We start from the raw sequence: 104329 nt of genomic DNA, 5'->3' as shown, positions 1-104329 counted from the left end.
GGTAGCAACATCGGTGCAGTACGGTAGCAACATGGGGCAAGAACGGAAGATGCTAGGTGTGAAGTGTGCCGTACGCTACGATTACACCTATACATATATATAAACATATATGGGGTAAATATATGTAAGGCTGTGTTTCTGCCCCAATGTGAGGGTTGCAGGCGAAATGTGTCGTAAAGATTTTTATTGCATTTTTATGGCGCACACGCAGCAGCAGCATCAGCAACATCAGCTTCCGCTGCACTCAGAAAAAAACTCCAATTTAAACAACATATGCTTATTACCAACTTGACTCCCTCTTAAGTCCAAATGCAGCGTAATCAAGCCAGAAGTGCAAGGATTTCTTTCGAGTGTAGCAGCAACAGCAGCATCATGGCATTTTTGGTAGGCTTCCCCTGCTTACGGATAAACTTTAACGCAAACAAATTAGGAATAAAGGTGGTCCGCCCCTATTCCAAAGGGGGCGTCACATGCTTTTGCATTTTCCGATTCCGTGCTTGCCACAGAAATCGGTTTTGAGTAAATAAACCGCAGCGGCAGCATCAGCATCAGCCTCGCCGGCAACATGAGCCTAAGTAAGCCGTTAAAATGCTTTTAAAACTAAAATAGCGATCCAGTGCGGAAGAGCAAGTGGCCGAGCGACCCTCGCTTTCTGGGTGGGCAACTAAATTGATTGCTGCTGCTACTTCTGCTGCCGTTGTTGCTACTACGCAGTGGATGGCTTTTTGTTTTTAATCATTTGCCGCAACGTTTTATTAAAAATCCAAAAAAGTAGCGACGTCATTTTATTGTCTACTTACTGCTCGAGTCCAAAATCCCATGCACAAATTTTATGAGCCAGCCCATAAAAATGCCTTTTACCGTTCTCCGTTTTTGTTTTTTGGATTTGGGTTTTCTTTTTTTTTTTTTTGTAATTTTGTGCCAAACTCTCGGGGGGCACATTTGTTGCTGCTGCGCTGAAGTTGCCGAGGGGAAGCGACATTGTTTACGGCTACAACTGTTTGTTGGATGATGCCAAAATTGATGACCATAATCTTCGGCACAGGGAGCTGGGCAAAAGGATGCGCTTTTTATGATGAAGCGCCGAGTTGCAGCCGAAAAACAACCACCGACTATTGCTGCCCCACACTAACCACCACCCACAAGCACTGAAAAAAAAATCAAGAAAGTCGTCAAGATTAAATGGGACATCTAAAATAATACTGATTGAAATACTGACCAAAAAATAATGTGTTATTTGATACTGCATTAAGACCAATAAACTAAGAATGGTAAACATATATTTCCGTTTTGCATCATGTTGAATGTAAGCCATAGTTTCTCTCAGTGCACCAGCGCTCTCCCTTCCCTTGTTGCAACAACATTATTCATGGGGGGTTCGAAAGAAGCGGGAGCGGAAGCATATTTTATGTTTTAACGCTGCCGAAATTGGGCAGCAACAACAACATCTCATACATCAGCATTTAGAGACCCCTCGTCCTGGAAAAACAAATGGAAAGGGGACTTCCCCCCAACGGGGCGGACGTTTGTCTTGCGGTTTTCGCGCTTGCAATTTGGCTCCCTCCCTTCCCCGTTTTTTCCTTTTTTGCTGACAGCAATTGTTGCTGCTGGCTGCTTTTACCGCCTTTACCGCTTGCAATTTAGCGGCTTAAGCGCAATATTTACAACGCATTTTGAAGTGTGTTTCGTGTGCCATAAAACGAATGAATAAATAAGCCGACAGGTGCAGGAAGCGGACTCAGCGCAAGATTTAAAAAGATCCAACAAATGACAAAAGGAGACGACTCTGTTAAGCTGTAAAGCCAAACAAATGGGGTCTGCATGAATTATTGAAAAAGAGTTATGGCAATTAATGGGTACAATTTTAAAAGCCTCTTTGGAGACTCAGAAACTGCTACACAGGAAGAAGAGGTTTCATTATGAGTAATGCATCTCAAAACGGTAAAATATAAACGATTTTATACTAATCTTTAGTTTTGTAACATAAGTTAGTACTCCAGCAACTGAATCATTTAATGAAAAAAGATATTCCTCGAATCTTCATGAGGCGGGTCGGCCTAATGATCGCCACTATTAACGACTGTTTGTGTCCATATAGTATTTGAGAAAACTGCTTGTCTCTCAGCAAATTGCCCATAGAAATGACGCCTCATTGGCCCCATTCTTGCTAGGCAAGCAAGCAAGCTGCTAAGCAAAAAGCACAAGCACAAGCACAGAAGTCGGAAAATCTGAGAAACCCAGAAGCAGCGCCTTCTGCTTCATTTGCCAGCTATCAATTAAAGCCAACCGACCGCGTCGCGTTTTGCTTAAGTTCATCAATTTTCCGATCCGATTGGGTTACAGTATTTGCACTTGCGTTTTAATTGAACGTTTCGGGCCGGGGTGAATTATGCGACAGCTACGCCAAAAGCAAACAGAGGAAACCAAAACAAGCGGCCAGCAAACAAACAAACATTTTGCCGCCACCCAGAAAAGAAATCGACTGGACAGCTGGTAGCCCAATGCAAGTCAAATGTTTTAAAAATAAGCAATCCATTTCGGTACGGGAAGAAGCCGAACGGTGCGTGGCTAGCAGCTGCATTTATGTTTTGGCAATAAAATGCAAATGGTAAAAAGTCCATAAAAAAGTTCAAGTCGAGAGAGCATTTTCAGCTTTCGATATGCTTATGCTACTTTAAAAAAGATTTTATGGATGCACGCCTGGGTTGATTTCCGTTTTTATCGGTATCTACACAGGGAGAAGTGGGCATATGGATTGGAAGCATTTCTAGAGTATCTCATCATTGTTTTGTTAGCACTGTAAAGTTAATCTATACCTTTCAAAAATTGTATCAATTGGATTAAAAATAATATCAAATGTTAATGATTTTTATTGAAGTACCCATTTTGCTCAGTTTTTCTTTTTTGGTGTTTCTCGAACTGCTTTCAATAGCTGACTGCTGCAGTTGCTACCTCTGCCTCCTGTTGCTGTTGCGCATTTGCTATGCTGTTTGGGGCAGCATCAGCAGCAGAAGCAACTAAAAACTGTAAAGTCCATAAAATGCTTTTGCCGCAGCACAAAGGGATTTATACATGTGCTTTGCCAGTGCACCTGTGTGTGTTGAATATTTTACGTTTCTGAAAATTTGATGAATCTCCACAAATGCAGAGGGGAAAATGAGGGAAAAGCGAGTAAAAAGAGCACTCAAAGCACACAACTTCAGCGTCATCATCGCACGAGGAAAATATCCATCAACACTTTTGTTTTACGGCGCTATCTTCCTCCCTCCCCCCCTCCACACTCCCCCGCATGTTTGCTGGCACACATCCGTCCGTCTGTCCATCAATTTGTTGTTTGGCCTAACCACCAACTCTTCACAGTTTGTTTTGCTCTGTGGCCTTTTTAATAGGTTTCGACTACTTTGTATCTGCGAGATACGCATCTATATCTATGTGCTCCGCAGTATTTGGCCGGGGGCTGAAATTTGTGATATTAAAGTGGCTCCTAAGATGCCTGTCTAATTGTTTTAGCCAGTTGCCTGAGCTAATTGTCTGGCATTTTGGCCCGTAAACGTTTTGTCAAAAGGATTAGCTCCAAGCTTCCACCCGTTCCCACTACCCAAGCTTATGGCTTGTAATTCCTCAATGTTTTCAATGGCTAAGGCGACACACATTATCCAAACTTGAAATGGGTAAAAGGGGAGTCATTGGTTGGGGCTTTGCCTAATGCGCTTTGCACTACACTTGCAACAACCAAATCGGATGTGATAACAATGCAAAGCTTACATGACGACTTACATGGGCTTTGAGCTGTAATTGAAGACCCCAAGGGTGTTGGACGGGGCAGTACAAACTCACAATAGGTCTCATGGATTAAAGATCTTCTGATCGACACATGACAATTCAAATAAACATTTTGTGTACTTCTTATGACTATAGATAAAGTATAAGACGAATCAATCTGTGTAATGATAAAAAATCTGTTTTATTGTCTTAAGTTCTAGGCCAAAAACCAAAAAATAAAAACTTTCCCCCACCAGACCACCCAATTAAATTCCAATTCATACTAGTTTTCGTCAATCGTCAAATGATATTTTAATCAAGCCGAAAACTACGTCAAATATCGAAATAAAACAGCGGGAGATAAATAGATAAAAATTGGCCAGCCGCAGCGGCGAATTTGTGGATCCAAACAAATGCCACAAGTGTAGTCGAAACATCTTGTAAACATTTCAAACATTCAATTAATTAATTAATTGCGAAAATGTGGCAAATTAATTTCACATAAAAAGTGAGCTAGCGGAAAATGAAGTACAAATCTCAATGGAATATTATCAACAGACTTTTAGTGGCGAAAGTTTGGATCGAATTGGGGGGCAGTTGGGGCAAATCAACCGGAGAAGGAAAGGAAAGGGGAAATGTGGGGAAAATCGGTGCCTCGAGGCGCAGACGGAGACGGAAATAGTCGGATAGCCAGATAGCCCGATAGCCGCAGATATGCTGAGCTCGTTACTCATACGCCAATTTACGATGCACTTAAGTTTTATGAGAATTTAAGATTTCCTGCAAATCAGCATACTCTACAGTCCCGCGGCGGAGTGGATGCCACAAAATGATAACCGACGCTGGCCAGGAAGCGGGTAAGGTGCAGCGGCGGCTTCCTTTTGAAATAATTCAAAGATACTTGCATTCTCATAATAAGCTCCGAAATACTAAGAAACAGATATGGTATGAGAAACCAATTCAAGGAAATTCCTTCTGCTATTTCTAGAAAACTGATAAAAGAAGGCCATACTAGCATGCGTGTTGTAACTTTTGATAAATCAAATAAAAGTTTCTCATGTGCCGGTTTATTATTAGCAGTAAAAACTTCGTAGTTCAGAATTTCGATTGTGCAATACTAAGGTTGATCGTTGCTAATTGATTAAATTAAATTATTCAGTGTTCAAATAACTTATTGATTTAAGTAAGTACGCGCACAACATTAAAATTCTCTTTGAAACGGTATTTTTACCGATTGCTCGGACACAAGGCTTCATACAAGTTCCGCTACAATTGGAAGCATTGGGCGCTACAATTTGTGTAAAATTCATGTACATAGTTCTGCGAACCAAATATAGGTGTCGCGTTAATATCCAAAAATGTGCTAAACACAAAATATATACATAGTTAGAAAACCGAATCTCACACATTTTTTAAACTAAACAATAGTTGCAATTTGTATACCTGTTTTAATTTGTAAATATTTTTCTGATTTTATTCCCCAATATCTTTCGATATCCCAGAAAATTTTGAAATGTATCTTTCGCATTTCCACAAGCTGAGTTTTTTTATAATTTAACCATAAATAAAGTAACACTCGAATTGTTTTACATTTTTCGAATCGCACTTGTCAGTCAAATTAGCATCTTCATCGAATCTTCACAAGGAGCAGCTATCGTGTCTATCGTATATCTTTTGCACTTCCTTCATCCATTTAATCTACCATATATATTGTATATTGTCCCAGATAACTCCCAACTCCCTGACTTCGTCTAAATATTTGAGGTTCTCTTGAACCTCTCTTAAATTTTTTTCTAGATCGCACCGCATTTTATAGAAAAAAATAGTTAGCTTTTTCTCTTCTTCGAGAGAACGATTGCTGTCACCGTCGGAACTTTCCAAATATTCATAGGTCTCAATTTTGCTGGGAACAGTGCCATCAACTAAGTGTCTTAGCTTATCCGCCATTGAGCAGAAGTCTTTTAAATATTTATCTTGCAGAGCTCTCTCCGCTCGTAGTTCGTCGAGAAGTTCCGATTTGTTAGTATTGGATAACGAGGGTTCCATCTTTTTGTTGCGGATGGTGGCAGCACCTTGTTGTCTGGCAATGATATGAGCTTAGGTAAACCAATGGTCAATGTTCATACCAATGGTGTGTTCATACGTACCAAAAATCTTATTTTGTTTAAAATCAGAAAATAATTTTTGTTTAAGATCGAACCTCACTTGCCGCACTATATAAGTTGACTGACTGTATGGTCTATTTCGACTTGACACTCAACACAAATTTTTCCTTACTCTGACTCTACGAGTATGGCATACTAGATTCGTTGAAAACTATGTAACAGGTAGGAAGATCCGTTTCCGACCATATAGAGTATATATATTCTTGATCAGGATCAATGGCCCAGTCGATCTGGCCCTGTCCGTCTGTCTGTTGCCACGCCCACTCGGGGAACTCGACTATAGAATTCTCTCCTGTTTATAATAAAAACTTAATTTAATTGTGATGTAGCTCAAAAAATAACTTTAAAAAATACCTCTATCTTTTTCTAATGAGAAATTTCGAATACTTTATGTCTGCCAGCGAACACTTCATTTCGGAGCACACGGTGATGGCGGTGTTCACTTCGCAGGGCCAAGTGGGCGGACCCTGCAGATACATGCCTGCCACGCGGCGTCAGAACCACCAGTGTCGCAAGGAGACGGGACTGCCGGGAACCCTTAGCGAGGCCCGCCGTCTGGCCACCACCCACTGCGAGGAACAGTTCCGCTACGACCGCTGGAACTGCTCGATCGAGACGCGCGGCAAGCGGAACATCTTCAAGAAGCTCTACAAGGAGACGGCCTTCGTCCACGCGCTCACGGCGGCCGCTATGACCCACTCGATAGCCAGGGCCTGTGCCGAGGGCCGGATGACCAAGTGCAGCTGCGGGCCCAAAAAGCACAACAGGGAGGCGCAGGACTTCCAGTGGGGCGGCTGCAATGACAATCTGAAGCACGGCAAGCGGGTGACACGCAGCTTCCTGGACTTGCGCGGTGGAGATGGAGACGAGGTCAGCGAGATATTGCGACATGACTCAGAGGTAAAGTGATATATTTTAAGGAGCAGAAGGATATATTTTATAGTATACCTGTGCTAACTTAACTTTTTGTTCAGGTCGGCATCGAAGCTGTCTCCTCGCAAATGATGGACAAGTGCAAGTGCCACGGCGTATCCGGCTCCTGTTCGATGAAAACTTGCTGGAAGAAGATGGCCGACTTCAATGCTACAGCCACGCTCTTGAGGCAAAAGTACAACGAGGCCATTCGCAAGGCGCCAAACCAGCGATCAATGCGCCAGGTGTCCTCGAGTCGCATGAAAAAGCCAAAGCAGCGACGCAAGAAAGTAAGTTCTTCAAAGAAAAGTAGAGTACATGTAGAAATAGATGTAGAATACAATTGAAAAGGTAGATCTATAATGGGAATTGGTTCCTATGGAGCAAAGGGTATCTGATAGTCGAGGTAGTCCTTCTTTTTGTTCACTAAACAGGCTTTAACAACAAGAGACTTTGTTAATATTTTAAAACTTCAACTAAACCAACTAAAAACTAATAAATAATTGCCCTTTACAGCCCCAACAATCGCAATACACCACGCTGTACTATCTGGAGACCTCGCCCTCCTACTGCGCGGTCACCAAGGATCGGCAGTGCCTGCATCCGGACAACTGTGGCACCCTGTGCTGTGGGCGTGGCTACACCACCCAGGTGGTTAAGCAGGTGGAGAAATGCCGGTGCCGGTTCAACAATGGGCGGTGCTGCCAGCTGATCTGCGACTACTGCCAGCGGCTGGAGAACAAATACTTTTGTAAATAGACGGGGTGCCATCTCTCGCCGACTTTCTTCGCCCCGTCTCCGTCACTTTCTACCCCTCTACTGTGCTCTTTGAAAATGTAATTTGTAAAGTTTTTTTCTACCTTTATGGCTTGTAATTTTTTTCCATTCCTAACAAATATTACTAAAATGATAAGCAAAAAGAACGAATGCAGAACGATAGAGATCGATCAGAAAGCTAAGGCTTAGCTAAAGGCCAAACTCACCAGCTCACACACACACATACTCAAATGCATAGACACACACAGTCACACAGACACACACAAGCGCATACATGCATCTATCTATTTAATTACTATATAATATATAGTAAACATTAGCTACCGTCGCAAAGAAAAAATCTCAAAAAAATCGCAAAACTTTATTTAGCAAAACGGAAAACCAACAAAAAAACACGGACACACACACAAAGAACAACAGAAAAGCAGAAGCTAACAAAACACACAGCAACAAAAACGAAAAATAAAAACAAAAAACAAAAACAATTTTAATAAGTATTTAAACATACAAAACAAACCAAAAAAAATACAAAACTGAAATGAAATATAAAGTTTCACATAAAAATAACTACTCATATGATGTTTTATTGCGGGCGTGTTTAACTTAAGTTAGAGACTAACTTTATAGGTAGAAACTAAAGTATCAATATAAGTTCTTGCGAAAATCAGAGCTGACTTAAAAATAAACTTTTAATTAAATTTTCGTTCGCCACTCAACAGTGATGTGCAGCCGTGCAAACTTTTCAGCAATTAGCGTACTGTCGCTATAAAAATTCGATCCATCACGTTACTTCAGGTGACTTGGCCAACGATGAAGCGGCGAACTCTTATCAACTTTCGGTCGGTTACATTGATCGCCAGTAGATATCAGTGTCAGTGGCAGTGGGCCGCCACTCGAGGCCGTTTCAACAGCTTCAAACTCGACCAAACCGAAGTGTGAACCGCCGAACCTCACGATGTCCACGCGACATCGCTTAACACGAGACTCAGCGCAAGACCATACCACACTCGCCTAACCCCAAAAACGCACCTGTGTAAACTTCCGGTGATCTCAGATTTCTAGTAGTTCTTCAAGGAACAGTAAAGCTTACTTAAAGCAAACCGATATGAATATGTTTTGTAAGAGAATAACCAGCAGAACTTCTTTATATGTCAAAAATGTCTAAGTATGAGACGAGCGACATCTGTTGATTACTTTACATACTGAAGCCATTTTACATTGCATACACTTGGGTGTATTTATTTATTTACATGGCTCTAAAGTTCTTGGCCTTGCTATGATTTAAAAATATTTTTGTCATTATTAAGTTTTGTTAAAGTTTTTTTGTAATATGTAACAATATAGAAAAGAAAATACTTAAATCAATATTTAATTTCTTACAAAAATTGTGGAAACATTTTAGTTTCAGCTGTTGAATTTATTTTCTACTAAATTTAATATATCAACATTCTTAGCTCTAGAAGGACATATGTACATATATGGGTGTTAGATTTAGGGCGCCTCCACTGTACTCTCCTGATGTGTTATTTTGTCGCCTTAATGGCATTCGAGCCATCTGTCATGTCTCAAGTCCCGTAACCTCACTCTTTTCCCCTTTCAGCCGTGACATTGATACGCTTCTGTCAACATAATTCAGTGAGTGTTGCGTGCTGAGGCCCCAAAAAATGTTGCATGTTCCGCATAACAAGGATACCAGAGATAACAGGGAAAAGGGCAAACCTTTTTCAGATACCAGCCGAGCGATTTTCATTTAATATGCGCCTTAAACACAATATTTTCTATGTAAACTGTAGTCCTTGTGGTCTCCATTTGATTGGAAAATATTTGGCTGGCGGGCAAATATTGATTGAGAACAAACGCCGCGAGCAAGTAAAGATTTTTACATTAAACAGCTGGAAAGTCGTAAAGATTCCTCCAGAAAGACAAGACAAATTACACGCGAATGCCATTTGGTAATGACAGGACGTCCCAAGCTCATTTCCAAACACGCATTTTTCGCCAGCTGACATTTGGGAATGTGGCAGGCACAAGGTCAAAAAGCCAGTGGGAGAGTAAGGCAGATTTTCGGCAATTAAATAAAGTGATCCCTAAAGAGAATGCTAGCAGTTTGTAAATATAATTTACCGAGTCTATTATTGTCATGATGCTTAACATATTATTTACAATTTATGAAAATCATTTCCTTGTTTGTTTCTAAATACATCAGCAAGCGAAAGTGTTTGCTAATTATCAGCACTTTCTAACTTCCACTGTTTCCTAAAAAATGTCACGAACTATAAAAACAACTGGTAATTCAGTACACAACAATTTAATAGAGCAAATTAGCGGCCACAGCTTTTTATACTTTCTGTACCATGCCGTCTTAACCAGCCGCTTAACAACTGCTTTTCAAAGTATTCAGATGTTTTCAGAAGGCCAATTGAACCAAGAATGGCAGCCAATTGTTTGCTTTTCGTGAAAACCACAAGCATTCGATGGCTATTAATTACTGGGTAGTAGAACCCACGGACCTCCACCCTCTTTTGGCCCACGCGATGGTGGCAATAAAAGTAATTTCCATAAAACGGAAACAAGGCGAATAAGACGTTGAATCAAACGTTACAATAATAAATTAAATAAATTAAGCAAATAGCAAATACACGTGAAAAATGAAAGCGGCAAACAGAGAGCGGAATACACTATGATAATTATATTAATTTTGCTGTCGTCTTATTTAAAATATTAATGTTTTAAAATTTGAGAATCTTACAATCAAAATTTTATTGCAGCTAATGTCTTTTATTTTTAATTATTTAATTCATTAATTTTTATATGTAGATACACATATCTATATTTGAATATTCTTATCGAACATTGCTGTATACAGTATCCCAGACTAGAACGAAAAATTAACGTAGTGGAAAGTAAAAGCCACAAATCGCCGATCTCAGCACAGGTCACGTAGAGAACACAAATGAAAACAAGACCAGAGCAACGAAGACGGCGCCCAGACGGATGACACTAGAGTCTAATGAGAAAGCTGACCACAAAACTATTATTTCGAATTGGGGGGAGGTGGAGGTGACACGGGTGACTTACAGATCGGAAAGAACGATGTCTCAATTGACAGAAAGTGAGAGTGCAGCGCACTGCATCCGACAGATACGTGAACTCAACAAAAGCCAAATGTCGCTCGGGTTGGGGCAACATTTCCATGGAAACCATCGACCCAAACACTCGAATCATGATGATGCTGCCGCTACTTTGGGTGCTATTTGTTGGACCTTCAGTTTTTGGGTAAGTTGTAATAAGCTGGGGGAAAAAATTAAATAGGTTTTATATTTTTATTCCCCTTTAGTTCGCCTTTGGAGATGCAACTTTTGGATATGATGCTGCGCGAGGCGGAGGACTATCCTAGCAATGGTCGCGATCAGAGAGATATTTCTGTTTTGCCAGCAGCTCCGATAGGTTGCGATGACAGCGGTGAGGCACAGGACCCATTTAGCCACATTTTCGATGACTATGAGGAGAGCAAGGAGGAGTGCATGGACTTTTTGCCACCCTGTGAATCAACTTTCGAGGAAGGTCTACCCATTGAACATCCGTGTTTCGTTAGATTACTCCTGCTAAGAACACCGCTGCTCAAGGAGGATCCCTGCGCCAATTTCACCCTGGTAACTGAAAGGCCAAGTACCACAGTGAAACCTAAAACCAAGAAATGCGATCCAAGACGTAAAGCCATTAAAAGTGCCGCACGAAATGAGCTACTGGCACTACCCAATAATGGTACAATAAATTCAACCACAAGCACACCATTGAGTTCAACAACTGAAACAACAACCGATTCAAAAATCATAAAAATAAGAAAGTTAGTACCAAAGATCAAAACAAATACCACAACATCAAGAAGCACCTCAACATTGGAAACAACAACTCTAGAAGAGAGCACATCTCCAGGGGAAACCAGCACCACAGAAGTGTCACCGGAAACAACAACTGAACAGGAAACGTCTGCAGCTCCAACTACAACAACTAGCTCTACAACCTCGACTACACAACCACCTTTTACAGAAAACCAATTAAAGCGATTGAGGGCTTTAAGGAACAGGAAAAAGAATTCCAGGGCAAAGTCACCGAAAGTACCCGATCCCCCGCAGATCAAGCTCGATAATGCCAGCCAACCCAGCGAGGTTATTCAGGTGATCATGACCACCGAACCTGCCGAATTGAAGCTTCAACCGGAAGTTAACACCACCACCACAACGGTCGTGCCGCCGACTACTGTTTCTACTTCAACTTCCAATCCGGAAATCACCACATCAGAAAGTTGCGACGAAGAAGTGAAAAGCATCACGGTGTCGGAGTTCTCAGGATGTGATGATGACGAAGGTAAAGGTAAATTCAAGTAACTTTAAACGTAGTTTAACCAGAATTTTTAATCCTAAAGATTATAAAGTGTTTGAAAATGGAGCTACTCCCATCACTGAGGAACCATGTGAGGACACCGAAGAGCAGGATACTAATCTGTGTCCACAGTTTATGCCCACCCAAGGGCCATGTAAGTATAGAATGCAAATAATTACTATGCTCAAATGCCCCTTAAATAATACTTAAATGAATTTCTTAACACCCAGCAGCAAGTCCAAGACCACCTCCATCATATCGTTTTCGAAAGCCCGTTAAAAACTATGTGGAGCCCATTTTGTACGAGCGAGATTTTGCCAAGCCAATTCAACAAATGACACCAGTGGGACCACAGCAGAGGGACTATTTTGTGTCTAATAAACAAATAGTTCCCAGACCAAGACCCAAGTACAGGAAACGTATACCGCCCTCTATTTACATGAATAACATTGTAAGGGGCTTGGATTGCAGCGATGAAGTTGGTCAGAATCCCCCAAGGACCCCCAATCCACCAAAGAGATTTTGGGGTGTGAAACCTGTAGGCTTCCTACCGCGGAATCAGGGCTTGATAAGGCAAAAACCGGAGAGAAATATGAAAAGTTTTGCACCAGTTCCAATTCAGAGAAAGCCCATCTATCCAAGAAGTTCAGAGGAAATGGAGGAGAGACAGTATATGATGGAAAGGGATCCTGAACCACGGCCGCAGTACCACCATTATCCGGAAGATGAAGTATTTCATGAGGATGTCCCACTTGCGTCGCCAACTCCCAGCTTGGATCCCTGCCAGCAGGAACACGATCATGTCCTTTTTCGCCAGAGACCACAGCACCAGCAAACAGATCATCTTGCAAACTATCCCCTACCACCTATATCCTCGCACTTTTTCACATAATTAACCTAATCTTATAACTTAGCTAAGCAGCACACAGAGCACCCAGTAACCAGTTAACCATCAAAAATAAATAAGTGCACCACCAAGCAAATGCCAAAACAGACCATCAATCAAGCGAAGTCCAGCCGGATAATTAGGGGAGGTCTTTGATCTTGGAGGAAGTCGACGCCAGCAATTGAATTATAAAGCAATTGCCTTTCAGTTGGCGGTCAGAAGAGGGACATGGGCTGAGTGCCGAGTGAATAGCCACTTATCAGTCCAAAGCCGAGGCTCCATTCGCTGGCCAAAAGGCACGCGCCCATAATGACAAACCCATGAGCCAGCCATGGCCACCACCTGATGGCCCCGAAAGGGTACTTTGAGGTGGCCAAGCACTCAACCCCATCGTGATGGGTTGGGCGCCCTTTTGGAATACTATTTCCTTAATTACTCTCTACTCCTCAAAAGTCTCTTTTTTCAGTTCATAATCACAGCTCACACATAAATAGATTGAATGGAGAAAGCTTTTAATTGTTTCGATTTAACAGAAAACTTTTCCAGAGCTTCACAATTATCCCGAAAAGCCGCTCAAACTTTAATATGAAAATTGAAAATCGATTTTTTCAGGGACTTCAAAATTCAGTATGGCAATTTGTGCGTTATTTCTAAAAAATATATATTATTTTTGTAGGTAATACTTAGCTTCCTTAAATTTTCAAGCTGTCCATTCCAGTTGAACAACTATGATCTAATACATTAATATGAATTATTTTACACAGTTTTAATAGTTCTCAGCGCAAACAAGATGTATTAGAAAATAAAAATATTCTAATTCTATATAACCTATGTCCCCTGCACTCGGAATCGTAGGTGAGTGGCTAACATATGACTGTCGGAAAAGCCCAACACGACAAAATGCCAAATCAAAAGAGCGTTTTTGGGGCCCACAGGAGTTTCCCGGCGAAAAAACAATGCAAAAACAAATTAGTTGCCGCGTCTCCCTCTATAACGCTCTCTTAGCCGCGGCGAATTGGTATCCCAATTGGAGGCTGACATTGTAAATGTCACAGGCAGGACATGAAAGGCGGCGGCGCTCAGAGAGAGTGCGGCGAGAGCGGGCGAAAGTGGTGCGAGAGCGTGTGCAATGTGCGGCAAGAGCGAAAGTGTATCGTGGGAGCGGGGGTGATTCCGAAATTCGCCCGCTTGGTGGGTACTGATTTTCAGGTTCTCCTGGCCATTCGCCCAGTGCGGACGTGTTTTTCTCGCTTTCCTTCGCTTTTCACGCGCTTTCTGCGGCCGAAAACTGCAGAACGGAAAAATCCAAAAAATATAAATAATGAGAAGAAAACCAAAAGCCAAACCATAACCAAGCCAATTAATTCAAAAATATGGAAATCAATTGTTAAACCACCTAAAACGAAAAATAGTGAAACTTGTTAAACACTCTAAACGTGCATTTAAGTCATAAATAACCATACGAAACACGTATATTTAGCTCTACAAAGAAATCCAACTTTAAAGACAAAGCTTGTTTTACCCGTACGCTGAGGAGCAATACGACACGATTAAATCGATACGAAATTTAAAAATAAATCAATCAATCTCGGCAAATTTCCACAACCAAACACTGCCAATGTGAACCCATCTATTTCAAAAAAGTAACCCGCCTAAAGATAACGACACTCGAAAATAACCGCTAACGAGCATTTAAGAGGTCACAACAGTTACTAGCGGTAACTGGGTCAGTAGGCAGAGCCGAAGTAACGCCCCCCATCGAGGGCTTCCTCATCCACCTCTCGCATCCTTCTTGGCCCCCATCCTTCCGGTGTGGTAAGTACTCTACTCTTGGCACCCCCTAGTAGTAAGATTTAGATTTTCTCTGAATCCTTCAGGCTGCCAAAGTCTTCGGCTTAAAAGGATTTAAAAAGCCAATTTAAATTTTGATCGCAATGAAGAGGAGGGGAACTATGGGAAAATAGTCTGTTGGCACTGATTAGCTTTTGTTGGACCAGGCTGTACAGTAAGTGCCAAGAAAAAAGCGGGTCAGTAGGTCCCCAAAGTGGACAGGCAGCATTTTGGACCGCTTTAATGGGTTTTTATGTTAGCAATGGCAAATGTGTGAGAGCAAAGACAGCGGATTTTATTAAAATATTAAAGTTAAAAATAATTACAAAAAAGTTAAGAAATAAACAAAACTCTGTAGGCTTCAATGCTATTTGCCTTGTGTGAAAAAATAGTAATGCCCTTTCCACGAATGGAATTGATTGATAATACCTCAACAGCGCTATCTTCAAATATTGATCAACAAATAGAGAATACTCCACCTTTGGAGCCAAATAGAAGCAAGCCGACAACTTTGCAAGTGACTCAGGGATTATTCCGGACAATCGAAAGCCATTAAATTAGCCACTATGCAAACCTCGGATAGATCGAGCACACCCCACCAATATAATATAGCCTTCCTTTTAACTACTCTTGCCGGCCAACTAAGCAAGCAAGTCACTGCCAATGTTGTATTGCTACCGCCGAGTGGCAACCCAAACATGTGAGCTAATGACCATTTGCTGGGCCTCTTTCTATATCCCCACCTGTGTCTGGCGTTTGTGTCACTATTTTACATAATAGCGAATTCAACGACAAATAGCGAGAAATGTTCAATAGATTACAAACAAAGGGAATCGAAGGGCAAAGGAAAGCCCAGAGAACATTGTCGTTAAATAAAAGCCCCAAATGTTGTCACATAATCGATGAATACATTCATGGCCAGTACCCACATCAAGAGTGTTCCTATCTTTCTTGGCATATCGATAGCCCAACCTTCGCGGGAATCGATTGAAAAGTGAGACCCCCAAGATGCTGGCTACTACTAATTCCATTCATTTAGGATGTAAACCCCCTTAAGCCTACGAACCCCAGTCTTATAATTGGCACGAGTAGGTGGCTCTCGGGTGGCAATGGATACTTAATATCCTGCTAAAACTGAGCTCAGGAATGAGTACAATTACACGCGGGCAGGTATGTCAAGTGACTGCGTGTGTCCTTAAGTACATCCTGCTGATGGCTAATGGATATGGAAATCCCAGGGAGCAAAGGCGCAAAGGTAGGGAACACCTTTCTTGACATAACCAAAACATTTTGGTATACCTGCATTGGCTGGTCTTTTTATGGCGGATTAATAACACTTTTGCTCTTAACAGCATGATGGATTAACCATTAACATCTCGCCATGTGTTTAAGGAGATCTAATTAAGTGTAACCCAACACTTATCCTTTAGAAACTAGAACTCGTTAGGAAACTTTTCCAACGTAAACATGTAAATCTGCATAAGTTTTTAGGCCACAAAAGAAGGTCAATTTGAAGAACCTACCGAATGTTCCTGTTTGATGTTGTTCTATTAAAAAAGTTAGCAGGTAGTAAAGTAAGCTGTATTTAAAACAAGAGAAAAATAAGTAATAAAGTATTTAGATTTCAAAGCATCACTATTTGTTTACGAGAACAAGGTCTTAATATAAGCCTTTTATGCATAGTCATTATTTTTCAACCTGGGTTGAGAAAGCCCTCGACTGTACTTTACTTTGCCATATGCCAATGCAATTTACATTTGTTTGCCGGCGACATAAATATGTAAATAAGGTTCAATTGAATTGCCCTATGTCACCGAGGATTTTCAAGCATGTCGAACCAAATAATATTTGCATTATCCTTGTGGGCCACCTGTCCTCCTCATTGAAACTCAATCAATTTGTACCGTTTCAATAAACGGAGCTAGGGGCGAATGGCAAAATTCAAGATGTGTAGTGTTGGGAATAGCCACAAAAATCACTCATCAATATAGTCCCTAGGAAATACTTCAGCAGCTTGCATACATCATTCCAGTCAACTCGGTTCTTGCGGCAAAGTCCTTGGGTATATTTATACAATATCGGGCTTAAAAGCCTACTAGAAAACTGTGTGCCTGAGTATCTTTGTTATACATCTATGTTTCCCTATTTATAGTCTTGTACCTTGCTTCGAAATTTATCTTTGATTGCTCAAAAACTGCAATAATGTTCTACGTTTCGATAGTTTTCAACATGATTTAAATATGGTAAATTATAATTTTTTTACCTTTAAAGTTAACTTTTCTTATCCGCACAAACTAAAGTTAATATCATCTCAGAAATGTGCTGAAACTTGCAGCCTGAGCAAGTTTCACGCTCGTCTGTTGACATCCATTTCGCAACACTTTTATCGCGACCTCATCCACAAGCTGCGCCTCCCCGAGCGCCTTTTGAAAGCCTCCTCTCGTATGACACTATTTAACCACATAAGCAGGGAACAAAAAATCAATACGGACAACAACAACTGCCACATTTTGCTGATTTTTGCACACACGGCAAAATTGGAAATTTCATTTACACTTGACACGAGTCTCCTCTTCCCCTTTTACCCCAGTTTTCCCCACCAGCACCACCCACTATTTCCCTCTTTCATGTCATTTTTTCTTTTTAAAAGCAGAATGCACGTGTTTGGCAACAAAATGGTAACAGTTTTGCATATCCGATAGGCACGGTAATACTGCCACAAATTTCATAAAGGATGGATTAAATAAAGCTTTAAACGTTGGTCCAAAGTATCCAATTTATGCAAAAACGGTTTAAAGAATCCGTTTTCAGTTTGATAAATAAACTAATTCGTATAGATTACGGTAATGGAATTTAATATCAACCTGTCACCGTTCAAAAGTAATTGAATTGCAGTCTGGCAAAAACCAAAATAAGTCCGCACTCTTCTGTTCAGTAGCTTCCGCTCCGTGCCGTCACCGGAAAGCCTTTACACATTAACTTGATTCAGTGCGTCGAAAGTGAATTTCCACAGAATTAAATTGACATGGCCGAGTTCCCTCCCCTTGATTTTCCACCCCATCGCAGAATCTGGCTTTCGGTCTTAGCCCGCCATCATCAAACATGCAACGTGCTCATAATAAGATAATAACAAGAAAAGCCGCAAATGCAAACGTGTTAAGCAGTCCGGAGAGAAATCAAATCGGGCCGAAAGAGAGTGCACTCTTTGGCCGGAAAGTGCAGCGAAAAGAGAGACTTAGAGAGGAAAATCGAGAGAGTGGAAAGTCCGAAGATGCAGCGGGAAAACCTCGGGCACAGAGCTCTCAACTTCTCGAAAACCAGCCGGCCGGATTAGTCTGCCGCGCGACTCAAACGGTAACGGATATCCCCAAAATTCCGGAAAAATATTTCAGAGAATTTAAATACACCAAAATACATTCCTGAAAATCTATACATATCACGAGTACTGCCAAAAAGTTAACTTTCAGTTGTCAAGTAAAAGGCTTCCCATAAATCCCCTATCGTTTCGGTTGCTGTTTTGATTTTCGGTGTCATTAACCCTTTCCCGCTGTGCCGTCTAAATTCGTCTTTGTTTACCACACCCAACCGCCCGAAACAAACGAAAACAAAGCAATTTGACAGGATTTTCGGGCGTACTTTCCAGGGGGGAGATCACAACTGAAATCAAGGATTCAGGATGCCACAGCAGGCGCAGCTGAAACACATCCACGGACATGGCCGATTGCCGAGAGTGATAGCCACTGATAGCAGCAGGTAAATGGGAGGCATGTCCTTTGATTCGGCGGAATCAGAATTCAATTGAGTAAATATTCAAAGGAATGGCGGACAACAGGGCGTATGAATTCGAGCCCACAAAGGAACAAAGACCTTTGTTAATGGTTGCCATGTTGCAGTGAAGTCCGAATTTTTTGATAAGAATGAAAGAGTGATACCGTACTTGTCACAAATTGCAAACACAATGTTTTAATATTCTGAATAACCTTTCACAATGACTATATGAAAGGGCAAACAAATTAAAACTCAATAGCAACTTAGCTATATCGTAAAGAATTTTATATCTGTTATTTATATTGTGCTATAAACATTAAATCTGCAAAATTGAGATATCACAAATTAAATCACTAGCCACTTTAACGATCTGTTCAGATTGTAATAGCTAGGAAAATCAACTTAAAGACGCTATTACTGCCCCCAATTAAGTGACAATGGAGGTTGGTTATGCCCATAGGCAATTTTAATTCTGTAGACGATTTCCATGCACGCACATCTCAGATCTATAGATAGAATCCGCTATCTAAATATGCAATCTCTATATATACGTAGTGCTTAAATCCCTAAAAGAGTCTGTTAGTTTGTATGTGGGTGGTGAAAGAGGCATATTCTCAGTCAAAATGATTTGTATCTTTAATTGCTTCAAACGAGGAGCTTTATCATTATATGCACAATGTATTTAGCTTATAAATTGTTTAAATATTGTCCGTTAAATATACAATTAATGGCTCCACTAATTGAAAAACAGATTAATCCGCTGATTCCAGTTTTTCGGTTTGTTATCGTAGAACTGAACACAAAATCACACAGCAAAGGCTGTAGAACTTTGGTATCTGGCTGATATAGATACTTTCTATTCTGTTTGTTGCGGTTTGTTGATGATGACTTGTGTTGTCTGTCTGTCTTTTTCTAGAGACTGGGTCAACAACATGTCAAGTGCAAGGAGCGGGGTTGAATAGCAAATTGAAGGGGTGTTGGGTTAAAAAAAAAAGTAGGAGGCCATATATGCGTAGATGCTCCCCCATTGTGTGGTGCCTGTGTGTTTTCTTTGTCAGTTGTGATAAGCGAGGCAGGCGTTCGATAAGCAAACAATATACATACAACAAACAACAAAGAGAAGCGGAGAAAGAGGGCGGTGAGAGTTTAGAAGAGAATTTGAACTCCCGGAGTTGCGACTCTTCGGCTGACTCTTTGGCTTTTCCATTTCCCGCTCAGGATTCTCTGTTTTGCTTGCCTCTTTCTCGCTTCATTGGGGGACATTGCTCCCATTTACCCCAGAAGCCCCAATTTTCCGCACCCTCCGAACCCTTTTTTAACCCAACCTCTACTCCTGTTATGTGTGTCACTTCCGCATGCAGCGGATGTTTCTCAAAATGGCACACGCCATGTTGCCTCTGGTGCCAAATCGCACCTGTGCCCCGCCCCTTTTGCTTTGCGCCTTTATCCAGCATTTAACATTTTCCCAACTTATTGCAAATTTCTTTGGCAAATATCACTACTCGTATTTGTTTGTGAAAACCATTTTGCGCACTGTAAGAAAAACATTTGTAGACTTGCAATACATCAAAATTGGAATGGTTTTGAATATATTATAGTTATTCTTTAAGATTCAAGTTAAAGTGACACAAATATATGCATCCTTCCTTTAAGACATCCTTCTTTTACCATTTTACACTCCACTTTTTCCTCCTGTGTATTTATCCAATGTTTGTTTAACTGCAATATCTCACTTTGCAGTCATCTTTTTCAACACATCCAACTTGTCCATAGAAGACAATAAAAGCAGAATCAAATGGCCAAGAATGACATCAGACGAATGGCAAACTATGGCCAAAGCATTTTCACACGACGCATGGCCATCTGAGAACCCTATTCTTTGTTCTAATTGGGGGGGTTGTAAAATAAGATACCACACTAAAAGCGTCTGTGACACCCACAAAGATAGGAATGGTACCCATGCCCTAAGCCAAGTGGGAACTGAACAATATTTCAGCCAGAAGGAATTTATAACTCTGTTGACCTTGATTTGTTGACGGTTTTTGGGGGTTGAAGAATGAGCTGATGAAGGTCATGGTAAAAAATAGGAACAAGAGAAAGATAACCATTAAGCCACAGAGCCAGGAAAATCATACCGAAGTCAAAAAAAAAAAAGAAATTTGTTTTGCTGCCATAAACTTCTCTAATGAACAAAGCAAACATACAGCTGCAGAAGTTTAACAAACTAAATGTGTTAAATTCAAATTGTTTTCAAGAGAGCGATATATAACAGCGTATTGAGGGACCATAAAAATCTTGTCGGAAAGGTGTCAACAAAAATTCGTCTAATCATAAAACCATCAAGTAAATAAGAATCGGCCATATATGTCTATATATGACAAGAATATTGACTGGCGATAAGGTGTGTTGCCAATTCAAATTGGCACAGAGTGGGTTTTCAAGTGGTTGAAGTGACGTGAGGGCTGGCTTTCGTTGTCGATGGGAATCGAAGTTTATCAACAAGAGTTACGTTTATTAAACCATTTCGTTGTCAGGGTGGTCTCGAGTGGTTTGCGATAAGACGGAACCCAGAAAAATAGGACCACATCTTGCCCATGACGTTCCGTTGACGATGATTAATTCGCTATTTTCAAGTGCATCATAGTCAATGAGATAAGATGAAAGCATGTACCCCAAATTGACGTCAAAGTAAAAGAGATCAACGCAATCGTGATGTCTGATCTGAATTTAAGCTGATCTCATCGGACTTCTGTTATTTTTGGCCTTGTCAACCGACGTAAACTTGATTAGCACACCTTTGATTCTGGATTCAATCAGAGTTAGGTTGAATTATCGCGCTAATTGTTATTAATTATGGCTAAGGCGAGAAAATAGATTTATTAACAATGAAATCCGAATCGAATCGACCAGACTCAGTTTCAGCCAACTGAATTCGGCGGAATGCGCATTCAAATCTTAACACTCGAGCAAACAAAAAATAATTTAATTATTCGGGATGTTTTCGTCATTGCGACACTTAAGATGGGTTAAGATGGCTAAGATGGGTGATTCACAAAAGATAAAATCAAATGAAGGCAAGAAACAAATATTAAAAGACCCCCTTTATCAAAAACATCTCTCCTCCAATCCAATATCGCCCCATCTCATTCTACTCTGGCTGTCAGTGAAACCTGAACCGTTTCCCTTTTACCGGTTCTAACCGGTACGATTCGCCTTGCATCGCAGTTGTTACCACAATCCACAATCCACTCACTACCAACAAACCAGTCAACAAACAAAGCCGCATCCACAACAAGTCAGTGCAAAATGAATTAAAATTATTTCTAGTTTTGCTGCCACGCAAGACGTCTTAATATCATCGGCTGGCTATTTTTCTTGGTATTTTTCGAGATTTGTTTTGATTTCGAGCTTTGTTCAAAAACAGTTTACTTTGCTCTCTCACCGAATAAATTTGAATACCATATTCGGAATTACGGAGAATCAAGTTGTGGAGGTGTGTCTCGTCTTCCAACGCCAAACAAACACATTTAACAAAGGGAATTTAAATTTTGTACTCTCTCTTAATATTACTTTTAACAACAAAAATATTAATTCAAAATATTTATTGGTTCCATTTTATTTATTTATTAGATAGAAATATAATGAAATAAATTCTATATTAGGTGGGGATTATAAAATATATGCAGTACAGTAAAACACATACATATAGACTGTGCACACCTACATTCAAAAAATACAATACCTAAAGTATTAACAGAAAATCAAGGCATATAAATAAGTGGTCCGACTGCTTATCAAATATATTTCAAGTGGAATTACTTCCTACTATTTGCATTTCACAAAATATATTTGGGTTTGTTGGCATCTAGTGGCCCACATTCGTTTTTTTTCAAGGGCTCCAACCGATATAAGGTAATTCGCTGTTGTTTGTTTTTGTCATCGAGAAAAGCCACAACAAAACAGATAAAATTATACACATAATAAAAATACATACATACATATATCATTCACACAGGCGGAGACGAAAAATGTGTTTGGATATTCATTAGATGACAAAACAGAAACTGAGTATCTAAAAAAAAATCAAACCGTGAACACTTGTTGATATTAGTTAGTGCCAAAAAAAAGTACTATATATACAATACTATATTCTACTTCGGCGACCAGCGGTTTTAACTGGATTTGCCAATATATATGCCAATAGCCCGATCTTGTAACGGACCATTAAAATTCACTTTCCACAAAGTAAACAGTTTTTCGCCAGCCCCTTTGATAACAGAGCTCGAGCGATAAGGAAGCCCATTTAAAGGCGAAACTATCGATAAAGTTAAGTAGGCAAAATTGGCGTTTAAAAACACATTTTGTGCCGCTACACAAGTGTCTGTCTATCGCTATCTCTCTCCGTTTAATTCCCCGACTGCGACGCCGGCAGAATCGGCATAATCGGCAGCAGAGGGTTAAGCGAGTGCTTCAGTTTAAAGATCGGCAAAGTTAGTTAGTCTGCAATCGCCGGGACTCGCAGTCGAGTCGTCGGATCGCGTTTTCAAACGAATTCGAAAAGCACAAATTCTACCGATCCGAAAATCCGAGCGATTAAAATCCAATAATTTTTTTCGGCTGATAATCGCGAGGTGCGTGTGTGAAATTTTCGTGCAAACAGGAAAAAAAATATAACTTCAGTTCTTCGATCGCTATTTTGTGGGGCGATAAGGTGATGGCCGAAAAGAATGAGTACATAGAATTGTAAGTAGACGGTGTGATTCATCAACGTTGATTGCTGAAAAGTGTCGCAGGAAAAAACAGAAAACGAAAGTCCAAAGTTTGATACGCACTTTTCAGCCAAGCTTATCACGCGGCTTTCGATTGAGCGCTGTACAAGTTGTTATTCTTGTTGGTTTATCTTCTCCGCCCAAGGGCACCAAAAAAAAGGGAGTAAGGTCGACCGATTAAAGGCTCTAACTCTTAAGAGACGTGCATTCTGAAAATATTAGAATTTAAATATAAAAAGGAAAACTATTTTAGTTTAATCTCGCACCTCTGCCTTTGTGATCTTTTTCTTAAGACAGCTTTTAAAAGATTTAAGCAAATGTGTTACTCATCATCCAATCATAGTTAAACAAACGGCCTTTAAAAATTACTCAGCTATAAATTATTTTCGTAGTTCCACAGTACTTCGTCAATAAATTTATTAATGAAATAAACAACAGTACCTGCTATATCAACTAGATAAGCCTTCATGTCTACGAGAATTTTGGCTTTCGGCTGCAGTCCACCCCGTTTATTTGATTTAACGCCGAACGAGCGCCTAATTAAACAAAGTCAAGTGCAGATTGTCTGGCAATTCGTGGTGTTGTTGACACAGAATACAACATCGGCTATTAAGTTAATATCGGGCCCCAAATTATTGTTTGTTGTTGTGACTCAGGTGCTGATAAGCCCATCGAAATGCATGAAATCGAGAGGGTATATGGGTACCATATTCAGTAAACCCTGGCCAGACCCAGTTTAGACCGGCAATTTGCAGACAGGCTGGGATGTCCGTCCTCTGGGCTGTCACTTTCGTGTTGTCTATATATTCAAGTACCATATAGATTATAAATTTCACTGGCTGATAAGAAAACGAGCGGCGACAAAGACTCAAGATGATAGGCTATATAGGAATAAAACTTTATGCAATGCAAATTTTCCACCACAATATGGTCGGATTTTGGAAATAACTAAAATTACCCGGCTCGTGCAAACAACAAAATACATATCTTTTTCTTTGATACATAATAAAACTGTATTGTATTCGTTCCATCCCGTATATTTTATAAATAGTTTGTACCCATACATATATTAGGTTTTAATTGATGGCTGCTCTTGGAAATGGTTAGGTATGTCCCTGTAATTTTTAAGCATTAAAATAAAACTCTAAATATCTATAAATCTTATACTTTATCATCTTTTGCAAAAAAGTTTCGAATAACTAACGGAATTAACGAATCTCAATGTATTTATACTTTAGTTCACTAAACATGTTCTTTAGTCACACCTTATAGTTTGAAAAAAGCATGTGAATTGACAATACCATATACATTTTCTTATTAAAAGATATGTTCGCTAAGAAGCAAACTAAATACAAATGCAAACAGTCAATAACAATAACTAATAATGAATTTATTTGCAATAAACATTGGCTAAATGCTGTTAATACTCGAAATATTTATACGACAGTTTTAAAATTAAAGCTTTTTTATTTATGAAAGCGAATAGAGCGGAGAACGGAAAACATATTAAAAGTGAAAACAACTCACTGTTTAAAGTCCATTTAAATTCAAAATTTGCATGAAATTAAAACCCATCAGCAGACGAGCAATTCACCAACTGGTAATTGCAGTTAAAAATTCTCGAGCTGTAGATGGCAATTTTTCCATGAGTGTCACGGCAACTGTGGCAATCGGTATATTTATTATTGACATTCAAATTGAAATGATTGACATTTCGTCTCTATTTTCTTATGTTAAAGTAGTTTAAACTATATTATAAGCCAAATAATGATGCACGTTCCTAACTTCTTGATAACCATGTTTAAAACTTTTATTAATCATTATTTCTGTCAAATTCTGCCGAACTGCAATACTAGGCAGCATACCCTTTTACGCTTTATAAAATCTACTCTATAATTTAAATGATAATAGAGTATACTCTTTTCACCATTTGTATCACTCTCGATTTCCCTTAATTTATGTCAATTTTTCTACGTTGGTTGAACGGCTTGTGTGGGTGTATCTGATTCTCTAGCAAACGCACATTTCAATTAGGCGATTGACAACGCATTTTAAATTGCAACTCAGGCACGAGTTAATATTTTCTAGGCCTGCCACTGAAACTGAGGTTAATTTAGCTGAGGTAGTCGCAATGAAGGTTTAAATTAGCGATAAGAAACTGATGCAAAACTGAAATAAGGGCTTACTCAACCAGTTTTATAAGAGCACACAGGCATTATAAATGTTTGTTCATCACCAGTGCTTAATTATCTCGGAAAAAATATATATTAAATTCCGCTCTTCTTTTCAGACCTTGGACCATGAACTCCTCCAGCGGCGATGACGAGGCGCCGAAGGATCCGCGCACTGGCGGCGAGGATTTTACGCAACAATTTACAGAGAATGATTTCGAGGGTGAGTCGAGCTCCACTTTTTAAAGCCCCATTTTTTAATGCTTACCGAAAACTGAAAAGAAAAACCGGAATATAAAAGTTAAAACCACCAATGTACCAAAATTAAAGCTGACTTGTAAAACCAGCCAAGTGACAAGTCGATAGACAAACAAGAAATTGGCGTCGTGTTAATTGCAGGTTGACAACTATAGGCGCGTAACCAAAATTAATGCCAATATGGACTATAAATTCTTCATAGAAATTAAAGATATGAAAAACTAGTTTTAACTAGAATTCTAAACTGTATATGGGGGTCATACAAATTAGTCTGTGCGTTTAAAAATTTAATTTAAGTCTCATCTTGCATATCTTCCGGTTGTGGTCTTCTTTGAGCTTACATCACTGAAAATAACATCTTTACGCTTAATTAGTGTACATTTTAATGGCAAAACAACATCTACGAATAATTTATTATATACTGTATAATAAAAGTGCATTTACCAAACAACTTTTCCTTCCCTAATTGCAACGCCCACAATTTCAATGCTTATGAGACCTAATCGCGTGACTCGGCGAAAGTGGAAACAAATTAGAAGATGTGCTCTGTATAATTAATTTAAATTTATGAAAAACTACCGATGCAAGTACTTGGCAGATGATATCACAATTAGTCAACTGACAGAGCGCAAGTTCAACAAAGGCTTTGAAAATATAGCCAGGGTCTTGCTTTAAAGCGGACATCAAAATTCAGGGAAATAGTAATTAACATAAATTTATTTGTAGTCACTCAGAAAACAACGAACAGAGCCGGGAATTTGATTAAGACGGTACTGCATCTAAGATTAAATTGGATTTGGGTTCGTAGATGATTCAACGTTGCGTATACATGATTGTCTGATGGCAGACAAAAGTTATGGACGAATCTTATCACTAGATTCTAAACTAAATTTAAGCTGAACTCTGAGCCTCTGATTGTTAGATTGAAAATGATGTCGGGCCCAAATACGTTTTAATAAAATGCCATTGAGTGTGTTTCTGAATGTTCAGAGGTTTCAAAACCAAACTAAAAAAGTTACATCTATTGTTTGTCTGGCTGAAATTATATTGCAGCGTCTTTCAGAAAATAAATATATTTAGAATTTAATTGAAAACGAGAAGAAAGAAAGCTGATGTCAATTTCAGAAACACATCCAATGTGGCAAGTAATAACACAAATGGAAACGAAGCGAATAGAATTATGTAACTCAATTGCAATTAGTAAACAACGTCGCACTCAATTTGGACCTACACTGCGGACCCTCTCACTCCCTCTCCCCATCCGAATCCAGCTGAATTTTTACCCGCATTTTTCCTGCAGGACATCGGGCCCACACCGTTTATGTGGGCGTCCATGTGCCAGGAGGACGACGCCACTCGCAGCGCCGCCGGAAGCACCACCACAGCGGCCCCGGAGGGGGTGGCGGTGGCGGAGGTGGAGGCGGCTCCATCGGCGGATCCGGAAGTGTGGGCGGTGGTGCGGGCAAGGACAACGTCAGCGAGAAGCAACAGGAAGTGGAGCGACCAGGTGCGTCAGGTGTCTCGCTTTATTGCAGCCTCGGGTTTCCCTGTGCAGATATAATTGCAATGTGGTGGCTGCGCAGAGTGGAATGCCAGTAAATGTGGCCAATCAGTTTTGGCGAGGTCGAGAATTGAGGCAAATTACAGGAACCCAAAGTGCGAGGAGAATTTCTGAAATAACAGTCATATTCTGAGACATTTCGCTCGTCAGACGGCTAATCAAAACGACAGAAGAAGTTTTGATTGTAATGGGGGGTTGCGGACTAATGGGTGTCATTGAATTAGGATAATCGAATTACCTTCAGTCGACTGAAAGGAGGGGAGCTACTTGAACTTGGATTGAGTTTATTTTTTGCAATCTAATCAGACACAACAGCACACAAGCAATCACAATGCTTTCATTAATAGGATTTAGTTTAAAATTTATAAATTAATGCGCCTATTTCCACCATTATTCTGCTTAATACTTGTGTTACTGCTACTCATATATCCCAATATTTGTTTTATTGTAACTACATGTTCTTACGTTTACACAGACTATAATCTTTATCAATTAATTATTTGGAATATTTATGTTCTAAACTTCATATAATCCATTTAAGATCGTAACAAATTCCATATTTAGTGTTTTGTAGGCAGTTAAATTCATTGCCAAACCGTGAACATCCTTAGTAGCACTCAAAACAATATCACGCAAACCCAACATAAACAGCAACAAACTCAAATTGGTCTAAACAGGACATATGGTGGACAACGGTCAGGGACCAATTCCTAGCACAGATCAGGCCAAATTATTTTCACCAATTAACTTTGGCACGCATTCGCCGGAAGCCCAAGGATGCGGTGCAATCATTGTTATGAACGGGGTGGCACTGGCATGATGATGTTGCTCCCAAGTCATAAATGCTGATTAAGCTCATGAAGGTTTGCACAGGAAGAAAAGGCTGCACATAAATTAAATGTTGTAAATGTTTATTTTATTTTGTAGTTTAGTTTAGTTAACCTTATTATGCTTTCGTTTTATATATTTACATAGCTTGCATTATTTTTTACCCATGTATAGAGCTCCTTTTCTCATAAAGTATTCTTGAACTTATAGTGACTCCGCCGGCACAGCGAGTTCAATTCATACTCGGCGAGGATGTGGACGATGGCACACATGTATCGCATCCCCTGTTTTCGGAAATGGGGATGCTGGTGAAGGAGGGCGACGAGATCGAGTGGAAGGAGACAGCGCGATGGATCAAATTCGAGGAGGATGTGGAGGAGGGTGGCAATCGATGGTCGAAGCCCCACGTGGCCACGCTCTCCCTGCACTCCCTGTTCGAGCTGCGTCGCCTGCTCGTCAATGGCAGCGTGATGCTGGACATGGAGGCCCAAAATCTGGAGGTGATGGCCGATCTGGTGTGCGATCACATGGTCAGTGCGGGAACGTTGCCGCCCGGGGTCAAGGATAAGGTCAAGGACGCGCTCCTGCGACGCCATCGGCATCAGCACGAGTATGCCAAAAAGACGCGACTGCCAATTATTCGATCCCTGGCCGATATGCGCAATCACTCGTCATCAAAAAGTGAGTATGGGGTGTTCACGATCGCTAGGTAACTCTACGCTCATCTCGTTCGTTTGGTGTGAATCTATGATCCATCTGCGAGCTCAAAGCCATCACTCAGTTCAGAACTCATTTAGGATCATTTTGTGAAGTGTGTCTAAAACTCTCATCCGATCCGATACGAACCAATACTAACAACTCAGACCTGGGCAAGAGCACTCCACTGCACTCACTGCATGGCTCAGCAGCTGGCCTGGATCTGACCGGAACCAGACCGGACCAGACACCCCTCTATGTGTCGAGTAAGGATCAGCGTGGTTGTTATCTCGCTGTTCCCACAGGTATAGCCCTAGAACTAGCGAAATCCCGTCACCACTCTACCTTATGCAATCTCTGTACAGCTGAGAAGCCAAGTTGAAATAATTTTTAGTTGCCTTGCACCTACAAAAAGCACCCAGAAGCAATCAAATTTAGGAGCTAAGTAAACTTTAAACTACGGTTACTTTAAAACTTAGAAGCTCGTAGAACCGATAAAGAATAAGGTTTTATAATCAGGTTGAAATAGTCAAAAGCTCCAAAACCTTATTAAGAATCTTGTAACTTTTTTAAAAAAAAATCGCACATTTGCTCACTCATAAATCACTCATACCCATTAGCAATTGAATTGCGGAAGCCGCTAAAGAATCATGAAATAAACTCGCGTTATTCGTTTACCCAATAAGCTGACACTTCAACGCATCTGGGGGCCATCGGGGTCACCACCTGGTTCCATGCTGGGGCCTCGCCCCAACATCAGGCACAGAATCATGCTCATAATCAAGGACGACCGCAGTCACAAGCAATACCAAGTAATAGCCCTTCAATGATTTTCACTGTACTTTGCCGTACCTATCAAGAGCACGCTGTGTTTTTCGATAATTATCTCTTGCCATAGACTCTTGTATTTTCTCTACTCCCATTCTACTCACTATATATGCAACTTAAACCTTCAAAATTTCGTTAGCCCTTACTATGATGAAATACCCAATTTGTTGTACTGTCTACCCAAACAATTTAGCAATTTATCTTTATATTTAAGAAAACAGTCAAACCAAAAAATTAAAAACCTCTATTTTACTCTCAAAATCTTCGTTATATCTCTAAATCTTAATTGATTTGTTTTCCATTCTTTAAAACACGTTTTCATTTCTCATTTTAAATTTCCCATTTCTATAATAAGATAAAATACCAATACTTTTATACACTGGATAAAAAATGTACTTACTGGCAAAATCACATTGAAATGCTAGAAATGAAAAGACATCGAATGTTTTTAACTATTGGGATCCATTTTACTAAGAGAGAATGTTATAGTCGAGTTACCGGACTATCAGATACCCGTTACTCAGCTAGTGGAAGTGAGAACGCGAAATTCATGACGGACAGGGACAGATCGACTCGGATATTCACCCTGATCAAATATATATATACTTTATATAGTCGGTAACGCGGAAGTGCAAAAGATATCGACACGATTCCAGCTGCTTTTGAAGATTCCAAGATTACTGTACGATTTGAAAAATGAAAAAAAAAAGAAGTTACGTAATTTATTGTTAAATAACGGATACCCGTTACACAGCTTGTGAATATGCGAAAGCTAAATTTCATAATTTTTCGATAGATATTGGGGAATAAAATGAGAAAAAATTTAGAAATTGTTCAATAGTGAGGGCGTGAGCGTTTCGGGCGTTTTGTGGGTGTGTGCGTGGTATACGAAGAAAAATCAAAACATTTTTTAAAAGAGTGGGTTTGGCAACATTGGGAAACAAACTAAAAAATTGGTGTATTATTAACTTCCAGTGAAGTTTAATTGAACTTGACCACTTTGGGTTATAATGATAACATGAAAACCCCCCGCATTTACAGTTGAAGAGCACTCTGCCAGCATTTTGGGCGCCACAACGCCAATATCCCTAACGGCCAGCGAACCGGGACCGCCCGGATCCAATGGAAATTCAAGCCTGAGCACCGCTGCCGGCGCCATGGGGCGTTTTCTAACGGTGCCCAGTGGAAAACCCAGCAACAGAACGCTCGGTAAAGAACCAAACTACAAGAATCCATTACCAAGCAAGCCCAAAGAAGAAGTGATTGTTTTTGTTCTAGTTTGCCGTTTGAGTTTTCGTGTCTGTTAATTGTTTAAATAATTCTGGAAAACATACATCGAATATTTGTTTGGTAGTTCGCAGTTTTGTAAATACGATTGGTTGAGCAAAGGATATGCGAAAGTGCCGAAATTTGCATGGAGGTCGTATTGCGCAGAATTGGAAAAGCGGAATATAGTTCTGTTAGAAAACTAATATAAGCAAAAGGATCAACACACATCTGCACGCTTACCCACATCCTGACATACTTTCTCAAAAAAAAATATTTCCCATTATACTTTGCATGCTTCATCTGTATCTGTATCTGAATCTAAATCAATCTGAAGTCTCTTTCAGCACTCTTAGCCGAATCCGAATTTAATCCAATGTCTCTTTCTTGCACTTCTTTTTTCGTATGTTTTTATGTTGTTCCGTTGTAACGTGTTGATCTACATGTTGTTGTTGTTGTTATTATTATTGTAATACCTGTCAACGCACGTATCCCAATAAAAACTGTATATGCAAATATGTAAACACGACACCAACAAAACACCTGCACCCCGTCTACCGAACGAAAAAACCCGCGACTAATGCAGAGAAAAAATCTAATTCTAAACACTCGCGACCCGCACAAAACCTGCCATCGATCACAGAGGACATGGTCAAGAGTCCCAGTAACCAGTCGATGGCCAGGCCAGGAAGCGGAACGGAGCTCAGCGAGCAGCAGCACAAGGGCAACACCCACTTCATGAGGAAGATCCCGCCGGGCGCCGAGGCCAGCAACATTCTCGTGGGCGAGGTGGACTTCCTGGAACGCACCCTGTCCTGCTTCATCCGCCTGAGCCAGGCGGTCGTCCTGGGCGATCTCACCGAGGTGCCAGTGCCCACAAGGTAGGTTCAAGACAAACAGTCCATCGCTTTCAGCGGTTTTTAAACTAGTTAACAATAATCTTTAAAATTGATGATAACAAACTTCCAGTGAACTCATTTCTCAAAATTTGATAATTCCAATAAGGCGCTATAAAATTTTATTATTTGAAAATGTGACGAAAACAGAAGAAGTCTTTTATGCTCTTGCGATTGCCATAAAAACAATAAATATAGAAATATATATATGTTTATTGATCAGTTATCACACATTTTATGCCACTGCCATAAAATCAATTGATAACTTTTAAATAATGATCATATTTGTTTAAATAGATTCTTTCTTCTTTCACAGATTCGTCTTCATCCTGCTTGGCCCGCCTGGCAGTCAGAGCAACTTCCACGAGATTGGCCGCGCGATGGCCACCCTGATGTCCGACGAGATCTTCCACGAGGTGGCGTACCGTGCGCGCAAGCGGGATCATCTGCTCTCCGGAGTGGATGAGTTCCTCGATGCGGTGACCGTACTGCCGCCAGGAGAATGGGATCCTACCATACGAATTGAGCCACCAGCGGCGATTCCCTCGCAGGAAATCAGGAAGCGTCCGCCAGAGTTGCCCAAGGAGGAGGTGGACGAGGAGGAGGAGGAGGCGCGTCTCCGCGAGGAGAACGGACTGTCCAGGACGGGAAGGCTTTTCGGAGGCCTCATCAACGACATCAAGAGGAAGGCGCCCTGGTACATAAGCGATTACAAGGACGCCCTATCCATGCAGTGCGTGGCATCGTGGATCTTTTTGTACTTCGCCTGTCTGTCGCCGATCATCACGTTCGGAGGACTCCTGGCGGAGGCCACTGGCAAGCACATGGCTGCGATGGAGTCCTTGGTCTCTGGGTTCGTTTGTGGCATGGGCTATGGCTTGTTTTCGGGTCAGCCGCTGACAATTCTCGGGTCCACCGGTCCAGTCCTGGTCTTTGAGTCAATTATCTACGAGTTCTGTCAGAAGATGGGCTGGGAATATATGACTTTCCGGTTCTGGATCGGCATGTGGGTCGCCGGTATTTGCATCGTCCTGACCGCGATTGATGCCAGTGCCCTCGTCTGCTACATCACCCGCTTCACCGAGGAGAACTTCGCCACCCTGATCGCTTTCATCTTCATCTACAAGGCCATTGAGAACGTGATGGTCATCGGAAAGAACTTCCCGGTCAATCAGGGCATATACGACTGCGTCTGTACACCGCCAATTGGGAGCAATGCCAGTGTGATCGATTATGCCAAGTACAATTGGAACTCTTGTGAGGTAAGGAATCTTCAAATTTAATTTTAGGCTTTAGAGACTGAATAATAATATTCGGATTTTCCAGTCCTACAATGGCACCTTGGTTGGTGGAGATTGCGGAAAACCGCCCACCGAAAACGTTTTCCTCATGTCTTTGGTCCTCTGCGCCGGCACCTTCCTCATCTCCACCGTGCTGAAAGAGTTCAAGAACGCCCTATTCTTCCCCTCGATTGTCCGCCAGTACATCAGCGATTTCTCCGTACTCATCGCGATATTCGCCATGAGTTTCTTCGACTATTCGCTGGGAGTTCCCACCCAGAAACTGGAGGTACCCAACGAGCTGAAGCCAACGCTGAGCACCAGAGGCTGGCTCATCCCGCCGTTCGCCGAGAAGAATCCCTGGTGGTCGGCGATCATTGCCGTATTCCCTGCCCTCCTCGGAACCATCCTGATCTTCATGGACCAGCAGATCACGGCCGTTATCGTGAACCGCAAGGAGAACAAACTGAAGAAGGGCTGTGGCTACCATCTGGATCTGTTCATTCTCTCCATTCTGATTGCCATCTGCAGCATGATGGGTCTGCCTTGGTGAGTCTTTCCTCTATGTTTCATATCGTCTATTCAAAGGTAGATTATTTGCTATAATACTATTGCTTTTGGAATCCTCAGGTTCGTGGCCGCCACCGTGCTGAGCATCAACCACGTAAACTCGCTGAAACTGGAGTCGGAGTGCTCGGCCCCTGGTGAGAAGCCACAGTTCCTGGGAGTGCGCGAGCAGCGGGTGACCCACATCCTGATTTTCCTGACCATCGGTGTATCCGTGCTGTTGACCCCGCTGCTCGGTAACATTCCCATGCCGGTTCTTTTCGGTGTCTTTCTGTATATGGGCGTGGCCTCACTCAAGGGCTTACAGTTCTTCGATCGCATACTGATTATGTTCATGCCGGCGAAGTACCAGCCAGACTATATGTTCCTGCGCCAGGTGAGTCGAAAAAATGGATTAAAACAACATGCTGATGTATTTATTTATTGTATTAATCATAATCGGGCATTTAGTTTATGTCAAGTATGTATTATGTTTTCATGTATTGCTGTATATAAATTCCTAGTTGGCTATTTATCAAAAGTATCGGGTAAGACCTTAATTTCCTCATTGGTGCCATCGCATATCCCAGATTCTTATCTATTAATTAACTCCTAATTTCATCCACTTTTTATAATCCTCTATTGCCTTATTAACGAATTCCTGCAGAGAAGATTTGCTATTTGGTAGATCACTTTCCTCCACGTCTTTAAGTTCCCTTAACATGTAATCTATCATAAATTCATATGGAGAGCTACCATCAAACTGCGGTGGTTCTTCGGTTGCATCTGTTGATTCCGATTCGATGGTAGAGGTACTTTCAGTAGTACTTTCAATAACACTTTCAATAGTACTTTCAGTAGTACTTTCAGTAGTACTTTTAGTAGTACTTTCAGTAGTACGTTCAGTAGTACTTCCCTGGTTAAGTTGTTTCATTCTCGCCAAATACATGTTTATAAACTTTAATAGAGAAATGTTTGGCGTTTTCCAATCAAAATTCACAGGATCTTCGACAGACTTTTCGGTTACAAAAGTTTTGGTATCCGTAGTACTTTCATAAGCTTCTAGTCGATCCACCACCTCAGTGTAAGATGGGCTTAAATTCCATTCCTTCGTTCTCTTATCCAAAGACTGCGCACCTTCGTTTTGACCTTTTGATTTATGTATAGGTTTATTTTCCAATCTCGCATTTAAAGTTTCAAGAAATGTGTTTTGCTGAATTTCCAATTGCTTCACTCGCTGTTCAATGATTCCCAATTTTTCATTCAGAATGTCACCAAATGCGTTCAGTCGGCTCTCCACATTAGGGGATCCATTTTGATTGCAAATAGAAATCTAAGAAAAAAGCATGTGTCTTCGGAGAACTAATATAAAATCCCTCTAATCACTCACGTGTACACTTGCTACATCGGCAGTTTGTAAAACAATACCGAGTAAAACAATAAGGATTTGTAGCATTTCTTCCACAAATTTGAAGTTTCATCCAGCAGAACTAAAGTAAGACTGTGGAAAACGATTCAGTTCTTTTTGCATTAACATCCTCGGCTCTGAGAACAGCTTTATCGAATTAAAAGAGAAATACTCATCCGCCGGATGCACGCATTCTGCGTTACAAACTGATCAATAAGTATAAGACTTGTGTAGTTACAGCCTTATCATTATAGCTTACTTATATAATGTTTCTAAATATAAACGTAAAGGAATTCTAATCCATTTCCACAAACTACTATCTTTTTCTAGCTCAAAGTAACAAAGCTTAATAATTCTTTTAACATAGGTTTATTGTAATTGAGGAGCATACCATTGATAACCCTTAATAACTGTTCCACAATGGCTTATATTACAGGTTCCCATTAAACGTGTCCACCTGTTCACCATGATCCAACTGGCCTGCCTCATAATTCTCTGGCTGATCAAGTCCTTCTCGCAGACCTCCATTCTGTTTCCCCTGATGCTGGTGGTAATGATCGGCATCAGAAAGGCCCTGGATCTGGTGTTCACCCGGCGCGAGCTGAAGATCCTGGACGACATAATGCCGGAGATGACGAAGCGGGCGGCGGCGGATGATCTGCATAAACTGGACGCTGAGGTGGGCTTATTGGCGCGCATTTTCCCATGGGGAAAAGGCAGCCGGGGCAGGGTGGTGACCAAGCCGCCGGGCCTCGATGATGGAATCGTTGGGTCTGGTGGTGCCGTTGGCGCTGGACTCATCACTTGCACCACCTCAAATGCAAATGAGAAGGAGTTCGAGGCACAGAGCAGTCTGCTCAAGAAGTAGATGGCACTGAACACCTGCCAGGCACACACGCACACACCTAGACAAGCACACCACCAACCATAAACACAACCACAAACACACCAACACCAATGCCGCAGCCCAAACAAAAGAAAAAAGAAAATCCCACGAACCAGTGCTGCCCATTTCATTTGCGTTTGCAGTGCTGCCCAGTCCACGGCACAAAACCAACGATAAACTCAATTATTTATAGATTTTTTGATTAATTTGCATTTTGTCTGCCTTGATACATTTTATTGAACTAGTTATCTATCCATACGTATGCCCTATTCCCTGTTATATACGTTTTTATCATGTCTTTAACAGTATTTTGTAAATGTTTTCCCCCTCTACTCATTTTAAGTTAATAATATGGCATGCAGCTACTTTGCATTTTGTTTTTATATGTACGATTTGATTTAACTTCTTTTTGATTCTATGCTAAAGAAAATCGCTTTTAAACCACCTGTAAATGCCAAAATTACAAGACAAAAAAAAACAAGAAATTATGTGTTATCTATCCAAACCTACTCTAAAACTACTCCTATACTATATATACCTACACAAATATGATATTTATAAATGTAAATGAAATTCTAGCCTAAGTCATAATTAGTCAATCGTTTACACCGTACAACAAGTACCTAAATGTATTAAATGGAACCTGTTATGTTATTTTATAGTCATCGGGTCGAGAGTTCCAGTAACTAACCAGCGACATGAGCCCACGCGTAATTGTAGCAAAAATTGATGTAAAAATCCAAAATTCAACACACAAAAAAACTAAACCTATGAAAATAAAACAACAAAAATTTGGCATATATGCAAAATTGAACACACTCCACCGAATTGGCTTTGACACCAGATCATCACCGATTTAGACCTAGAACAGTCACGCTTTTATTCTGAGATCTCTTTCTACTTCGCCTTTCACTTGCGCAACTTTGGGCCAGATTTCCTATACTTTCTTTCCTATCCACCCTTTGCTCCACATTTCGAGCGACTTTTTTGCTCCCAAAACTATGCAAATATGCCAATTTTATATTGAAGGACAATCATCATCAGCACCCCCCAGGATCTGGGGCGGGGGCCAACTACAATGCCGATAAGTCGGGTCCCACCACCATACACATTCCGCTCTCCGGCAACAAACCCGGCACCAATGGACCCACAGTGAACATTCCCCAGGAGGCTGTGAATCGCACCACAGTCTGGCAGCAGATCAACAAGGATGGCAACGGGATCTCGGAGCAACTGATCATACCCGTCACCCTTAAAGTCCGCCAGATCAATGGCAACCAGTAAGTGTTCCCAATGGCGTCCTGTCCAGAGCCAGAGATCGAATCAGATCCCACACTTTTCCCCTCATGAGCTGCTAGTTCTTTTGCTCGCTTTCTTGTAAATAATTTGCCTCTATTTTTCCACACGCATTTATAGAGCAAGAGATATTTACAGGGAAACAAAATTATAGTTAAATATATAATAATATATATAATATTTGAAAGTACAAAGAAGCTTCTATAATAATACCAATTAAAAACTGGAAAAAAAGTGCAGTAGTTACTATTGAAAAAGTTACGAAGTTAGTTAAAAACAAATAACTTAATCATATAAGATAAAGTTTACATATATTTGTCATAAGAGTTGGCTCACTGCTGGTATCAGCATTTTTTCTAATAATTTAAACAAGTAACGTTTTGATTTTTTATTATTTATTATGAGCAAAGAATATGGCAGATTATAGCTAATCTTACTTTGGAGCATATTCATTCATGCTCGTCTTCGCATTCCCCCCGTGCCTCCCCTCTCTGCAGTGCCCCCTCGAGCGCCACCCTCTCGCCACGTCTTTCGCCCATGCACGAGGCGGATGAGTACAGTGAAGCTCCGACCAACAGTCCGGCACATCCGGCGGGCAATCAGCAGCAGCAGCAACAGCAGATCAACAATTGCAAGGAGGCTGCCAAACTGGATGGATCCTGCTCAAACAACAGTCAGATCGGTCCGGCCAACATAACACCCGTCTAGAGAACCCGAGAAACATATGGATTTTAGAACGAAAAACGCACAAAGAACCCACAAAGACACATCTATGTATATCTAGTTGGTCATCCACAGCCGTATCATCATAATCTCTATTTACTAAACATTTAACGCAGTAGTTAGCCCAGGGATCGATTTTTGGTAACGATTTTTAGCTGTGCCAGTAGAGGGGTAAATCTTTGATTTGGGGCTCAGGTACAAGATATACAAGTATTAACTACATATATGGTAAAACAAAATACGATATTCCGTAGACGTGAAAAGCATTCCAAATATACACTTTCGAAACGAATTTTAACGAGTCAATTTCACAGATTAGGATGCGAAAATAGGGACGCCAAAGCCACAGAACAAACACCAAACAGTAAACCATCGGTGGTCCGATGTTTGTCCAACTTTCCTAACGTATTTCACCACTTTGACTTGGTTAGCTAAAGCGAATTGTGCGTTACACGGGGTTTTTTTAACGAACTGTGATCTGATGGGTATATCTTGGGGATGGGTTATGTAAGGTGTGTATCATTTGGTCTAGCCAAGACAAAGCTGTAAACAATTGTACTATATTTTATGGCTCACACTAAGTTAAATACAAAGACACTCGCATCCTATCTGAAACACCCAAAAAAAAAAATATATATATAATAACATATAGACAGCTATAAATATTGAATAAAAGTGGCAAACCATTAACTAGCCACAAGCAAACTGCTTAAACAAAAATGTATCTTTCATTTCGTTACTTTTGGTATGCATCGTTCGTTTTCAGTGTATTTTGTGCATAGTTGTGAGTCTTGAGTGTGGCACCTCTGCTCCCAAAATCTATATCTCTGAACACTCATTTCTAGCACATGATCGAGCTCTGCCTGTCCTCCATTAAATCAGAAAATCATACTAAGAATCAGAGTTTGTGGATTAACCCCTTCCTTAACTTGAAAATTCACAAACTTAAAGAGTTAAAGTTCCGATCATCTTCAAACTCTTTTTCCATCAGACCATCAAAGCTCCATTAGCATCGTGTTTGATGTCTGTATGTGCATTCTCAATCCCATATAGTAAATGTGTACATAAATAGATGAACCCATTCTAGATTATACCTGGTACTCCCACCCATAGAACACGGTTATTAATTTCGAATTTCGTTATTGCAGAACCCAAAATTTAATACGTCGAAGCAATTGTGGCGTGGATATCTTACACCAACAGAAACATCCGTTTGAGTCAATGATTTAATTCATTTTATCGTATATCTGTGTACCTGTAAATCAATTACGTGTCTATAATCAGTCCTAATACTTATGATGTATATGTACCACCACCTACCGTCCCTTTTGCGAATATATACCCCCATTTGTGCGATTTGGCACAAACTAATTGTCTGGCAACATATCATGCGACTATTCGGAAACCAATGGTATACAATCCACAGTAAAGGAATTTGTTGAAATAAATGTATAAAATAAAGTTACATATTTTGGACTCAGAAATGTTGTATTTTTAAAATTTTGGATTTTTAAGGCAAAAAATTGGGATTTTAAAAGTTTAAAATATAAACATATATTTTATCCCGTTTATTAGTTTATTTTAACATTTTTTCTCAAAGAATTCAAACATTTTTTTTAGTCATGGTTCTTTTATTTAATAACATTTTTTGAAAGGGTTTTTTTGGTTCCAAGCCACGGTCTTACTAGATTACTTGTCCGATAGTAATCGATAGGTTTGCAGAGAAACCGCCTCCGCATATCGATAGCAGTCTTGTTTTGGTTTTCCACGAGCGCGTGTTTTCCGGTTAACTTCGTAGTTATTAATTAAAACCAGGTCAGGATGTCGCTTATTACACGTTTGCTGACCGGGAACAACACCCTGCGCCTCCGGGCATTGGAATCACTGGGAAAGGTTGGTTGGAATCTGAGAAATAGACCAAATTCCATCGGCTAGTTATGTAAGCGCTGTAAGAAATGTAGCTTAATGGTACATATAACTTTTTAGGCCGGCTACAGTTCGCATGCAAAGTTCTCGGAGCACAAGCCCATCGAGAGGATCCGGAACATTGGAATCTCGGCGCATATAGACAGTGGAAAGACGACCTTGACGGAGAGGATTCTGTTCTACACCGGCAGGATTGCGGAGATGCACGAGGTGCGAGGAAAGGATAACGTGGGTGCCACCATGGACAGCATGGAGCTGGAGAGGCAGCGGGGCATTACCATCCAATCGGCAGCCACCTACACCCTGTGGAAGGACACCAATATCAATATTATCGATACACCCGGACATGTGGACTTCACCGTGGAGGTGGAGCGCGCACTCCGAGTTCTGGATGGTGCCGTTTTGGTTTTGTGCGCAGTGGGCGGAGTACAGAGTCAGACCCTAACGGTTAACCGGCAGATGAAGCGCTACAATGTGCCCTGCCTGGCCTTTATCAACAAACTAGATCGCTTGGGGTCGAATCCCTACAGAGTTCTATCCCAGATGAGGTCCAAAATGAACCACAACGCTGCTTTCATTCAGCTGCCTATTGGAGTGGAGAGCAATTGCAAGGGCATCGTGGATTTGGTGCGAGAAAAAGCAATATACTTTGAGGGCGAGCACGGAATGGACATCAGGCTGGACGAAATACCGCAGGATATGAGGGTGGAGAGCCTGGAGAGAAGGCAGGAGCTTATCGAACACTTGTCCAATGCAGACGAAACGCTTGGAGAACTTTTCCTGGAAGAGAAGCCCTTCACAGAAGACGATATCAAGGCGGCCTTAAGGAGAACCTGCATCAATAGAACCTTCACACCTGTATTGGTGGGCACAGCACTGAAGAACAAAGGTGTCCAGCCATTGCTAGATGCAGTACTTGACTACCTGCCCAATCCTGGAGAGGTGGAGAACCTGGGCTTCATCGAGAAGGAAGGACAAGACCCAGAAAAAGTAGTTTTAAATCCCGCCCGCGATGGCAAGGATCCCTTTGTTGGCTTGGCGTTCAAGCTGGAAGCTGGTCGCTTTGGCCAACTAACCTACCTCCGATGCTACCAAGGTGTCCTACGGAAGGGTGACAACATCTTCAATGCCCGCACCAACAAGAAAGTAAGAATTGCTCGCTTGGTTCGACTGCACTCAAATCAAATGGAGGATGTAAACGAGGTTTATGCCGGTGATATATTCGCACTGTTCGGAGTTGATTGCGCCTCTGGAGACACGTTCACAACCAATCCAAAGAACAATCTGTCTATGGAATCCATCTTTGTACCCGAGCCCGTGGTCTCAATGGCCATTAAGCCAAATAATACCAAGGATAGGGATAATTTCTCAAAGGCTATTGCGAGATTCACCAAAGAGGATCCCACATTCCACTTCTTTTTCGACAACGATGTAAAGGAGACTCTTGTCTCGGGAATGGGTGAACTGCATTTGGAGATCTATGCCCAGAGAATGGAGAGGGAATACGGTTGCCCAGTGACGCTGGGAAAGCCAAAAGTAGCATTTAGGGAAACCTTGGTGGGGCCGTGTGAGTTTGATTACCTGCACAAGAAACAATCGGGAGGATCGGGTCAATATGCCAGGATTATTGGAGTCATGGAACCACTGCCGCCAAACCAAAACACCCTGCTGGAATTCGTGGACGAAACAGTGGGCACGAATGTACCAAAACAATTTGTTCCTGGAGTCGAAAAGGGTAACTAAAATAACATTCCTCAATGTTCCGTTATTAATATTTTATTTGCTTAGGCTACAGGGAGATGGCTGAGAAGGGAATGCTCTCCGGGCACAAGTTGTCCGGCATTCGATTCCGCCTGCAAGATGGTGGACACCACATCGTGGACTCCAGCGAACTGGCCTTCATGTTGGCTGCCCATGGTGCCATCAAAGAGGTCTTCCAGAACGGCAGCTGGCAAATCCTAGAGCCCATTATGCTGGTCGAGGTCACTGCACCAGAGGAATTCCAGGGTGCTGTAATGGGTCACTTGAGCAAACGGCATGGCATCATCACCGGAACTGAGGGCACCGAGGGTTGGTTCACTGTCTACGCGGAGGTCCCGCTGAACGACATGTTTGGCTATGCGGGAGAGCTGAGGTAAGTTCAGTACGCATTGAATATGGTTTGATAGGTATCTAAATTTATCTCATCTTTATTTTCAGATCGAGTACCCAGGGAAAGGGTGAATTCACCATGGAGTACTCCAGATACTCGCCTTGTCTCCCAGATGTTCAGGATCAGATCGTGCGCCAATACCAGGAGTCGCAGGGATTGGCCCAACCCGACAAGAAGAAAAAGAAGAACTAGGTTTTAACTTAATCTATTTTTAACTACCATCTCTATCAAATCAAAATGTTATTGTGTCACCCCTATATTTGCTTAGTTAAATTTTATTTCATACAACAATTTTCAGTTTTCACTGTGATAAATGCGAAGTGTACAGTTATTTGTATAATAAAACAAGATTAAATAAAAATTGTAATGCTTTATGTATCATAACTTGTTGGCATCAGTTGAAAATTGAATATATATTTAAATTAATACAAATAACTTACTAATATATGAAACGCTTTTGTGGGCGGCACATTTACTATGTTGTACCTATATAACACTAGGTACGGAAATAGGTACCGATTGGTGCTCCGAGGTACCTTACCGTTAAACCGGTCGAAAACGGGTATAACACAAATATTATCGAATAATAATGTGACCATATTGGTCATCTGCTCGATGCGTTTGGGAATGTGAGTTTTGGGATTTCGCTGACTGGTAACACTAGCCACGAAACTTGTGTACGTTTGTTTGTGTTGTTGTTTTTGCTTGCGTGCGGTTGATCCGCGGACAGTTTTTCCGCAAAGTCGCAGAGGAAATGCAAACTGTAGCGAGGTGAAAGGAAAACTGACCACCGAAAGTGCGAAGAAGAACGAAAATTGAAACAACAACAAGCGACAGCAATTAGCGAATTAGCGAGTGAATAAGTACGATTTTACGGAACAATAATAATAGCAACAGCAACAACAACAACAACGGCTGCAGCCACAACAAAAATTTAACTCAATTAACGGAAAAGGCGAACGGGGGAAAATGCAATTGAAATGCCGAGAGCATTTATGAAGTGTGCTGATGTGTTTGCGTGGAAATGGAGCGATTTGTGATTGCAGCGCTTTGCTCGCCTAGTGTTTTCCGCTGCCAGAAAAGTGTGCGCAGGAAAATCGGTGACGATTCGTGAAAAAAGGGGCATAGAAAATTCGGTGAAAATTCAATACAAAAACGCGGAAAAAGAAAACACAGGAAAAATTAAAAGAGCGACAAAGAGGGAGAGAGTGCGAGAGCAAGAGGGAAATAGAAAATAAATATCTTCGCTGCCTGCGTGTGGGTGTGCGTCAGTGTGTGTGTGTGTGTGCAAAAGTAGAAGATCAAAGCGAAACGACGAAAAACAACCACAGCAACAACAACACACAGCTGACTTCCTCTCTTTCCTTCCTGCATTACACTGTTCAACAAACAATAGTTATAACCGCAAACGATGCGAAATCCAGCAACTACAACAACGACTACTTCCAATCGCCGGCTTTTAAACTAGTCAAAAAATCAAATCAAATTAAATCAATAACACAAACTACACACATATCCATCCGCTGAACGACAAAACCCAAAACAAAATATAAATTCCAAGCAACAAAGTAAACGAATAAACAAAATAGAACCAAATTCCCAGTAAACAGAGATAGCTCACAATGGATTGGATCATCAACGACGAGATGGGCCTGACGGTCGGTCACGTGGTGGGCTGGGCCGCCGCCTCCGCGATGGTGATTGGGGGCGTTATCCCCTACGTGCCCCAATACATCGAGATCAAGAAGACGCAGGACGCGGAGGGATTCTCCCTGTACGTGTGCCTGGCGCTGCTGGTGGCCAACTCGCTGAGAATACTCTTCTGGTAAGACTTCACTAGATACTAGAAACTAGATAGATAATAGGTACAGAGGGCACTAAAATATTACTAGCATCCATACGAAACTCATTAAATTCATTCCCTAATGGTCCATAATGTTAACGAAAGTGCTTAAATGTGAAAGCTCAAAATTTTGCAAATAATTATGACCATTTCATATACAAAATATGCCATTTTTCAGCAATAAATCCATCATGAAAGGCAAAACGAACTTTTACTGCACGCGCTGATATTTATTTTTTGACTGTACAGCACTCGAAAATAACACAAATCACTTTTGAACGCTGCGTATTCAAATGAAAATAAACACCTGCAAATTCTGTCGTTTTTTCTTCTTCTGATTTGGGTTGAGAATATAATTGAAATACATTAAAATTCTTTTAAAAAAATCTCTAGGCAATGACTGTTATGGCACTTCTTTGTATTAGAAATCTACCTTACATTCCAAAATCGGTTTTGTTCACCAAGGTTTCTCGAAGATCTCTCTACAATCGATGTAGTTTCGAATCCTCTGGCACCCCTGGGATGAAAACTTAAGGTACCTGAACCTCTCTAAGTAAACCCCTGTCCACTTTTATCTCGCCCACAGTGGGATGACTAAACCCACTCGGCAAATACCTGGTATCTCGGCTTATCTGGGGGGCAATTCAAACCGCTTATCACGCGAAATTCTCTCGTGGTCCGTCGCGACAATTTACGGTTTGGAGTACTTGAGACCAGAACCCCTTCCTATCTGTTACCATAGACGATAGACGACTTCCACAATTTGTCCAAGGACCGGCGAACTGGTTTTATCTTTATTGTACTCCCAGCGGTAATCGATAATCGCTATTTTCGCTGGGCTTTATGACAATTAATGGAAGATTTATCAGCTTTCATGCTGATTTGGTAAAATATTTGTGGGATGTTTGATAAGATTGTTACACTCAACTTCATACAATCGCAACTAGTTTATTAGAAGTCAAAACAACTATTTCGTAATATTTGCAACTCAGCAGTTTTTGAGAATATTTAGGTGACTTAAAAATGTTGACAGTCTGAACTGAACTTTCGATTCTAGAATGGATTCATACAGCTTCCCTTGAAGTTGATTCATCGTTTTGCAGAGCGAAACATATAAATCAAAATTAATAAAATAAATTTTTAATTCAATTTGAATGAGTGTGCAAAGCAGCTTTCAAAATGTGACAATGCCATTGAAACCAGTTGAAACTGACACAGAGCCAGCAAACAAAAAGACATAATTGAATTTGCGCTATTGTTTATTCAGAACATACTTCGATATTTAGTTCAAAATATATATTTGTCATTTTGAATGAACAGAATAAACGGATTTTTAGGCCAGCAACTTAGCTTGGCCTTTAACAACACGGCCAACTACTTTTGTCCAGCTGGTTTCTGTGTGGCTTTTCAGGTTGTTTAGCCCGTTTAAAGCTGCTGCTGTTGTGGGTTTTCGAGACCCATCGCTTCCTACTAATAATTTATTAACAAGCCAAGTGAAACGTGAATGCAAAAAAAGAATAGGAGCAACTGGTGGCCCTCATCGACGCCGTCAATTTGTCTGGCCTGGGTGGCAATCAATAAATGAATTATTTAGCTGGAAACTGTTGCCGGCGAGCAAAGTTGAATCAGCTGTGCAACGAGGCTTTGGGCCGAATAATCCCAATACAATATGTATACTTTATATATAGATGTTTACGATTCCTTGTGGCAAGACATTTTTTCCAGACACGCGATCAGTTTCATTGGGTTTTATGAATAAAGTCAGTCAGTCTGGAGGCTAAGTAATAGTGCAATAGGAATGTTTTGGGGCTACAACAATGATAGGAAGTAGCTTTTAATTTATGCACGACTTTTTGTTTTCCGTACGCCGTAATTATTATTATTCCGACTGAATAAGTTGAGATAGTTGAAATAGTTGAGTGCAACTGGCAATTTGTGGACAACAAAATGCACGAAACACTCCAACTATTAAAAGTTATTTGGTGAATTTACCATAAATTGCAGGCAATTACAATTAATTAGTTCACGTGATCACGTGATTTCACATATGTGACTTTCAGAAAAATAATTCCCAACAAAGGGAAGCAGATTATGATGACACATCCGTTGAGTTTATTGTAAGAATTGACAACGTAGCTGCCTTTGTTGATCGTAAATATGTATATTAAACAAGGAATTAATCATAAAACTCGCACAGTGGCACGACTAAAAGTAAATATAATAATTGGAAACATTTTCTGCTCTTTTTGCATGAGCTCATTGCTTGAAATCATCGCTGATTAATTATTGTAAAATCGAGATTAGAATTGTGGTTTAGATAATGCGAATAGAGCTTACACTTGAGATAAGATATTTGGAATTTTTTCAGTTTTGATGTAGGAAGTAAAGTCGTTTTTATCTTATCTGTAAAATTTGTCATCTATAGGTGCAGTTCATTACATTATATCACTACTACTAAATATATTTTTTTTGTAACAAATCGTTGGCTATATTTTATTAAGTAGTTATTCATTCAACTTTCAGTCAATAAAATATTTTGCGATGTGGGCGTTTTTCCAGTTTACTAGTGAATCAGACTGGGTATATAGAATATATATGCATACATATTCAACTAACTAAAGTTTGCTTTATGGCAAAAGTCAACAAAGCGGAGTTAGATTTCGTAAAAAGGTTTTCTCGCGCAAAAAAAAAAACGCTACCATTATGACTCAATAAGTTGGTCAGGTCAGTGGGGCGTGACTACACAAGTCTGCAATATAATTTACACTTTCATTCCAGGCATATAACAATAGGTGTAAGTATAGTATGCGAACGGTTAGCTCGGCGCATGAACAGTCATTTCTATATTTGTAATTTTCGTGTATCTGCTTAAATATTTTCACAATTTGTCAGCCCGCCTGAAAACGCGAGCTGTTCACACTTAACAAGCTATCAAATTCAGCTGCAATTAAAAATACAAATATTCACATTTTAAATTCAATCTCAAATGTGAGGCAACGTTCGACAGAAATTTGCATAGTATATACATCTAAATATTCATATTTGAAATTGACTATAAAAATGCAGCTATAAGCTAACTTAAAATGTTGCAAAACTTGGCAGGCCAAATGACTTTAAAAAAAATTTGCCAGCTATTTATATTATACAACTCATAGCTCAATCTGGCGAAAAAGTGAAGGGTTAAACCTGAGAACTTCGGAGTTCATTGAACCTATTTCAGCAATTTTACGAGCAACATGTAAGGGGGTCTTTAAAACTTGAGCAATCAGGAAGATTTGCTGACTAATTGGGCTCTACTTTTTGAATGGGGATTAAATTAGAGTATTTATAGTATATACAAGTACTTACTTGATTTAGATATTGTAAGAAAATCTAGTTATTTCAAAACATCCGCTTTTGATAAGAAGAACTCTGAACACAGATTACTCTATTCTAGATGGAAACGTTCAGTTTCACACTGCATGTTTATTATATTTGTGTAAAGCAAGCTAACTTAAGGATCCTCAAAGAGCTCCTTCTTATCACTATTGTACAAAGGAAAATGTGTGTACGAAGATAAGCCCAGTCTCGACATCAGGCGATAATTGTGTCTACTCCAACCAATTAATTTGCTTACGTAAACACTTATCGAAATAAGGCGCTTCCCGATACGTAAGCTAATTATATGCCTGCAAGATAATGCCATATAATAGATATTATTGTGTTTATCTACGAATGTCACACGATTGTGTCGAATTATTTGGTATTTTATAATTTGCTTATCAACAAAAGTTCGATTGAACTGAAATGAAGACATTTTAAATCTAATCTAGCAATTTTCATAATTTATTAAGCACTCCCAACTTTCATTCACCTTTATTTATACAACCTTTGGCCCACTTTCCTTGTTTATTTATTATTAATGCATACGACTCACCGAATGGAAAAAACATGAATGGAACATTTTTTTTCCAAAGGCAAACAACTTTATTGGACATTTCTTCGTGGAAGGTCAAGGTTTGTGGGTGGCAAGCGGGTGGATTTTTTGTGGTAAAGTCCTTCAAACCAATTATTTTTTTTGGGGACAAATTTGCTGACCAGGAAACCTTGCGTATGGTCCATAAATGTTTATGGCTTTTGGTCTGTGTCGCTGTTTTTTTGTTTCGCATCCCAAGCAAATTGGATTTTAAATTTCTAAACCGGTCCGTCGACATTGTAGTTAATAATGATGTTGTTCGAGGGGTTCTGGTTATTTATCAGCGATAAAACCCAATACCATTTTTGCAAACGAAGCACTTGTTTTGCCTGGGTGGTTCACAAAACTTAACTGTGGTTATAGCATCTGTGAAAGATTTATAACTTCGATGTTGAAGTTGCCACGGCACGAGTTACTTTATCAAGTTTTTTAGAAGGCACTTGAAATTCAAGTTGAATTTGCTGTGCACTTGATGAGTTAGCTATGAAGTTTATGCAATAATTTTCTGAAGGGGTTTATATGTTTTTCTGAGTTATTAATTCCTGCATTGTACATATATTTTCTGTTTTTCCAAAATTTTTGTCTTGTTTTTAATACAAAGACTAACGTTTGCCTTGGATTTAGCGTGCTGCAAATCCGTTAATTGCCTCGCTTAAGCACTCAAGTTTAAATAGTTACCAAGCAGAGATAATTTAAGTGTTAGGGCCTTTTGTTTTGCTCAACTATATGTAGACCAGCAGTTCTAATTGTGAGCTCATCAAGGCACCCAAAACGAGCTACCTAATTGTGTCAATTATCAGTTTCTGCCGGCCTCTCCCATTCGAATGGATGAACCCAGGGATTATCTGGCACTTTACATAGTTTTGAGAGCTCATTTTCCGTGTAGAGGCACCATCTTGAGCCGATTGGCACTATCTCAATCGCATTTGTTCCGTTTGGAGCACGAAAGTATTGCTTTTAATGCTGATAACCAGGGTGCGGTTACAGCCAAAGGCCAACGAGCGCAGTCTTATCTGCCCACAGTGCCACGCGAAATTAATTTTATTTGTGTTTCAAGATTTTTAACGTAATTAAAAAGAGAGCTGCGCCGAAAGCGCTACACGTCACATTCCGTGCCGTGGACAATCCCTTAAATCCTACGTCACTGCTTCTGAAAGGGAGCACTCCACTCCAACGTTAATCTTTGGTCTTGGTTCTGTTTTATGGCCTAATTGAATTTTAATGCCAAGCCAAAGTCAGGTTGTTACTTTACAGCAAACCTTGGCTCTAGCAAGACTCGAAATTCAGTGGCATTGATGGAAAATTCAGATGGCAAGCACAACTAATCCAAATCGCTGGTTTGTTTACGGCTTTGGCTTTGGCCCGCTGCTGGAATGAACCATCACAATCATGGATGGGGCTTCTTTGCATGCGAGAAATGTGCGACGTTGGCTGACGCAAATGTTTGCACGCAGCCAACGGACAGAGATTTAAATTTCTCAATTAGAATAGATTTTTGGGCAGAAGCAGAGATAATCTGCGTGGACAAACTAAGGGAATATTCAATTTTATTAAATTGCTTTAATGTTTAATGCGGCCTGAAAGCTACGTTTGGTGGCTATTGAGCTCAGTGAAGATTTGGAAGATTTGTGAAAGAATTATAAGTTAACTTTTCAAAAATACACACCAAGGTCTTTCACAACTTTGTATCGATTATTTGACAATGTGCTCAGTTAAAAAAAAAAAAAACCTTATAAAAAGTTTGAAACAGCATTATCACGCTTGATTTGTGTTTAAAAAGCAGCAAACGTCATTGACACATTTTAAGAAGCCTTTAAGGCGCATGACTTTTAAAGTTTTGATAAGCCAAGTGACTTATGCAGCAGCAGGAATAAAATTGGGGTAGTCCCCAAGACGAAATGATATGGAAATCGGAATGTAACTTAGTCAGCTCTTTACTTTCTATCTGCAGGGAAATACACTTGCTGGTATTCATGCTTATCTGCCATCGAGTTGGCTACAAATCGGCTTCCTTTTATTTTTCCTTTTTCAATTGCGGCATTGTCTGTGTTCCTTTTCCCTTCTTTTGTCCTAAGAATTGTTTTTTTTTGCCAGCTGTGTTCCAGACTCCATTTCCAATTCCACCAGCGCGCCTACAAATTTTCCGGGTGGGCGTAAATTGAAGTGTTTTCCCGAACAAAAGTCACACACATCTGGGTGACTAGAATCTTTTGTTTGTGCTTCGGTTTGGTGTTTTATGGGCTTAGTGCCATGTGGGTGGGCTCAGCTCGCATTAATTTTCATTGAGCAAATCAAGTGATGTAATAAAATATTTATTTTTCCATTTACTTTGTTATTTTGGGAGTACATATAAGCTATTGTTGATCTTATAGGAGTTTTTGTTTTATTCTACAATCTAAGAGTTTATTCTAGATAAGTAAATAATTCGTACTGTTTTGTTCTTTGAATTCAACGTTTAAATTTCGGTTTCCAACACTTAACTCACACGCTGTTCAGTTCATTGGCAATCGCTATTCATCTGCGCTCTAGTTCATCGGTTTCGGTTTTCAACACTTAACTCACATACTGTTCAGTTCATTGGCAATCACTATTCATCTGCGCTCTAGTTCATCGTCACTGCATCCTTTATCCCCCCAACAAGGTCATTTCGAACAGCTTAGCTCGGCATACTAGTAAATCCATCTAGACTGTAGATCGACCCAGTTATGGCCATTCATCATCATCAGCGGCTGGCAATCCTTTCTATACATTCATTTGCTCAATGGTTTGGTGGAAAAATTGTGCTATGGCTGTAGGTTCTCATTTCCCAGTGCTCATCATCAGGCGGCAGCTTGTGTGTTTACACAAATCTCGAAGTAGGCAACCTACTAACGTGGCCAACACTCTTGTTCAGTGGTTCCGAAATAGCCGGAATGCATGGCCTTAAGTGCTTTCGGTTCCGTTAGTTAGGAGCCCTTCAGCGGTGAGACAATGATGAGGACTTCGGCCCACGACGAGTGTAGCCTACTTACAGGCGTCCACACCAGTTAGGCCAAATGAAATTTGTGTTAAGCGCACTGTGCCAGCCTTGGCTTAGCCATGGTCAAAATCATAGGACAATAGCTGGGAGAGATTTCTAGAGAAATAACAAACTTTTAGTCGCATTAAATAGAATATCTTCTATATGTGGTAAATAATCCTTCTACTGACATATAAAGATTAATTTTGGCAAGATTGAGGTTATAGTTAGTTATAGCCTAGTGGCAACAACTGTAATTCAGGCAGACAAAACGCACCCACACTTGAGTAAACATCGCGCCGAAGGCAACGCGGAATTTTAATTATGGCTAGAACAGACACTAAAGGTTGCTTGCTGCTGAACAAAGCCCCACACACGTGTCCATACATATAGAAACTTTCAAATTGCTGGCCTCCATGTTGGTGACTTAATTTCCCAGCCCCGCCGACAAATTCTATCAATAAAACTTTCATCAAGCCTAAGTGACATTTTCGGGACTCGCCTATTTAGTCAAATTGTTGCGGCTATTCGAGCAAATTGCCAGTGAAAGTGAGCCTGAAAATGCAGGTGAATGGAGTGGGTGGTGTTGGAAAATTGTTTACATTGCAGGCTCAGGCACGCCGCCAAATGCGGCATGCTACATGTATATGTACATCCATATGTATTCATGCCTGTTTGTAATGCACGTATACGATTTTATCGATTTTTTACGACATTTTTTACACGCTGAAGCGTGCAAATGCCATGCCCGTGGGTGGAAGGAGGAGGTGCCCGTGTTTTTTCAGCTTTTGCCAATTTAAAAGGCAAAGCCAACCAATTGGACTAGTGACGAAGTAACTGCGATGTTTTCGGGTGTTAGTTCCCTAGTCCAAATTGGAGTGTTTGCACGGAAAATATTAGCATTTCAGAAAATTGCTGTTGTTATACAAACTCAAAGAGCGTGCTCTTTATTCCTATGATTTTCTGTTTTCGCGGGAAAGAACTTAGGATAGAATTTCCTTTTTATTAGTCACTGTAACTAGAGTAAACCTATTTTGCCAACTAAAAATAAACCCGCAAATCTCTTGAAATGCTCTAGTCCAATCGAAATGTAAAATGTATTTTATGGTGATTCAGTTGAAGCCGTGGAATGGCATTGGCGTGGCCCAACTGGTAATTGAATTTCGATGCCCCGCCAGAGCGACTTGCTAATGTAAGTGGGCGTAAATAGCCACCGTGGCACAATTTCCGCTTTTTCCGCACTTGACTATCTGTTAATCGGAAGAAACGCGGAAATGTATGCTATCTGCTGTTGTGATTGCGAGCGACAGCTGTGGCTTAAGTAAAACAGTTGGGTCCACTAATCCAACACCAGCAAAATGCCGACAAATTGTCGGATATTTTTTTTAATAACATTTGGGGCTGACTTTCGTTTGGACATCAGGACTTTCATCACAACAAATCCCCAGCAAATCTGAGGACTTGCCTTTGGTTTGCTCGGCATTTGTTTGGTGCCGTGCCAAATGCCCAACACGTTTCACCCATTGTTTGTTGTTTGTGCTCGGGGACCCTTTTTCACCCACTTGGCATCTGTCAGATTTATGACAGTGCCGCTTGACACAGTGCTGGGAGTTTTCCAAGCCCACCTACTACGCGTGGGAAATATGTGCACATTAAGCTCTATAAGGACTGCAGCCCTATAATCGATTTGATTCGGGAGTAATTTATGCTCTTGGGCGCACATCAATCACTTGTTGTCCCTGTTCGGGCGCCACCTAAGCACCTGTCAATTAGCTGTAATCAACACTACATTGTGCAGCATACACTTGTCAACTTTGGGGCGATAAATAATATTTATACTTAATTATTTATGTTCCTGGGGAATGTCTTTCTGTCAGCGTATGACCATTGCGGCTTATAAATAGATACTATTTTGAGATAATGTTCTGTATTTGTCTTCAATGGGTCTCCAATCATCAATCATTAAAAAAATTAATGCTGTAACCGACAAACTGTTTAAATAAATGCCACTCCAAATGCAATTTCAATTAGTGTTGGGAAGTTTACAAAGTTTGAAATAAATTCCCTGAAGGACACATTCTAATTATAAGTGCCTCGAAATGAATTACAGCCAAGGACATAACCGCATCTCGATAGGGCAGTCAATTAAAATGTCATTTTGAGTTGACCTTTCCGATTGACCTTTACCCAATTTCCCTCTGGCTTGCAGGTTCTCCAGCCGCTATGAGCTTCCACTGCTGGTGCAGAGTGTCGTGATGAACGTGACCATGTTCCTGATGATCCATCTGTGCGTGAAGGTGAAGCGGGTTAACGCCAATAACCGCGAGCACGCCCTGCGAGGTGAGTCCCATCAGGCGTTTAAAACCTGTCACCCTGAGGATAAACATGTCAACTTGCGCTCCCTCCTTCCAGGCGATGAACTGCATTTGCCCAAAGTGATGACGGACACGGATACGGGCGCCTCTGTATCCACAGAAGCGGGCGGAAGCGTCCTGAAGCGAGTTCGCTCCCGGCACTATCTCAATGGTGAGTCAGCTGATTCCGGGGTGTATTAAAGGGTCTGGATATGTCTTCGTTTATTGATTGACAAAGAAAGGAGAGTCTGCATACTAACATTGATTTCCGCATCAAGATTTTAGCATAACAACTTTTCGCTCAATTGACTGCCGTTTCCTGTGTCAGTTTGCTGAACAGATTGAAATAAAATCAAATGGGAAGCTAGGGTATTGTAATTCCATTAGCAAAGTACCTTCTGCTGTTGATATCATACCATATCTTTATGGCTGTTCGCATTTATTTCTTCTCCCTTGTTACTTCTTATCAGAGAAACTAGACAAACATGAAACTGGGTTAGGAGGCACGGTTGGTTCCAGGCGGCAAATTGATCAACGAAGCAGGGAGCACAGAACCAATATACACCCACACCGACATGAGCTAATTATATTGGCACGCCTTGGGCTTCTTTCTACATGGCTCGTCGTAAATTGTGCAGCGCCTAAAAGCTGGCAGAGATAATGGAAATTGATTTCCAACTGGCTTCCCATCTGCAGTTCGCCTGGTATAGCCTCGCCTGCTTCTGGCTGTGAACGATTTATAGAGTAGTAAACTGTTGGGGGGAGGGGTCATGACCTTTTGCTTTCCTACTGTAGCTAAGTAAAAGTACATGCAATGCATGTAAGATGAAAGTTACCTACTTCACTTCCTGGGTAAACTGATTCATTGGTTATTACTAATAATATTCAATCATTATTTTATTCCTTTTTTTGCTCTTACAGACCTGGACTTCAAATACTTTTGGAACTGGACAGACTTCCAATCGTATCTGGACTTCATGCTAATCGTGTGGGCCGTAGGTGCTGCCATAACATATCTAATGTTGTCCGTACTCTGGTTTATGGAATCCATGGGTTTTGTGGCCGTCTTCACAGAAGCCATGTTGGGTAAGTTCGAGCTATTCGAAATGATGTTGCCATATATATCTATCTTCAAATGTATTTATTTCCTTTGCTTGTAGGGGCGCCACAATTTCTGCGCAACTTTAAGAATAAATCAACATATGGAATGAGCATACACATGGTGATCATGTGGACGCTCGGTGATATGTTTAAGACTGGTTACTTTATTGTTAGGAAAGCCCCATCGCAATTTTGGATCTGTGGCACGCTTCAGGCAAGTATTTTCTAAATTTGCAAATATTTATGCTCTCAGAATTCTAACGATGTACTATATTTGTGGAATTTTAGGTCAGCTTGGACATAGCGATCCTGTCACAGGTGTGGTTCTACCGTAAGAATTCCAAGCCGCGCGACCTGCGCCGCGGCGATTAGCAGTTTGCCCCCGAAGAACAGCCACAGCACATCCATCACCACGACTTACATACATCCCATTCCGAGGAGCATCAGCTATCGCTGCCCGTCACAGTGAGCAGCAGTGGAGACGATCATCTGCTGACGGCTCGAGCGGATGACGAGCACTTTAAGGTGCTGGACTTTGGTCAGTGCCACGATAATCGTGCGTTTCAATATCACAATAATAACAAGATGTTGCCCAGACCAGGAGGCAGTGGCAAGAGCAAGGATGATAGCAGCATGGCAGCTGCCTTGGAGGTCGTCATTGTCCATTCCCCGGCATCCAAAGAGCAGAGACTGATTGGTGCTCAGGAGGAGAGTGGCTGCTGCCGCAGGAAGAGAAATAATGCCACCCAAACTAAATTAGAGGGTGGAAGCTGCTGCTGTGTGATCACCACCCACCATCACCACTGCCACTGCAATCACCATAGGCATCATCACCACCATCATCATTGTCACTACAGGAGCGCAAAGAGGCGAGCTCTGCTGCATCAGAAAAGGAGTCACCACCATCAGAAGCATCAGCCAATTAAGCAGGCGAATCACAAACAAATGCTTCCATCTAACAACAACAACAAGTCTTCCTTGGACTCTAGTGATGAGGCAATGCATCATCAGGCCATTGCCATAGAAATCGATGCAGCAACGATGAGCGAGGACGGAGAGGAAAACAACAGCAGCACGGCCACCTCGAATTTTCCGTATAAGGTGGCCAGTGAGGGTGTAAAACCCATTATAATGGCTCCGCTGCGAGAACAACATCGTCACAGGAGAGGTTCCTTGAATTCCAATACCACAATTGAAACCGATGAACTGTCTCGCGATGAAGATGACGACGACGTGCGGATGTGTTCCCACCATTTACCAGAAGATGAGACCCAACTAACTCAGCCAGCAGTTACGAATAGTTCCAGCAGCTCCACAAAGAGGGGAAATCCTGCCTCCGCTCCAGCGCGAAATGAGTGTGTTCGGATCAAGAGAAAAAGGTTTATAGCTGAGGCTGGACAAGATTACTGCAGCAGTTGCTCAAGTTCCTGCTCCTGCAGCAGCTTGGATGAGGATCTAGAGGCACATCATGAAATGACTGTGGCTGCGGAGTGTCACCAATGCATTCCCGGTTCTCGTAGAGCAAGTCTCTGCTCTTGCCAGAATTCCAGCTGCTGTTGTGGCTCGTGTTCCCAGGAAGATGAGGAGGAGGAGGAAGCGGATGACGAGGACGACGAGACCACGGGACAAAGGGAAAGTTTTTGTACAGCTGCAGACCATACCATAACTCCCTCGCAAGAGGGTGAGGATATGCATAGCAGTACACTGACACCCCTCAGCACCCACAGGTCTTCGTTTATGGACCAGGATCATGGCGATCACACCATGAGGAGTGATATCGGCGGAGGCAACATAACCGATGCGGATGCCTCTTCATTGAGCCAATCAGCGGAGTACTTCTCGCTGTCGTCCGCCGCTGGAGGCGGTACTTCTTTTCCCACCAAAGAAGAAGATAAAATGGATAAGCTGGAGATCAAGGAGACGAAGGATTTCAGAGAGAAGGAAGTGGAGCAACCGTCCTGCAAGCCCTGGAATCGCAATTCCCATGGCAAGCATAAACGCGGATCTTCACCAGTGGACAACTCCTTATGACGAAGTGTCTCGCTGGTCGCTTGGCCAGCAATCGACGTGAATGCCTTGCTGCAGCAGACCATAAGGAAATCAGCCGTGCTGCAGGAGACGCCAGTACGCAGGAAAACCACTGCCAAACGGGGTTCGGGAACCGCGGGAAGTAATGACTCCTCCACGGCCACACTAACAGCCAGTGTTGTGACGGTAGCCAAATTTCCAGGAACTGGACTAGTCAGCACTGTCACCAGTTTGAATGGATGTGGAACCACCTATAGCTACACCACCACCACGGCTGCGCCCTTGAATCTTGCAGCTTCCAGCAAGAAGAACACCAAGTACTCGCCGGTACCAAACTCCGAGGCCTACCAGTGCGATCCACTGCAGCAGAGCTCGACGGAGATCATCTTATAACTCATGCAAACATACCTCTGCACCTTACACTCTTATACAGTGCGAAACCGTATAAAAGTCAAGGTTAAACTTCATTAGTAAAATGGGATAATACATAATACATAACACCAAAACTCGTGGAAATCTAAGGATTGGTATAACGAAAACCAAAATTCATAAAGCTGTTCAATTTGTTGTTATTCGGGGGTAACAAAAACCAAGATGAGGATGTAGAAAAGGCAGAACTAGTTTATACACACTAGAACATAAAACCAATGTACATTACTTTTTATGTGAGATGCAGCTACAAGAATTAGCTTACAATGTAAACTAGTTTTAAACATTTAGTTTCGGACAATGTGAATTTAAAGAAAAGGGTTTCAGCTGGGGAAGGGACCAAGCCAGAGTTGACACAGCCTTCAAGTTTTCCAGAATCCACGCAGAGACATATCCACATTGTGCAAATTTCTCGCCAAGAAAACTTCCCTCAGCTCGGGCCTTGAACCTTGTTTAGATTTAACTTTATAAATCGTCATTGTTTTTCGTACGTCGTTAGTCAAATTAATTTTGTAGTCCTGTAAGTTCAATTTGTATTAATATCAACAAAATCAAACTTTAATCTCGATATTATTCTTTAAAGAATTTTTTAATTGTATAATTTCCTAGCAGAATTTATTAGCTAAGATCTATAAAAATTATACGAAAATAAACGAAACCCAAGCAAATTTATGATTTCCTTTTGTTTTGATTTTCCTAATTTACATTTTATATTCTTTCAAATGGCACACGTCCTAATCCTTAGCTATATTATTCTAGATATAACGTATAAAAACTACTAAGCAAACAAACATCTTCCTTGCAATTTTGAGATTCCGTTGAAAACGTTTACACAAGATAAATATGAAAATTGAATTATTTTTAAGCCACGTAAATATTTATTCAAAGTGCTTAAGAATATTTAAGAAATATTTAAAAACTACAATTACCCAATGGATGGGAAGATAATATTTGTTGATTAGTATGTAGCAGCTATTTTTGATTGTTTTCCTATGGTGTTAGCTAATGTAGCAACATAATAATAACAAATCTGTTGCAGATGCGCAGTATTATATTCTTTGTAAAGCCATTATTAAACTGTAACGAATTACTTACTAACAATGAAATGGAGGCAAATACTCATAATCAATTACAAACGTTATATGAAGGGCATTTGGATTGTAGAATCTTTTTCATAACCGAAATGGTTAATATACTCATATTACTGGTATTTATATAGATATACTCTTAAGTCCAGGAAGGCCATAAGAAGCAATAAATGCGAACGACAAGTGGATATTTAATAATACTAACCCCACTTGTTTGCTACTGAATTTACTTTATTGGTGTTCTAGACATTTCTCAAACAAAATAAACGTAAACTATGCGATACCAAACAGTATTTAGCTTATTAAAGGGGCTATGCGGGTTCTGCGAGCTAAAATTAAACGTAATACGTAAGAGAAAGCTTCGATACGGGTAATTTCGTATATATTTAAAAATTTATTTTGAATACCGCGCGGGATTTTGGGTTGTTGTATTTGCTAACATGAGTGACTGCAGATTTTGTAGAATGTAGACATCAGTCGATGCATCGCATAACTTCGATAGCAAAAGGCGAATCGATAACTATCGCCAAGTATCATCGGTAGTCGATGCTAAAATGTTATTTTACATCTCTACCGCTGCCGCGGGCGAAAAAAGTGCAGTGCGTCGAAAAGTTCGTGTTTCAGTGTTCAGACCAGGAAATAATTCAAAAGTCGCGTGGAAACGGCAAACGTTATTGCTTTTTGCTAGCGCGCAATAAAAGATATAATTGTTGGGAAGAACTGCATTCAAGATTGTTATTCCCGTTGCTATTATTTGTTTCTCTGTGCGAGTGGCGAAGGAAACGAAAACGAAAATCGGGAATAAAACGGAACGCTGATAAGCACGAGTCGTGGAAAGAAAACAGAAGAACAGCGAATTGCATTTTGCACTTGGCAAGTGAGTGAGCGTGTTTGTTGTTACCTCTTCTTGCTTCTCTTCTCCTTTATTCCATATCCCTTTTTGCCTTTTTATATATTACAACAATTTGCCAATTAAAAGCTCTTGACCTCTCTCTCTTACAAATAGAACGTAGTGCGTTACACATGCTACCCCTGTCTCTCCGTCTCTCTTCCTCCCCTTCGATTTTCAATTGAAGCATGACACTAGCAAACAGGCCTGTCAAATAAACGTGGTTTGTCCACATGATTGTGCTTGTCCTATTCATTGCACTCTAGCTTTTGACATTGCTCGAAATTGGTATCTTTTCGCAAGTGCGAAAGGGAGGGCTGCTGCCTGTGTCTCGCTCTGCCAATGCCAGATTTTCATTGAACTTGATACTGAACATTCTCAAGAGTTCTTTTGTCAACGCTGTTTTTTGCAGTGCAAGTCACTTTCCAAGGCTGCAGTCATGGTCAAGTTCTTAATTTAAGATGGCCTCAAATAATGCTTCAGAAATATTTGTACATTTTGAGTCTTATTTATATTCATTAATCCTGTTTAATTTATCTAGTCATAATATTATTACGAACTATTTTCTGAAACATTGACAAAATGCTTTGACGTTTCTTAGTATAAATAAAAAAATAATTTGGATGGTTATCTTTTTAAAGTGATTTAACTGGTACATAACCCCCAAAAATGAAAAGAGTGTAAAAAATCCCTCCTAAAGACGAAATGGGTCGCGAAAAAGAACAAGGAAAACTTTTCTTGTTTTGTTGGTTATTTAATATTATTTTTTTTACTTGTTGTTCCTTGACTTATTTGCCTTTATTGCCTGGGACAACTAAGATGAAAAAAAACGCCGAAAAGCTGGGTAACGAGAGATTGTGGAAATAAATCTAAGCAAATGTATGGGAGCTCCACAACGGAAAATGCTCAAATGGTATTTACTGCCGACATTTTCACGCCCACCCACATACAAACATATTTATATATAAAAATACATACATGCATATGTAAGTGTGTACATGGAGTAGGGGCCAAGAAGTCGGAAAGGCTTCTCCACATTATTTGGTATTCATGAATGAAATCAGAGCGCCATGCTGCCACGAGCGGAAGGGAGAGAGGATAAGCTTTGCCGATAGATTATATTCCCTGCCCGCTCTATCTTATCTCATTCCTCTATCTCCAGTTTCTGCTTAAACTCAGTTAGACAGGCGCCATTGCGCTTTGCATCCTATTTTACAGTAGACACTACGAATTGAGTGATGAATAAAATTTTTTTCGTTTTAAATTGTTATATTTTCATTAAACTTTTTTGTATAAGTTAATGAAGTTAAATAAATGTTAATTGACTCATGTTATAAAATCATCAGCATGTCAAAAAAAAAAAAACATTTATAACAGTATAAGGTTGATTTAAAAGGTGATTTGAGTGCCTTAAATTTTTTTTAGCCCTTATTGGGTGCCCACTGTATTTGTTATCCTGCGCCAACCCCCAACATGTTGTGCATCTAAATCGCACTTGATCAGCGGAGCTAGGCTCGGTTGTGTGTGCACTTTGGCACATCAACTTTTTATGGACCCGCCGAGTAGGCATTTTATTTTTACGCCTGAATTAATTTATAGATATACCCTGGCACACGCATAAATTGATTATGCATACCCATGAAAGTGGCACTCGGTGTGGAGAAGGGGGGGACTCAAGGATACTCCCGGGAACTCTATAAATAGAGCGGCAATTAGATGAACTTTCCTGCCATCGCATGAATTTATGCATTTTACATGAGTGGGAGTGCCCGTGGCAGGTGATAAACAATTTCACCGAGCATAAACAATGTGGCAGGTAGCACTTACCGCCATGTCCGTCTATACTTTATTTTGCCCCCGGGACTCTGGCCACTGACGTCAGCGGGCTTAGCTCCCCTGTGGAGTTATACTTCTTGGGATTTGAAGATTTGATTGTAAATATTTACTAGTCTACTATTGTACTAGTTTTTGATAGGGTGCAGGGTATTTGTCAAACGATGGTTGATCAAAACGTGAATACCCTGCGTATTAAACACTTGAAGCTTATCTCGCATGCAATAACCACTATCCAAAGTGCTTAACTTTGACACCCGACAAAAGCCAAATTGACAGGTCGTTTCATACACGAGCTATCGAGATAGACGCAGATGCACTGAAAAAAATGTGCAAGATTTCAAAAGGAATGTTTGCACTGCAGTTATAAGCTAAAGTTCATGCAGTACAGGTGCGTTGGGAATGCGAATTCTTCAGTCGGAAGGTTCTATGACTTTCTACATTTATCTATTGCAATGGTGTTTTTTCTGCTGATTTTTCCCTGTGCATTTCCTTGGACACCCGCCAGACTGAGCCGCAATTCACTTGCCAGCGTCATCAACTGACGCGTATATCCCTTTTCCGATGTGTCCGTATCAAAGTCTACTTTTAACCCGTGAGATGTGGTTATTGTTGTGGCTTCTGATGCTTTTGCTTTTGTTGCTCTCTTGTCGCAATCAATTTCATAAATGGCTTCCGTTCGAATGAAACACGCGCCATCAGTGAACCGGGCAAAAACCATTCCGGAGTAGAGAGCAAAAGGAGTGCTTAAGCCCAGGCTTTCCATCTCGGGTGTCTAGGAGACCTCTGTTTCGTATCTACGTGCTGGATGTGCCTGGCGAAGTCTTAATTTTAAACCGAATGTTTTCAGGTTAAAAGGATAGAGGTATCCAAGGTTTCTAGGATCTACAAATATTTGAATGACAAAGGAAGCTTATCAAATCTACTACGAATCAGGTCACTATATTATTAAAAGCTACATATACCGAACATATAGGGTATTCCATAGTTCGACCATTTGTGCGATTGCCAAGATTCTTGTTGCTATTTTCGCTTCGTGTGTGGCATGTGTTATGGCGCCACATGATATTGATAAACAGACTAACAGAGACATTTCCAAGGTCAGATGGGGCGAGCTGCGCTTCGTTATGTATCTTTTTGGGTATACCATAACAACGGGGTCAAGCCATCGACATCGCTCACTGTCCGTTAGTCAGTTAACGGACATTATTGGGCGTGGAAAGAGTTCGTCGACCCTCGTCGGGTGACAAAGCCCTGCGATTTGGTTAGCATGAACGACCCGGAAATAAAGGAGACCGACTGTGATGCTGACGCCTGGCCTTGATTAACGTATGAATGCATATTTAAAAGCTTCCTATGTCGGGGAAAAAAATACGAAAAGAGAAAAGCAATCCGGACTTAATTCAATTTGCATGTGCACCAGAGTCCGAGCGAGGAATTGTTTATAAATAAATTAACAAAGCCGTAACAAGCGGTGACCCTCGGCCTTCCATCTAGAACAATGCCATCCTCAGTATCGAGAGCAGCTGTAGCAGGGGCGCCAAAGTGGGAGGTAAAAGGATGACCATTGGTGCTGGCAAAAAAAAATATATGAGAACAACAACTAAACTAAGCAGTTAAATTTCATTCAAGTTTTTAATATGTTTTCCGTATTCGAATTATGAAATAGCTAAAATTAATGCGAAACTAACTTTATGTGAAATTTTTATCAGTATTTAAATCTGGTTATTAGTTAAATATTTCTAAAACTTATAAAGAACCACTGGGAACTGTTTTGAAAGAGTTATCATAAGTAGTTATAATATTTTACATTATGTTTACTTAATTTAAAGCTATTTTAGCTTTTCTTCTGATAAACTTAGCTACTTTTCACGCTGCCTTGCCAACACTGGCGATAGGATAAGTGCAAGTGTTGTGGCAGAAAACCAGTGGTGGAGGGGGGAGGGACCTTCAGTCGAATGCCATGGCAACCACACTCGATGGTCAAGAAACGGGGGGATTAATTCTCGGTGGATGTGGATTTGGGTGTGGGTGTGTGCCATAGTAGGTGTTCGCAAATGGCTGGGAACAAAGAACTGTTGCAGGGGCCATTAGTCAGCATCTCGCTCTCCCTCTTTTTCTCCCTCTCTCTTTCTCTCGGCTGTCTTCCCGCCTTCCTCATTTCCCCTGTGCAAATATTTCCGCATTGTTCTGCTGCTTGCACCAAACAGTTGATTAACGACCTCTCTCTCACAAGCTTTAAGCACTTGAAGAAATTCTTTAATATATTCAAATACAAGATAAATCATAGAAAAGGGAAATCACAATCAGACGTTAATTTGTTTAAAAGATGATCTGTTAGAATTTGAATTAGATATTTAAAAATAATATGCTAAATTCAAAAACTAGATTTAGAATTATTTTTTGTTGTGTATTTAAATGTATTCCTTTCTTCTTAATGCATTTCACTTCGAATTGCACGGCAAAAATGTCGTCAGGCACAAAAATCAATAAATAAGCGCTAAAAAAGAATAACAACCAACCGAATAATTTAAAGCTGACACAGTTCTATATTTCTGTTTTTTTTTTTCTTTCTTAATTTAAACATTTTTGCATTTCTCCCAGTTTGTGTTGTTGGCTTTCCTTTTACTTTCGTGTCTGCATTCTGAAATTTTGCATGCGACAGCCGGGAAAATTTGCATGAAATGAAACAACAATAAACATGACCCTAGTTATTTGTACACCCAGCGAATATAATATATTCTCATATATATTTATTTTTTATATGCTATAAAAAATCAGTCAATTGTTTATTTAACTTTGTGGCCACTGTTTATTTTCCCACGCATTTAAATCCTCAAACAAATATGTTTTATGTTAAATGCATCTATACTTATTTGAAAAGTAAGTTACTTACAAGCAGATATTGAATAATATGAACAAATATAGTAGATAAGAATTCAACTTAACTACCATACTAAAAAACTTGTTTCCATCGGGAAACTCAATTAAAAACCAATTAACTGCGGAGCACAAAAGAGAACTGGATACAGTGTTTACCACTTGATTTAACGACACTTGGCAGCTATCTATATTCGGATTTGCAAATATCATTGATGGCGATAGCCAGTCCCGCGGGCTATTATTAAATATTTGTGCGGGGTAGGTCAGTTATAGATTGGGTTAAATGATAAAAGGGGGATTGTGGGTTTATGAGGAGAGGTGTTGCTTTTGGTCTGCTCATATCGATTTTTGTGGCGCCAGATAAGATACTATATACTGTATATCTGTGTGAATGGAGCAATTTCGATGGACGCAGTCAATTTGTCGCCAAATGTATAGAAGTGCATTAGGGTGTGTCGTTACCAGTACGAAATATATTCAAACATTTAGTTGAAATTTATATTATATTTATATTATATTAAATTTATATTCCTTCTAAATGAACTTTTACCTTTAAACCTGCAGTTAAAATGCAGTTATGATTTGTGTCACCCTGCTTTTGATAGAGTTTGCCTTCACTTAAGGCCAAAAAATATGTCAAATATTGTTGACATTTATTTGGTTAAATAAATGGCGAAAAACTCCAGAAATGTGTGCTGGGAACCAGATAGAATTTCCTACGTGACTTCACCAATGTTTGTGGACTTTTTTTTTTTGTTTGAAGATTCCTGTGGCGCCTCGGTCAGTGTTTATTTTTCCGTTTAGTGGCCCTGACTGAAAGCAAAAGTGCAAAAAGTTTTCTCTAAAAATACTCATAGCCGGGGAGCAAGTAGATGCAGAAAGGAAATGGCCCATAAATGGGCGGAAAAAGGGAGGAAGTAGGAAAATATGGGAGTGGTCTCGAATAGTTTGAGCTTTGATGAACTCTTAATGAGTTCAGGAGTCAGCCTAACGAAGTAGATTCGCCCCTTTTCCAGCCACGTTCATTAATCAATCAATTATTCATCATTTGTAAACTTGCAAAGACTACAAAATAAACTTGCAAACGAAACTTTCTTTGGGCTGGAAACTGAATAAAATACGAATGTTAATGGTAACTTTGGATATTTGGACTGAAGTCAAAGATATTATATTATATATATTATAACCTGAATGCATTGAGTTATCCTCCGCCTCCAAATACTTGGTAGCTCCTTCGCTTGCCTCCTCAAAGCAATTCTATCTGATCTCCTGGCACTCAGTTCACACTTATCTGTGCTCTTATAATAATAATAGTCCTCCCATCGACCCAACCACGACCATTAAAATGTAACGCCCACATCTGTTGTCCTTGGTCGCAGAGTTTCAGGACTTGGCGTTCGTCCAGGAGGTGGGCGGTGACACAAGAAATCCCCTTTGAGGACTCGTGCACTGGGGTGAAAGCTAATTATGCGAAAGGCAAACAATTTGGCAAGTCCACGTCAACACCTCGGACAATTCAGGGCGGTGATAAAAGGAGGAGGAGTTGGTGTTTAGCACGGCATCTGCAGCTCAGAAAATAAAAGAAATCAGACGGAGAAAAGTCCCTTTAGAGGCTGTGTGAAATTTTAGTACACAACTTGGAACCCTCGGGTGGCACCGAAATTAGAAACGAAAAGAAAACCATTTCTGGCGGATTTATGTAAAGATTATATACATTCTAGAATATATATATTATTTTTTAATAAAAGGTCTGTTTATAATGCTCTTCAAGCTCTTTTCCCGCTCACAGTTCATATCTGTTTTTTAGTAAATATTGTTATCCTTGCTTTAAGGCTTTCTTCATCCTCTAAAAAGCTGCGACAAAATACATTATATTTTCGTCTTTTTTTTCGAAGAGCCGCCTTTGTGAGTCGTTTTGTTTTCGCTAAGGGGGGGAGTATTTAACATATTTCGCTGGCGGTCTTGGTATTCACTTGAAAAGTTCGCCAAGGATGCGTGTTTGTGCTTACGACTGCCAGACATGGTAAAGTATCTCCGGTTATTGTTGTGGTGTGGTTTACAAATGCGGGCGCTAGTTCAAGGTCGCATAATTGTGCTGGTGGGGGTCTGCTGAAATATGAAAATGGCTCGCAGCGAATCAAATTCCAAGTAATGGCATCCTTAGCATGCACAAGTATGTTAATTTTATAAGCTCGACCCGAGAAAATCTTGATGTCGACATCATAAATGGCATATGCCATTTACAAGTTTGCAAAAACTGAAACAGTTTTTGTATTATTTCAGATCCAATTTCCACGCACACATTGCACCAGGAACCATTTAAAGAAGAAGACTGAACAACCACGCCCACAAAGTACTTGTAAACTACTGAATCAAAGTAACTCAGAAGCACACAATCAAAATCCAGCATTCAGCAAATCCACTCGTTCGAGAGACCAAGGGATACCAAGCCAATCCCAGCCAAGATGTCGTCGCGTTCCAAGGAGAGAGTAGTCACTGCATTCCGCAAAATCTTCCACAAGTCCAGCAATAACAATAATAACAACAACCTTAATAATAACATAAATAATAATAACAACAATGACAAGGTTGATGCCGCCACTGGCAGCGGTCCGAATATAAACAACAATAATAAAATTAATAACAATAATCACGATGGAGCAGCAGCCGCCTCTTCGGCCGGAGGCGTCGCCATGGGCGGTGGAGCAGTAGGATCGTCGGGATCATCCGGTGCCGCCAAGAATGCCGTAGTTCGAATGGCTGCCGAGCAAGCTATCTGGGATTCCCCAGGCAAGCGGCGACGACAAGATCACAAGTAAATGTTTGAAAAAACGAAAAAGTCATATTGTATTCGGTAAGCTGATCTCGGGACTTTCGTTCAATCTTCCAGGGTGGCGCCGACGACGGAACGCCAATTGGTGGCGGCTCCGGATCACACGATTCGAACCCGTCGCCTGATGAAAGAATACCGCGAAATGGAGCGACTGCAGGCCAAGAACGATGCTGTCTTCACGGTAAGGAAAACCATTCTTAATGCAACAATTACTAACTGCTTACCCTTTTCCTTTCCAGGTGGAACTCGTCAACGATACCCTGTTCGAGTGGCACGTACGCCTGCACGTGATTGATCCGGACTCGCCGCTGGCCAGAGATATGGCCGAGATGGGTGTGCCGGCCATACTGTTGCACCTGAGTTTCCCCGACAACTTCCCCTTCGCTCCGCCCTTCATGCGCGTGGTGGAGCCGCACATCGAGAAGGGTTACGTGATGGAGGGTGGCGCCATCTGCATGGAGCTATTAACACCGCGCGGATGGGCCAGTGCCTATACAGTGGAGGCGGTCATCATGCAGTTCGCAGCCAGCGTGGTCAAGGGCCAAGGCAGGATCACGCGCAAGCCAAAGAGTACAAAGGAGTTCACTCGGTAAGAGAATCGAAACATTATGTCAATGTCATTTGTGATTGAACTGTGTGATCCCTCCACAGTCGCCAGGCAGAGGAGTCGTTCCGTTCGCTGGTGAAGACGCACGAGAAGTACGGATGGGTGACGCCCGCCCTGTCCGATGGATAAGCGGCGCTTTCGCACCGCAAGGAAACCCTGCTCAGATGCTCTGCGTTTGCCAACACAACCAATGCAATTTAATATCCACCCAGCTCATATTAATACATCAAGACATCTATATCCATCTTTATACTCTCTATAAGTTTCATCTACTTGTCAAGTAACGAACGATTTCAATTGCAAACCATCCAAAGCAACAAGACGAACTCCAAGAAACAAACAACAAGAAAAAACAAAACACGCAAATAAATGGAACCAAAAACGCGCATCAAGCAACAAATTTGCTTAAAATGTAACTCTAGCTCGTAGTCATCAGTAAATAGGAAGTTTCGCCGAATACAAAATGGATATTGAAGTATTATTAGTTGAACCTGAACAAAAAAACAAGTACGATGAACACCACTTTTCCACTATAATTTCCTTCGCCTAGCGCATATTAAGTTATATAAGATTTACAGAATCAATTAGTCTGATATCTTGGTTCGACTGTGTTATAATTTGTTGTGATTTTTGTTGAATTTAAACAAACCGTGAAGAAACCAAATTACAACATCAGCTTGTAAACATAAGTGTGTTCCTCGAACTTCGCACTTTCATTCTAAGCTACGCATAATAAATAAATGTAACATGTGTCTATTATAGCATTTTTACTGATTTTGGTTGTAGTTCAATGGGTAAGAATCGATTTTAGTAAAATTGTTTTTAAAAATATTTCATTGTGAGGTTCTTATAACCGCACAAGTAAACAATAAAATGGATAATCATAAAAATTTAGCATTTGAGTACATATTAATTTATTAAAATCAGCAACGCAAAGTTTTTTGAATTTATCAAAACGTAACTTCCACTTTGCTTTAGCAGCGAGTAAATTTAAATTGCGCGCGCTTAGTGTTGCACAGCGTACGCACACAGAGATGCACGACGAGCGCCGCATGAGGCAACTGAAATGCCGCAGGCCAAATAGCAGCTGATTAGAGAAAAATCAAGTAATCTCTATCATTGGCACTAGAATTTGAACTTTCTTTGAATAATACGTTTTTTGTGAATGTATAAGTAGTCGTTGAACTGGTTGATTTTTAAATAAATTCAATATTTCAGTCATTGCTCGTGTGTCATACTGCCGAATCGTGTATGCGGTCACTCGCATTTTTTCGCTTGTCAACACTATAAAAAAACTAAACTGGTAGCTGAAAATTACAATCACAGGACATAATTTTGTAAGTATTTTAGGCCTATTGCAACTCTTTCTGGCCAACTTAAGGTAGTGCCAAGTGTTCTTCACGATTTGGCGAAGCTAAATCTGCAGTAATTTGAAAGGGCAAGTGGCATTTAACGCGTGAAAAGTGGCTGCCAAAAGTTGCAAACGCACTTCGTGGGTGAAAAAAAATTGACAGTCGCACTGCCCGCGGCGGCAGCGATGCCGGCTGCGCTGCCGCTGCGCCTCGAAGTCCTGCGGAAAATCGGGAAATTCTCAGGCACCTTAAGAATCTTCGAAATTATTATGGAAAAATGCTAGGGAATGTTTTCTTGACACGCCGGATCTTGGAACTGTCTTGATGACCGATCTTTCCTTTTGGAGCGAAAGGATATAGTGATGCATTTGAATTATAAGTCCATGGAAAACCATTAGATTCTTTTCCAAACTCATGAAATACTTTTTTGAATTCAACCAGGAGATTACCGTTTGGTATGATCGCAGCTTATGGTAGATCTGCAATTTGTAATCAAACCGGAAAGAATTATTTATAATAATTTTGAGTGACACTAATCATAAATAAGAACTTAATATTTCGAAATTTACCATTGCGAATATGAATGCCAAATAGACACGTGTATTACGCATCATCAAAGATTACTTACCGTTTTTAGGGTACACAACTTACATTTTCTATACAACAGTATAGTTTAAAATGTATATAAATAAAGTGTTCCTAATCAAACAAACACTATATACATACCTATATACATACATTTACCCATGTCCCACGTAAACATTCCAGACTTAAGCAACCACATATTCATTTAGATACCCCAAATCCAGAGTTTCAAAACCGAAAGGCTGCGAAAGATCAAAGACATCTGACTGCAGATGCACCCAGTAAACACTTGATACTGCATTACAGCTGCTACCCAATTTAGCCATACCCTCAGCAAGGGTATAAAAATAACCCTGGGAACCAAGAAGTAAACACTTGCTATTTTTAGATACACGCCAATGGAATCGGAGACGAAAGCGAGCGCCGAGGAGAAGCAGCAGGAGAATCCCTCGACAGTGCCCATGGACACGCTGGATCCGCCGCCACCGAGTGGCAGCTCCAAGACCCTCAAACGCTGCCTCAGTGTGCCAATAATCCGGACTCCGCCGGCGGGCAAATCGGGAAAGACCCCGATGACCACACGCGCAGCCGCAGCGGCTGCTCTGGCGGCCAAGGAGCACGAGCAGACGCCCAAGAAGAGCCAACAGGTGGTGGATATCCAGATGCCGAATGCCCCATCCATCGATTGCTTCGGCAAGAACATACACATACGATCGCAGCCCAATTCCAGGGAGGTTTCACCGGCTCCCGTCTTCAATATATTCACACCTCGAGCCAGAAGGTATTCGGCCAGCTATAGTCCACTGACCACGGCAGCCAATGGAGCCACTCTCTGCCTCACGCCGCGAGTTTCGCAGCTGCGGCAGGAGGAGTGCGCAGACCTGAACAGCCGGGAGGTCAACCATGAGCGGGAAGTTCATCGGGAAATACAAATCTCGCAGAGTTGGGAGGATCTCACACTGGTGGCCGAGAACTGGTCGTGCAAATCGGACGAGTTCTCCAATCCCCTGCAGGTCAGCCTGCCACCCACCGGCACCACCAGCTGCTCCAGTCCCAGTCCCACAAACAATCGCGCGGGCATGAGATTACCATACTCCCCGTCGCCCACGAGACGCACTTTCGCCACCAGGCGGTCGATGTCTCCCATTGCCATGAGGCCATCCCAGCTGGGACCCGTGAAGAGAAAATTTGAGCTGGACGATAATCCCACTCAGGGCAGCAACTGGAGCGTGTACTCCCCTCCGCCTGTGAAGAAGATGTTCACGGAAAGGTAAGAACCTAAGTAATTCTGGATGGTCTCAATTTAAGTAACTAGCCCTTAGTGGGTTGATTTGGGAAAAGTAGTCACCTAAACCATTTGTACTCAGTGAAATAAGCTTTATTGCACCTAAAACATCAGTTTTAATAGTATTTTAGATCGAATTTGCTTGAAGTCTAAAATTATATTACTTTGGGCCTCTTGTAAAATTTAAATTTAGATATTTTCGGCCAAGTTGCAGTTGTTGAAGCGGCTATAAATAATAGCTTTGTGGTACGAGTAGCATTAATTTAATTATATTAGATAGGCCATAGTATATGTGCATGTGTGTTACTTGCTGAATGATTAGACTAAGGGTAAATATAGATGCTAGTACGAAAATTTATCTATGTTTTCAAGCTTATCCATCACTTTCCCTTATCATTTCAGTCGCGGCTCCTCACCGGTGTGCCAATCGCCCTCGTCTGTGTGTCCCAGTCCCGATTCCGGAACCTTTGACGGCCGCCTCACGCCCAAGTTGTTCATCTCGAAGCTGTGCACAAGCAATTCGGTGAGCGGAAGTGGAATAAATAACAATAGCAGCAGCTCGGGATGTCCGTCGCCCGTTTCCGCCTCGCCCGGCGGAGTGGGCAGCGGTCCCAATCTGGAGGCAGCGATGTGCCTCGTTTCCGGCGGTAGTCAGAGCCAAAGCATCGACGAGGGCATCTCGATTCCCGAATCCGAGACGCACTCCTGCCGCAGTCGCACCTCTTCCATACTGTCCACTACATCGTCCAGTACACAGGTGCTGGTCAACGACCTGGTGGATGATGCCACTCTGATGGACGATGCCAAAAGTGAGACCTCATCGATCGGTGGATGCTCCACCATTAGCATAGAGTCATCCTCCTGCGACAGTGGTGCCAAGACGGCTGCCACTTTCCTGAATCGCCTGGTGGTCGATTCCGATGGCGGTGGTTCGCCGCTGGCCCAAAAGAGCTTCTACATCAACAAGCAGGGATTGTCGGGCGCCAAGAAGTTTGTGGTCAATCACGAGCGAACGGGAGCCGTCAGCAAAGATGTGCCGCAAAAGCTTTAAAACCATACACAGATTAACTTAGCTTAGGGGTCGATTTTAGGAAATGCTAAGAAATACTTATAATCTCAGGAGCCAAAAGTTAATCCTTGCTGCACTTTAGCTGATTTGTTTTGAATGCTTTAGAAAATATTTTCCAATAATCTTGCATAGCTTGATCATTTTTAAGTTCTAGAACTCAACCAAAGGTTTTGTTATAAAAACCACAAGCAATATTTTGTACAAAGAAAATTGAATTAAGAATACCTTTGGTGTAATATGTAAAGGGTTATAAATGGTTTAAAATGTATATTTCCCATAGTGTTCAAAGCAAATCTTCCTGGAAGACAACAGATAAATTTGTGGTACTTTGATTTTTGTTTAAGAAAATCGACCCGAAATAACCAATTACAAACACGCTTAAGTTGGGGGTTTCAAAAGAGCCACCGACTTGCTTAACTTTAGATCGTAGCTTTGTTGTACATAGTTAAGTTGTTTGTCTGAAGTTCTAAACCATCTTGCATATCATTTAACGCAGCACACTTCCCCTCACACCTAGAAACAATCGGTTTTAATATGTTAGCCTAAGTTTCACTATACTATATATAGCCAGAGTTTATTTGCCCGATCTTTGTGTTATATAATGTTTTCCATTTCCAATGTTTCGGTTAATAATCGACGTACATTAGTTTTGTTTTTAGTCGCCACCTCACCCTAGATTTTAGGAACAAAACCCCAATTTTGCCAAATATGTTTCCTCTATGCTTATGTGTAATAATATATCCAGCATTATATTGCCTATAATGTGATCCAATTTAGAGCGGATATCTGCGCGTATCCCCCAAAACCCTACTGATATAGTAACGCATATATTATATAGATTTACGATCCGATTCTAATTATCTTAAGCGAATTTACATAGTTTGTGGAAAAAAGTTATACTTAAAAAGGATCCAAAACAAAAGAATTGCATATTACACATTTTTTCAATTGAGCAAATTGTTTGTTTTCATTGGTTGGTTTAAAGGATTGCATTGCAACTAATTTGTAAATAAATAAGGTAAACAGATTAACTAGATTGTAAATAGCGACATACGTAAAAAGTATCTCAGGGGCAGTGAACTTGACCTTTTTTTAGTTTTATATGTAAGATACTAACCTAAAGCAATAACAGTGCCTATTCAAATCAGTATAATTCATATCCTTCTATTATTCTTTACTTTATACATTTATTATATATTATTACATATAGAACTAATAATATACACAACTAGAATAACGTCGCCCAGCGTGATATCGTGCCAGTCACATGAAGCACCTGCAAGCTCGATTAAGTATCCACACATACGATATGCACACACACGCACCGAAAAGTTCGAACACCTGGGGAATGAGAAGCCGAGCATTGCTCCCCAATCCCCAATCCCCATTCGCAAACAGCGACATACTGGTTTCCCCACACAGATAGGACACAATGCACATGGCCAGATGCTCGTGCCTCGAACACGGACCAAGCAATCCCGCAGACCAGAAGATAGAAGCCAGGGACCGAGACCGACCGAGACCGATAAACCAGGCCGATTCCACACGGACCAAGTCGAGTGGGCGTCTGTGAACGTGTGAGTGGATCCGATACAAACGAGTTTTATAGCAAAAAAAAAAAAAAGAAAAAAAATAAGATAACTAAGCGCTGCAGTCACGATCGCCAATATTCCGAGACCGAGAGACCAAAGCAATCGGGAGCCTAGCCCAAAGCATTCGAAGCGGATCTGGGGACCTGGCTCCATATATCACAGGGGCAGAACCTCGCTACCCACGACAATGGAATACCAATTAGAAGAAAACACGCTATCCTAGGCACCCAAAGTGACGCAAAAGTGATTATATACATGACATATGTATGTGAATATGTACATAAGTCGGATGCGATAATATATAGAGGTGAGTTTGTCTCTTCCTGTTTAAATATGGTTAGTTATTTCGAATATGAATGTCCCCAATTTACGTACAATAATAAACCAGTTTAAATATAAGATTATCTTTTAATTGTTATAAGAACTTAATAATTACTTAAATCACAGGATGAAGGCTGAGAAACCTATTTACAAAGGAATTAAACTTAGAAAACGTACGTTTTTCAAAATCGAAAACTTCTAGTAGGCTTATGCCAAACAAAACGCGAATATTGGTAATTTTCCACCTGTAAGCCATTTTTTAACACTCCATAAAAAACGATCGCGGGTTTTTCAGGCATTTATTGAGCACTTTACCGAAGATCGCCCTGAAAATGGAAAATTTCCAAAGAAACGGCCAATAATTAAAGTCAATTACTAAAATATATGTATGTACAAAGGTACATATATACTATGTACATGCATAAAAAGGAAACCAACAACAAAAAGCTAAAAATAAGAAGAAAAGCAACTGCGAATGAAAAAAGTTGAAGGCGCACGGTTTTACTTTAGCGCTGCTGCTCGGACGTCAATAACTTTTTTTTTTCGACGTCGACGTTGGCAGCGGCGTTGGCGCTGTCTACGCCGTTGTTGTTGCCTTTTACGCTTTGGTCACGCTGCTCCCTTTTCGACGCTCCACCTACCGCCTCCCACCCCGCTCTCTCCACGCTTCCGTACTCCCACTCGCCCACTCTCTCGACCACCTCCCCCTTCATATTACTCTCCAGCTCTCTTTTCGCCTCTGTGCACGGGCGTAAGTATTTGCGTCGAAGGGGGATTATTTGCCCCAACCACAATAAACACATTAAATTTTGAATCCTACATTATCGTTCCTATTTAACAAAAAGCTAATTATTTTATTTTTTGGCATTTTATTGAAGATAAGATCGTTTTTATATAAATATGATAAGCAACATAGTTGAGAATGCCATACTTTTTCGCATACTAGTAAAGAATTACTTCCACTCCTGGTAGCCTGACCCCCTTCTCGTGTCCTGCCTACGCCCCTGCTCTTGTGAGCAATCTTAAAAATCGTGAGCTGTTGTTGTTGCTGCTGCGCCTGTTGCTCCGGCTGTAATTGCATTGTTTTTGTTGTTGCCCTTGTTGTTGTTGTGGGGCATTTTCTTTGTTTTTCGTATTTCGCTCTTGCGTGGCCCGAAGAAAAATCAAGTTAACACGCCAATGGCCAAGGGGAAGTGGTGGGAAAGGGGGGCTAAAGGCTCACGTTCGTGCACACAAAAAAAGCCTTAAGCGCTGCTCACATGGTTGTTGTTGTTGTTGCTGCTGCTGCTCTGCTCGCTTCGCTGATTCACAAGCCGAGCAGCGCAGTCGGCGTCAACTCGAAGCTCGACTTTTGCGGCGTTTTGTTGTTTTTGCCGAGAGGTTGCTGCTCGGCAAGCCGCAAATCGCGAATCGCGAATCCAGTTTCTTCTTCACTTCTTCGCACGGCAGACGCAGCGCCGAGCGCACAAATTGCGGATAAAAAACGAAAGAAAGGAGCGAAGCTTCGTGAAGAGAGAGAGAGAGGAGAGAGGGGTGTGCAATCGCAGAATTCATTCGATCGGAATCTCCTGGGTTATCAATGGTTCGTATGCGACTTGTCCAGGATTCATATTAACCGATGGCTATTCCATGTGATCGATAGAAATATAGTGCCATATAATATATTGTTATTTTATGGTTGGAAAGTCTTTGTTGTGCTTATCGATACTAGCATGTACGCTTCTTGGAGTTGAGATATTTTAAATTCTAAATACTGATAAGTTCCGATTTATCCATAGAAGAATGTGATTGATATAAAACACGCCTACATGTATGCAATGTTTTTTGGTGATAGGACAATGATAGTGCAAGTCTTACGTTCCTTTCTAAAATTTTTATAAATGGTTTATTGTAACATTGTAGATTTGATGGAGCTAGCTCTGAATAAACCATCGTCCTGCGTGGACTGCTGCAAGGACTGCACTCTGCTGCCCTGCTGTTCTGCCTCCGCCTGCTGCGACGCCGCCTGCGGGTTAATACCGCCCGATCCAGTCAGATATGAGTACCAGGAGCCCGAGGAGAACTTCATATCCATAGAGGATGCGAAAATCAAGAGTTTCCTTTGGCAAATAGGTCAGCAGCAGAGGGAAAAAGAGTTGGAAATCAAAAGGATGAAGGAACTGGAGAGAAGGGAGAAAAGAGAAAAGGAAAGACAGGAGGCCGAAAAGCGAAGAGACCAAGTGGTAATCGAATTGGATGAGGAGGAGGCTCAATCTCCTCGTGGTCTGATAATCAGCGCAGCCAGGAGTCTAGCCCATTGGAATTCATCCATTAGAAGGGTAACTCCAGATATCGAACTGATTCCCAGACAGATGCACAGGGTTGTCGCAGAAATCGAACTGAGTGATAGTGATCACGATGAAGATAGTGAAGTAGAGGAGGATGTAAGTCTTCCATCAAACGCTGTAACCTGCGTCCTGAATGAGCAGAGACATGAGGAAGCCCAGAACCAGATACCACAGGAACTGGTGATCATCGTGCCCTCCGACCAGGAGGAGGAACAGAAGACAAGCAATGTCATCAAAAGGAAATCTTCCGGATCGAGGAGATTAGTGAAGAGGCGTCCAGGTGCCAACAGAAGGGGAAGGCATATGTACGAGTGCCCTGACTGCGGGAAGAAAGTGCAATCTAATTACAATCTAAGACGTCATATGATGATCCACACAGGTATGAAACTTCAAGTCAGATATTCCAATATATCCACTGATCACTTTCTACTACATTTTCCCCAGGTGAAAGACCATTCCCATGTGATCTGTGTGAGCGACGTTTTCGTGAGTTCAGCGACCTTAAAAAGCATCGACGAAGGCACTCACACGATCCACAATTTATTTGCATGATCTGTCACTTGGGTGCACCTTTGGAGCAGGACTCTACAAGGTGTGCGGATTGTGAAAGCAAGAATCTTATGGTAAAACCTCAACCGGAGGAACTGGGCGATAAAACAGCGGAGGAACATTCGGATGAGATGGAAGAGGAGGATGACGAAATAGAGGAAGCGGCACTAGAAGCAGAGAAGCCACAAGTAGCAACACAGCCCAGTTTAATGGTTACTTTAATACCACCTATTCAATCTCCGCCAGAAAAGGTTCCTTCACACACGCAGCCAAGTCGCCCACCACTTCCTCGCAGCTGCAGCAGTGCCAACTCCTCATCTTCCTTGAGCAACGATGGAAATTTAGCTGGAAAGTCCATGAATCGCACTCGCAGATCTTATCCATGTCCTTTGTGTCATCGTCCTTTCGGAACTCGTCATAATCTTAAACGCCACTATATGATCCATACTGGCGAGAAGCCGTTTAGCTGCTCAAAATGCAGGAAACCCTTCAGGGAGTGCTCCACGCTCAAGAAACACATGGTCACCCATGTCAGGGATCGCTGGTACAAGTGCCTGAGGTGTCCCTCCAAGTTCAGGGACTATCTGGAGTACTCGGATCACAAGAACAATCATCAGGATCAGCTCAGTAGCCGCAAATCGTCCATTTACGAGAGCGACGATGATGGCGACAGTTCTGTGGAAGATTGCCTAGAATGTTGCGAGTGCCAGCAACGATTCACCGAGTTGGATGCTTATACGGCCCATCTTAAAAAGCACGACTTGGAGTTGTACGGAATGAGCATTGATGATGTGGTGGACGAGGAGCAGGATGACGTAGATGTGGCATAGAACCCACAATTAATATTAACTGAGCAGGAGTTGTAAACTCTCGGTGATTCTTTTAATGCATAAAGAGGATTGAAAATCCCATATCCCATATAAATTAGCTATTAAGGATCATTAAAACATTCCTTATTAATATATTTATATCTATTTAAAGTGTTTTTTATCACTATCAATTTATTCATTCATATCCTTTTTAAGCATAATACACTATTAAAATGTAAAATGTAACGTGCGCCATAATCCAAGAATTGAATGATGAGCTACAGAAAAATCCTAAAGATGTACTTATTTATAAATATGATATTTTTATTAAAAAATAAACGAGTTAAGTGCACAAGAGTCGGTGAAATATACAGAAGCAAGTTGTCAACCTGCCGGGGGTCGAACAATTACAAAGATTGAGCTAAAATCGATTTATGTAAACGTTAACTACAAAAATAAATAGTACAAAGCGTAAGCGTAGGAAAAAATGACTAAGATTGGGGCGCTTGAAGCGGGAGAATTCACGGAGTGACAATCTCTAGATGTCCAGCAGCACAGGCTTGGTTTCCTTGGCGCACTTAAACACCGATCGCATCATCTTCAGGAATCCTGTGTCTTTGGGTTTCTCCAATCCGCGCTGCACGCGATTCTTCATAACCGAAATAAACTCCTTGTTGCTGAGTTGGTTGTCATCTGAAAAAGGTTAACCGAATGATTTTAGATGGTTCTTCTAATTAAACTCAATTACGAACTTACTATTCTCATCAAAGATGGTAAAGACCACATCCACCACATGATCCGAAAGATTGACCATGGCCACCGTTTTGGCCACATGCTGCAATGTTTGTTGATCAATCGAGGCACCGGCAATGTGGTAGAAAGTCAGGGCAGTATCCACGTCATTGATGTTGTTCAGAAAATGGAAGAAATCCAGATAGTCCTGTTTGGAAATGCCTTTGCCATGGTCCCTAAACCTCCTCTTAACCCTTTTCAATTTCTTTTGTTTCTTTTTTAAAGGATATCCAGCGTAGGCCAGTAGGAGTTCTGCAAAATCCGCTTCTGTTATATTCCCCTCATCATTGGGTTCTTTTCTTTCGAATTCGAGTGACAAGATCTCCTTCTGCAGTTGCTCCTGGAAATCCAGGAACTTTTCAATCGTTAGCTTTTCATCCATATTGGGTCCAAAGAAATATGTGATCAAAGCCGAGTTCACACCCTGAGAAAACAATTTAAAATTAAGCAATTAATACTTCCAAAGAATCAGAGAGTTGGATATAAAGAGGAGTAAATTGTGTACATGGGAGCAGGTGCATCGTGGAAATAACTACGTGAAATGTGATTTAGTTTAACTTGAGTGCAATTGTTGAGTGTTGAGTGTTTGGGTGTTTTCGAAATAAAATTTGAAAAGCCAAAATAAGTCAATAAGCATTATCACACAAAGTACCTTCAAGGACTGTAAGTACGTCAAAAACAGAGGGAAGTTAAGATATGATATGTACACAGTTTAGACACGCGTTCAATATATAGGGTCAAAGCGAAAAGACAGAGAATATACAAAAATACACAAGGAATATCGTATTTAGTACGGCTCGAGGTACTCTTATTGATTAACATCTGGGTCAAATGAGTTTCATTACCTTAAAAGTGTTCCCTGTATTGGCGTGATCGCGGTGTCGGGTTCCCATGCTGGTTTGCTGTCTCACCAAGGTGGCCACCATCTCGAATTCCTCGCAGTCCACGTCACCATCCCCGTTCAAGTCAAACATGCGGAAGGCAATCTCAAAGTGGCGTCGGGAAACTTTAAAGAAAACGTTGTTATTGCAATGAATTCAATGGGAATACTTATCACTTACTTGAGAGAACTGTGAGCAGGAAGATGTAGTCTGAGAATGTGATCAGTCCGTAAGAGCCTAGTTTGTAAAAAATACTGTTCTTCTCCAGATGCAAATTGAGCTGCTCGCCAACTGACTAGAAGGAGAAAGTCGGATTTATTAACTTATATTACAAATGCATTTAAAGACTCACCTTGGGATCATAGCGACGATATTGGTCCAGGCCCAATCCTAAAAGATATAGCTATTATTGCAGGAGCTCTCTAAACATATCGTCAGTTAGTAAGTGCTACAACTAGTGGCTTTCTAAAGCTTTTCCCTGGGTTTTTCTTGCACATACCATCTGGCTGCTTCATGCCGGGCGTCATGCTTGTTAGAAAGTCGGTCGGAGTCATGTAGACCTCATGACGATCATCCGCCACGGGCACCTGTATGGTGGCAAAGTAGCGAAACACTTTGTCCGGCGTGGAGAACTGCCGGATGCGGTTCTCATACTCAATTATCTAAGGCAAACAACGTGAGTTTAGCTTACGAAAAGGCAAGAATTATGAGCATCAAATAAAATTATGAATAGTAAGTTATGCCAACCAAAACAACTAACAATAGTAAAAAAATATCCTTAACCAAGTTAATCCAATAACTAAATAAATAACTACGTATGCTCATCTGAATGATTTACCATCTGGCTGCTTGATTCCCGGATAAATGGAGCGAAGGAAATCCTCGGGAGTCATGCAGACAATCGTTTGGGTCGCATCCTGCAGTCTTACGGTGGCAAAATAACGAAAAATCTTGTCGGGGGTGGAGAACTGCCTGATTCGGTTCTCGTACTCGATGATCTTCGCGGTGTGTGTAATGTGTTTGATGGTGGGTCAAAAACAAGACGTCACAAACATAAAAGAAACAGTAAAAATCAAAGATTTTGGTTTAACATAATATACGAAAGTTTAAAATATATTAAAAGAAAAGTTAAGATTTTTCCGGTTCTTACAACTAGGAACATAACCAACCATGGCAAAAATTGTGAAAACCGGAATTTAAGCAAAATATAATGGAACTTTTTACAGAGTTATAGAAGCAGAGAGTTATAGCATCGTCAAGCAGCTTTATACCTTCCTCTCGCGAAAACCGACTTTCTCGCGGATCTTCTTGCCCTCGTGCAGGTGCATATCGGATCCTGCATCCTCGTCGTCGCTATCCTCCGATTCGGATTCGGATGACTTATCCTCGCCATTGACGCCGGCCGCCGATGACGGACGTTGTCCAGCATCTGCGTCCACCTTTGGCAGCAACAGGCGCTTCACTCTAAAAATAGATTCCAATTTAATAGTTTGGACTTGATTGAAAATACTTTATTGGTTAGTTCACCACTCACTTGCCCCAGTCCAGTACCGAAATGAAGAATAAACTGAGGATGAACAAGTGGAAGTACTTTGTCACATTGGGCGTCTTCTCCTCCTGATGACCAAAGCGTTTATGGCCCCTAGTTTGCATCAGACTTAAATTGGCACTCGAATTGGTCAGATCTTGGGCATTATGATTGCTATTTTGGTTGCACAAAGTGGAGGCGAAGGCGATTTGCGCTGGATTTTGGATAATATTGAAGGTTCTTGGTCTGGTTAAGGCAGCCAAGGCCTGGCGCGTCACCAGGAATCGCACCACAGACATGTTCGATAGCGTATTTAACTTGGTTTTTCTAAATTATCAAATTCACTTCGATATTTATGCGCATTTTTTGGCAAATACGTTAGTGTTGCCGTATTCGTACATCTGGAAAATACCAACTTGCGGTGTTGTGTTTACTTTTGATGTCAGGTGTTTTTGAACATTTTGCACTGCACTCTGTCCACATGCCACACATTAGGCAAACAAAAATATTAATTTAACAAATGTTAATCGATTGTATAAAATACATATATTTAAATAAATTATGTTACATCTGCTTGGTTAAAGAGCAAGAGTTGAATTGTGCACGAACCGGAAAATACCGAATTTATGGTATTTTTGCGTTGCACATCTTTCAGCTTTTGTTCATTTCCGTAATCAGCTGTTGAAAGTTAAGGTTTGTTATTCTTATTTGTTTACATTTTTTTATTTGTATAAATATGATAAGCGCTATAGTTTCCTGAGAAAAACATATTCCAAATTTCTTGTAGTAAGCGATTAAAGATCGTTTCCTCGAAATCTGTTGAAAAACGGTACAAAATTTGCGATATTTACCGCCTCCATCGAATTGTTTACCTTATAGAATCGCAGCTCCGTATTTTACCGTGCGAAGTGTCGGCTGATTGCTTAGACGGCACGCACGTACTTTAAATCCCATTAATCAATCAAAATGTATCAATCAGGCAGCTTAATTGCACACACGCTCGCTGAAATAAAGATTTTCATTGCATTTGGCCACTGCGTGCACCAATTGAAAATCCAAATGCAACCGAAGCACAACAAAATTGGGGAAAAACCAGAATAGGAGGCGGAAGAAAATGGGAGGCTTGTTGCAGGTGAGAATGCATCCACCTGAGGTTTTGATTAATGTGGCACAAGCCCCAATTGTCTGAGTGGCTGACGTATTTATTGAGCGCTAGTTATTTATCGCTTTTCGCCACCAGTGCTAATAATACTGTTTGAATCAACATGTTGCAAGCCACTTCCGTTTGGATGATCTAAGCGTCTAGTGACGAACGCACCTTCAACATACAAAATGATACTTTTAGCTTTTGCGTAAATTGCTGACTAGGATTTGCTCTCATTACAACTCGGTTTAATTTGCCCGGTCCGAATTGAAACAATTAAATCCGCATTAGTCGGACACGATTCAATGGTAAAATTCCGAAACTCGGGCGACTGGCTGGCCGTCTTAATTAAATCACTTCGATCCATTCGCAATACTTCATTTGCAATTTGTTGGAATTAGAATGGAGACCTGACCAACGAGCAACTGGCACCGCTTGATTAGCATTTTGCAAATTAATTTCTCATTAGCAACAATTTCAAATAATTGGAAGTGCATACGCAATGAGTGCGTAATGACCATGCCAGCTAAATGGCCAGCATGCCCGTTCCAAGGCTTCCCCATGAAGTCCATGCTCCGGAAATTGTTTGTCGATTGGCCTTTGGGGGCAACCCAATAATGGAGCCAGACGTGGCCAACTTTTATTAGTTAGCCGGGCTGTAGGGCCTGCTAAATCAATGCAATTAATGTCACTTCCTCTGCATTTAATGTCTATGTTTTCAGTAATCGTCGTTGGCGCCATTAGGCCTCCATATCGGCCTGTCCACGCGGTCAGTTCTCCCAGCCAATTAACCGGTTTTGCACTTCCACACACATTCTGCATCGTGCACTAAAAATATAAATGTCTAAATATATATATAACTCCAAAACTAGATAATTCTGATTCATTCATTTATTCATTTATGAACTTGACTAATTAGGCACACTGGGTGCGCTTCGTCACTATGTGTATTAGTTTAAGTATTATAATATCCTACTATTTGCAGGATATACTTATATTATTATATTTAAAGTATGTTTTTTGTAGTGCATCCTTAGAGGACAACAGGTCTTTATATCTAGTCGTCGGCTTTGCTCATGTTAATTTTGTCGAGGACTGTGTGTGAATCTTTTTGTTTGGTTGGGGAATGTCTTGAATTGATAGGAGCTAAAATGAGTTGGAGCATCTTCCTAGAACTTTAAGTGGATTTTATGTGCGTCACTGATTATTTCAGATATTGGTGTTATTTTAATACAATAGTGATGCCTATTAGTGCGGAATTGTTTTATTGACAAAATAACTAACATAATACTTAGTTCAGCTTCAACAGAGCAAGATATTTCCTACTTTCTTGATCCCTATTTTCTTGTTATCAACAAAAAAATTGATTAAATTAACTAATAAACCTAGTCTGGCCTCATGTTTCAGCACTTCCACAGTAAGTTCCATGTATCGAGTTCATGTATGTTCGCTTTAAGCTCACTTGGTTGCCATTCATGTTCGTGCTGATATGGATTCTCATGCGAGAATTGGTCACGCCATCTTATTGCTAAATTTACTTCAATTGCGTTTACCAACTGTACTTCTCGGTCAATTGATTATCACTTGCGTGTTATTAGTTATAAATAAGACCTTAAATTTGCCGCCGAACTTCCGATTTGGGGTGGTGAATTTACGCCTGTGCAATTAGCCTTAGTTGTTTTCTTGTGTTGAAAGCGTTCCTTTGGCTGCATCCGTTGCTCCTTTGCTCCTTTTGGCAAGCAATTGATTTACGCTTTGCTAGGCAAATTCTAGAGGAGGAGCTGTGGATGTAGAAACAGCAGACAAACCATTAGCAAAGGACTCAACGTACAAACACACAAATTGGCACACATTTTGCATGGGACTTAGAGGACACTTTGTGGAAGCCGAGTTAGTCAGCCTTATGCGATTACAGCTAAGGTCAGTACAATAGGTACATGTGTGTTTTAAAAGGGAATTTCTTAAATGATTAATGATTGATTGCATAAAGAAATGCCCTTCGCAAGCAAGTTATTTTTAAACGTTAAATATGCTTGTTGGCTACCATGGCTATCTTATTTCAGCCCCAGTTGTAACATAACCCTTTGAACCCTCATTGACTGGAGCCAAAGACTTTTGTCAATGGTTATCCCACACAGAACTGGAAAAGGATGCAGGACTGAATATCCAGGAGTAAAAGGTGAGCACACGCACACAAGGAGGAGCATCAAAGAGCTTTTAATTAATCAAGAGGCAATCCACTTTGGCGACTGAAAACGTTGGCCAATATGCCAATACCAATTGGGTAGTAAGTCAACTTACCTTCTGGCCATCTCTTTCGATTTTGTAGTGGGATCTCTTTCTGATTTAGTGCGCTGTCCCTTTCGGTCGGTCTTAGCCTTTACCATCCCCATTTCGTTTGCTTTGTCCTTGCTGGCCGATAAACTTCCAACCTTTGCATTCTTTCCTGCACATGCATTTATTGATTGGCTCTTTTTCCCAACCAGAAGCTCTTATTTCTCGCAACATATTGCTCGGCATACATTATTAGTTTGTTTCATGTCCAATTCACAGCGATTTGCAGTTGTCACTTAGGCGACTTGATAAGCCAACTTTATTTGACAGCTAAACAACATGTGATTAAATCGATGAGGAAGGATATTTTGTAGTTTGTAACTGATTAAACCTTTAAATGTTCGTAGTTGAGCAAGTGCTTAAGTCCTAATACTAATATTGCAATACTTAAAGTCTTTCTTAAAATATGTTAATAGCTTTTAATTTTTGTTACCTGTTTACTTAACAGGTAGACCAAAAAGGTAAACCTCTTTAGTTGCGCAACTGTCTTCCAAACACCCAACCGCCAAAGTCTTTAAAAATTAAACACGCGCAACAAAGAGTCGCTTAAAAAGTTGTTCAAAAAAAAAAAAAAACAAAAATTTGTGGGCGAAAAGTGAGCGCGTTTTAATTTGTTTTTACAGGGCATAAAATGAAAATCACCTGAGAGCAGGAGCCAAGCATTTTGGGGGCGTTTAAAATGCAAAGTTAATATGGGTTGAGGACATGTGGCTTGTGTAAATATTTTTACTTAATTGGGCCGCACCAAAAACACAAAGAAAGCTGCAAATTTGCCCAAAAGCGCGTGAAAAGTGCCAAGCTCATTTTGTAAAATAAACATAAGCATTCCATTAAGACCACACAAGTGTGTGTTTTTCTTAGAGAAGCGTTGAAAATGAGATAAGATGTAATGTATAACATTTAAAGTCTCGCCCGCTTTAAAACAAGTTAACATTTAATCTTTAACTTCGTTATGGTCAGGAATGGCGATATATTTTTAATTTCATCAATTCGATTAACAATAAAACGTCACAAAGGCAAGAAATCAAAAGAGAAATATGCAATCACGCTGAAAATATTTGCATACGCTCAAACCCCCGAAACTCTCCTTTTTTCAACCGGAAACGGAAGTAAACAATGGCCAGCGACCCGGCGCAAAAAGGCACAGACTCCACCGTTTCCCCCCTTCCACCGAAAATAACCGAAAGCGTTCCAATAAAAATGCAGCGAACAATAACGAAAAGAGCTGAAACCCCAATAAAAAACCCAGAGCCAAAGAAATAAGTCAAGGCAAAAAGGAAGAAGTGCCCCGCCATTGATGATGAAAAATCGAAAATGGATGCTCGTTTTTGGATTGCCCATCCATTGTTGTTGGCCCGGCGAACGGAACTTCAAAAAATGGGAAAAAAAGTCAAATGAAAATGCTGAAAACAATAAAAGGAAAACGCTTTCCACGATGGGAAAAGGCTAACTGTACTGGAGGGGGTATTGCAAATTATATGATGACTAAAGAAATGTGTGTGCGAACGCCATTGTTCCTGTCAAACAAAATACAAAAATGGCGGGGTTTCCCCTGTGTTTTTTTGTTGACTGTCCTTTAACTGGTTATGCCATAAAAAATTGCAGTTTAATGGCAAAATATAAAGTGTCATATAAATAATAATAAAAAGACTAATTTTAAATTGCAACATTTATGTTGGACTTAAAAGATTAAAAATTTTTTAAGTTTAGCGCATTTGTGGAATGAAAATTCGTTTACTTGTTTTTGTCATTATTTATGTTATTTATACCAATTCTGGTAATCTGCTTAATCCTGTATTTTTCCATTTAACATAAAACATTATACATTTTCGCATATTTAGCATTTATTACGAGCTTTAAATTTATCAATATTAAATGAGTATCCGATGTCAATATCAGGTTAATATGTAAGTTCTTGTTGTACCTTAATAATAACATTAATTAACATCAAATATAACTCGATTGCAAAATACAAGCCGGTGATATTAAACTCAAACGAAAATAAGTCAATGAATTAAGCCGTATCTTAATTATGCTTGACTAAGGAAAGATAAGTTTTATATTCGCAATAAAAGCAAAATCTGTGTAAAATTGCAATAATAATTTGCATATAGCAGCACCAAAGATTGCATATATTTATATTTTGCCCATAGCTGTTTTGGCCAGAGAATGGAACTCAGGCAGTAGATACAGAATCAGATACGTACTGATAGATAAATAGTGTTTATAGGTTGGACAATATTTGCATGCTCTGCTACTGTCGAGATAAATGCTGTGCGATAAGTTTCGCTCTTGGATTCGTTTTGCAATTCAAATTGCCAACCTCGATGGATTTTTCAGTATCGCGATGCAAAGCTGCGAACAAGATGTGGCCAATACGATAAGCGAGTATCAGAAATTGAGCTTAATGTCACAGATTGACAAGGAAACTTTGGAGTGGCATGAACAAACTGTTCGACACTTATACCATTTGTAATCAATATATCCATTAAACGTTATGATATTAATCTTGTAATTGTGTTATTTTAATTGTACCCTAACTTAACTCTTTATTCCATCAATTAACTAGTTCAAAGCATGTTTGAGAACTCTATTTTATTCCAACTTTCATGCATTATAGTACGCCTTAAAGCCATTGGCCGGGCAAGTTGATAAAGCCCGGAAATATGAACTTGAGTGTCCATCTAGATAATGCATCACTGGTCGTATTCCGCTTCATCCGGCTGGATTGTTGGCCAACAACAGCTGCTGCAGCGCATCTATCAAAAAGCAGGAACAGAAGCTTCCAGCGGGCCCAAAAACAAAGGCACACAATCCAGGGAACATCAGTCAAAAATATGTGCTGGTTCCAGGCTTTCGGCTTTCAGAGCACCCCGAGCTGATGAGGTAAACAATGTCAAAAGCCAGTTGGCCAAGGGCCCTTTGTTGTGATTTATATTGATGAGGTCGTCCTGCAGCTGAACCCTTGTGTCCTCCCAAAGGAAATTGAACGCACTTGAATCGCATTCACTCCAAACTGGGCGAATGACTATGGGGGTTCTTCGAAAGCGATTACTTGCCTTCGGCGAACAAAAGCCCGGAGAAGTCGCATCTCATTGGGGTCTACACTTATAGAAAAAACCGCTCTCAAGGTTCTCGATTTGAGAATTTCAATCTCAAAATCTAGCCAGGATCGAATCGTGCTGAGATCGATATCGAACCATTTTTAGATTGAAAGTAACTTTGGTCTCATTTGTGTTCCTATCTCATTTTTTTAGACCTCCAATTTTTCTGTGTGTAATTGGTGCAAGAAACGGGAATCCTTCCTGAATCTGCCTTTCTGTGAGCTATAGATGCCATTAGTTGGTTGGGATCTGGTTTCATTAAGCTATCCAGTTGTTTTGGCAATTTGGCATTAACAAATGCGAAATTATCAGTCTTAATTAAAAAGTTTGAAGTATTACAGGGTAATTTCTCATCCTTTGAAATTATATATTTAAATATATATATTTACCCAACTATCTTCAAACTCCCTCTCCTTGCAAACATAGATTTCTTGGTGATGCCAATTTTTACAGGCAATTAATTTCTGCTAAATAATCTAGTTGTAGGTTTTTATGACTGCTTCATTTTAATGTTTAAATGTGCAGGAGTAATTTCCTTTTCGTCATCTGACAACTTTCGATTTCGATTTTAGAAAGTGGCTGGACGTCTGTTTTCCATACCAACCTTTCGCCGGCAAATTAAATGCGAGTTACGTCAATTTTTATGCAACTGAAGTTTTCATTTCATTTTACCTTACTTTACATGTTTTATTTTCTTTCTCCTTTGTTCCATCTCGCCATCAGCTTTTTTCTCGCCTGTTGAGCATAATTTGCATGGCCATGCAAATTGCTGAGGCTTTTCATTTAATTGATGGCAATTGCATCGTTGTTGCAGATTGCACATAATGCGTGCGCCTTTATACAATATTATGGCAATTATTGTATTTGCTTTTTATAAATCCGACGTATGTATTTTAATATTATATTTGTTTTAATATTAACGAACAGGCAGGCAGTTGTTGGGAATTACGACGGCTGATCAATTATGAAACTATAAAGAAATATCCTTAAAAAATTTGTATTTTTTTGCAAAGACATTTTAATTATTAAAAAGTAATCTACGAAGAAATATTGTATTTATGAAAATGAATAATTTAGTTTATTTAATTGACTTCAATTGAGCAAAATATGTTAAGACGTCATATCATAGAATATTTATTTTGAGTAAATTGCCAAAACCTAATATGCAGGTAACCTTTTAACCTTATATGTAAAATGTGCCTCACTTCCGTACCAAAATTTGAAGTGACAGTGGAATTGGAACTCTTGTGGGCGACTAACATTATAATAAATCAACCCATATCTACCCTTACTCCAAATATTTAAATTAACTCAATTTGTCAGATCGTGCGCTGCGAATTGACCTTGACCATTAAGTAGCAAGAGCACTACTGAAACAAAAACTGACTCATCGAAATGCCGATGTCGATGCCTTTGACACCTACAACGCCCCTCGGTCCCCTATTTTCCAGATGGTATTCGAAAACCCGTTTTGCGTTTATTGAACGCCCTTGAAGATGCGACTGCTTCTGTGAAGTTTTCTGCTTCGATTCAGCTGCGTATCCAATGCTCATTCACAAGATGCACAACAAGTTTACGTGTTTTTCTGATTTTGATTATGCATATGCCGATTTAATTGGATGGCCGAAGTACCGGGGGCAACCTTTGCTGGCCTGTAATTTGTACCAACCGAAGACCTTATCAATTTATCAAAAAAATGCGGACCCCATTCGTCTTGCATCTCATTAAGGGCATGATTATCTTGAAACTGACAGCAAGTTGTCAAAATATTTTGACATGATGTACGACAACTTTATGGAGCGAGTGTGGGAATGATGGCACTTTAATTGGGGTTTGTCTATTTCTGTAAAATTAAATTTCTTAGAAGCAACTGAAAAATATGTCGTGGCATATAAACACTTAATACCTTTGTAATTTGCCTAAAACTTGTATTGAATTTTTATTGGAGAATTATCAAAATATTTATACGTATTTGCAAGCCAAAAAGTATAAATTTCACAAGAAGCTTATCAAAAATCTTTAAAGAAACCCACAATTGGACAAACAAAGCACAATCCATTTGAGTTTGGCACATTGCATTTAAGAGCCAAGTTCACCAATAAATAAATGTATAAATGGCATTAAAAAAAAAACTCATTAAGGAAACAGATTGGGAAAAGTTCTTTAAGTCGCAAACGCAAGCATTTTGGCCATTTATCAGAATCAATTTGACCCACTTATGGCCACTTTTTCCAATGGCTGCACATTTCATTGGCCAATTTTGCCGACCATAACGACGGCCAAGTCGAAGTGGAAATCGACTTTGACTTCACCTTCCCCCAAATGCGAAACTTCAAACACATTTATATCGGCCGCACTTATCGCATTTCGTTGCGAATTTCCTTTAATTGCTGCTAATTTTCAGCATTGCCTAAAAGGCAAAAAGCAAATCTCGGCTGCAGTGGCAACAATTGGCCAATTGCAATCTTCATTAGGCTTATCTTCTGCACTCAGTCCATTTGGCCTTTCATTTTTCGTCGCTGATTTGGCCAAGTTTTTCACATAGCTTCCATTGGTCTCTCCAGGCGGTCAAGCGATTTCCGCCTTTTTTGTAAATATTTTTTCTCAGTTTTTAATTGCCCTAAGTGCATTCATAATATTTGTCTGGTGCAATCGATAGTTTTGCCTTTTGGCTTTATGCAATGATGTATTTTTAATTTTTAAGTTATTTTATAAATAAAATTCGTTTAAAAACAAATTGGTCATAAAAAACCAAAACCAATTGAATTTTCATTAAGTATTTAAACTAAGAGATTGGGCCATTTGGTAAATTTTTCCCTTCTGGCACTTTACTTCTGGCTTATTTTTTTTATTTTTCTATCCACTGCGCTCTTCCCTCCTCATCGCCAAATCGAATTTGTATGCAAATACTAAGCTGCGGCATCAGCCGCTGTAAGCCAACCGACTGACAATAAGTGAACAGTGAGCAGCTGGGCCCGCACACATGGCCAAGTGCTTTTGGCCAATTCTGGGTGCCTGCAATGTTTGCGATTGCGTTTAGTGTTTGTCCAAAGTTGTCACGTTTTGGTCAGTGGGTCGATGGAACGGGCTAAAGTCTTTGCCAGATGCACTTGGCTACAGGTCTAATTTTCACAAACTTTTGGTAAATACATATTAAACATGCTTATTTAGCCTAAAATAGGTAAAACTGTTTGTGAATTATAATCTCAAAGACGTGTGATACGAGTAATTATTAACTAAAAGAATTTCGCAACCTTTTATACCTTTTTCGTTGAGTTAAAAGGTTTACTAGATTCATTGAAAAGTAAGTTTAAATTTTTATTCAAATTTTAATAATTTTTGCAAATGTTTTTGTATCTAGTACTTTTATTATTCAACTCACTTTGGCTATCTCCAAGTGCAGCGTGGCGTAAATATTTGATTTGCAGTTTTGCCCCAACATTAATGGCAAATACTCAAACACTCTTGACGCGAGTGTCAAATATTAAATGCATACTTATGCCAATGAAAATGAAAATGTGATTAACAAATTCATATTATTTCAGCCGAAAGTTGAATTTAATTTAATTAAAACTTCAAATTATGTAGTAAATAAGCGAAATCAGAACTGACATTTAAATTCCGCAATGGCAAAACAAATGGGGTAAAAACAGCATGGTAAAATGCGTATCGTTAAACATAGAAGAGCACAAAAACAATGGCTGCCTGTCGGAATCTGGATGTCAAATCTGGCTAGCTGACAATGACAGGATGTAGAGCCACCAGTGAAAGCAGCAGTGAAACGTCAGGTTCTACAGCAGAATAAATTGTTTTCGTTACACAATTTTTTGGTGTTACGCGCGCCACTTGACTTGTAAACGGGCGATGGCCCCAACAATGGCCAAAAGCAACAAACCAGGATAACCACAAAGCAGACGCCAGGAGGGCTAAGAGAATGGAGGGCGGGCGGGGTGGGCAACCGAAGAAGGCAAGAACCTCAAAGAACTCCCATTGTTGACCCAGTTATGGGCCACAAAACAGTCAGCACACACAAATAAAATCTAAAGAGATACACCTGAAATAATAATAATGTATGTTAATATATACATATATAATTCAAATGAAGAATCTGAAATATTTAATTAATATTTAATGTTAAAAGTCTACTTATTACTTATAACTTATTTGAATTTTAAAGGTAAGGATATGTTGTCATATTTTGTTCAAGTGCATTATCCTTAGAATCTATCCCGCTAATGACAGCAACTCAAGTTGTGCGGCTGGTGAAAAGTGTGGCTTGGAAAATGTGCTGACATAACGGCGGGCATAAAAAATTAAAGATATATGAACCGAGAAGCCAAACTCGAGAGCAGCTGGGGACCGTGGGTGGGAAAATGTTGACCATATAACTGGCAGCGCAAAGCCACAAGCTCAGACAGCATGACGCCCAGGGGAAAGTTTTCCGAGACAGGCGAGGATGGAAAGCGGGCGGGAAAAGCCAAAAGATCCAGGACCAGAGACAGGAACAACGAAGTTTTCTTGGGCGGAATTCTGGCCAAGATATATTCGTTTGCTGGCCAAGTTTAGCACATTAAACAGCGGGATTAGTTTTGGGAATGAATATACAAATATAATTGAGTTTTAGACAACGGAACTAACAGAGTTAAATCTACTTGGGATGCAAATGAGCAAATGAGTAATGGAAAATGCATTTAAAGTTACATTTTCCTACAGTACTTACATATGTTCTATGCATTCTAATCAAATTTTATATTATTCCCAAATATGTTTCCAAAAAAAAACCACATTCAAAGTTCAAAGAAAAAAGTTTATTTTCATTTAAAATGTGCCTTTTTCTTTCCTCTCATTTACTCAATACTTGATTACACAGACCATTCCACAACTATTATTTTTCAAACTCCCATTGAATGCAAATTGAGTGACCTTCTTGTCCAAAACAATTCAATTCAATCTGTGAATATTGTGGAGGAAAAGTCAACTTAGTCCATAACTACAAATGATTAGTTTTTCTGGTCGAGAGGCGGATCCTCAGCCCTCTGAAAATATTCCGACTAAATGAGTGAAACTAAAAATCTATTATAACTTTGCGCACACAAAACGTCAAAGTTTTCGTCCTCGTTTTTAGGGCTCATCGCCAGGCAGGCATTCTGGGTGGAAAAGTTTTTCCATGGGCCAACGTGGCGTATGCGGAATGTGCTGCCAATTAGAAGTTTATGTGCGAGTTAGAGCGGCGGGCAAAAGGGCGCCAAATTAATTTTCCACCGACGCCCAACCCCTTGTCCGCAACCAAAAAAAGTTTTAACTCAATTTTTTTCGGCTTGTCTGTGTGTGTGTGTGCGTGTTAATTAAATAGACATTCCGACGGTTTTCCAGCCTGAGCTCCAAAATTTGTTACCTTAGCAGTTTTGTCATTTTGTAATAATTGACTGCGTGACTTGCTCTTGGCCAAAGGACCCTCAAAGGGTTAGGTCAAGAGGTTGTAGGAGCTTAAGTAAATCTCAGACACGACCGCACTAATCCTCAACAAATGCTGCATACTTTGGGGCGCCTCGTGGGCAAATATTTCTCGCACTTGAATTAAGGAGAGTTTAAGACTGTATACAAATGAAGAAACAAAATTAAATATTTTCGAATTTAAAATAAATATATTGTTATTAATATTATAAAGGAAATCAGTTTATGCTGACCGCATTGTATGTAAATGCATAGAAAATGTTACAATTAAATTTTGTTGTTTATTATTTTCTAGCTTAATTATAGACGGACCTTCAAAGACATAACTCAAGGAAGTTTGACTGCGTTAACTTGCGTAACTGGTCCAGATTTGTGGCTTTCGCTGCTTTCTTCTCCCTTCTTTCTAACCCATAAACCTTCTTGGGCGCCCCAAAGCTGGCAATGAAATATGCGACTGCATTTCCCATCCACGAGGAAACTCTATTAAATGCCACTTACTGTCCTTAATAGTTTGCTTAGGCAACAATATGTTGCCCCATTTTGCGAGGTCCCCCTTACCCCTCCCTTTGTATCAGATGTCTAGCCGGCTTTTACCACATTAACCTCGTGTATTACGACATGCTAGGCCGCATGAGAAATTTATTTACATTTCATGGTTGCGGCAACATGTTGCACTGACTTCTGCCTATGCTGCGTACCAAAAGCTACATATAGCTTTGGCTATATGTATTTAGGGTTGTGGTATATATGTTTGACACCAGTCCAAAAAGGCTAAATCGGTCGACAATGCATAACTCAAAGTGCAGGCAAACAGCTGGTGGAAACAGCTCCTCCAAGTTGGAGGATAAAACATAAAATCCATGGAGGAGCCATGGAGGAGGAACTCAAGATGACGAAGAGAGGATGCAAGGGTAGCAAGAGGTCTTCTGCAGAATCAATACATATTCTATCATTATTTCCATTAATTTTAATGAAACCAAAACTCTACTGAGTTCGGCAATCTCATTAATCCTTACATTCTTACATTTAAATATAAACAAAATGTAAGTTACTTTAGTTTAAATACCTTTTTATCCAAATCCGGATGTACTCACATGTACTCAATGAAATCTGCATTGCCATTTTTTTGTAGCTTGGTGGGGATTTAGCATCTCGCTTTTCCGCTTTTCCCTTCACCGTTTGTCACTTTTTAAGGAAGCGGAAAATCTATTTAAATTTCCGTGTTCTTTTTTGTCGCTACTCGTTGCCAATAAATTTGTTTCCATAAATTTGGCTTCGCTTCGTAGCTGCCGCTGGCAAAAGGACGCGGCAGAAGGACGTGTGAGCTGGCCACGCCTTAGATGTGGACTTTTCGCGCCCCGCCCCTCCCGCTACTAACCTTTGGAGCCGAAAAACCTCCGCCCACTTTTCATCTGGGGCAGTTTTTAATTGCGCCATAAATCAAATCTACGATAAATGGCAAGCAGTTAAAGGGCTGCTAACCAAATGGGAGCCATAAGCTGATAACAGACTGTGTATAAAGTGGGTGGCAAAATGTGGGTGGAGCAGTGGGTGGTGGTGGTGGTGCTATAGAGGTGCTGCGATAAGAGCCACGCCGTCTGGCGGCGGCTTTAAAATGTCAAAGTGCTGCCACCGTATCCGGATTTTGTCTCCGGAAATCTGGCTCCGTCTCCGGTCTCCGTTATAGCCTCCTTTCCATTCCAAACGCGTTAAATTTTAATGCCTGTGGAGATGGACGACAGTCGTCGTAATCAAGCCTCTAATTAAGTTGATAAACTTTGTGCCGCCCATCCGTGAAAAAAAGCAGCGTGGGCTTAAAGGGAAAGTCAATGCTCAGTTCCGGTTTCAATTATTATGGGGAATTCCTCCAATTTTACAAAAAAATAATAATATCTGACTATTACATAAAAAATAAAACTCATATTTTTATTCTTATATTATGTTATATGCTAAAATAAAGTAAATATATTATATAAAGATTGAAGACTATTGCTATGTGTTTTACTTATTTTGAAAGCTAAAAATCAGTCTTCTAACAATAATTCGCTCGTAAGCTCCATTACAGTCAAATAAATACTCCCCACTTATGTTGAAATCAGCACACTAAATTCCTCTTGGCAGATAAAAGTTGTCGGCCATTTCACGGCGCAGTGAGCTCGGTGACGTGCCACGCCCATCCGACTTGTCCGACCACCAAAGGCAGCTGTCGCCCACTAACCACCCAAAAACCGACCGCCCTCCGCCCACCACCCATTTTCCCACGCACCACCACCCCCTTTTTCGTGGGGGAAAACGGCTACTCCCTTCCAAAAAAAAAGTTTCGGCATTAGTTTTGCTGATTTCCCGCGACTGTCGCCGTCTGTTTGGCTAAAATTTTGCTCAATTTTCCTCTTGTTCCCTGGTTTGTTATTGTTGACTTTTCGCAGCGTTTTAGTGCCACTGTGCGGCGAAGGAAAATCCCCTTCTAATTTAATTAAGTGCGGCGACGCGACGCCTGTTGGTTCGTTTTTTTTTGTTTTTTTTGTTTTGGCTCTGCAAAAAGTTTGCAAAGCAGCTGAAAAAATTGTGCGCTGAAAATAGAATTTGAAAAAAATAAAAAAACTTGGTCCAACAGTTGGCGCATTTAATTTGCTGGTCTTATACTTTTTTAATTGGTAGACAAATAGATGAGAGGAGTCAAAGTCGAAGTGTTCTACTCTTTTTTGTTTTTCTGGTAAATTGTTTGTGGATTGTGGTAAATGCTTTGGACAAAGTCTCCTCGATAAAGGCGGTTAAATTGCAGATGATTAGGGTTGGCCTGAAGCGATTTTCCTTTGGAGGCCAAATTGTTTGGTAAGTTAACTAATTGCTTATACGGGCCTTGATTTTTAGGAAAATCGATCTTGACAACTTTCAAAGGACCAAACCTTAACACTTTCTTAATGTATTAATTAACAACATTGATTAGCTTAAGATGTGTACTCCAAAACTCCTAAAAATAAAATCAACGCTGCAATTTGGAAACAGATATAAATTCACTGGTGCAGTGTTGAAATTAAAGTTAAGCAATTACAGATTGCAACTTGTGGACTTAAACATGCTCTTTATGTGGCGGGTCCATCATCAGCGTTTTCTCTCTCCCTTTTAGCCACCTATTGCATTTGAAATTACAGCGCCATCGACAAGGGAAATTGAAGTTTTTACGATGGAAAATTAGTGAGTTTCCCCAGGGTTGTCAGGGTCATCTGTACGTACTCCCTCCCTCTCATGAAATGAGGTTACTGCAAAGAAGAGTCGAGAATTTCTATTCGATTTGTGTAACGAGTTTTCTATAAACATTTTTAGCTTTAAAAGTTAGCAGACAGTTTGCAGCAGTTGCTGGCAATTTCAAACATACACACTTATTCATGCACCGAAAAAATCGATTTAATAATATTCAATATTTTACAAGATTTCAGAATAAAATAAATATTTAAATATTTATATATTTAGTATATATTTTGTATTTACTTAATTCATTACAACTATTATTGAAGTTGTCAAATAAGTAGTTGTTAAGGTGTCCATAAAATTCTATTTGCTTTCGGTTGATTTTTTTTATTAAATTAGTAATATTTTCGCTGAGTGTACTTATATTTGGATGTGTAGTAAGACACTTGTACATGTTCCATTTACTTTTATGGCAGTGCAGGGCAAGAAAAGATCCCTTGGTCTGTCCCGTACTAGGTTGTTTTTCCAATGTTTTTTTTTTCGTCTTGCTTTGGACATGTCGAAATGCATTTCACAGTTGTTTGTCTGACGGCTTGGTCTTGGCCTGGTCAAATCGGTTTGGGCCGCCATGTGTCGTGACCCTGCCCGCAATCCTGCCAGTTCATTCCGACAAATGGCCACCGGATGTGTGTGCCTCTCTGTCTGCCTTTCGCTGCGCTGGTGTGTGTGTGTGAGTGAGTGCGTGTGTGGAAAAGTGCATTTCCCATTTCACCATCACCACAAGTTGACATTTAGCGACTTTAAAAGCCTGCTTAAAGTCAAGCTATCTTGTGCGCGGATACAGCGTTTCCCTTTTAGGTTTGTGGAGAAACTGATTTAGTGTATCATATTAGTTTGCCTGCTTTTTAATATATTTGCAAAGACATACCCCACAAAATATTACCGTTTACAATGCTCATAAGTCAGTCAACTCTGTGGACTACAACTTGATTTACGAATGTTAAGAATGGGTAAAAAAAGGTTTTGCATCTATTTTCTTTAGTAAATTTTTAGATCAAAAAATTACCATCAAGATCTGCGTACGGTCACGTAGTCTTGGCTAAGGGAAAAAGAGAAACTTGGCTTAGGAAATTGTTTATTATTATTTGGCCGGAATTGATTGAGTTCGAGCTGATTCGTTTAGCTTATGCTGCCCTGTTGACACATTCATTGAATTATAGCCAAGATATGTGTGCGTAACCATGTGGAATCAGTCCGGGCCAGAGAAGTCCGCCTCTTGGCCACATCCCAGTTTGGGTCAAGTGTGGCTGACCGCGCATAAATCAACCGAAACCGAAAAACGAGAACCATACCGACCACACGACCGACTCAAATATTTACAGGCAATTTTCAAGCAAATATTTTTCTTTTTACTAGACACTATCGATGTCCATTTGCACCTCCCCCACCACTGCCATTACAGTGGGCACTCTGCAGGCAGACAGTATGCCACAAAGCCGCGGAAGCGTGACCCAAATATTTGCTTGATTTATTAGCATTGAATTTTTGTATGTGATGTCGATGAAGGAAAATACTCGGAGTTGTAGGAGTTGGTTTTCCCGCGGGGTAAGTTGGCGTAATCACTTTGCTTCAAATAGTTTTTCTATCTTGAAATACTTATATTAAAGAAATACGCTTTGAAAAGGGTATTTTTTAGTGCGTCTTTCCCATCTCTCGATTGGTTTCACGTAGAAATGCTGTAATGGGAAATGATGTGCGACAGTTCGCACAACTCGTAAGATGCAACTGGCAGATAGAAAGAAAAGTTTCAACTTGGAACTATTCTGTGGCCCAACAAAATGCTCACCTTATTTTTGGCAGACCGGAGAGTATTTAAAGCTACCTTAGATAAGCAAACAAGTGGAAGTGCCGGGCGATCAGAAAGCGAATTGTATCTGTGAGATGCGCTTCAGGTGCATCTTTTGGATACTTGTAGATTGTTTGTTTGCCAACCGCCTCTTGTTTATTTTCGTTGTTAGGGCTGCCGAGAAAAATCTGCTGCTGAAAAATTTCCCTAAGAATAAAGAGGAGAAAGAAAAAAAATTGAGTAAGTTTCGGACTCCATTCCTTTCGGAATTTGTACGCGTTTGTCACTCCAGTTATATTGTTCTTGTGGCCTCGTTTTCCTTTCTTAAAAAACAAAAACCAAAACAATTTGTCACTCCCTTTTTTATGGGCCGACAATGTCAAGCACATCGACAATTGGCAATTCTCCAAACAGGAGGCGAAAAACTTGTTGAGTATCTGGAAATGTATCTTTGTATCTGGGGGATCCTTTGTCCTTTGCCCAAACACTTCAATTATTCAAATGCCTACCGATTTCGATAGGCCACCGCCTCCCAGATGTGGAATCTCAATCGGATTTCCCGTAGTCCTATTTCTCTTAATTTTCGTTTTCAATTCCATTTTCAGTTTCATCCCTTTTTTTATATTTTTCTTCCTTTGTGGTTTCATTTGCATTTCACTTGAGCACTGCATTGAGGCAGGTTCATGTTGGTTTCTCCTTCTGTTCTCTATTTCCCCAGATTCAAATGCTTTTAGCTCTCAACTGGTAACATAAAACTCTTTTCTAATGGCGCTTAATGGGGTTTCTGGCAGTGAACAGCCTTGGTGATTCCTTGGCTTTTTTGTTTGATGACTCAATCCGCTTGAATGCGGTAACTGACCTAAGATATAGCCTACAGTAACTAAGCGTAAAATATATGCCTGATTAATAAACTAAATTTACATTGCTATGAATTCCTAGAGAAGATAATCATATAAGGGGTTGCATATAAAAGTTAGGCTATAATGTATATAAGGCTATTAAATGTTAAGAGATCGCACCATGTAGCCTTTCAATCGGACTTTGAGTCCATTTAAAGAGAAATTCATCAATTTTCAGAAATGCCTCAGAATCTGGATATCTTTGCATTCACCTTGATGAGTTGAGAACTGAGATTCAAAAGCCAGCTAACGTGCAGTGTCTACGGTTAATAGAATAGGGGAAAAGTGACAGATACAACATGCCGACCACTGGCAGTTGGACATTTCAATCAAGCCACTGGCTGTGGCTGCCGCCTGTTACCTGTTGGCCAATGATGATTGCTAATCACCTGACTGCTCCATTTGCCATGGCTTCTGAGCGCTGGTTGCAGTCAGCCAAAGCCGCATTTGGCTTGCAGTGAAAACAGTTGGCAAATGAATTTGATTTATGCAACGGCAACTCTGTGGACTACTTCTATTTCTTCCACTAATAACTGGAACCCAATCGGAGGCCATAAATCTTGTCCACGTTGGCGGTCTGCAGCTCCGTTTTTCCCGGGGAACGTGCCTCGGGTCTAATCACAGGCATCAGTTGCCCCTCAGGACCACCTTTCCTGCCACATGCTGTCATGTTTCGTCCTGGCATTTCGGTTTTGTACGCCCCCTTTTCGGTTCTCGAAACTTTTTCAATTTTCCAGCAAAAAGCCGAAAAGATCTCGCCCGCAAAATTTAAGTCAGCATTTTCAGAAACAAGTTGTATGGCGCCGCCATCTACATATTGCCGGCCCTATATGAGTGTGTATCTGCTACTGTATCGCAATGTGGACACGAAAAATGGAGATGCATCTGAAACTGCATCTTTGGCGCTGCATCTCCAACCTCTTCCTGTTTCCTCTGGCGCTGTTGCATGCAAATTTCATGCAAAAATATGTGAAATTTTCGATTTTAAATGACGTCGCTGCAGCGGTCTTCTCTGCTGTACTGGCAGAAAATTATGTATGCTTTAAAAACAGTGAACTATATTGTATTTTGTACAATAGTATTTAAGAATTAGTTTTTATGATTCCTAATATATACTTATAGAAAACTTCTTATATGCTCTTTCAAAACAGTTTAAAGTTGATGGTTTTCATTTCAATTATTATAAAAATGCTAAGCTATAAATTATATAGTACTCAAATTTGTTCTAAGTACTCTACTGCTTTAGTGAGCTACTGCTCCTGTGCTACTCGCCTCGCAGAAATTTATGGCGTTTGCATGTCTGAATTTATCTGCTTGTTTCACATGCAAATGCAGTCAAAGGGCGGGGTGGGCGGTGAAAAAAGGGGGCGGGGCGATGGGGAGAAGATCAAGCTGGGAAATCCTTGCTGATGGTGTTGGGGGAGGGGACGGGGGATGATTTCCATCTCCTAATGGTGATAAAAATAGAAACATTTTACTGGCGAAACGCGAGCACGTAGGGAACACGCCAACTTGTACAAGTATTTGCAATAGTCCTTTTACCCCTTTCGCCTTTATTTTTAACGACCCCTCTGCTTTCGTTTCGCTGGGTTTCAGTTTCAGTTTCGGCTGGGTTTCGTTTGGTTTTGCCGCTGCTACCTTTAACAGATTTTCTGTTTTGGCCTGGTTAAACGAAACCGTGTCAGTACTGAGGTGGCCTCCAGGGAGCTAGTTGCCTGTTGGTCGGTCAAGGGGTGGCTGGTTTTCCTGCTCCGCCGGAAAACGCCCAGCACTGTGGAAGAATTCAAATAGCAGAGATGGTAGAAAATTATTTGCAAGCCTTTGGCGCAGCTCAAAAAAACACTATTAAATACCAAGCAAGAAAACAGAAGTAGTAGAAGTGAACAAAATATCTTAAGAACTAAATATTAAAAAAATACGTTCTACTTCTTAAATGTTCTGCAGCTTCTTTAGATCCCATATGTTTATTTATTTCTCTGGCTCTAGAACAATATTTTCGAACAACCGGTTGCCTGTGTTTATTGATTGTGCCCATTGCAGGTCGAGTGTGTTGTTTCGTCGTTTTTTCATCATACGTGTTCATTCATAAAAATTTTATATTTATTTGCATGCACAAACAAGTGAAAAGGCCCCGAAAAGCTGAACCGGCTTTCTGTTATCCACCATATATTTTCTTTTCTTTTTGAGATCCAACCTTTCACTTCCTTTTCCCACCCACATGGGCGTGTGTGTTTTGACCTTGAGATATGGCACACAGCTGAGCCAACCAGACATCCTGACTGTTTGGAGCTCTCTGCCCTGCCACACTGTTTAAATATTCCGTAAGATGGCAGAACTTCGGGGTTCTGTGTGTGCCCATTTGAGCGATTTCTTCGGTTTTTATTATGTTCTTTTCTGGGTTGTTTATGGCTGGCGGTTATTTGTTGCCACCAACGTGACTAGGCCTTCTCTAAAAATCTCCACAATCCTCCCATCCAAAATCTTAATATAGCTGTGGCAACAAGTGTGTCGGAGTCCAAACTCGAAAGTTGCCATGGAAAGACTTGGGCATTTATTTCAAGGCTCAATTTTCCGCCATCGCAAAGTATTCGGCTTAAAAGCTTACAAACTCTGATTTGTGCAAAATTTGTCATTGATGGGTTTCCTTACAGAGTTTAAGTTATTTAATGCAGCTCTAAATTATTTCGTTCATATGGGTATTTCAGCTTGAACTTTGGGAAGAAGTTCGCTTAATACCTCAAGGTTATTTATCGGATATTTTCTACAAGAACACAGATTTTTATGTCTTGTTTCCTTAGTGACTCACCTGCTTGATGACCCTTTGACTGCAGTAAACTGATAATATTTAACATTTTCCCCAAGTTTCCCAGGCCTGTTATTTGCACCTTTTGCGATCCATCCAAAAAGTTCACAACTGTTTGCCTCGGTGGCCAGCACTTCCGTTTAGTTTGGGTCACCTTCCTCGTCTCCATTCAGCTGCTCCATCATCACCATCAATGGCAGCATATTGTATGGTCTATGCTATCCGCCACCACTCGCCTTAAACATCTCTGCTTAAGCCGGGGGATAAAAAGAGGAAAACATTTTAGCAGACACAAAGCGGCGCCTTCTTTTCTGGGCAAACAAAAGGGGCCTATAACCCAGAAAGTAACGCGAAAAAAGAAGAATAGTAATAGAACACGGCAAGAAGGGGAGGATAGCTTCCAAACACGCGACAAGACAATGGGGCAAAGGAAAAGCGTTAAACTTACGCCGCAAGAAAATCCAGATATTAGCAAGAAAACGTTCTGTGCACCACGAAAGATTCTTTTCAATGGCAGCGATGTCTTTACCCTTCTCTTTGGTTTTTTTTTTTTATATAAATCAGTAACATTTTTCTCAGTGCCTAAGAAGAAGCTGCGGAAGCTGAAGGAAGTGTCTGCCTCCTGGTGTTGTTAACAAGCCAACAACAGCAACAACCAGAGGCATTGCAACAGCAGCACTAAAAAAAGAAAGGAAATTTTAACCCTACAGATATCGCCCGTTATACAGGAAAGCCAGACATATTTTTTCACAGATTTTAACGAGGCAAAGGAGACACGGGGGATGCAAACACCGCCGATGATGGCAACTCGTCTTCAATGGCAAAGGCATTTGTTTCTCGCCCTCTTCTAGGAGGAATATCACACGTATATTTATACATACAAAGCACCTACATATGTATGTATGTTTTCCAGTTCCGAGTCGCGTGGGTGGGTGGTTCAAAGGGGGCGTGGCTGTGGGGCGATTGGCGCAACATTGTGCGCTCTGGTATTCTTTTGGGGTTATATTTGTCATAAAAAATTGCTACAAAGTGTGCCAGGTGAAGACTGATGGGAAGTAGGGAAAACAAGACAATGGTTTACCCCTTTAAATCGCGCTACGCTGAATTATTGAACGAAGAAGGTTTCCTTCGCTTTAGAACTGCAGATATACTTTGGGAAAAAATACTTCAAGATAAGAAATATTTTATAGACAAATATAGTAGTGATTTAGTTAAGTTAGTTGTAAAACATTAACTGCCTTGCCCAATCGATCCCCAAAAACACATCACACCTGAAAAACTGCTACTGGCAAATTGATGTTATTAAGTTGAAGTGGCCATCTAACTTACAAATTCCTTTTTAGTTTACCTAGTTAGCCGGAGCACAAAGTATTTTGTAACCCCTTTGCCATCCCGGTTTTTCCTCATTTCGGTTGCCTTTAGTTTCTTGGCCATTTTATTCCCCTGGCAATCGCTTACTTAGTCTGTTTGTTCATGACTCTCCTTTGCCGGATTCCTGCACACACTGGCCCACTTGGTGAAGATATCAACTTGAAAATTGTCGGAGACACGCCCCCAAAACACGACGCCCCCAAGAAAATAACTCCATGTTCTTCTTGGCCCGACTCCCAGGTTTGTATCTGTATCTTATAGATTGCCCAGCAGCTAAGCCAAGGAAATTCATCCATTACAATCACAGCAACAACGGCCAAAACAATTTGAGCCAAAAGTTGCCACACCCACTCACCTCCACCCACTTTCCCCCTTCCTTCACTTCACTTGGTTTATCGCTCTTGACTTTGCTGGGTTTTTTGCTCTGTTATTGTTTTTCCTGGAAGTTTATTGGCATTTAACCTGCAGGCCCGCCCCTTTTCCCCCGCCCCTTCCTGATTGATTAGGTCGATCGGGAAATGCTAATTACTGTCTGGCCCCAAAGGGCAAGGAAATTTTCCCCTTGGCATAAGAGATTAAATTTTTCTAATTTTGCTGTGCCAAAAAGTGCCGCATTATTAGTCAGCATGATAAATTTAATATATTTTTTGTATAATTTTATAATAAGAAACACATATTACAAACAATTTTTTTATAACCGTCTACCCCGAATAACAGAAATCAGAAGATAAAAAAGTTTCGCATGGGTTAAAGAGAAGACGGCTTTTAATGCCTTAACCCGCTATCGTCATACCACAAAGTTTGAGTCGCTGAGTTTGCTGAAGATTTTAGTCAACCTAATTAGCAACTTGATGATTTTTACCGCCCTATCGAGCACTGTTAATGATTTCATTAGCTGTGGGAAAAGGGTTGGAAAACGGTCGAAGTTGGGAACGCGCTCAACTGAAGTGAAGTGCAATTTAAATTGCCTCATGATTATTAAATTGCCTCTTACTGCTGCACGGACTTAGTTTTCGGGGAGTCGTCGTTGAAAACTTGTTGAGAAGTTGAGAATGTTGCAAATTAGTTGACTTACCTTGGCTTAGGGGCTTAACCCCGAAAAATGGGTTGTGGGTGCATATGTGGTGCCTAATATTTTTGATAATGTTGTGCATGATTGTATTTGAGTTTAACAAAACAGTACTGCTATAATAATCAATGCTGAATTCGCTTTAATGAAACATATATATGGAATAAGATTAGGTTTAAGTATATTTGTGGGCAAACTAATTTTGTTCTTTTAGACTCAATACATGATTCCATGCCTCATTGTCTGAACTCATGAGTAACCAAATTGAGCGTTAGATTCAACACACTCTATAGGCTTTTATAAGCAAACCGCACATGTGGCTTTATAGCTTATCACCTACCGAAACTCATCTCAATACAAACACAATGCACACACATCCAACAATGATATAACAATCTTTACAATCTTCAAACGAAAGAAAACGAAACTTGTTTGCCTTGGAGCTTACAAAAATCAAACAAGAAAGGCCATAAGAAAATGTTTGGGCGGGGAAGAATTTAAAGATCTACAAAGGGAGAGAACATAACTTAAAAGAACCTAAAGAACTAATTCACTGCGACTATCTATCAACGATAATTCGCTATAATCAGCTATCGTACCATCTTTGATTTAGTGGGAACCTCACATATCTTTTATTGATCGCCTGACAAATCCTATTTGCACGCCCAGCGTTGAAAATCAATTTTCCAGCTCGAAAATATGGTTAAGAGAATAATAAAATGTTCTTTAAGTCTTCATTTCAGAACTCAACCCTTCTTTTTCCTCGACTCTTTTATCATCGATCAGTCTTAGGACGGGCCACTTTTTTATGATCATGCTAAGAAGTTTACTCGTTCTAAAATCGGTGACTCACGGGTGGAAACCTTTTCGTTTTTATACACATTTCGTTTAATGGCAATTAGTTGGAAAATTTGTTCTTCAATGCGACTTGTCCGCCGTTCAAGGATATTAAAGTCTAGAGTTCTTGGAAATCACACATTCTGTGGTTCGGTAAAACCAACAGAAGAACTGTGTTGGAGGTGGAAATAAAAATTCATCTCATTATTATTATTATGTAATGAATGTATGTGCCCACTGCCCACACGAGGAGCAAAAATCAGCAGCCAACGCACAACAATCTTGAGAATTAAACAACTTCAGAAGAAGTTCTCAGACGACTCAGGGAAAGTAGAAGACATGGGCGTACAGTCAAAGCTGCTGATACGCTTCAGA

The 104329-nt window shown here is 40.5% G+C and overlaps 11 protein-coding genes across 37 annotated transcripts in view; 8 read left to right on the top strand and 3 right to left on the bottom strand.

Moving 5' to 3' along the window:
* Nucleotides 1-8064, top strand: part of LOC6611511 (protein Wnt-4) — a 21653-nt gene extending 13589 nt beyond the window's left edge. Inside the window, exons 2-4 of the mRNA XM_002036016.2 lie at nt 6329-6827; nt 6902-7129; nt 7356-8064. Of these exons, the coding sequence (XP_002036052.2) occupies nt 6329-6827; nt 6902-7129; nt 7356-7598 (970 nt within the window). The 3' untranslated portion in view covers nt 7599-8064. The remainder of the gene's footprint in view (nt 1-6328; nt 6828-6901; nt 7130-7355) is intronic.
* On the bottom strand, nt 5269-6050 carry LOC6611512. 2 transcript variants are annotated; one of them, XM_032726519.1, is made up of 2 exons: nt 5910-6050; nt 5269-5858 (listed from the first exon to the last, which is right to left on the bottom strand). In XM_032726519.1, the coding sequence occupies exon 2, from the start codon at nt 5806-5808 to the stop codon at nt 5461-5463; it is 348 nt and encodes a 115-aa protein (XP_032582410.1). In that variant the 5' UTR covers nt 5809-5858; nt 5910-6050; the 3' UTR covers nt 5269-5460. The 2 variants fall into 2 exon arrangements, with proteins under 2 accessions (XP_032582410.1, XP_002036053.1); XM_002036017.2 differs by having other exon boundaries at nt 5269-5842; nt 5910-6049.
* Nucleotides 8065-10809: 2745 nt separating the features above from the next.
* On the top strand, nt 10810-12891 carry LOC6611510. The gene is made up of 4 exons (XM_032727724.1): nt 10810-10892; nt 10954-11984; nt 12043-12153; nt 12233-12891. Exons 1-4 carry the CDS (start codon nt 10810-10812, stop codon nt 12889-12891), a joined length of 1884 nt encoding a protein of 627 aa, XP_032583615.1.
* A 1246-nt stretch (nt 12892-14137) lies between these two features.
* LOC6611509 (sodium bicarbonate cotransporter 3) lies at nt 14138-39379 on the top strand. Of its 18 annotated transcripts, none has more exons than XM_032714815.1 (12): nt 14138-14700; nt 25543-25646; nt 26982-27188; nt 28281-28751; nt 30636-30803; nt 31504-31741; nt 32073-33018; nt 33083-33585; nt 33667-33979; nt 35427-35669; nt 36906-37156; nt 37670-38534. In XM_032714815.1, exons 2-12 carry the CDS (start codon nt 25553-25555, stop codon nt 37878-37880), a joined length of 3645 nt encoding a protein of 1214 aa, XP_032570706.1. In that variant the 5' UTR covers nt 14138-14700; nt 25543-25552; the 3' UTR covers nt 37881-38534. The 18 variants fall into 18 exon arrangements, with proteins under 18 accessions (XP_032570706.1, XP_032570716.1, XP_032570699.1 ...); XM_032714825.1 differs by lacking the exons at nt 14138-14700; nt 37670-38534 and adding exons at nt 18082-18468; nt 39044-39379; XM_032714808.1 differs by lacking the exon at nt 14138-14700 and adding an exon at nt 18082-18468.
* On the bottom strand, nt 34184-35038 carry LOC116803591. The gene is made up of 2 exons (XM_032727549.1): nt 34973-35038; nt 34184-34915 (listed from the first exon to the last, which is right to left on the bottom strand). Exons 1-2 carry the CDS (start codon nt 35036-35038, stop codon nt 34184-34186), a joined length of 798 nt encoding a protein of 265 aa, XP_032583440.1.
* A 249-nt stretch (nt 39380-39628) lies between the features above and the next one.
* LOC6611507 (elongation factor G, mitochondrial) lies at nt 39629-42357 on the top strand. The gene is made up of 4 exons (XM_002036012.2): nt 39629-39788; nt 39882-41556; nt 41610-41955; nt 42021-42357. The coding sequence occupies exons 1-4, from the start codon at nt 39717-39719 to the stop codon at nt 42163-42165; spliced, it is 2238 nt and encodes a 745-aa protein (XP_002036048.1). The 5' UTR covers nt 39629-39716; the 3' UTR covers nt 42166-42357.
* A 1238-nt stretch (nt 42358-43595) lies between these two features.
* Nucleotides 43596-57353, top strand: LOC6611506. The gene is given in 6 exon segments (XM_032719755.1): nt 43596-43798; nt 52979-53109; nt 53182-53295; nt 54045-54209; nt 54284-54438; nt 54513-57353. Coding segments are annotated over 6 exon segments (2901 nt in total). The 3' UTR covers nt 56646-57353.
* Nucleotides 57354-58338: 985 nt separating this feature from the next.
* On the top strand, nt 58339-67573 carry LOC6611505 (ubiquitin-conjugating enzyme E2Q-like protein CG4502). The gene is made up of 5 exons (XM_002036010.2): nt 58339-58646; nt 65658-66189; nt 66265-66388; nt 66447-66796; nt 66859-67573. Exons 2-5 carry the CDS (start codon nt 65840-65842, stop codon nt 66941-66943), a joined length of 909 nt encoding a protein of 302 aa, XP_002036046.1. The 5' UTR covers nt 58339-58646; nt 65658-65839; the 3' UTR covers nt 66944-67573.
* A 486-nt stretch (nt 67574-68059) lies between these two features.
* Nucleotides 68060-72062, top strand: LOC6611504. The gene is made up of 3 exons (XM_002036009.2): nt 68060-68151; nt 69140-70021; nt 70439-72062. The coding sequence occupies exons 2-3, from the start codon at nt 69150-69152 to the stop codon at nt 71085-71087; spliced, it is 1521 nt and encodes a 506-aa protein (XP_002036045.1). The 5' UTR covers nt 68060-68151; nt 69140-69149; the 3' UTR covers nt 71088-72062.
* A 301-nt stretch (nt 72063-72363) lies between these two features.
* On the top strand, nt 72364-77074 carry LOC6611503 (zinc finger and SCAN domain-containing protein 30). Of its 5 annotated transcripts, none has more exons than XM_032717014.1 (4): nt 72364-73004; nt 74921-75724; nt 75790-75831; nt 75927-76055. In XM_032717014.1, the coding sequence occupies exons 1-4, from the start codon at nt 72953-72955 to the stop codon at nt 75950-75952; spliced, it is 924 nt and encodes a 307-aa protein (XP_032572905.1). In that variant the 5' UTR covers nt 72364-72952; the 3' UTR covers nt 75953-76055. The 5 variants fall into 5 exon arrangements, with proteins under 5 accessions (XP_032572905.1, XP_032572901.1, XP_032572896.1 ...); XM_032717010.1 differs by adding an exon at nt 76141-76317 and having other exon boundaries at nt 72366-73004; nt 75790-76082; XM_032717005.1 differs by adding an exon at nt 76146-77074 and having other exon boundaries at nt 72370-73004; nt 75790-76082.
* On the bottom strand, nt 77007-80301 carry LOC6611502 (calcium uptake protein 1 homolog, mitochondrial). 5 transcript variants are annotated; one of them, XM_032717017.1, is made up of 9 exons: nt 79911-80301; nt 79648-79840; nt 78876-79038; nt 78729-78766; nt 78557-78671; nt 78341-78501; nt 78148-78156; nt 77460-77919; nt 77007-77396 (listed from the first exon to the last, which is right to left on the bottom strand). In XM_032717017.1, exons 1-9 carry the CDS (start codon nt 80201-80203, stop codon nt 77242-77244), a joined length of 1587 nt encoding a protein of 528 aa, XP_032572908.1. In that variant the 5' UTR covers nt 80204-80301; the 3' UTR covers nt 77007-77241. The 5 variants fall into 5 exon arrangements, with proteins under 5 accessions (XP_032572908.1, XP_032572917.1, XP_032572927.1 ...); XM_032717026.1 differs by lacking the exon at nt 78876-79038 and adding an exon at nt 79215-79374 and having other exon boundaries at nt 79911-80300; XM_032717036.1 differs by lacking the exon at nt 78148-78156 and having other exon boundaries at nt 79911-80300.
* Nucleotides 80302-104329: the final 24028 nt, after the last annotated feature.

The sequence above is a fragment of the Drosophila sechellia genome, chromosome 2L (genome assembly GCF_004382195.2).
Source record: "Drosophila sechellia strain sech25 chromosome 2L, ASM438219v1, whole genome shotgun sequence".
Taxonomy (NCBI): Eukaryota; Metazoa; Arthropoda; class Insecta; order Diptera; family Drosophilidae; genus Drosophila; species Drosophila sechellia.
Note: the sequence above shows the minus strand (reverse complement) of the source record. Positions and strands in the feature narration are given on the sequence as shown.

What these genes read in the sequence shown, in the direction of transcription:
- LOC6611512 (XM_032726519.1), bottom strand. Translation starts at nt 5,808, where the DNA reads ATGGAACCCTCGTTATCCAATACTAACAAATCGGAACTTCTCGACGAA.
- LOC6611510 (XM_032727724.1), top strand. Translation starts at nt 10,810, where the DNA reads ATGGAAACCATCGACCCAAACACTCGAATCATGATGATGCTGCCGCTA. An exon ending in GTTGGACCTTCAGTTTTTGG is followed by an intron (nt 10,893 to 10,953) that starts GTAAGTTGTAAT and finishes ATTCCCCTTTAG; the next exon opens with TTCGCCTTTGGAGATGCAAC. An exon ending in AGGATGTGATGATGACGAAG is followed by an intron (nt 11,985 to 12,042) that starts GTAAAGGTAAAT and finishes TTAATCCTAAAG; the next exon opens with ATTATAAAGTGTTTGAAAAT.
- LOC6611509 (XM_032714808.1), top strand. Translation starts at nt 18,392, where the DNA reads ATGCCACAGCAGGCGCAGCTGAAACACATCCACGGACATGGCCGATTG. An exon ending in ACCCAGCAACAGAACGCTCG is followed by an intron (nt 30,804 to 31,503) that starts GTAAAGAACCAA and finishes CATCGATCACAG; the next exon opens with AGGACATGGTCAAGAGTCCC. An exon ending in TGCATAAACTGGACGCTGAG is followed by an intron (nt 35,670 to 36,905) that starts GTGGGCTTATTG and finishes TTTATATTGAAG; the next exon opens with GACAATCATCATCAGCACCC.
- LOC116803591 (XM_032727549.1), bottom strand. Translation starts at nt 35,038, where the DNA reads ATGCTACAAATCCTTATTGTTTTACTCGGTATTGTTTTACAAACTGCC. An exon ending in CCGATGTAGCAAGTGTACAC is followed by an intron (nt 34,916 to 34,972) that starts GTGAGTGATTAG and finishes CTTTTTTCTTAG; the next exon opens with ATTTCTATTTGCAATCAAAA.
- LOC6611507 (XM_002036012.2), top strand. Translation starts at nt 39,717, where the DNA reads ATGTCGCTTATTACACGTTTGCTGACCGGGAACAACACCCTGCGCCTC. An exon ending in CATTGGAATCACTGGGAAAG is followed by an intron (nt 39,789 to 39,881) that starts GTTGGTTGGAAT and finishes ATAACTTTTTAG; the next exon opens with GCCGGCTACAGTTCGCATGC. An exon ending in TGTTCCTGGAGTCGAAAAGG is followed by an intron (nt 41,557 to 41,609) that starts GTAACTAAAATA and finishes TTATTTGCTTAG; the next exon opens with GCTACAGGGAGATGGCTGAG.
- LOC6611505 (XM_002036010.2), top strand. Translation starts at nt 65,840, where the DNA reads ATGTCGTCGCGTTCCAAGGAGAGAGTAGTCACTGCATTCCGCAAAATC. An exon ending in CGGCGACGACAAGATCACAA is followed by an intron (nt 66,190 to 66,264) that starts GTAAATGTTTGA and finishes TCAATCTTCCAG; the next exon opens with GGTGGCGCCGACGACGGAAC. An exon ending in AGAACGATGCTGTCTTCACG is followed by an intron (nt 66,389 to 66,446) that starts GTAAGGAAAACC and finishes TTTCCTTTCCAG; the next exon opens with GTGGAACTCGTCAACGATAC.
- LOC6611504 (XM_002036009.2), top strand. Translation starts at nt 69,150, where the DNA reads ATGGAATCGGAGACGAAAGCGAGCGCCGAGGAGAAGCAGCAGGAGAAT. An exon ending in AAGAAGATGTTCACGGAAAG is followed by an intron (nt 70,022 to 70,438) that starts GTAAGAACCTAA and finishes TTATCATTTCAG; the next exon opens with TCGCGGCTCCTCACCGGTGT.
- LOC6611503 (XM_032716995.1), top strand. Translation starts at nt 72,953, where the DNA reads ATGACATATGTATGTGAATATGTACATAAGTCGGATGCGATAATATAT. An exon ending in GGATGCGATAATATATAGAG is followed by an intron (nt 73,005 to 74,920) that starts GTGAGTTTGTCT and finishes GTAACATTGTAG; the next exon opens with ATTTGATGGAGCTAGCTCTG. An exon ending in TCATATGATGATCCACACAG is followed by an intron (nt 75,725 to 75,789) that starts GTATGAAACTTC and finishes CATTTTCCCCAG; the next exon opens with GTGAAAGACCATTCCCATGT.
- LOC6611502 (XM_032717017.1), bottom strand. Translation starts at nt 80,203, where the DNA reads ATGTCTGTGGTGCGATTCCTGGTGACGCGCCAGGCCTTGGCTGCCTTA. An exon ending in TCGGTTTTCGCGAGAGGAAG is followed by an intron (nt 79,039 to 79,647) that starts GTATAAAGCTGC and finishes TGTTTGCCTTAG; the next exon opens with ATAATTGAGTATGAGAACCG. An exon ending in CCTGCTCACAGTTCTCTCAA is followed by an intron (nt 78,502 to 78,556) that starts GTAAGTGATAAG and finishes TTTTCTTTAAAG; the next exon opens with TTTCCCGACGCCACTTTGAG.